The sequence below is a fragment of the Sceloporus occidentalis genome, unplaced genomic scaffold (genome assembly GCF_023333645.1).
Source record: "Sceloporus occidentalis isolate IW3139 unplaced genomic scaffold, rSceOcc1.0.p SCAF_6, whole genome shotgun sequence".
In the NCBI taxonomy this organism is placed as follows: Eukaryota; Metazoa; Chordata; class Lepidosauria; order Squamata; family Phrynosomatidae; genus Sceloporus; species Sceloporus occidentalis.
The window spans coordinates 101166226-101310404 of NW_028316986.1; the positions used below are offsets into that span (position 1 = coordinate 101166226).

General features: G+C 40.7%; 6 protein-coding genes across 7 annotated transcripts; all 6 read left to right on the forward strand.

The window, feature by feature from the left end:
* The first annotated feature begins 7177 nt into the window (after nucleotides 1-7177).
* LOC149311181 (amine sulfotransferase-like) lies at nucleotides 7178-15878 on the forward strand. Its single transcript, XM_089528493.1, has 6 exons — nucleotides 7178-7319; nucleotides 9104-9312; nucleotides 11246-11372; nucleotides 13911-14005; nucleotides 14709-14889; nucleotides 15757-15878. Exons 1-6 carry the CDS (start codon nucleotides 7178-7180, stop codon nucleotides 15876-15878), a joined length of 876 nt encoding a protein of 291 aa, XP_089384619.1.
* Nucleotides 15879-20031: 4153 nt separating this feature from the next.
* Nucleotides 20032-31142, forward strand: LOC149311182 (amine sulfotransferase-like). The gene is made up of 7 exons (XM_089528494.1): nucleotides 20032-20103; nucleotides 21304-21453; nucleotides 22685-22893; nucleotides 24518-24644; nucleotides 26535-26629; nucleotides 27551-27731; nucleotides 31010-31142. Exons 2-7 carry the CDS (start codon nucleotides 21312-21314, stop codon nucleotides 31129-31131), a joined length of 876 nt encoding a protein of 291 aa, XP_089384620.1. The 5' UTR covers nucleotides 20032-20103; nucleotides 21304-21311; the 3' UTR covers nucleotides 31132-31142.
* A 6976-nt stretch (nucleotides 31143-38118) lies between these two features.
* Nucleotides 38119-63524, forward strand: LOC149311183 (amine sulfotransferase-like). Of its 2 annotated transcripts, none has more exons than XM_089530529.1 (7): nucleotides 38119-38518; nucleotides 49033-49179; nucleotides 54642-54850; nucleotides 57416-57542; nucleotides 58572-58666; nucleotides 59683-59863; nucleotides 61632-63524. In XM_089530529.1, exons 2-7 carry the CDS (start codon nucleotides 49044-49046, stop codon nucleotides 61751-61753), a joined length of 870 nt encoding a protein of 289 aa, XP_089386655.1. In that variant the 5' UTR covers nucleotides 38119-38518; nucleotides 49033-49043; the 3' UTR covers nucleotides 61754-63524. The 2 variants fall into 2 exon arrangements, with proteins under 2 accessions (XP_089386655.1, XP_089386654.1); XM_089530528.1 differs by lacking the exon at nucleotides 38119-38518 and adding an exon at nucleotides 41613-41658.
* Nucleotides 63525-74055: 10531 nt separating this feature from the next.
* On the forward strand, nucleotides 74056-84309 carry LOC149311184 (amine sulfotransferase-like). The gene is made up of 7 exons (XM_089530531.1): nucleotides 74056-74088; nucleotides 74714-74866; nucleotides 77375-77583; nucleotides 78063-78189; nucleotides 82043-82137; nucleotides 82992-83172; nucleotides 84034-84309. Exons 1-7 carry the CDS (start codon nucleotides 74085-74087, stop codon nucleotides 84153-84155), a joined length of 891 nt encoding a protein of 296 aa, XP_089386657.1. The 5' UTR covers nucleotides 74056-74084; the 3' UTR covers nucleotides 84156-84309.
* A 14875-nt stretch (nucleotides 84310-99184) lies between these two features.
* On the forward strand, nucleotides 99185-112320 carry LOC149311185 (amine sulfotransferase-like). Its single transcript, XM_089530532.1, has 6 exons — nucleotides 99185-99326; nucleotides 102077-102285; nucleotides 105296-105419; nucleotides 109002-109096; nucleotides 109815-109995; nucleotides 111272-112320. Exons 1-6 carry the CDS (start codon nucleotides 99185-99187, stop codon nucleotides 111391-111393), a joined length of 873 nt encoding a protein of 290 aa, XP_089386658.1. The 3' UTR covers nucleotides 111394-112320.
* Nucleotides 112321-118708: 6388 nt separating this feature from the next.
* Nucleotides 118709-136156, forward strand: LOC149311186 (amine sulfotransferase-like). The gene is made up of 7 exons (XM_089528495.1): nucleotides 118709-118780; nucleotides 120523-120672; nucleotides 124132-124340; nucleotides 127084-127210; nucleotides 130840-130934; nucleotides 131661-131841; nucleotides 135568-136156. The coding sequence occupies exons 2-7, from the start codon at nucleotides 120534-120536 to the stop codon at nucleotides 135687-135689; spliced, it is 873 nt and encodes a 290-aa protein (XP_089384621.1). The 5' UTR covers nucleotides 118709-118780; nucleotides 120523-120533; the 3' UTR covers nucleotides 135690-136156.
* Nucleotides 136157-144179: the final 8023 nt, after the last annotated feature.

Below are 144179 nucleotides of genomic sequence, written 5' to 3' on the forward strand. Positions count from 1 at the left end.
GATAAAGTCCAGAGTCTTGTCAATATATACCTACATGTAAGCGACATGTAGTGATGTGCGGACGCTGAGCATCATTTACGTAAAGATGGTGGCCCTCGTGTGGATGGGAAGCCGCCATCAGGATGCCGCCCACACGTACTAGGGTTAGAGACGGTGCGGTTGGTGTGCGGTCCCTAACCCTAGTATCACTGCTGCCACGCCACATTTGGGCCATCTGTTTTGGCCTTATGACTTAGGGAAAGGGAAGGCAATTGGGAATGGTTATGAGCTTGTACAGATATTAAATGTGTGTGTGTGTGTGTGTGCCTGTGCTCACCCACATGCGCCACATCATGAGCCTTCAAGTTGACTTATGGAGATCCCATGAATTTTATAGGGATTTCTTAGACAAGGAATAACCAGGAATAGTGCAATTAGTAAAACAAAGATGCAATAAAATTACTAGCTACTGAGAAGTTAAAATATTAAATAATTATAACATGTCAGCAAATAAACATATTGAGACTCATCTTAAAATCAGACTAGTGTAAAAAAAGTTTAAGGTTTTCTCAAAGCCCCACCCTGCACAAAGTGAGTGCCATCTTTTTTTAAATTTCTTATCAAACTTTTCTTAATGTCTTATCTAATCAGTAAAGTGAGTAGGCCAGTGGTGATATTTAGTTATGTGTGGTGTCATAGCTAAACCATGTTTCATCTCAGGATCTGAGAAGCTCTGCCCTGAAAATATGCAGCTTCCTTGGAAAGTGACTGAAGAAGAGTTGAATAATGTTGTGGATAAGGATTCATTGAGAAAATGAGTGAGGTTTATAGAAGTAATTGTAAGATCTTGCCCTCTAACCTCCCAGATTTCAACAAAGGATCATTTCTGTATAAAAGTAAGTCAGTGGCCAATGACAGTCAGTATGGTGGAGCTTTTGTTAATAGCCCACAACTTTAGCTGACCCCTATTTGCAAATATTTGGGGGACAAATTGTTTTGTTTTGTTTTATTTTGTTCCCCACACTTTGATAAACATGTATTTCTAATCCTGAATTATACTGCTGCATTTTGTGCTCCTTTAAAAACAGATGTTCTCTGTATAGTATGGCTTCATTTGCAACTACTAAAATGAAGGGTGGGTAGCTCCAGTGAGTCTGGAGGCCAGTTTTCAGCCCCAGAAAAATCAAGGAGCTACATGAACTTCTGAGATGTCAAAACAAGCAACCAGAAGTGACCAATGTTTTTGAAAAAGGAGTTTCATTTTTTAAATAACAGTGCAAGGGACCATGAAACCTGTTTAAAGTGAATTAACATGCTGGTAGGCAATTTACCCTCTTTCTTTTGGGACTGAAAAATATTAACTTTTTTTGCTGAAGAACATCAATGCACCACTACTGCTTGTGTTAGCCAGAAATAACACGTGGCAGAATAAAATGAACCATGCCAGAATCAGGGGGAAAATAAGGGTTAGTTTGGGCTTCTTTGTATTTTATGTGAGCAGTTCTCACATTCCTAAGCTCCAGGAAATCCTGCTCCAGTACCCTGGAGTTTTGTGGTCTTTCTATCAAATCTCACAATGTGCATGGGACAGGAAGCAGTTGTAAGCTGGTAGTGAACCAAATAACATCTATTTTCTCCAGTAAGCATTAGGGCTTTTGAATCCAGCTGTTGTCATTATGGATAATGGATACTAACTATCATTTTCATCTCACTTTCTCTCTAAATTCTGTACCAGGTACTGTTGGAGACTGATAAAACATAATGATGGTTGCACAAAATGAAAGGTTTGAAAGTGTTTTTAAGGAGAGGATGGAAAAACTACTCATCAGAGTCTACTGGGATATCATTGAATTATGACATGTGAATCTTTTGCTTCATATAGATTTTTAATTTGATGAAGCAACAAATTTGTCTCAACTTGTTTCAAAATCATTTTTCAGTTGGGGCAAAGTGGAGATACTTTCTACATATTTCTCATTACATCCAGATTTGGAATAAAATTTGCCAGAATATACACCTTCTTGAAGATAGTTTTCTTTGTTCAAGTTGGATGTTGATCCATAATTAAGGGTGGGAGAATTTTGTGTCCTATATTTGATACCATGTGCTCCTTAATCTACACTATTTGTTTTTTTTTTTGCTTTTGCCAGAGAATTGCATTGCAATATTCAGTGAAGGGCAAATGGTGAAAAGGATGACAGGATAACTTAATTATGGCTTGTGCATTGTTCCCATCATGTTCACTATGAAAAAGTGAACAAAATGAATTTTTCCAGTTATTAATTATGAACCCTGCATGGACCTCTGGGATTTCTCTCTTCATGTATGGTTGGAGACTATGTTGCAGAATTTTGAGCATAATTTTGCTTGCATGGGAGATCAGTGCTATGGTCCTTTAGTTGTTGCAGTCTCTTGTCTCCTTTTTTTGTGGATGGAGATGTATATTGATCGTTTTCATTCTGTTGGCCATCGTTTTGCTTTCCATTTCTGTTGACATATAATGGTTAGCACTAGAGTTGACTTTGTCAGTGTGGATTGCAGTAGTTTGATTCATCTGTTCCTGGAGAATTGTGGTTTTTTTTGCCATTTCTCATATTGCAGCTTCCACCTTACATCTTTTTATTCCTTCCTGGTCATGAGTTATGTTATATTTATTGTCATAGAGTGCCTCAGTCCTTGGTCTGAACTTACCTTTGATTTCCCAAATTTTGTGAAATAGGTCTCTCGTTCTTCCCTTTTTGGCAAGTTCTCTGCATTGATCTTTGTAGTAGTTTTCTTTATCTTTACGCATTAGACACTGTATTGTTGCATTCATGGTTCTTAATTTATTTTTTTCTCCTATTTGTTTTGTTTCTCTTTTTTCCTTTATTGCTTGTAGTGTTTCACTTGTCATCCATGGTTTCTTCACTTTCTTTTTATTTGTTAGAAGTGTCTGTTTGCATTACTCTTTTTTTATATTTATGGCTTCAGACCAAAGCTCTTCCAGTTCGCGGTCTATTATGCTTAGTAGTGCAAATCCGTTCCTTATATTGTTAAAGAATTTTGTAGAGATATTGTTAAATCACATTTTGGTATGATGCCTGGTTTAGTTTTCTTCTTGAGTTTTACTCTTATTTTTGATATGAGTATCATTAGAAAGACATTAGAAAGAATTAAATTATGAATAAACATGGCCAATTTCTAACAAAATGTTAGATTAAATTTATACTTTAACCAAAATGATTGTCTTAAATTAGAATTAATTTCTGTAAAAAATAAAACAAAAAAGAAAGAGGTTTCATAGTTTGATATCAAAAACATTTATGCTTTCTTGACCTGAAAAGTTATCTCCTGAAAATAGGCATCTTCTGAGACCAGAAACTAAGTGAAAAGGAGGATAGTGATATCATTGATAAGGTCACCTTTCACAAAATGGAACAAGTATCACAGGAGGAATACCAGTAGTATCAGTTTAAGTAATTTCAAAATGGAGAGTCATTGCCATCTTTCCAAAGAAGATTTCAGAGTGGTGTACATAAAGACTGAATATTTGTTTCAATAAAAATTACAGATTTTCTGAAAGGCTGTTGGCTGATCTGAAGTTTTCATGGAATGATTTATTGACTGAGCATTCAATTTGATGAGTTATACTAGACATATATGAACAGAGTTGCTGTAACTAGAGAAGCTTCAAAAACAAAAAGCACAAGCACTGAGTAATTGATTGGAAGTATCTAAATCTCCAATCAGTCAGTTTTTACCTAGTTTCTAACCCTTAACTTTTCTTCCCTACATGTTCTCTTTTTGGTACTAAACAAGAAATAAAAAGGAGTGAAGACAAACAACCACCCAAAGGGAAGGTATTTTTACCATACATCAAAGGAGTCACAGAGAGAATAGGGATAGTGGTGAGGAAGCACAACCTTCAAATGGTTTACAAACTGACGAAGAAAATCCAGCAAATGCTTCACTCAGCCAAGGACAGGAGAGACGTCTCATCTTGAGGGAGAGGGAGGCAGGCTAGCTCCACCAGGCCTGCCTGGAAGAAGAAGAGCCCTCCCTCCGGTTCATCTGCCTTGGTCCAGGCCTCAGAGGGAGAGAAGAATGCTGGACCTGATCCCCTCCCCCCTCACCATTCCCTTCTCCTTTTGTGTTGTGTCTTTTAGATTGTAAACCTGTGGGCAGGGAACTGTCTATTATCCCCTCTGTTGTAAACTGCTCGGATTCCCAGTGATTGGGTGGTATACAAATAATAATAATAATTATTATTATTATTATTATTATTATTATTATTATTTTCAGCTGTGGACAAGTCTACATAGGGACCACCAAATGCAGTGTTCAAACATGAATCAAGAAACATGAGAGACACTGCAGACTGGGTCATCCAGAAAAATCAGCAGTAGCAGAACACATTATAAACCATCTGGGGCATAAAATGCTGTTTGAAAACACTGAAATTCTGGACCATGCCAACAACTATCAAGTCAGGATGCACAGGGAAGCCAGAACACAGAACACCTAGACAACTTCAACAGGAAAGAAGAAACCCTGAACGTAAACAAAGTTTGGCTACCAGTCCTGAAAAACACCAAAATCAAGATCCAGCAAATGCAAATGAAAACCACCCAGGGTAAATGGGGTTTCCCAGCAGACAATGGATCATTAATTAAATAGAAACCCTGAGGCCTTGCCATTCAACAACAGACCAGTACTCATATTAATATGTAATTCACTTTCTCTCAACCAACAGTATATATACTCCACTCTCTTCCATGTCAGCATTCTCTGAAGATGCCAGCCACAGCTGCTGGCAAAATGTCAGGAACAAACTTTTATAGAACATAGCCTCATAGCCTGAAACCCCCCCCCCCCCCAGAACTAAATAGTGGGTGGCACTTTATGTAATGATTTACTAGGGACCAACCTTTAATTCCAGTATTTGCATGCTTCACAGAAAAATAAATTTCCTAAGAATGTATTGTAGCCTTTTTTAAAAGGCTAAAAGATCAGTCTTGATAATTAAGCTGAAATAGTCCAAGCAGGAGCAGCAGCAGCGCTGACTTTAGAAACAAATCTCTGAAGGTAAGTGCTGTATAAATAACCATTTGTGTTATCTTACTGAACAAAAAACAAAATAAAACAACAACAACAAACAAATCAAGTCCAATCAGCCCTCCAAATTTGCAGTTTTGACTTTCATGGATTTGATTATTCACAGATTTGATTAATATCTTCTCTCTAGAAATCTCCAAGCTATCTAGTGTGATCCTGTTGTCAACCTCCGACAAAGGTCATGCTGGAAGACCTAGATATTCCTAGAGAGAACATTTCTCTAGGCATTTGTAGGTACTCCAGTGCAATTTTAAATTTTAAAAACTGCTTTTCTTTTCTGGTACCAGAGAAAGTGTATCTTGAGCTCCTTTCAGGAAAGGCACAAATGTGAATGTAAGGAAAAGATGGAAATTGCAGTGTTAGTGCTTCACAGCACAAGTATAGGCAACTTTTGTATCCAGAAAATAGACTATTATGAATTTTGAAAATGGTATAATATGCTAATTAAATATCAACATCTGCTGACAGGCTTTACTTAGTAAAATAATTATAACATTTATATCTAAAATAGATTATGATAGGACATCCACTTAGGAAGCCATGGGCTAGAACCAGGGATCCCTGAACTGGTTTTAATGTGTGTGTGTGTGTGTGTGTGTGTGAACATTGGCAGAAAAAATATTTCCCCATACATTATCACTGCATCCAATAAACTGAAAATCCAGAAATCCCATACACAATTAGACTTAGAGCTAATTGATAAGAATAATCTATGATAACAGACAGGTGAAAAAAGATCAGTGTGCTACTATATAGCCCTAGGATGCAATGAAACTGAGCCTTATCCTTTTCTCAAAGCTGCTCCTACATGAAAATTATGATGAGAGTGTTAGCTGTAGATCCATTCTCTATTGCCTTCTCCAAATGGTGATTTTTGTTCGCACTCTTTTCCTGTGCTCCCCTCAGTCGTCTTATTCTCAAAATTCTTCCATTCCCCCTCAAAATTGCTTCACTCACAGAATATTCCTCTTTGAATTTTCATTGGGAAATTTGCTCCATAGAGAGAGAAAGACTGTAAGGACTGTACATTACATGCTTACTTGAAGTGAACATGCACTCGTCAATTAATACAAAAATATATATGTTCATTCTAACCTACGCTGAGTAATGCTCTAGATTTTAGGAGATATTTGTGCCTGGGTGCAAATCAGGAAAGGGCACAATTCCAGATGATCTCACATATATCTGAATATGTGGACATGCAATGTCAACATGTACAGTGTGCCATATGAAGAGTCCTAGTGAGAGCACTCTTGTTTAAGATGAGGCAGGAAACATTTGGATTTCAATACCCAGAAGTATCAGACAGAATGGATGAGGAATTATGGAAGATGCAGTCTGAAAGACTATGCCTCTTGTTAGTAAGTTTATATTATATGGAAGACTGTAGATAGGAAATTTTCTCCCATAGGATATTCACATTTTCAAAAAGCTTTCCTTACTTTGTAGGCAGTAGACAGAAAATTCATTAGAGGTGGTTCTTTGCCAGGAATAATGGTGCTTTATTTTTATTATCAAGGATCTGTAGTATAAATGTTAAATAACATTTATGCAAGTTCCACTGGTTCAATGACCCTATTCTAGTTTCCACTAGCTGTCAGATCTAAACCTTTTTTTAAAAAAATCACTTGTTACAAGTGGGTCATGTCTTAAAACGCTGAGCATAAAAGAAGATCCAAAATTATTCAGAATATCTTTTCAGAGGCTAAATCTATTAGTAGGGAGTAAGCAAGTATTTCTCTGAAGATGCCAGCCACAGATGCTGGCGAAACGTCAGAAATAAACTCTGCTGGAACATGGCCACATAGCTCGATAAACCCACAAAAAACTATGGATGCCGGCCATGAAAGCCTTTGACTCTACAAGTTTTAGAACTTTGCAATGTTTGGAGCAATTCAAAAACATTTTGGGTCTTGAGCTGGGAAAATCTTCCCCTATAATGTTTTTGGTGTTTTTGATCTCTGAAGAATAGAAAACTGATTGAAGTTCATGAAAATTTTCAATTAAAAATACTTTTTGTCTGTTGTTTTGCTTTTTTCACATTCCACCTAACTAACTGGGACACCATTGTCATTTTTATATTGCCATGTCAGCAGCACTAGGAATGGAGCCATTAGACAAGTACATGTTCAAATACAAAGGATTCAATTTTCTCCAAGGTAATGTTACACCAGAATACATTGATTCACTGGAGGATTTCAAAATCAAAGACAGTGACATTTTTCTGGTCACTTTTCCAAAATCAGGTAAGTCTGGAAATATTTTACTCAGAAAAGAAAACCCAGTTGGACAAAGCAGGGAATGGTTAATTTATCTCGCTTCATTCTGCCAGGTCTCTCGAATATAAACCAGATCAGCATGCCCTTCCAAGTTCAAATCCTGGATCAAAGTTGTTTCCCCATCTCCTGACCTGGCAATCAGCAGCAACAGTTTCAGCTCAGTTGCCAAGGCTATCCAGACTATTTGAGGTGGGGACAGTTTACGGCAGCAATGTCCAAACTCTGGTCCTCCAGTTGTTTTGGATTTCAGCTCCTAGAAGCCTTAGCCACCTTTGCTAATGGTTTGAGATTCTGGGAGCTGAAACACCTGGAGGGCCAGAGTTTGGACATCACTAGTTTTGGGGCTAGGACCTTATGTGGCTCTCCCCTCTCCTAGGTTGGTAATAATAATAATAATAATAACAATAATAATAATAATAATAATAAGCTTTATTTTTATACCGCTTTTCCGAGGTAACCAAAGAGGTTCACAGAATCATTTAAAACTTACACATTATAAAAACAACCTCACAAAAACCAATAAAAATTGAACAACATGCAATAAAGACATGTAGCTCTGTCTCTTCACTCCGTATTTCTCACTACCTATTAATGTTGTAATGGCTTTTCCTACTCCCATGTTTTCTGAATAAATGCTAACATAAAAAGGGGAGGAAACCCCAACAGACAAACGGGCCCTCTCAATACCACTGAAGCAGCTTCCCCAGAAGGGCAACACCAAAAAGAGTGACCCTGCTGGTAGTGGGCCCAGCACCAAGGCAGCTCCTAATATCCCTTTTCAGGCAAGGGAGCAGGTGATGTCAGTGCTAGTTCAGCAGCTGCTAAATACTTCCCAGGGAGCCTGCTCTTTCAGGTATATAGATGATCCTTCTGAGCAGATGGCAGGCAGGCGTTCTTCTGAAGAGTGGCCACAATAGTAGATAATGGAATAGCTGCAGACTTCTCTTTTCTGGAGGAATCATGGGAGTGCTTTTTCTCCCTGGTGTGCTGACTCTTTCCTAATAACAAAGTACAGATGAGTTCATGATAATTTAAAATAAAATAACAATTTTTAATTACTGTTAAAGTAATAAAATTCAAAGATTTAGCTGTGTTAGTCTGTACAACCAGTATGTAAAGAGATCTTGCAGCACCTTTGAGACTAACTGAAAGAAAGAAGTTGGCAGCATGCAAATTCATAAACTTAATTATACTTCCTCAGATGCATTTGTTACAGTAATCAGACTGTTTTCTGCCTAGATGGGAGGGAAAATATTGTCTGGTTTGAATGCTAGTACTTCCTGTGCTTCAGGCTATGTTATAGGTCTTGACACCACTGTGAGCTAAACGGGAGGAAAGACTGTATTACCGACACAGCCAGGGAGTTATGGCATTCAGGGTTGTTTGTTTAAGGCAATTAAAAATAAACACTTTTGGTTACTTTGCAGAAATGGCCAAAAGGAAAGTTACTTTATAAGCATATGGAACAATCATGGTAACTCACTATGTTTGGGGGCTATGGAATGATCATGGCAACGAATACTGTTCAAAAGTAATATCCCAAATCCTGAACCTCCTCTATTTTAATGTCTGTTCATTTGATTCAACCACAGTTGCCTAGGCTTCCCTTCCTGTCCTTCCTTCGTTTCTCTCCAGCACTACAATTTAAATATGTTCCCTGAGAAATAGCTGCAACCTTTATGCTACCCTGAAAGTAATAGGTGTGTTGATGCATGGGCATTCATTAAATCAGGCTGTTCATATTCACACAGGCACCATATGGACACAGAATATTTTGAGCCTTATTTATCATGAAGGTCATCGAAATGGAACTGAAAACACTGTCCTAATGGACAGAGTTCCATGGCTGGAGTACAATGTCCTCAACAGAGATTATGGTAATCGGCCATCACCTCGTCTCTTTTCTACCCATCTGCCCTATTATTTAGTGCCTAAAGGATTAAAAAATGGAACAGGAAAGGTAAGGCCTGATACTTCTGTAATTTCATTTACTTATTTTGTTGCCATGACTTTGCTGTAAAGAATCTATAGGATATTTAGAAATTAAAATGAGAAGGATTTAAAAACTGAGATACAAAGGTCTTCTGAGAATGAACATTGTCAGCAAACTCTGCTCAGTCATCAGAGGCATACAAGGATGAAGCATTTTCCAGTTCCTGACTTACATGCTGTGAAGGTTATAATGGGGTAACAGGAAAATGCTCAAAAGGAGATGCTTTATTTCTTAATCAATCTGTTGCAATAATTACTTCGTACAGGATAAAATCACCCTAGGATTGCCATAAATCGGACATGACTTGAAGGCACACAACAACAACAACATTAATGTGCTTCCGCTCAGAAGTTGGTTCCATGGTCAATAAACAGACAATACAGCACCTTATAGAGCACTCTTTTGCCCTTGACCAACATGTCTTCAAAATCCTCCTAAACCAAAACCAAAAAGGTCTCTACCTGCTTTACTTTATGTTGGAGGCAAAAACCACAGACAATAAAACTCCAGGTCATTTTGCTTCCTCTTGACCACAACTCTGGAATCAGGATTAATTTCCTGCTCAGCTAAGCAAACCCACTGGTCCCTTATCACATGAGGAAAATTGGAAAGTTAAACTGGTCACAATGCAAGGTCATCCAGGGCATTAGGGACAATTTCACAATTGCTTTTCAGTTATTCACAAACTGGTTAAAAACCAAACAAAGTGAGGTGAAGCAGCGAATAGGCATTTTCATAAAAATACCAGGTTTTCATTTCCAGTTCATTCATGAATTTGCTGTCTTCACATAATTGCAACAGTCTGAAAACCATCTGCTGGATTCTGCCTGTTGCCAGATTTCCCATGGTTCCTTTGCTGTACCAAGGAGAGGGAGGCAGCCTTGTTCTTAAAGGGACACACACACACACCTCTTTCCCTCGTGGGGCTGATCTCCTCCTCCTGCAGCCTCTAAGGTAACAATTGGTGGGAGAGCGAGAGAAAGAATGTTTTGGAATTCCTCCTGTACAGGAGGGAGAAATGGAGGATATGTCCTGGAAAAGGAGGGCATATGGGAGTTTCAGCCCTTGCTGAAATCAGGGAGGTTTATGGACCAGCCACCTCTTCTTTCTCTCTAGTGTGTGTGTGTGTGTGTGTGTGTGTTTATTTGTGTGTGGTTTTATGGGAGTTTGCAAAGGGAAACCACTGCCTTCCTTCCTCTGAAACAGCTTATGGGGCAAAGAGTATTTTCCTCCCTGGTTTCCCTTCCCTCTCTGGACCATGTATGTGTATGCACTTGTCGAAATGACAGTTTTGAGCATGCACAAAAAAAGTTATTTCCAAGCTATCAACGGGATTTGTCCTCATCTGTCTGAAACCCAAATTCACTTTCAACCCACTTTCTTGCATGAGTAATGTGCTTTTAACCCGTTGTTGTGCTCTGTGTGTAATAATCATTAGCAAATTTGCTTGCTTTTCCGGGATGCCAATACTTTAATCATTTTTGGAGGGAAGCTCATAGATACCGATGTGATATGGGTAACCTTTGGCATGTCACACACACTCAGCCCCCCAAAACCATGGTGGGTTCACCTTAGGATCACCATGAGTTGTAAAGAACTTGAAGGTACAGAACAACAAAAACAAAAGTTAAAATTCCTCTCCTTCAGCAGCTCAGAGGCTTTTCAAGTTCACTGGGCTCTTTTCATATAGAGATGTTTTGTCATACAGGGGCAAAAATTCAAAGAATGAGATACACCAATTGCTGGAATCATGTTTCACTACCTTAAATAGCAGTAAAATTAATATGAAATGAGAGGATATTATAAGAAGAACTGTATTTGAGAGAAAGTCCCATTCCTATGATTGGGTGATCAGAATATTTGACCTCTCTAGAGATTTTTAATATCATTGTTTCTGCAGATTATCTATGTGGCCCGAAACCCAAAGGATGTGTTGGTCTCCTACTATCATTTTTCCAACATTACTGTCAAACTGGAAAAAACAGAAGATTTTGACATTTTTATGGAGAAGTTTTTGGCTGGTAAAGGTAAGCATTAACAGATTTGAATAGACAGTTATCTTTGACTCCATCACTTATAGTGTTTACCCCAAAACTGAAATGTGGAATGAGGAATAATTTCCTAAAACCACACATTTGAATACAGATAACATGCAGTGTGCAACATATTGGGCAGAGGAAAAATCAAATTTGGATTTATTTAACATGTAAGGAAACAGAGAAAGAAGAAAAGCTATGGGAATTAATATAAGGTTCCTAAGCAACTGCCCATGAGAGCATGGCATCAAGGCTTGGAGATAGAATAAGGTGGCCATTCAAAGACAGTCTGATTCTGTATGTGGGCCTGAAGTGAATTGGAAGCTGACTCACATGTCATTTGAGTAGAATGTGGATGTGAATGTTTGGGATATTCCTCAATATATTCCTGATTGATTATTTTTTAGTTAACCATATTCAACTGGCTTTTTTATTATGTTAAAATGGAAAGTACTGCTACCATATTTTGAACATATCATGAGATGGTAAATTTGATGGTATTAGCAAAAGAGGAAGAAGGCATTGCAGGTGGATCAACCCAGTCAAAGAAGACATGGCCCTGAGCTTGCAATATTGTAGCAGGGATGCTAACAAGAAGAGGTCTTGGAGGTCTAGAAGCTAGTCCCTTTTCCTGAAGGACTGTGTTTGCAGTCTGGGGTGCTTCTTGATCCCTCGCTTCATGTGAGAAATCAAGTGAATGTGATCGCCCAGAGCGCCTGTTATCAGCTTCGGCTGATACGCCAGCTGTGCCCTTTCCTGGAACTGGATGACCTCAAAACTGTAGTACATGCACTGGTAACCTTTTGCAATGCGCTCTACATGGGGCTACCCTTGTGCCTAGTCCGGAAACTTCAACTGGTACAGAATATGGCAGCCAGGTTGATTACAGGAACAACTAGGAGCGACCATATTGCACCAATACTGAAGTCACTCCACTGGCTGCCTATTAGCTTCCGGGCACAGTAAAAGGTGTTGGTTATCACCTTTGAAGCCTTACATGGCTTGGGCCCAACCTATTTAAGGAATTGCCTGCTTCCATATAATCCGTCCCGTGCACTCAGATCCTCTGGGAGGAATTTATTGCAACCTGTACAGACTAAACTGAAGGCAACCTCCCAGAGGACCTTCTCCGCTGTTGCTCCCACCCTATGGAATGGCCTGCCAGATGAGATCTGCCAAATATCGAACTTAGATAGCTTTAAAAAAGTGGTCAAGACGGATCTCTTCTGGCAAGCCTTCCTGGAATAGCCCCCAGCTACATATAGATTCCCATACTTGGGAGTATTCTGTATTTGTACAATCCCAGCCATGATGAGTTTGCCCACTGCTTTTGTGCTATAATATCATGTGATTTTAATATAAATGTGTTGATTTTAATGTTTGAATTTTAATCTTAGAATGATTTAATTCCTTTTTAAGGGGGGTATTATTGCTATCTCTGTACATCTGTATTATTTTAATTGTTAGAAGCTGCATTGATTGTTTCTTACAAATAAGCGGGATATAAATAAAAGATTTATTTATTTCCTGATCTGACTGAAATTGGGCTCCCCCTTAAGAAGCAGTCAGGTAATTGCGTCCTTAAATTATGAGTGGAGCCTCACATGGCTACAGTAACCTTCTACCAGATTCCACCTGTGCAACAAGATGGGTAAAGATGAGTGAGCCAAGGTGACTCATGCATTGGTAATAATTCATTTTGACTACTGCAATGTATTCTGTGTGGCAATGTGTGGTCCACTGGCTGTATCAATTTCTAGATGTGTCAGCAAAGCCATTGTGTGATGTGCTTAGCCACACTGTCATTTTGCCCCCTAGCTTCTCTAAAGATGAAGGGTAGTTTTAAAATGTGTTAATAAAAGAACAGTACACAAACTAATCTCCAATGTTCTTGCTGAAATGAAGAGACAGAGCAAAATACTGGCCATATTTGATCCTTCTAAGTTCAGAAAGAAAGCCTGATTGCCTGGCATGACAGTTCTGTTAGAGGAAAAGAAAGCAGTCCTTACTTGTTCTCAAAATACTTTTTGCATAAAATATTGTACATATTTTTTTTATTTTGTGAGTTCATCAGTTTAACAAATACAATACTGGGTGCATGGTGTGTGCATCATTCCCAAGCTGAAGATGGGCCCATGATATAGTGCTGCCTGAGGCACTGTGCAATATGGTGTCTCACTCCATGTCATGACTGAAAGCCAGCAAGATTAGATGTATCATCTCAATTCAAAACTGGAGATAGGGAACATGCTGTGCTGTACAAGTCTCAAGGCAGCAGGAAGGCTTCAAATAGTGACAAGAGGATTTGTGGGAGACACAAGTCTCTATTCTTTCATCCTGAAAATCATGTTCATGAGGTGGCTTCCTTATTCTGTATAGAGAAAGCAGCAGTCCTTGCATAAAATTTAAGCATTCAGAACATCTGTCTGAGACCAAAGCTGCACTGGAATTGTGCTGAACACAGCACAACAATCTACGATGCCAACATCTGCTTTCAGCTACTCTAACATTTACTCTGTCTCTTACAAGTATTAGGTAATTTCTGGCTAGACCATATAGAAGGCTGGTCTGCTAAGGAGAACAACTTCAATATTCTTTTCCTTCTATATGAAGAAATGAAAAAGGTAAGGCACAGCACAGCTTCCCAACTTGGTGTTAAAAAAACTATGCAAACTTGTTCAGATTTGTGACAGAGTCCAGGGCTGAAGGACAGAGCAGGAAAGTGGGGACAGTCTAGAGGAATTAGGGCTTATATACCACTAGATTGAAAGCTAATGTCACTGTTGCCTCTGTTTTCCCACCAGTCTCCTCCTCCTCCCCCAGACTTTAATTTGAGAAAGTGTTAACCATTTGCATGTCCCTTGCTGGTGAGCCTTTTCTGTCTTAATAATGTATCTTGAAATATATGCTTTATATTCACCGATATTCTACATTGAGTGGCAGGAATCAGAGATGGAAATACAAGGGGAAATCTGTCCATATCTTTGATGTTACAAAGGTTTTCCAGCTTTCAGATATTTATGTCTATGGGGTTTTTCTCCAGACTCTCAAAGTGGCTGAGAAGAGAATCAGCAAAACTACAATGTATTAAAATTATAAGCGATTGAAACTATACAACAATAACATTAAAGTAGCAACAATTTAAGATATTCTGCCACACTACCTTAACAGCAGACTAGTGTATGAAATTGGACTGCTGTAAAATGATTTTTATTTCTTTATTTCTTACCAAAGTATTCTTAAAGTCCAGTCTAATGGGTGAAACAGGTAGGCTGTAGTGACCTCTAGTCATGACAGATGTCATAGTTAATCCACATTTCATCATAGGATCTGAGAAGCAATGTGGTGAAAATATGTAACTTCCTAGGAGTGACACTGACTGAAGAGGAGTTGGATGACATTGTGGATAAGGCTTCATTTGGCAAAATGAGTGTGGATCCTCGGTCTAATTATTCATTCATGCACCCTAAATTCCTAGATTTCTCCAAAGGACGCTTTTTGCGCAAAGGTAAGTCAGGGGCCAATGACAATTAGTGTGGTGGGGCTTGTGTGAATGACCCAGAAGCTTAGCTGACCTCTTGAGGTCCTCCATTTTTCTTAAATGTCCTACATTTTGGTCTAAATTTTATCCTACAATTGTCCTACGTTTTGGTCTAAATTTTGTCCTACATTTCATCCCGGTTTTTAGTAGAGAATTATGGCAACAACTGCAGTGAGTCTGAAAGTCAATTTTCTGCCCCAGGACCCTCTGGGAGCTGCATGAAGTGTCAAAAGTGGTAAAATAAAGAAACAACCAAAGTGGCTGGAAGTCTAGTTCTGGTTTTGAAAAAGATAGCATTTACTAAAACGTTAAATTGTGCAGGGGAGCTGTTTAAATCTGTTTAAAAAGTGAACTGAAACTCCAGCAGGCTTCCAAAAGGGGCAATTCATTATCCTTCTTTTTGACCTTAAATAAAAAAAGGCACAAGTGAGGAACACGAATTAATGCTACTGTTCAGGAGACATAACATCTGGATGAGTCAAATGAACCACACCCCTATTGTGGGAGAAAGGCAGGATATAAGTCCTGGAAATAAATAAAATAAAGAAAGACAAGAAAACTTTAATTTTGGATTCTATGTATTTTGTATGATCAATTTCCACATTCCTGAGCTTCAGGAAATGCTAGGAAGTCTTGCTACTGTGCCCTGGGGGCTTGTGACTTTCATCTTACAATGGGCATGGAACAATTGACAGTTGTACAGTAGTGGTGCACCAAATAGCATCAGTTCCCCACAGTAAGGATTATGGCTTTAGAGCACTACCCCCATCAGCTCATGGATAATAGATGCTAATCATCACTTTCATCTCCATTCCTCTCTCATTGTTGCACCAGGTACTGTTGGAGACTGGAAAAACACGATGACAGTTGCACAGAATGAAAGGTTTGACAGTATTTTCAAGGAGAGGATGGAAAAGCTGCCCTTCAAGTTCTGCTGGGATATCAATGAATTTTGAAACAAATCTGCCTCTGTTGCTTTATACAGACCTTTACTTTGGTGCAGCAACAAATTCGTCTCAACTTGTTTCCAAGTCAGTTTGCACATTTTGGTTGGTAAAATGGACACAGTTTTAACAGAATTATCATAGTGTCCAGATTCTGAATGCCTTTCTCAAAATATAAGCATGTTTGAAATGAACAGGTTTGATATTGACTCATAAGTAGATATGGGAGAATTTTAAATCCTATATTTTGTATGATGTATTCCTTCACTCCCTCATGGTGGCTATGGCAAAATTATATATTTTACTCTGACACTGATATCTCCCTTTCTTCCCCATTGATTGCCTTAGAAATGTTACTTCTTGGGCAAACTGGAGCTTTTTAAAGTAGATTTTGGGCAGGAATGCAGATGCAGGAGAAAGAATCCTTTTAACAATATATATCTCCATGTGAGCTCTATAACTGATTCATGAAGGGGAGCTTTACATGTGACAATGCATTTGATGCAAAAAGTAGTTTGGTTTTAAGACAGCCAACCATCTTACATACTGTTTCATATTATATATTTTCTGACCACATACTGTATTGTCTCCTGAGTTTAAAATTTCACAACAATAAGAAGAAACTAATTAAAAAATTAGTGGATGAATACATTTTGAAACCTAACAAAACAAAAAGAGTAATCTGATTTGAACTTTAAAAAAAAGGTAAAATGATTGATCTAAATTGAAATTTTAAAATGAACTTAATCTTAGAATTAAATTACTATAAAACATATTACTTAAAGGAGAGACATGGCCAAACAGCCAACAGATTTTACATTTTCCAGCTGGTCACAATCCATAACATTCTGCTTAATTTTAGATACCCTGCAAAACTTCAGTGAAAAAAGAGGAATCATCAGAAACCTGAATTATTAAATGATAGAATAAATGGTCATGAATTTGTTTCTGTAGTATTTGAAGTGTGTTTCAGTGCAAATGAACAGACATGCACTTCTACTGCCAAGGAAGCCTATTTTGAACATATTTTGAGTTTCTAGTGAATATGAATTTCTTAAAAGTGATATATTGAAAATGAATTTTCATTCATCCAATTCAGCAGGGTGCGTATGGAAGTAGACTTTAGTCTACGAAAGCTCATGCTACTAACATAATTCCTTTAATCTTTCCTTAAACTGTGACACACACTGTGTTTACATACATAGGTAAAGTGAAGGGTTAGAAAACAGGTAACAATGTAGAGATTGGAGTGTTGGATACTTCCAATATCACTGCTTTTGCTTGTTGTTTTTGACGCTTCTGTAGGTACAGTAACTCTGTTCACTTATATTTAGTGTAACATGGGCCAAATTGAACATTCAGTCAATAAATCAGTCCATGACAACTTCAGATCAGCCAACAGCCTTTCAAAAAATCTGTTATTTTTATTGACTCAGACCTTTGATCTTTATGTACACCACTCTGAAATCTTCTTGAAGGCACTATGAGACGGAACAGACTGGCAAGTTAAGCCACCTTCCGGAAAGCTTGGGAGCATGGTATTTACACACCGCATGCTCCCAAACAACCTGGAAGCTGCACGGAGGCCATTATTGAATCAAATTTTCAGTCTTTATGTACACCACTTTGAAACCTTCTTTGGGAAGAAAGCGCTGTGTCTCCATTTTGAAATTACTTAAACTGATAAATTTGCACAGAACATGCATGGCAACCCATTGCTTTTTGCTTCTGGTTCACACATGTTCTAAGCTCTACATATGCCCAAAGACACTTTATATATCATTTTGCTTTTTAGGCCAAAGACCTGGTCCAGGTGGGGGAGTGTTGGAACTAAAGAAGAATAAAAGCTTGGATTTAGTAATTAGTGACACAGGGAGCTCTAAAGTGCATGCTTGCCTCTTGGTTTTCACCTGTCTTGTTTCTTGATCTGTATGTTGAAGCCTTTTCTGCTTCCTGGCTGCCTGCCTATCAGTACCCTCTTCTTGCAAAGTTAGTGTCTTTTCATGAGCCTTTGTTATGAGAGGGACCATCCATGAGGCTCTCACCTCAGGAGGCCTCACATTCACACATGAGAGTCAGCTTTAGGGACTCTTGTTGTAAAGTATAGGTGATCTTCTTTTGTCTATCTTCTTTTCTATCCCAGATGGATCTCCTGCAGTAATAATTGTAAGGTTTACTTTTTAATTTTACCAGAGCATCCTCTATATTCTATCATAAGCTCAAATATCTTGAACTGGCATCAGTGGGTGACACTGATGTTGAGCGAACAGAAGTAACATCATAGCTAACACATGTTGGTATTGCATACATGGAGGCAAAGCTGACTCTCCTTGCATGATCCTCTCACTCTGTGATGAGACAGTCCCAAATAAACTACAGACAACTACACAGTGTACTACTCAGGAAATGAAAAGGCACAAAGAAACAGTGTGGCCTTCATACTAAGGGTGATCTGGCAAAACAAGTACAGTGCACCCTTGCCTTATGTGGGGGATCTGTTCTAGACCCTCCCCCTGGCATAAGGCAAATCCCACCCCCCATGGTGCACCCCATTTGCCATATAAGGGCTTGCCATCTGCATAACCTCAAATCTGCGTATGGTGAGCCCATGTACAGTGCGGGCACGCTGTAAAAGGATACAATACAAAGTCACACCAAATTGTGTCAATAAGGCTCTACAAGAAACCTATAAATATCAACATAATTCAACTATATACTCCAACCACAAAGGCAGGCAAAGAAGAAATTGAGAGATTCCATGAAGGAGTCCAAGATGAAACTGACAACACACCAACACAGGATGTCAAGCTGATCATAGGTAACTGGAAGCACCGCACCTTCCTAACCCTAATACGTAGTCACTACGTATTTTTTGGTGGTCTGTAACCCGCCTTAGTGTTCTTCCAGGCTTTTATCTCCACCTCTCTAGTGCAGTTGTGCCCCAATTACTCAGTGTTTGTTATAAATTTTTTGTGAGTGATGCTGAGCCTTTCTTTCAAATATTTGTTGGTTGAAAGAAGGCACAGGTAAGTCTGCCTCCTCTTTCTTCTCAGTGCCCAAGGTAGCAGGAACTTCTGCTGCACTGGTGCTGGATTCCTGCCTGTCCTCACTGTCAGCAGTCTTGGCTGGCACAGACACTGAATCTCCAGCTTCTTCACAGAGCATGATAACAGGAGATAGACAGTTAGAGGAATGTCACACACAGAAGTAGGTAAACCAGGGAACTTGCAGCTACAGAACTGATTTGATGCTCTCCTTTATCAGGGATGATAAGGAAGAGCAGGAGAGATAGTCCTCAGAGAAAGGGCAGGGGACCCTGGGAGCACCACCGTGTGGAGCAACCACTGTTAAGCCTTGGAGAAGATGTGTAGTGGTGGTGGGTGACTCCTTGCTGAGAAGAGTAGAATCAGTGAGACTCAAGGCCAAAATAGACTGGTGGATTGAAGCCGCCCCTTCCAAAGGCGGATTGCCAAGCTGCCTTGAAGATGCCCAAAAAAGGAGCAGCAAAGAGCCACTCCTTTTTCAGGTGACAAAAAGCCAATTTTCACCTGCATTGTGACTCTTTGGCAGTATGTGGCATGTAAACACCATGCCACTGGATCATCATGAATTTGTCTTATGTACAACTGGGTGGCTTCCATGTGGCTTCCGTGCAGCTTCGAAGCAGCTCAGGAACATGTAGCATGTAAACGCTGTGCTCCCAAGCTTCCCAGAAGGCTTAACTTGGTGGTCTGTTTCAGCTCACATTGCCTTCAAGAAGATTTCAAAGTGGTGTACATAAAGATCAAAGATTTGATTAAATAAAAATAACAGATTTTCTGAAAGGGTGTTGGCTGATTTGAATATTTCATGGATTGATTTATTGACTGAGCATTCAATTCGACCTGAGTTATACTAAACATATGTGAACAGAGTTGATATGACTAGAGAAGGTTTGAAAACATTAAGCACAAGCACTGAGTAGTTGATTGGAAGTATCCAACTGTCCAGTCAATCAGTTTTTACCTAGTTTCTAACCCTTGACATTTCCTGCCTACATGCTCTCTTTTTGATATTAAACAGGAACTAAACAGTTTGTATGTGGCAGTTTATGTAATGATTTACTAAGGATCAACCTTTAATTCCAGTATTTGGATAGTTCTCAGAAAAAAAAATTACCTAACAGGTTGGAACTTGGAATAGTCCAAGCAGCAACAGCAGCAGAACCTTTGCTGACATTAGAAACAAAACTTAGAAGGTAAGTGCTGCATAAATATAAGTATTTGTGTTAGCTTAGAAACAAAAACAAAACAAACAAACAAATCAAGTGTAGATAATTCTCATTATTCTCTAAATTCTTCCATTCACCCTCAGAATTGCTTCACTCACAGACTGTTCCTCATTGAGTTTTCATTGGGAAATTGCTCCAAAGAGGCAAAGAGGCTATAGGGATTGTACCTTACATGTTTACTTAAATTGAATATGCACTCTTCAATTAACATGAAAATATACATGTTCATTCTGCTTGAATAATGCCATAGATTTAGAACATACTTGGGCCTGGGTGCAAATAAGGAAAGAACACAATTCCATCTGAATATGAATAGCTGCAATGTGAACACATGCACAGTGTGCTATATGAGAGTCCTAGCAAGAGCACTCTTGTTTAAGATGAGGCAGGAAACTCTTAGACTTCAGTACTCAGAAGCGTCAGCCAAAATGGATGAGCATTTTTGGAAGATGCAGTCTGAAAACTGATAGACTACTCCTCTTGTTACTTATTTTATATTTTTTGGAGGACTGTAAATATGCAATTTTCTCCCATAGGATATTTGCATTTTAAATAAGTTTTCCTTACCTTGTAGGCAGCAGACAGAAAATTCATTAGAAGTTCTTTGTCAGGTATAATGATGCTTTATTTGTATTATCAAAATTTACCACTAATTTAAGGAACTGTGGCATAAATCAAAATGCTGCTCCTACGTAGAGTGGGCTCATTGAATCAGTGGAACGTGCTCAACAATGTTGATGCAAGTTTCATTAATTGAATGACTGTACATTAGTTGTGACTAGATATCAAATCTAAACTTTTTTTTAAAAAAAAAATCAGTTTTAAAAAGTGGGTCATATCCTAAATTTTTTAGCTTAAAAAAAGATTCAGAATGTTCAGAAAGATTCAGAATGTTTAGCTTTTATGAAGCTAAATCTATTAGTAGGAAGTCAGCAAGTTTTAGAACTTTGCATTGTTTTGAGCAATTCAAAAGCTTTTTGGATCCTAAGCTGGGAATGTTCCCTTCCCACAATTTTTTTGTGTTTTCAATATCTGAAGAATGGAAAATTGATTGAAGTTCATGAAAATGTTCAATTAAAAATGTTTTTCTTACTTTTTTTTATTTTTTCTCATTCCACCTAACTAATTGGAACAACTATTGTCCTTTTTATACTGTTTTGTCAGCAGTACTAGGAATGGAGCCATCAGACAAGTATATGTTCAAACACAAAGGATCCTATTTTCTCAGAGATACAATTACACCAGAATACATTGATTCACTGGAGGATTTCAAAATCAGAGACAGTGACATTTTTCTGGTTACTTTTCCAAAATCAGGTAAAAAAGGAAATATCCAATTGGAAAAGGTGGGAGAGGTTAACTCTCCCTGCTTCACCCTGCCAAGTCTCCGTAATACAAGCCAGATAAGCATGCTCATCCAAGATCAAATTCTGGAGCAAAGATGTTTTCCCATCTACTGACCTGGCACTAAGCAGCAACAGTTTCAGTCCAGGGGGACTGTTGCCAAGGCTATCCAGACTATTTGTGGTGGGAGACAGTTTAGGGACAACCACCATTTTGCGGCTCTCCCCTCTCCTGTGTTGGTAGCTCTGTTTCCATATCTCCTGGCACCTATTAATGTTGTAACGGCTTCTCCCATTCCCATGCTTTCTGTATAAAGGTTAAAATAAACAGGGGAGGAGATCCTCTGCTTAACTCTCCAACAGAATAACTGGCCCTCTCTCCACCACAGAAGCACCAACTCTGCTGATAGTCGGTGCACAACCCAGGCAGCCCCTTTTAGGGAAGATTCACCAGCGTCACCAGCTTCTAAACAGTTCCCAAGGAGCCTGAAGCTTGCTCTTGCAGGTATGTAGATGATCCTTCTGAGCAGGTAGTAGGTAGGCACACAGGTAGCATTTTTGGAGAAGAAAGACCACAACAGTGGATGATGGAACAGCTGCAGACCTCTCTTTTCTGGATGAGCCATGTCAATGCATCTTCTCCCTGGTGTACTGACTCTTTCCCATTAACAAAGGTACAGATGAGTTCATGATTATTTAAAATAAGGATGGATAACATCACCCCTTTGCAGGGCAATAACAATTTATTAGTTACTATTATAGTAATGAGACTGTTTTCTGCCTAGATGGCAGAGCAAGAATACTATCTGGCACTTGCTGTGCCTCATTTAGGGCTTTTTTAAAGGGCAATTAAAAAGAAACTCTGTTGGTTACTTTGCAGAAATTGCCAAAAATAATGTTACTTTATAAATAGATGGAACTATCATGGTAACTGACTGTGTTTGGGGGCCATGGAATGATCATGGCAACCAATATTGTTCAAAAGGCATATCCCAAATCCTGAACCTCCTCTATTTTAATGGCTGTTGACCTGATTCAGCCACATTTGCTTGGGCTTCCCTTCATGTCCCTCCTTCGTTTTCTTCACAGTATTGCAATCTAAGTATGTTATCTGAGAAATAAATATGAACTTTATGCTACCCTGAAAGTAATAGGTACGTTGATGCTTGCGAATGCATTAAATCAGACTCTTCATATTTACACAGGCACCATATGGACACAGAATATTTTGAGCCATATTTATCATGAAGGTCATCGAAATGGAACTGAAGACACTGATCTGTTAGACAGAGTTCCATGGCTGGAGTACAATGTCCGCAACAGAGATTATGTTAATTCTCCATCACCTCGTTTCTTTGCTACCCATCTACCCTATTATCTAGTGCCAAAAGGATTAAAAGATGGAATTGGAAAGGTACGGCTTGATGCTGGAGCGAGAAGGATTTTAAAAACTGAGATACAAAGGTCTTCTGAGAATGAGAAACTGCAGCAAACACTCTGTTCAATCATCTACAGAAGGTTAATGATCACAGACATGAAAGGATGAAGCATCTGTTATTTTCCATTGTAAAAGTTTCTGACATACATAATATAAACGTTATGATGGGGCAACAGGAAAATGTTCAAGTGGAGATGCTTTATTTCTTAATCAATCTGTTGAAATAATTATTTCTTACAGGATAAGGTTGCCTTAGGGTCAACCATAAATTGTGTACACAGTAGCAAAAACACTGATGTACCTCCTTTCAGAAATTGGTTCCAATGTCAATAGCAGACAATACAGCACATTATATAGGGCCCTTCTCCCCTTGAGCAATGAGTCTACAAAATCTTCCTGAAACATAAACAAACAAAAGGGTCTCCATTTGCTTTACTTTATGATGAAGGCAAAAACCACAGACAATAAAGCTTCAAGTCATTTTGCTACCTCTTGTCTATGGACATTATCACACCAGCCCCCTGTCTTGGGGTAGTTGCATTATGAAAGAAAACAGGAATATACTTTGAAAATATTTCTTATCACATCTCTGTTCTTTTGCATGACTAGTCTGCTTAAAAACCCCCCAGGTGTGATAAGCCCCCACTTCAATCTAGGATTATAACAGACAGTACCATGAGGATGCCTGATTTTCCTCCTCTCTTGCTCCCACTTGTGATGCCAAAGAAGGCTAATTCCATGCCTGCTGGTTTATTTAAGCACCCGTCCACATTGTTGGGAGTGGGTAAGGAGTGAAACACCCCTTGATGGATATCACTACTCCCCCCAACATGAATACTGAAGAATCCCTTCCTGCCAATGATCCCAGGTCATAATTTCCTTTTCCTGTTTCCCACCACAATCTCTCAGCTTCAGTCTCACAACTCTCCCCTCTTGTTCACCTCACAACCCCATTCCTTCTGCACCCCTCCTCCCCGCAATGTCCTATTCTGTCAAAACAGTCACACTGGCAGAGCCTTTTCACACTTCTATATTTGCACTATAATAGCAATATTAAAAGTTGATTTATGGGTTTTGCCCATCAGTGAAAAGATGCAGCACAGTAACAGGACAGCAGTGGGATGGGCACAACATTTAAGCTTATCGCACAGGCCCTAGAATGGCCTGTCATGTTACCAAAGGGTGCGTGATGAGAATGGAAGGCAGCATAGAATGCATCTTATCACACAGGAGAACACCTCTGCCGCCGCCAGAAGGGGGCGATTTTCAGAAATGCTTCTAAACAGTTCCTGAAAATCGCCCCCTCTGGGACACATCTGGAACATGATGGGAATTTCTGGCAGTGGCATTCTCCTGTGCGGTAAGATGTGTTCTATGCTGCCTCGCTTTCTCATCATGCCGTTGTAGCACTGTTACAATACCTATTTTTAACCTCATGTGATAAGTCCCTTAGGGTCTGCAGATACAATTTGACTCCCTGCTCAGCCATGGGAACCCACTGGGTAACCTTGGACATATCACACACACTCAGCCCCCAAAATTCTGGGTGATCAGAATATTTGACATAACTAGAGATTTTTTAATATCATTGTTTCTGCAGATTATCTATGTGGCCAGAAACCCAAAGGATGTGTTGGTCTCCTACTATCATTTTTCCAAAATGTCTGTCAAAATGGAAGAAGTAGAAGACTTTGACATTTTTATGGAGAGGTTTTTGGCTGGTAAAGGTAAGCATTAACAGATTTGAATAGACAGTTATCTTTGACTGTCTATCACTTACAATGTTTGCCCAAAAATTGGCATATGGAGTGAGGAGTAATTTCATAATGCAACTCATCCTGAACATAGATAACACGCAGTGGGCAACATATTGGGCAGAGGAGAAAAGTCAAATTTGGATTTATTTAACATGGAAGGGAATAGAGAAAGAAGAAAAGCTATGGGAATACTATAAAGTTCCTAAGCAACTGACCACGACAGCATGGTGTCTAGTCTGGGAAATAGAATTTGATGGCATTAGGAAAAGAGGAACACACAGCCCTGAGTTGGCATTGCCTTAGCAGGGATGCTGATAAGTGATGCTAATAGAAGGGGGTCTTGGGAGTCCAGGAACTAGTCCCTTTCTCTGATCTGACTGAAATTGTCCCCTTGCCCACTTAAGGAACAATTGCATCCTTGAAGTGTGAGTGGAGTCCCACATGCCTACAGTATCAAGGAGTACCTTCTACCAGATTCCACTTGTGCAACAGTTATGGCCATTCCTGAGTAAAGATGGGTCAGCCAAGGTGCATTTCATTGCACTGGTAATCATACATTCTGACTCCTGCAGTGCATCCTGTGTGGGGATGTGTGGTTCAGAAGCTGTACAAATTTCCAAATGTGTCAGCAAGTGAAGAGATGGAGCAAAATGCTGGCCATATTTGATCCTTCTAAGTGCAGAAAGAAAGCATCATTGTCTGGCATGGCAGTTTTGTTTCAGGAAAAGAAAGCAAGCCTTGTTCTCTAAATACCTGTGCATAAAAATATTGTACACCACCTTTTGTTTCAATGGGTGGGTTCATCAGTTCAGCAAATACAATATTGGGTACATTATATGTGCATCATTCCCAAGCTGATAATGAGGAGGAGGGGGAAAACACCGGCCCATGACACAGTGCTGCCTGAGGCACCGGGGAAGATGGTGTCTTACTCCATGTCGTGATTGAAAGCCAACAAGATTGGATGTACAATCTTCCTTCAAAACCAGCGATTGGGAGCATCCTGTGCTGTATGAGTCTCAAGGCAGCAGGAAGACACATGTGTCTGTGTTCCTTCCTCCTAAAAGTCATCTTCACGAAGGCTGCTCCTTACTTTGAACAATGGAAACAGCCGCCCTTGCATAAAATTTAAGCATTCAGACAACTGTCTGAGACCAAAGCTGCACTGGAACTTTGCTGCACATATCAGAGCAACCTGCACTGCTAAAATCTGCTGCTAGCTTCTCTAACATTTAGTCTTGTCTCTTACAAATATTAGATGATAATAATAATAATAATAATAATAATAATAATAATAGGATTAATTTATATTTCCCACCTCGCCCTATGGATCAAGGTGAGATTACAACAGAAAATAAAATACATAATACAAACAACAACAACATAATACTGTCCCCTTACATCTCCCCAGCATTTCATAATAATAACACTCAGTTACAATAAATATTTAAATCATTAAAACAAATTTACAAAAGCACAGCAAAATCAATAAAAATACAAAATACATTTTAAATACTGAAGTTACAAGGCAAGTAGGAAAAAGGTCCAGGCCTCTGTCCAGTGCTGGAGCCTCTGTTTTAGCAGTGCATGTTATTCTTAGGCTGGTGGGAGGAAGTCTCAAAGTCTCATCTGGAGGGGTATGTTCTTCGACAAGTGGGGATTTTTACAGTCTCCCTCCAGCATCCAGTGTGCAGCCTCTGCCTCCCCAGCTGTTCTTGGGGGGGGGGGAGGTAATTTATGGCTAGACCATAACATCTGTTTGAGATTAGATCTGCACTGGGACTGCTTCACACAACACAGAAATCTATGATGCCAAAATCCATGCTCAACTGATCTAAAATTTAATCTGTCTCTTACAAGTATTAGGTAATTTGTGGCTAGACCATATAGAAGGCTGGGCTGCTCAGATGAACAACTTGAATATTCTCTTCCTTCTGTATGAAGAAATGAAGAAGGTAAGGCACGCCACAGCTTTTCCACTTAGTGTTAAAAAGCCATGCAAAACGATCTAGATTTTTGAGGGAGTCCAGGGATTGTTTAGGCAGCATTTCTCAACTAGGGGCCATATTGCCCCTCAGCCCAACCCCCCAGGATATATATTAAAATTTTAAATAAAACATTTTATTTACAAGCAAAACATTTAAATAGCTACCTTTCTACCATTAGGACAGGGGGGCCACAGGAAGGAAACAAGGTCAGAAGAGGGCCACGGTTGGAAAAACATTGAGAAACATTGGAGGAGTGAGGGTTTATATGGAAATTCAATATAAACAAATTAAAACCTAACACTGCTGTTGCCTCTGTTTCCCCATCAGTCTCCTTGTTTAATGTTACAAAGGTTTTCCAACTTTCAAATATTTGTGTCTATGGTTGTTTTTCAGACTCTCAAAACGACTAAGACAATCAGTAAAACAACAATGTTATAAAATTATAAGCTATTGAAACAATACAACAATAACATTAATGTAGCCACAACTAAATGTATTCTGATTTACTACCTTAACCACAGACTAAATCAGATTAACATAAAAAAAATATTTCTTTTGTATTTCTTCTCAAACTGTTCTTATTGTCCAGTTCAACCTGTGAAATGAGTAGGATGTGGCAGTAGCGTCACTGGGCTGGTGGTGGTGGTGCGGGAAATGTGGGCCATATTGGGTGACACCCCCAGAAGAGGGGATGACACCTGGTTGGTCCCCTGCCCATCCCCCCAGGGCCTTCCCAGGGCCTAGGGCACCCCATCTGGGCCGCAGCTCGGCCGCATATGCAATTCACATGTGTGTGCACACGCTCCTGTGTGGCGTGCGGCACCAGAAGTCCTGCCTCCCCGGAGGCCCCCCCACCGGGTGTCACAGCAAATCCCTCTCTCCTCTTAGGATCTGGGAAGCTCAGTATTGAAAATATGCAGCTTCCTAGGAAAGAGACTGACTGAAGAGGAGTTGGATGACATTGTTGATAAGGCTTCATTTGGCAAAATGAGTGTGGATCGTAGAGCTAATCATACAAACACGCCCCCTGAAATCCTAGATTTCACCAAGGGACGCTTTCTGCGCAAAGGTAAGTCATTGGCCAATGACATTCAGTGTAGTGGAGCTTGTGTGAATAACCCACATTCTTAGCTAACCTCTATTCTCACAATTTTAGGCACATAGAAAAATCATTTTAATTTTTCAGGCTTTGGTACATATGGTTTTATTGTGCTGAACTGTTCTGCTTTTAATTCTCTTTTATTATAAATTTTGCCTGTATCATATAGTTTTGTTTATAAGCATTTAAATGAGGGCTGAGCAACTGCAATAAGTATGAAAGTCAATTTTCTGTGCCAGAACCCTCTGGGAGCTGCATAAAGTGGCAAAAGTGCCAAAATAAATGAAGAGCCCAAAGTGGCTGGAAGTCTAGTACTGTTTTTTTTGGGGGGGGGAGGGGGGGAGCATTTATTCAAATGTTAAATTGTGCAGGGCAGCACTGAAATCTATTCAAAAACTGAGTGGACATTCCAGCAGGCTTCCAAAAGGGGAAATTCACTCTCACCTATATGACACAAAAAGGAAAGCTAGGTTGGGGAACATGAACACATGTTACTGTTCAGAAGATATAACATCTGGAAGAATTAAATTACCTATTTTGGAATCAAGGACAAGAAAACATTAATTTTGGGTTCTGTATATTTTGTGTTATCAATCACCAAATTCATGAGTAGGGATGTGATGATCATTCATTGCAATTTGGTAAACATATGGGCTCAAGCTTGACTCAGGCTCGCATCCTTCCAAGATTGCTAAAATGAGTACCCAGATTGTTGGGGGCAATTAGCTTACACTTTGTAAACTGCTTAGGGAGTGCTTAAGTTCACTGATAAGTGGTATAGAAATGTACTTGCTATTGCTATTTTGTTTTCTCCCCCCTTAAAAAAAAATTAATGAGCCAAGAAATTTCTTACCTCCTTGGATTAGCCATGAGAATCTTCAAATGGTTCATTTACAAATGAACTGACAAGACAAAAGAATGTCCATTTGAAATTAGTTCTGAATGGTTTGTCTTAGCAAGATTTGCTCACAGGGGATTTGTGTTTGCCTTCCACTGAGGCTGAGAGACTGTGACTTGGTCACCGAATGGGTTTCTGACCCAGTGGTCTGGCTTGCCTGTTGCTTTTTGGGCCATCTTAGATCATAAACTAAAGGGAATATAGAGATTGTAAAGTGTGTGTGTCTGCTCCTTCAAGTAGCAAAGCCTCCATGATCTGGATGTTGCTGACTGTAGCTCCCAGTTCTCAGCTTTGTCTACATCAGCTAGGAAATGCTGGTACTTGTAGTCCAACAATAGCTGGAGAGCCAAATGTTATGATAAAATAACACAGTGGCCCAAAAGTAGCTTTAAAAAAGAAATAGATGCATAATTGTATGGAGCATCTGTATTCTTTGTTCAGTTCAGAGTGGGATTGAGTCCAATAATCTTGTAAAGTAGGCCTTAAACTCTGACACTGAGTGCCATAAAGCCACAATGTAAATTTAAATTGTATCAAGGATGGGAACTCAGAACTTTCCACCCAATTGCTAACATATTAAACACCACACTAGACTGTATTTTCTATTGTTAGCTGATTCAAGTTGGGCATTATAGTATGCACCGGAGAGAAGGGGTGTTGGGAGAGAATTTGAAGTTGGAAAAGTTTTGGACAACCGCACCTATATTCCCCACCCAGCTATGGGATCTACAATCCAAAAAAGGCAATGTTTTCAAGTTCTGACAGATAAGGAGCAATGCAACTGAATGAATATTTGTAGTCTTTCCAAGGAGCTGCCTCTGAGGACCCTAGTGTGTGGGTGTTTCCTGAGCTACACAGAGTGCTTCTTCAACTAATCTTTTTGGTTGGAATGCAACACATAAGGAGCCAAAATGGAAAACAGTTCTCAGTTTGTCTTTACTATATTCTTAAAGAACTATACCTTTCCATAAAAGATACAGTCTGCCCTTCTTATTGGTGGACTTGCCATCCACGGATTTAACTGTTCACAGACAGCAAGCCCGTTTTGCTTAATGGCAGCATGTACACACATCCATGCTAGCAGATGTGCACATACCACGCTGCCATTAATTTTAACGGGGCTTGAACATATGTGGATTTTGGTTCTGGAACAGATTCCACATGAATATGGAGGTCTAACTGTACCTTCCGCTTCATTTGTGTAAAATTTTCTGTTTTAGTGTTGACAAATTTGAATTCAGTCATTTGCAAAAAAAAAAAAAAAAAAACCAACAACACAGAATTGCAGCATCTCATTGTCAATATATATGTTCTTAAATTTTCTAAATTGCCAACTCAGCTACCCCTGCATGTTTTAAATATATATGTATTAGTCTGCCTTCATTTATTATGATCTAAGCTGCCCTCCAAAAGCACCAGGCAAACTAGATCACAGAAACCCACTGTGAGACTTTGGGTAATTCATGCTCTCTCAGCCTCAGAGGAAGGGAATGGCAAAGCCCCTCTGAACAAGTCAGGACAAGAAAACCCTGTAATAGGTTTGTATTTAAGGTCATCAAAAGTAAAAAAATGACTTGAAGTCACACAACAACAACTGCCAATTGCAACCCCTGATGTTTTATTGCTCAGCTTAGTATTGGGACAATAACGACATCCAGAAAATTGACTTTCAAATGGAAATTCTCACCACTGCATCACCCTGGGAGAGACAAAGCATTTTAATTTTTGTCATAGTTCACCTGTGGGGAGAACAGTAAATATATTTCTCACCCTTCTCCAGAAAGGAGAAGAATTTTGACAGCTATTGCAGTTTGACAGCCACCAAAAAAGAACATCTAATTCGCTGGACCCTGATTTTTTTTGTACTCATTATTAATTCATTGTTAATTTGTTGTGTATTAATTTAAGATATGTTTTGTATTGTAAATTATTTAATTGTATTTTAAGGGGGTGGGATAGAGGGATATTTTAAGGGGGTGGATTGCATGTTTTAATTGTTGCAAGCTGCCCCGATTGCAATATGCAGAGGGGCAGGATAACAACAACAACAACAACAACAACAAGTATTATTATTATTATTATTATTATTAGCAGCAGCTATTTCCATTCCTATTCTTCAACTTCAGGGAATGCTAGGAAGTCATGCTATGGTGTTCTGGGAGTTTGTGAATTTTCTATCTGATCATACAATGGACATGAGGCAGTAGGCAGTTGTATGGTGGTGGTACACCAAGTAGCATCAGTTTCCCACAGTAAAGATTATGATTTTGGACCACTACTCCATCCCACCCATGAAGAATGGATGCTAATAATCACTTTTATCTCCATTTCTCCCTCAATGCTGTACCAGGTACTGTTGGAGACTGGAAAAACACGATGACAGTTGCACAGAGTGAAAGGTTTGATAATGTTTTTAAGGAGAGAATGGAAAAGCTACCCTTCAAGTTCTACTGGGATATCAATGAATTTTGAAATGCAATAAATAAACTTACTTCTATTGCTTTGTACAGATTTTTGCTTTAGTGAAGCAACAAATTTGTCCCAACTTGTTTCCAAATCAGTTTGCACATTTTAGTGGGAAATTCTGTTAAATTCTCATAATGTCCAGGTTCTAAATGCCTGATCATTTTTGAAGTGAACAGATTTGAAATGGACTAATGCATAGGTGTGGAAGAATTTTAAGTCCTATATTTTGTATGATTTATTCTGTCTTGTACATTTTTTTTTTTTTTTGGTCTCAGGCAAAATACTGAGCATTGCAATATTCAGAGAATTACAAAGGATAAAACTATAATTGCATTATATACTGTGTATTCTTTACAAAATGTGGATTGAATAAGATCCAATGAAAAGGTGAACTACAGGAATTTCTTCCATAGCCAATTGCCCCCAACATGGGTTCTCATTTCATTGACCTATGGAAAGATGGAAAGCTGTATCAACCTGGAGCCCTGCAGGATCGAAATGACAATGTTTTGGCTGCAGTACTGGAATTTAAATGTGTCACCATGGCTGCTTTATTAAATATTTAATAAACACATTAAATCTTTTACTATTACACTGACATCTCCCCTTCTTCCCCAAAGTATGCTCTTGATGCCCATAAAAATATTACTTGTTGGGTAAACTAGAGTAGAGTAGACTCCAAGGAGGGAGATTCCTCTACACTCCGAGAGAGTATGTTCCACTGTTAGACAGCCCTTACTGTCAGGAAGTTCTTCCTAATGTTGAGATGGAATCTCTTTTGTTGTAGCCTGTATCCATTGTTTTGGGTCCTAGTCTCTGGAGCAGCAGAAAACAAGCTTGCCCCCTCCTCAATATGACATCCCTTCAAATATTTAAACAGTGCTATCATATCACCTCTTAACCTTCTCTTCTCCAGACTGAACACCCCCAGCTCCCTTAGTCGTTCCTCATAGGGCATGGCTTCCAGACCCTTCACCATTTTAGTCACTCTCCTTTGGATCCAGTTTCTCCACATCCTTTTTAAATTGTGGTGCCCAGAACTGGACACAATATTCCAGGTGGGGCCTGACCAAAGCAGAATACAGCAGCACTATTACTTCTCTTGATCTAGACACTACACTTTTATTCATGCAGCCTAAAATTGCATTGGCCTTTTTAGCTGCCGCGTCGCACTGTTGACTCATGTTCAACTTGTGGTCTACTTGGACTCCTAGATCCCTTTCACACATAGTTTCATTCAGCCAGGTGTCACCCATCCTATATCTGTGCATTTCATTTTTCCACCCTAAGTTCAGTATCTTACATTTATCCCTGTTGAAGTTCATTTTGTTAGCTTGGGCCCAGCTTTCTAGTCTATTCAGATCATTTTGAATTTTGGTCCTGTCCTCTGGGGTATTAGCTACTCCTCCTAATTTGGTGTCATCTGAAAATTGGATAAGTATGCCCCCAATTTTGTCATCCAAGTCATTGATAAAGATGTTGAATAGCACTGGGCCCAGGACACCTTGTGGGACCCCACTGGTCACTTCTCTCCAGGATGAAAAGGAGCCATTATTGAGAACACTCTGGGTTCGGCCGGTCAACCAATTACAAATCCATGTAACAGTTGCCTTGGCTAGCCCACATTTTACAAGCTTGTTCTCAAGAATGTCATGGGAAACCTTGTCAAAGGCCTTATTGAAATCAAGATATACTATATCCACAGCATTCCCTTCATCTAACAAGCTGGTAATTTTATCAAAGAAAGAGATCATATTTGTCTGGCATGTTTCTCTGAAACCCGTGTTGACTTTTTGTGATTATGGCATTGCCATCTAGATGTTTACAGATTCTCTGTTTAATGATCTGCTCTAGAATCTTTCCTGGTATCGATGTCAGATTAACTGGACTATAATTGTTGGGATTCTCTTTTCCCCCCTTTTTGAAGATGGGAACAATGTTTGCCCTCCTCCAGTCTGCTGGGACTTCTCCTGTTCTCCAGGAGTTTTCTTGTTTTAAAAAATTCACTCCATGCAGGCTGCATAACTGATTTAAGAAGGGGAGCTTTACATGTGCCAATGTAGTTTGGTTCTAATTGCAATAGCAATAGCAAGTACATTTCTATACCACTTATCAATGAACTACCACTCCCTAAGTGGTTTACATTATTTAAGCCAATTCCCAGCAACAAGTTGGGTACTCATTTTACCAACCTACAAAACAATGGAAAGCTGAGTGGACCTTTGAGTCCCCCTCTAGGATTGAACATTGTGGCTGCAGTACCAGCATTTAAGCACTGCACCACCAGGGCTCCTTAAGAGAGCCAACCTTTTTACATATTGTTTCATGTTATATATGTTCTAAATAGTCGATCACATACTGTATTGTCTTTTGAGTTTAAAATTTAACAGTAATGAGAAGTAACTGATTGAAAATAGTTAGGGGATGAATACACTTTGAAATCTAACAAAACAAAAACAGTAATCTGATTTGAATTTTTTTTACTAAAATGATTGGCTTAAATTGAAATTTGAAAATGAACTTAATCTCAGAATTAAATGACTTTAAAACCTATTACTTAAATGAGAGACATGGCCACACAGCCAATAGGGTAATAATAATAATAATAATAATAATAATAATAATAATAATATATTTATATCCCACCTCATCTGCATTCAGGCAATTGGAGCAGCTTGAATTTACATTTTCTAGCTTGTTACATTCCATACCATTCTGTTTAATTTTACTTACCCTGAAAAACTTCAGTGAAAAAAGAGGAATCATCATAAACCTGCATGATTAAATGACAGAACAAATTGTCATAATGTGTTTCTGTAGTATTTGAAGTGTGTTTTAATGCAAAGGAACAGACATGCACTTTGACTGCCAAGAAAACCTATTTTGGACATATTTTGAATTTAAATGAATAGGGGTTTCTTAAAAGTGATATACTGAAAGTGAAGTTACAAAAATTCCATTGAGATAGCAGTGTGAAAGGCATCTAATCATGGCAGGATGGAGGAATAAAGAGTTTTTGGATGGGTTGAGATTTTAAAATGCTTGTGTAAGGAACAGAAACAGGGACATCACCAAGGAAGAATATAAACGAGTAGCCAGTGTTTCTAGGGAGAAAGACAGGATGGTTGAAGCTCACAATAGTTTTGTACTATTAAGAAAGATTAACAAAGGAGGTTGTGGGATGGGTTTGGAGAAGATGGTAAAATGCTAGTGGGTGACTGAGAGGAGGTGGTACTGCTCAACATGCACAGAATGTAAGGCATCCAACAAACAGGGGTGCCAAAGTTGTGCATAGAGGGGTGTGTGAATGAAACAATACTTGCATCTGGCTCACTGGATACAGGAGACGATTTTTCCTGCTTGTAGAAATCCCCTCCAAGGCACATCAGGTGCACTGCATTCTTCTTGAGCTAGAGACAGCCATTCAAAATTGCAATATGTTTTAGAGTTTTTATAATTATCTTTAGTTTGTATGTCTTGTTTCCTTACTGGTTTTTTTTTTACTTTGTATACCCATCCACCTATTTTTAGTTCTGTTAGGTAGAAAACAATTTAGAAATCCTTCTAAGAAAAGAAAAAAAGAACTTATGGGTAATTTACTACATTATTCTGTGGATCAGCAGGCCTCCTCTGTATCAAAGCACAAGTCTGGGTAATCCATGAAATGCAAGGTGAGACTTTCAAATGTTGGCTTTCTTTCCCCTTTGGACAACAACAGCTCCATTGCCTCTCTACCATCCACAAACTGCCATCACTGTGCTTCTACTGTTTCATCAATGCATACACCTCCATTCCAAAATTGCCATGAGAAATACCACCCTTCTTGGGCTTCTTTCACCTCAGACTCCTGGGTCCTTGATATTATTCAAAGAGGCTATGCCATCAGGTTCCAAGTATATCCCCTTACAGCTGTCATAAGGCCTAAGCATCTCTCCACCATACTATTCCCTCTTGAAAAAAGGGGCAGTTAAACCTGTTCCTGTCTCTCACTACCACTGAAGCTTTTCCTTCTGCTAGTTCATTGTCACCAAGAAGGACAGGGGATTGCATCCCATCTTATACCTTTGAGGCATAAGCCACTATATCTGTCAATATACTTTCAGGATGGTGACTTTCAGTTTTGATACTCTCCTTGATGCTGGATGATAACTGGTTCACCACCCAGGATTTGAAAAATCACATTTCAATTTGGGGACCCCATTGGAGGTTCCTCAGCTTCCTGGTGGGGAAGAAGGAGCATTCTTTCTGAGCCCTACCCCTCAGCCTCAGCATGAGCTCTCATGTTTTCATGAAGGTCATGGCAGTGATGACAGCTTTTCTGCGGCAGTATGGCATCATAATATTCCTCCCAAAAATCCAGAGTGGATTTGTTGGGGGCATTTGGGGCAATTCTTCTTTTCCAGGCTAGGCCTGAGGGAGCTTTCTCTCCCTCTGGATGATGGTTGAATTAAATTGATCTCAAATGGGTAATCAAGGGCCATGGACCTTTAAAAAGACATGCTTACATGATTGCCCCTGACTGCCCATTTGAGGCTGAGTTAGTTCAATTAGAAGGGATGCTGAAGGGAGCATGGAGACCTGCTGAGAGGGGAGAAAGAAGTATCAGATATGGAAGACAGGCTAGGCAATACTAACTCCTTGAAGCTTGCTGAAATGGACAAGCTGTCTCACGTTGCCAAAGAATGAGCTGAGAGGCAAACATGGCCTTCAAAGTGTCAAAGCTTCCTGGGCCTTTGCATCCTATGAAAAGGTTACCTTCTTCTGCAGAAGAGCAGTCAGGGCACTGTCATCTGAGGGAGGAAAGAATGGTAGTAATTCACAAAACCCAATAGGTGCTGCACATCTGTGGTGTTGCAGGCAGACGGCCAGAACACAATAGCCTCCATTTTGCTGAGGTCCCTGGCTATACCTGTGGCTGAGATGTGGTGACCCAAGAAGTCTATGGTACACATGGTGAACCCACACTTAGTGAGCTTGGTGAAGAAGCAATGCTCCCATAGTCCCTGCAGCCACTAGAATCTTGGCCAATGGGCTAATTGTTAGGCTGATGAGGTGGCAAGCCCTCTGCCTCTGCCTCACTGAATATATCAGTGAACGCTGTGTATTTTCTGGGCAGTCCTGTGAGTGTACCTGCCTCCACATCAGCTGCCAGAGTTGCCAGTGAGAGACATGCTCCTCGCAGTAAGGTGCCCCAATTTCCCTTTGAGACCAGCTGGTGTGGAAATCATGGGCCTCCAATCACACAAGGCCCCCAAATAATGGGGTACCAAGATGCAGAAGCCAATTAGAACTCAGCCTCCTTTCCATGCATCCCCACCTGCAACTGCAGCTTATATGTTGCCCAAATTACAGGCCTAGCAACCAATGGCTGACCATCAAGGGTTCTGCCACTAGAGGAGGGTGGAGGGGATTCAGGGAATCTCTTGCTGGTCTGCAAAGGCTAAGTGCAAGAAATTGGCAGTAGCCCTTGAGTCTATCATGATCATGTTTGCACGTGTTAGGAAAGATCGAATTAGGGGAATTTTAATTAGCTCAAATACGAGAGGCTTGTCCTAACAACGCACGCACGGGATCGTGTCCCTGTGTGTATACCAGAGGTCGCCTAGTCCACCCCCAAGAGAAAGAGACTTGAATACCAATGAGGTGCAATTAAACTATGAACATTTATTGGAGCCACACAACAAAAGGGATCACACGTACGCACACATTCAATGCTATAGCGAGGGAGGGGTGAGTTCGGGGAGTAAAGGAAGAAAGAGAGAGGCACCATTGGGAATATTACCTTAGACGTCTTCTCCAAGGAGTTGGATGAGATGTAGGATGGATAGTGGATCACGGCCACGGGAACAGGAAAGGAAAGCGCAGCCGCGGTGGCTTAAGAGCTGAGTTCCGGCAGGCAAAGCTAACCAAAAGGCCCGGTGACGGTGAGCTTGGCTTTGCTCAAGTGATTTCAGCAGAGCAAGATGCTTTTGGAATCTCAGGCTCGGAATGCTCAACAAGCCCACTGAAGGGCTGAAAACTTGGACCTTATATAGGGCTAAACAGGCCCTCAGGCGATGGCTGCTTGCGAGACAAAGGCTTTGATTACTTGGTTTTGTCTAAGCCGAAAGCTACACAATGGTTACACAATGCAAGAGATCTGACACTTTTCAGGAAAGCAGATACCTTGATGGCTGAGCCATTAAGTTAATCACTGGATCATTAAGAAGGAAGCCACATCTATTGTCTTCCTTGTAGAGGTCTCTGCGAATCTGGTTTTGCAACTCCCAAAACTTCCTCTGAAAGGTTTAAATTTACCCTTTTCCTGAGACCATGCCTTGGCAAAGCAGCTGGCTACGTGGTCTCCTCGCTCTTAGGTTAATGGTGGCTTGCTGTGGGGTCAGTCAGGGGTCATAGCTTCTGACCGCATGGTATCCAAAATTTTATATAAAACCATACTCGGTAACACATGGCAGTTGTGTCAGTGTGACAGGCACCACCAGGTGTTTGGAGGGAATGATGTGTGGCATCCAGGCATAAGCAATACCAGCCAGGCCCAGTTTCGTACCCTCCATAAACTGGATGGGTTCCTTTCCCTGCTGGGTGGTGGTACCATGTGGCTACCTGGTGACCTTTGCCTCCCTGTGTTTTCTCTGCAGTATCAGATGTGGCCTGACACCTCACATCTGCAAAAAGGCCAGTTCTTGTGCCAGCAGCCTGAAATCACTGGAATACTCTGCCACTGACCATCTCCCCTGTTTTAGCTCCCATAAGTGGTGTTTAGCAGTCTGGGCCTTGAGCAGGTCTATATGCATGGCTAGGAGTTGTTGGACAAATACAGCAAAATTGTCCAGCAGGGGCCTCCATTGTTGCATTTGGCTGCACTTCCAGAAAGCAGACTGAGAACAAACCCCATATTATGTAAGTCTTTTGGAAAGTCCTCAGCCTGCAGGCTCATAAACAAGCTAGAAAGTTTGCTAGAGATTTATCTGGCTTCTCAGGGCAGGCAAACAGGTACTTTTGCCATGGAAGTGTCAGGATTGCAACAGCTGCAACCAGCAGCTGAGTAGTGGACAACTTGTTGAATCATCTGATTTCCTTCTGCCAACAGCTTTTCAGGAGCTGCAGCTGGCTACATGGCAGCTGGGAGCTATGCGGGTTGATTCCAGGCAAACAAGGGTTAAAAAAGGCCAGAAAATGAGCCCACCCCATTGCTAGGCAACAGGCTGCAGAACTGGCCAAAGACAGACAAACTGAGACAGTTTTACTGTTCCAGAAAGCTTGCCTGTCCAGTAGGGTGTAGCAGAAACATCATTCGAAGAATTGCGAATCCTGGAAACTGAAGACAGATAGGCAAAGGTCAAGGAGTCCAGGTAGACAGCAAAGGAGGAAAACCAAGGTGCAGATCACACAGGTAAGGGACAATGAAACACACATGTTGTTTCTGGGGCTGGACTATCACCGATCCCTCCTTCAAAAAGTTGGAACCAGCTTGTTCTCATTCATGTCTTCCTCCTGCATGGCCTGACATGCTTCTGGTGTGCTTGCTTTTGCATGTCCCCTTTCAGGTTCCATTTCATCTGGAGGCGCTGACTCCTGGCCTATGGCAACTAGTCTTTCATCATTCACAAGTAATATTCAAGACGTTTCAGCTATATGAGAATAGAGAATATTCTTTGTTATTCATTTCCAGGTTGCTTCCTTACCATCACAAAGCCTTGTACAGATGAAAAGCAGAGCAGTGAGACTTTTACATAATATTCTGTGAATACTAGAACATCTTAAAGTGCTCCAGGAGATGAATCTGTGCAGAAATACGGATCTTTTTCTCCACCAAAGCAATCTTTCTGTGTAGAAAAAAAAATTCACAGAAAAGCACACATATTTATGCACTGAATACACGCCTTATAACCCTTGGGTGTTTTTTAACATAAGCCTGCTCTAACCACCAGAGTTTCAACTTTTGTATTGAACAAAAACACTATCATATAGTGGCACACTGAAAATGAAAATAAAATGCTAAATAGAAGTCAACAATGGAAACAACTGATTAACCTTAATAGGTGCGTAGGAGAGGGAATTTCAGGAGATCGTGTCAATTTTTATTTGTCAAGTTTTCAATAGTTTAATTGCATTTTAAACATTTCTATGCTATGATATTTGTTTTACCTGTGTTAAGCTGCCTTGAATACCCAACTATGAAAAAGATAAGACATAAACATAATATAACAATTGTCACATCACCAGGTAACACTAGCAGCCTTACATTGTGGGTGCTAATTGCTAACCAACCTCCCAGCCTCAAATAGTTGCCTACACCAGTATAGAATAGAGCGAAAGCAGAGTTTGCTGCACAGTTCTGTTCTCCTTTCCCCACCTGGTACCAAAAGTGTCTCTGGACAAATGCAGAGATTAAACCATATGTGAACCAGAAGCAAAAAGCAGTGGGTTATTATGCATTGTCTGTGTAAATGTATCAGTTTAACTAATTTAAAAATGGAGGCTTCGTCTCAAAGAAGATTTCAGAATGGTGTACAGTGTGCCCTTTGTTTATGTGGAGGATCCGTTCCGGACTCCCCCGCATAAAAAAATAATGCGTATGCTCAAGCCCCATTTAAACGAATGGGGCTCGTGCATGTAGAGGTGCGGTGACTTGTGTGCACCATAGGTGCAACCCCATTCATCCCTATGGGACACGCCACTCCTTCCTCCCTGCGCAAATTTCAGTGTATGCCGAAAGCTGCGTAAAGTGCGCCCGGGTATGACATGGGTGCATTGTACTTAAAGATCCAAGATTTTATGCAATAAAAACAACAGAATTTCAGAAAGGCTATTGGCTGATCTGAAGCTTTCATGGATTGCTTTATTGACTGAGCATTCAATTTGAACCACATTATCTATAGAAATAAAAATGTAAATGTTCGTTTGTTCAAAATTTTAAATCTCCGAAAGTTCTTCACTGATTACTTTGAAATTTTGAAACAATGTTGCATTTGAATACACACATGTTTTTATATACCTACTATGTTTTTATATACCTACTATTATACGGTTGTCACACCTGTGACAGGTAAAAATATGCTTTTTTTAAAAAACAGCGCCATCTGTTGTACATAAAAGCAACACATGCTATACTAAATATTTTACGTTTTCATTTCAATGTTTCTGATTTAGGATCCATTTACAATTTCCAAATTTCCAATTTTACGATTCCATTTCAATTTTTTCAGGAATGCTTGCCCATAGGGAGACATTGGGGGATGCTTGCCCATAGGGAAATACTGGGGGATGCATGCCCATAAGGAGATGCTGGGGAATGCTTGCCTATAGTGAGACATTGGGGAATGCTTGCCCTTAGGGAGACATAGGGGAATGCTTGCCCGTAGGGAGACATAGGGGAATGCTTGCCCATAGGGAGACATTGGGGAATGCTTGCTTATAGGGAGACATTGGGGGATGCTTGCCCATAAGGAGACATTGGGGGATGCTTACCCATAGGGAGACATTGGGAAATGCTTGCCCATAGGGAGACATTGGGGGATGCTTGCCCATAAGGAGACACTGCGGAATGCTTGCCCATAGTGAGACATTGGGGAATGCTTGCCCTTAGGGAGACATAGGGGAATGCTTGTCCATAGGGAGACATAGGTGGATGTTTGGCCATAGGGAGACAGCGGGGAATGCTTGCCTATAGAGAGACATTGGGGAATGCTTGCCCATAGGGAGACATTGGGGAAACGTGCACTTTCTCTTTTCTTTCTTTTACATTTAACTGGACTGAGCTACAGCAACATATGCCTGGGTACTGCTAGTACTAAATATAAGTAAACAGAGGCCCAATACAAATGGGCACCTTGTGGCGGCCCTGGGACAAAACTAGGGCTCGGGAGCGTGTTGCGGCCGCACGCTCCTGAGTCCTAGTTCGTCTGGTCAGCACTGTTGTTACGTAGTGCTATCCACATGGCGTGTGTAGCGACGACGTGATGCATGCACTGCATCCAAACAGTGTGGCACGTCAGTGATGTCACCGCAATGTCCAGGGCACAAATGGTGCCTTGGCGGCATCACAGCAAGGAGCTCCATTTCGGAGCTCCTTTTTACTGTGGATCGCTGTCGCGGCTGTGCAATTGCTGCAGTGATGATCTGGAGGAGGAAAGGACGGCCTCTCCTAGTCTGTACCGGGCCAGAGTTAATGTAACTAGAGAAGCTTTGAAAACAAAAAGTGCAAGCACTGAGTAGTTGTTTGGAAGTATCCAGTTCTCCATTCTCTTCATTTTTTCCCTACTTTCTAACTCTTGACTTTCCCTGCTTACTGTTCTCTTTTTGTTACTAAACAGGAGCTAGACTGTATATGAGTAGCAAGTTATGTAATGATTTACTAGGGGTCAGCCTTTCATTTAAGTATTTGGATGCTTTACAGAAAGATAAATTACCCAAGAATCTGTTGTGTAACAGGCTTTTTAAAAGGGCTACAAGATCTGCCTTGGCAATTAAACTGAAATAGCCCAAGCAGCAGCAGCAACATAACCTTGTCAACTCTAGTAATGTCAGAAGGTAAGTTCTGCATAAAGTAGTTTCGTGAATCAAATATATGCAAATCTAGTTTTTGTGGCAGTGGCTGCAAGCAGAAGCATTCCAATGTATTGGATGAATGGAAATTCATGTCATATGAAATACTATTTTTTCTTTCTGGTGTCAGAACAAGTATACTTTGTGCTCCTTTAAGGAAAAACATGATATGAGTGTACAATAAATATTGAAATTAATGGTGTGCATGCTTTACTTACAGGACATGTACAGGCTATGAATATGTACGTACTTAAGCTGTTGGTCTGAACACTGGTCCATCGCTATTCACATTTTAACATTCAAGATGTATACACTATATGAAGGATGAAAATAATATTCACTATTATACATTTCCAGGTCAGAAAATGCTTCCTGTCAGTTGGAAAGCCCTGGTAAGATGATTAACAGGGCAGTGAGACTATTACATAGTATTGTGCTAGTATTCAAACATCTTGAAGTGCTCCAAGAAACAAATCTGTGCAGAATAAAAAAAAAAATTGTTAACAAAAGGAATCTTTTTGTGCAGTTTTTTTTTTTTTGGCACAGGAAAGCATCTATATTCATGCTCAAAATAATCTCATAACACTTGAATAGATAGAGGCTGAGGTATTTTGGACACATCATGAGAAGGCATAACTCACTTGAAAACACAATAATGCTAGGTAAGATAGAAGGCAGCAGGAAAAGAGGAAGACTGCAATATGGGTGGATATATTCAATAAAGGAGACCACCATCCTCAATCTGCAAGACATAAACAGGGCAGTTGAAGACAGGATGTCTTGCAGGTGTCTCATTGATAAGATTACCACATGTTGAGGTTGGTTTGAAGGCCGTTAACACAGAGACAATGTGTAGGTGAAGTGCATTAGAGATGAATCCAGGCCCAGTGGTTTCCAGACCAGCAAATGCCCATATACATGATATTGATACTGATATCTTTGCTGTTACCAATGAATCTTCCAAATAGGCTAATGCTTACCATTGGTTGTTGTAGTAGTAGTAGTAGTAGTTGTTGTTATTGTGTGCCTTCAAGTCATTTATGGAGTAATTTATGGTGACTCTAAAGCAAGTCTATCATGGGATTTTCTTGGTAAAATTTGTTCAGAGGAGGTATGCCATTGCCTCCTCCTGATGCTGAGAGCATGTGACTTGCTCAAAGTCACCCACTGGGTTTCATGACTGACAGGGAATCAAACGCTGGTCTCCAGAGTTGTAGTCTAACACTTAAACCACTATGCCACTTACTGTTGGGGAAATATCAAAACCTGTAAGGAAACAGGTGTGTTGTAATTTCATGTAGGTATTGTACTTGACTACGGTATACCTTGTGCCATCATACAAGGATGCAAGAAAAATTGTTTAAATTTAACTAAGCCGAGAAGGCCTTTAAATTATACAGAACTACAACCACTATCTTATGTATATGTTCATGTAAAGTTACCTGACAGGTGATTCTTGTGCAGATATGTGGCCTTTAATTTTATCCCCCAAAATGCTACAGAAGCACAATGAGCTCTTGCCACAGTGACATATGCCTTGCCTAGCAAAGGCTTATATTCTCCCTGGTCACCATCATACAAAAAAGATACACCTCTCTTAAAGATTTCACTGCTAGGTTTCAGAGTCATGTAAACATTTTAAATCAAGTAGAGGTAGGCGGGATACAGACCGCCATATAGTACGTCTTCTATACGTACTAGGGTTAGGAAGGGGCGGTGCTTCCGCACCGCCCTAACCCTAGTACGTATAGAATACGTACAACATGGCGGTGCCCCTTCCACATGGGGGCCGCCATGTTTACGTATCGGACGCTGAGCGTCCGTACGTGTCGCGGCGCCTATGACGTCGCGAGTCCGCGCCAGGCGCCTCGCGACGTCATAAAGGCGCCGCAAAAAGAAGCTCCGAAATGGAGCTTCTTTTTTGCTCCGCGCGGGAGCCGCGCGGTTTGGCTGCTGCAGCTCCCTCGCGGAGCAAATGGCGCCGTCGGGAGACCGCCGCAAAGCGGCGGTCTGTATCCTGCCGTAATCTCTTTATCCTTACTAAGAGTGCCAGCCTTGGCAGTAGGAAATGGAATCACCATAAACAGGCTTGCTTGTGCAGCAGTAAAAGGTTTCAATCTCATCTCTCAAGCTTTAGATTAAATTAATCAACAAATAGCTCAAATCCAAGTAGCAACCCTAGAAAATTAAGCTGTCATGGATTATTATCCATGACAGAATCATGGATGCTCAGAATTTAAAAAAATATGTTGCTTCAATCTCTCTAATTCCCAGTTGATTGAGCCTAGGATAGATGGCTTACATACCAACATGTTAAATACCAAGGAAGACAACAACAATCCCTTTTCCTGGGTCACTTGAGGATGGGGACAGTTAAGTTATTACTGTTTGGGTTCCTGTGCTTTATTGTTGTTTCCTTAATCCTCTGTTGTTATATCCAATGCTCTCCACTAATAATCTCTGACCTGGCAAAACTGTGTGTAACGGAAAAATCCTGAAATAGACCCAAGATATGCTTTGGATGCCCTAGAGCACATAGCTATTAGAGACCATGAGGTCTGTGGCTTCAACAGGCCACTGTGATGCTGCTTGGTTCCCAGGTGCATCAAGAAAGGATTGTTGGCATAAAATGTATTTTTAGGCCCTCCCTTGATGGATATCTAAAAGGCTACTTATATTTGTAACTATATAACCTGCAAACCCCCCCAGAGTTGTTGCAGATTCTGTGAAACTGCTAATTGCTGAAACTGCAAATACTGTGTATCCAGGGTTATAAAATAATAAAACCATAAAATACAGTTAGAGTCACCTCACCCAGTCCTGAGAGAAAAAAATGACAAGTTTATTGCTGCATTCTGTGTCAGCCAAGAAGAACCTGTTCCAGAAACTGTTGCTATGAATGTTCTCTGGTTCCCCCTCCTGCTCTGGCTCCAGCTGGATAGGAACCCTTGAGACCACTTTTTTTATGTAATTAACTTGCCCTCACCATCCATTGATTTGATTAGTCCCCCTTTAGCAACACAATGGGGCATTGCAGGAATTCCACTGGCACTTCCCTTGCAGAGACAGTTCCTCTTTCACAATTCTGGGAAAGAGCAAGGCCGAGCCAAGGCATGTGAAAAGGAGTGTGAGAGAGATAGAGTACTTTTAAAGAAAGAGGCTTTATTCTAAATAATCTTAATAACATCATATCTTTTTACATGGAGAAACATCTTTTCCTCCAGGCACATATTAGAAATTACAAGGTTCAGATCAGATCAGATCACTTCAGACAAATCAGGAGAAATAACAAAACAAAACAAAACAGAAAAAAGAAAAAGAAAAGAAAAGAAAAAGACTTGACATGACTAAGGAGATTCTCGCCTGGTCATTTTTGTCTGAGCCATGCAAGGGACAGGATTGGGCTGAAATGGAGAAAAATGGGTATTATCGCACAGTAAATTGCTGCTGCACTGCCTCCTGACCATCGCCTACTGTACCACCAAAATCAGCCGGCAGAGCATGCCTGGGGGACAGGCGATAGTCAGGCAGCAGTGCAGCAGTAATTTACTGAACGATAACACCTGTTGTTCCCCATTTCATCCCAATCCCGTTCTGTGCATGGCTCAGACAAAAAATAATTAGGAGAATGTATTAGATATGCCATAATCTCCTATCTAATACATTATCCTAATTCTACTCATAGATCAGGTAGGATTTGTATTCTTTGATGTTCATGGGATAGCTGGGAGCCTGACTTCTATCAGCCTTCCCAAATCAGAGTTCCCCTTGCTTTAGGTGTTCCTTTGTTAGAAGCTCCTTCTTAGTAGTGCCTCTCAAGCTTTTAAAGCCTCTCTAAGAAGCATCTTGAAGGTTTGCGCTTCTGCTCAACTAGTCATATCATTGGGCATTTGCTATCTCATCACCTCTGTAATGTAACTGAGCCTCTTCAACACACTTAATCCTTTGTTACCCAGGAAGAAGGCTTTGATAACGGGAATGGCTCCAGTTTATCACAGCTGCATAAACAGGAAAAAACAAAACTTTGCTCTCTGTACTTTGTAATTGCTTGCTTGCTTGAGCTAAAAGCCCTATAAATGTGTGATGCTTTCAAATAAAGTTATCCATCCTGGCCACTATGAGTTCCTAGTTGAATTGGACGATGTGGTGGTTGGGACTGGTTTCTTTGGCCAAAACATGTACACATGCTCATATTCTCTCTCTCTCTCTCTCTCTCTCTCAAAGTCTCTGTGATTTTCCTATCAAGGTTCAGGGCTCAATCCAGCTCCATGTCCTATTCAGGGGGATACAGTAGAGCTAATATTTTAGTTCATCTGAACAATTCCTTATAGATATTTTCTCCCCAAAGGGAAACTTTCTGTGAAGAACCCCCCCCCCCTTTTTTTTTTTGCATTAAAAACATCTATAGCTCTACATGTAATACTCCCCCTGAAACACTTGAAGATGTCTGAATATGAATCTACTCTAATTGGGACGAATCACCAGGTTTTCAGATTTTGTATCCAACAAGAATACTATTATGAAATACTTGAAAATAGAATAAAATGCTAATTAAAGTCAAAACATTTGCTGATAGACTTCACCTAGGAAGATAATTATAAAATTCACATCCATAATAGATTAGATTCAGATGGAGTCTCACAAAGTCACACATCCACTTAGAGTCTCAGACTTGTCAGCTACTTGAGAGCCCTGTGCTAGAATCAGGGTCCCCTGAAGCTGTTTTTTAAGGTGCTGGGCTCAACATTGGTGAGAAGATTGTTATTAATTTTGCATATTTGTTTGTATTTGCAAGGTGTGGACAAATTATTTTTCCATACATTATCACTGTATCCAATAAAAATCCAATACATGGTTGGATTCAGTGCTAATTGATAACACAGGCTGCTCACAGAATTTTCCATGAGGCACAAAACCAAATCCTTATTGTCACATCCCAGGGGCCGTGATCCTTATTGACACACTCCAGAAGCCCCGTAATGCTACCTATTACCCAAAATACATAAATAGGGCAAACCTGCATGACCTATATCTCCAGCATTGGAACACTTACAGTTAATGCCTCCAAATATATGGACAATATCCTTAAACCATATACCACCAACACCCCAGATATGTGAAGGACACCATGGACCTCCTACAGAAGATACAATCTATCCACAACCTTCTAGGAAATACCATCTTAGCCACTATGGATGTGGAATTCCTGTACACCAACATCCCACACAAAGATGGACTACAAGCCATCAGGAACATCATTCCAGATGGGAATCTGTCCGACCTAGCCACTAAGGTCTGCCAGTTTGTTCTCACACCCAATTACTTCACCTTTGATAACAACATATACCTTCAAGTTAATGGCACTACCATGGGCACACACATGACACCACAATATGCCAATATCTTCATGGACAACCTAGAACAATAATTCCTTAATACTTGCACTCAGAAACTGCTCTTCTACCTGAGGTACACTGATGATATCTTCATACTTTGGACTTATGGAAAAGACTCACCTAAGACATTTCACCAGAGTTTCCATCCCACCATCATATTCAGCCTGGAACCATCTATTGAACAAGTTCACTTTCTGGACACCACAATACAGCTACACAGTATAGCTACAAAGTGGACAAATAAGCACCACACTATATTGGAAACCCACAGACTGCTACATGTGCTTACATGTTTCCAGCTTATACCCTTAACACACCACTAGATCCATAGGTACAGCCAAGCCCTCTGATACAATCACATCTGCTCAGACCCACAAGACAGGGATGCCAAACTCAAGGGATTACAGCAAGCATTCCTCAAACTACAGTACCCACCACATCAAATAAAAACAAAAAACAAAAAACAAGGCAAGGTGTGTATCCAGGACTGATCTATTATAGAACAAATCGAAGAGGGTAAATGACAGAACCCCACTAGTGGTCATATACAGCTCCCAACTGGGACCACTCAGGCTCATTATCAATTAACTATAACCCATTCTGGACAATAATGCCACTCTTTCAAGAGCTCTTGATGGCAGACCTTTACTTGCCTACAGACAGCCTCCAAACCTCAAACAGATATTCACCTACAGGACAGCACGCGAAACAGATGGTGACACAGTACAGCCTTGCCACAAACCCAGATGCCAAGTCTGTCCACACATTTATCCAGGAAATGTCAACACAAGACCTAATGGTATCACCCACATTATTCAGGTGGACTTCATATGCTCATTCTCCAATGTGATCTATGCTATACTGTGTCAGCAATGCCCTTATTGGGCAAACAGGTCAGTCCTTGTGCCAGAGAGTAAATGAACATAAATCAGACATTAGGAACAAGAATACACAAAAACTGGTGGCAGAACATTTCAATCTCCCTGGGCATTGCATCTCAGAACTCAGAACAGCAGTCACTGAACAAAACCCCCCACAAAGGTAGTGCCATATGAAGAGTCCTAATGAAAGCACCCTTGTTTATTATGAGGCAGGAAACTCTTGAACTTCAATACTCAGAACAGTCAACGATAATGGTGAGCGATTATAGAAGATACAGTCTTAAAAGCTAATGGACTATTTCTCTAGTTACTGATTTTAGATTATTTAGGGGACTGTATATATGGAATTTTCTCCCATATTTCCAGTTTCAAGCAGCTTTCTTTACCTTGTAGGTTGTAGAAAGAAAATTTTTAAGAGGTGGTTCTCTGTCAGGGATAATGATGCTTTATTTGTATTGCCATGATTTACTGATTAAGGCCCCAAACACATGGGCCAAATGACATGGATTCCAGCTACATTTGGGGCGTAGCGTTCAGCTGATGCACATCCTGAATGCGGCTGGAAGCCATGCTGACACCACGATGTTTATCACACTATACCCTTAAAGTGCCACAATTCCAGTTTGACTCCTCTAGCTGCCTCCTGTTGCATTCTGGGATTGGCAGTTTTAAGGAGGGGTATTTAGAATTCTCAGGCAGAGAAGTTATAAATAAATACCCCTCATTAAAACTGCCAATCCCAGAATGCAACAGGAGGCAGCTAGAGGAGTCAAACTGGAATTGTAGCACTTTAAGGGTATAGTGTGATAAACATCCAAATCATCCAGGAAGAACCAGGCCAAGAAAGAGCAGATAAAACCCACTGCTTCTGGCAGGCCGGTTCAGGACCATGGTGGTTGCCCAGTTTGGGGCTGGACATGTGTGACTGCTGCAGCCCCGGTGTAATTGGTGGCAGCACAGCTGTGCACTGCTCTTTCAAGCTTGTCTGTTTGGGGCCTATATTTTCTTATGTTACTGTTTTGTTTCTCATTCTACCCAACTAGTTGAAAGAACTATTGTCCTTTTTTGTATTATATTCTCAGCAACACTACGAATGGAGCCATCAGACCTGTTCAAATACAAAGGATGCTATTTTGTCCGAGAGATGACTACACCAGAATATATTGAAACACTGGAGGATTTTGAAATCAGAGATAGTGATGTATTTCTGGTCACTTTTCCAAAATCAGGTAGGACTCGAAATGTTTTACTCAGAAATAATGTTTTTTTCTTATACTAGCTGAACAGAGGGAGAACTTTAATGGATTAATCAGGGTTTAGGGAGTGGAGGAAAGATGTACAGGACAGAATGGTATTGTGAGGAGGGAGATAGCTGAGAAAACACTGATGGAAGAGGGATTCTTGGAGCATATGGAAATTAATGCAATTTTTAGGGAGTTGCTATTTATGTAATTGCTTATGACTGGAAGAGAATACCACAAACAAAACAAAGCAAATCTGGCAGAGACATTTAGGCATAAAAAGAACATGAAGGTTCACCAAAATACATATTTGAAGCAATTAGAAAAGGAAACAGACAAGTTTAGAAGTCTGAGGTATAAACCGATTATTGCTGGGAGTCACTAGATAAAAATACAAATATTCTCTTTGATAATTTCAGTTTTGATGAAACCTAAAGGGAAATAAATTCCTGTCTAATCCCTTCTTTACTAATTCACGAAGGAAGAGGGTCCCAAACTCTCAGATATACACAGTAAGGACTTCAGGCATTGGACCCACATTTTTTGTTACTCAAACTGTTTCCAAAAATGTTAACAAAAGCATTTTCTCATTTCTTGCTTCATCTGAGAAATGTTCAAGCATCCAGTTATCTATGGCCTGAGACAGATGGGCGGGAAGCACCGTCCTTGGGCCAGTTTTAGGGTTCTGGAGCATGCAGTATCCGCACACTCCAGAATCGTAAAACGTATGGATGGTGCCATCTTAATGTGCTGTCCATACGTGGTGCACATCCATGACGCAAGCACGGTGCCACGTCCACAGCTCAGGGCACCACGCTTGCGTTGTGGATGCATCACAGTGCACCAATGATGACGTCTTCCCTGCACACCAAAAGAACCTACTTTTAGCGGGTTCTTTTTGGAGTGAAGGGAGCCTGCGCCATTTGGGTGCTGCAGGCTCCCTCTGGAGGGAAAATGGGTGCCTCCAGCCTGCCTGCTGAAGAGCCCCTATATTTCCCTTGTAGAAGTGAAGTCCAATCCACACTGCAGAAATAATCCCATTTGACACCTCTTTAATTGCTCTGGCTCAGTGCTAGGGAATTCTGGGAACGGTAGTTTTGTGAGACATTTAGCCTTATCTGTCAGAAAGCTCTGGTGCCACAATAAACTATAATTCCCAGAATTCCCTAACACTGAGCCAGGGCAGTTAAAGCAGTGTCAAACTGTATTATTTCTGCAGTGTGGATTGGACCTCAGTCTGTACAGTTGCACTTAATGCTCATTATGGAGAACAAAGGTTTAACCTTTCTCAGACATTTGAAGCAACATACAACATTTATTTATTTATTTATTGCATTTATATCCCATCTTTCTCTCAAAATGGGACCAAATGCAATTTACAATAGTTTTAAACATGGATTATAAAAGTTAAAAGTGAATTAAATAACAGTATTATTAAAACCATGGCTAAAACAATTAAAAACACTTAAAACATATAATGGGCCCTTGGAATCCATGGAGGTTTCATTCCAAGAACCTCTGCAGATACCCAAATCAATGGATGCTCAAGTCCCATTAAATACAAAGGCATCCTTTACATAAAATAATAATAATAATAATTTGTATTCCGCTTTTTCACAAAGGAATCAAAGCGTATTCCAACAGTATAATTAAAACATCAAACAATTAAAAATTACAATTGAAAAAACCCAAACTCCCAACCCTCCCCCAATCATAAAAACAGTGATCAACCCATAAAAAGAGATTAAACATCTAAATTTAAAACTGTCCAATAGGAATACACTAAAATTTTGGGCAGATTAGTGCAAGAAATGAGGGTGGGGCTGGGGCTGGGGCTGGTATCAATCAATTCTGATATCAGAACAATAGAGGTATCATTGGGGGGGGGAGGCAAGTCTAATGGATCTAACCTAGTCTGGAAACATCTGCCAGAAGAGATCTGTCTTAATAGCCTTTTTAAAGGCTTCCAAGGTGGTAATATGGCGGATCTCATCTGGGAGGTCATTCCAGAGCCTGGGGGCAGCTGATGAGAAGGTCCTCTGGGTCACCACTGAAAGTCTGGTCTTCTTAGCTTGTCGCAGATTCTCCCCAGAGGACCGAAGTGAGCAGGATGAATTGTATGGAAGTAGGCACTCCTGCAAGTAGGCAGGACTCAAGCCATGTAGGGCTTTAAAGGTTAGAACTAACACTTTGTACCTTCCCCAGAAAGTGATAGGCAGCTAGTGGGAGAGATTTTAGAACGGGTGTAATATGGGTAGTTATGGATGTGCCCATGACCAACCTGGCTGCCATATTTTGTACCAATTGAAGTTTCTGAACTTGGCACGAGGGTAGCCCCCTGTAGAGCATGTTACAGAAGTCGAGTTGAGAGGTTACTAGCACATGTATTACTGTTTCAAGGTCTCCCTGCTCCAGGAAGGGGCGCAGCTGGCATATCAGCCGAAGCTGATAGCAAGTGCTCCTGATCGTCCATCTAAGCTGTCAGCTGAAGAGACGAGTCGAGGAGCACCCCCAAACTATGGACAGAGTCCTTCAGGGGAAGTGTGACCACATCCAGAACTGGCTGGCATAACTCCATTCCCGGATTAGGGGTCCCTATTACAAGTACCTCCGTCTTACTTGGGTTCAATTTGAGTTTGTTTTCCTTCATCCAGTCCATTACCCCATTAAGACAGGCATTCAGAGGAGAGATACCATCCTTAGTCATTACATCAGTCTGAGACATAGAGAAATATATTTGGGTGTCATCAGCATACTGATAACACCCTGCCCCATGTCTCCGGATGATCTCGCCCAGCGGCTTCATGTAAATGTTGAACAGCATTGGGAACAGAATTGTGCCTTGAGGAATGCCTGACTTGAGCTTCCTCTTGGCTGAACAACTGTCCCCAAGCGACACCATCTGGAATCTGCCTGAGAGGTAGGACCGTGCCCCCAATACCCAACTCTCCCAGATGTTCCAGAAGGATACCATGGTCAATGGTATTGAAGGTCGCTGAGAGGTCCAAGAGCACCAGCAGGGTCACACTTCCCCTGCTGATGCCCAGACGGAGATCATCAACTAAGGCGACCATGGCAAAATCAAGACGTGTTTTTGGAATTTATAATTTGTTTCATTATTTTCAAGTGGTGCATGGTTGAATCTGTGGATAAAAAATTCATGGATATAGAGAGCCAACCGCATTTCCAATGTAATTTCATTTAAAGCTTAAAGATATAAAAATACAGCACACCACATGACTCACACATACTACAACTCCATCTTCATCTGTCAATAGAAAGAGAGGAGGAAGGGAGGGGGCCAAGTAGATGTCATGTGGAAAGGAGTTCCAGAACTTGGGGGCAGCCACAGAGAAGGCTCTTTCACTAGTCCTCACCAACTGTGCCAACAAGTGTGGTGGAGCTGCAAGAAAGCCATCCTCTACAGATCTTAACACTTGTGCTGGCTTACATGAGGAGATAAAATCTTTCAGATAGTCTGGGTCCAAGCTGTATAGGGCTTTAAAGTCAAAACCAGCACTTCGAATTCTGCTCAGAAATGGACCAGTAGCTGTATTCCAGAAATCAACCACAGCTTTGACAGAATCACCTGTCAAGGCAAGAGAAAACTCCCCCACAGCCATTAGGAATCTATTTCGATGCATAAGGCTCCTAAAGCAGACCCTCTTAATTGGCCTCCCACACTTACAGAGGCTCTGAGTTCCAGTGAATCTAATACCCACAAGGTAGTGGGTCCATGTTGAGCAGTGTGATAAATGGTACACCAACAGAATCCCTATTCTGCCTCCAAGCCCCTCAGACCTTGCCTGCTGCTCCACAGAAACCCCAGGTGGACAAAACTGGGAGAGGTTAACTCCTTTACCCTCATCCAGCCAGATCTCTATGATACAAGCCTGATCAGCATGCTCATCCAAGATCAAATCCTGGATCAAATTTGTTTTTCCATTTATCAACTTGGCCTTAAGCTGCAACAGTTTCAGTCCAGGGGAACTGCTGCCAATCAGCACTCTGTGGTTCTCCCCTCTCCTTTGAGATAGCTCTATCTCTCCATTCCATATCTCCAGCTACCTATTAATGTTGTAGTGGCTGCTACACTTCCCATGCTCTTTGAATACTTTCTCTCTAAGTGCTAGTAGGGTAGTGTAGAGGGCAAAGCTACTATAAAAATGGGAGGAAACCCTCCTCTCCACTTCCTAACAGAGTAACTGGCCCTCACCCCTCCACTGAAGCACTAAAGGAGTAACACCAAAAAGGATGACCCTGCTGTTAGTTGGTCCACCACCCAGGCAGCCCCTTATATGCCTTTCAGAGAAGGGAGCAGGTGAAGTCAGTGCTGGTTTACCAGCTGCTGAACAGCACCTAGAGAACTCAGAGTCAGCTCTTGCAAGTAGATGGTCTTTATCAGCAGGTGGTAGGCAGGCAGGCAAGCAAGTAAGTAAGTGACAATTCTTGACAAAGGGAGGCCACAACAGGATGATGGAACAGCTGCAGACCTCTTCTCTCCGGAGTAATGGTAGTGCAACTTTTCCATGGTGTGCTGACTCTTTCACAACTACAAACCATCACAAAACCCTAATGTATGAACACTACTGATCAACAGCAAACAGGCACACAATGTACAAGGCAGAAATTACACACACGGGGAAAAAACCAGAAAAAACATTATGGACAATCAATTAATTTAAATTTGGTGAAATTCCTAAAGAGATACATCATAAAATATTCATAGAACAGTTCTTAACAATCAGTTTGCTGAACTGATTATAGTGAAACAATATTACTGAAATCCACCACAAGTCCTTTTTTTTTTTAATCTATTAAAAGAAATGCTGGAACAAAAATCAAAGGCAAATGTGTACATCAGTGCTGCAGCAGTAATTCAAATTTGTAGAGTCATAGGACTTGTAGTCATAAAGTCATAAGTCATAGGACAGAAGACCATGGGAATTTATAGTCTCCGTTTCAGCTTTAAGATTTCTTCAGTTACCTTGAAATGAAAATAACAAGTTTAATGCTGTAAAAAGGCATTTTTGCCACCACAAACCCTAATAATGCAGAAGTAAATAATACTGTAGGTTATATACTTATAATGCACAGTCAAGCACAGGCATCTATTCTGCATCTGTTATGTGCTGGCTGCTTTGTAGAAATGGCAAAAAGGAAAGTTATTTTATAAATAGATGGGAAAACCATCTTAACTGTGCTTGGGGCCTGAAAAGATAATGACAGCCAATTGGTTTTCAAAAGGATAATCCCAAACCCTGAACTTCCTGTATCTTCATGTACATTGATCCGATTCAGCCAGTTACCTATGAATCCTTTCTTATACCTTCCTTGTTTTCTCCCCAGCATTTCAATGTAAAGACATGACCTTTTCATTGTTACCTTGAAAGTAAAAACCACCTTGATGCTCAGGAATGCACTAAATTAGGCTGTTCCTATTCACACAGGCACCATATGGACTCAAAATATTTTGAGCCTGATATATCATGAAGGTCATAGAAAGGGGACTGAAGACACTGACCTGATAGACAGAGTTCCATGGCTGGAGTACAAAATTCGCGAAAGAGATTACATCAATCGTCCATCACCTCGTCTCTTTGCCAGCCATATGCCCTATTTTGCAGTGCCAAAAGGATTAAAAAATGGAAGAGGAAAGGTAAGGCCTGATACTGCTATAATTTAATTTACTTAATTTGTTGTTGTAACAGAGAAGGAGAATGCTAGGGCCATGATTCACTTGTCATGGCCAGCCAAGATCAGCTCTCGGAGGATGAGGAGGAGGATGAGCCTCCTCCAGAGCAAGGGCTGATTGAGGCAACGCCAGGTGCTGTTCCTGCCCTGCCAGGTCCCAGCTGTGATCCTCCAGCCCCAGAGGAGGAGATTCAACCAGGTCCTAGTGCCGAAGAGAGGCCTTCTATGGTACCACTGCCTAGTGGGGACTCTGGGGACGAAGCTTGCATGCAGGTGCCTTCTTTCAAAGAGAGAAGAGCCGAGAGTGCTTGCAGGCGCAGATCACAGAGAATTGCCGAGAGGCAATTAGCCAACCAGCCTCAGGTGGCACGAGGGAGAGTTTCCCTTACTTAAGTGGGAGAGAGACTAATGCTGGTTGCTAGAGTTTATTGCATGATCTCTCGACGTGATTGCTGCTAGCACTAGCTCCTAGTATCTGGATTCTTTGTTACCTTGACCTTGGACCGGACTTCGTTATCTCTTGGCTGTTTGACCTTGGACTGTTTGACCAACGTTGTTTCTCGGTATCCTGACTTCGGCTTGACTCTCGGAACGTTTGGACTTCTGGAATTCTGAACTCGGCTTGTTTTTTCGGACTGCTCTCAGACTGATTCCTTGCAAGGTCTGCTTTACTTTCACTTCCACTGTGCTAAGGCTCTGTTATCGGCTACTGTCAAGTGTCTGCTGGCAGCATTCCCGGACATCACTGTAAAGAATCTACAGGATATTTAGATATTGGAGTGAGAAGGATAAAAGAGCCTGGGACTTGTCCACATGGCCAAAAAGATCCATCCTCACCCACTCCCATTCTGGCATCTTTCTGTTTGGATGATGCATGGCAAACCCCCTAGTTCTGATGTGTGCCGTCTGGATTATGTCCAGTATGTTCTGTACCAGAACCGTGGATTAACATGTTTAAAAATAATTTTAAAAACTTACCTGTTGCTCTGGATCTTCTGGGAAGATCAGGAGCCCTCCATTTCTGTGCTCCAGTGACTGTCTGCACAGGTGTCTTACTGAGCCATCTGGCATGTCAACCACAGATCACTCAGTCTGAGATCAGAATGAAGTGCCCAGTATGTGATTGTCACTGGGTACCTCATACTGAACTCAGATGCAAGTGATACATCAGGGACATAACCAGGATTTTGGGAAGGGGAGGGGCTCCAGACTAAGTGCCACCATTATAATGGGGCTTGGACATGGCGGTGTGGTGGCACGCACCATTCATTGTGTCTAATGGAAGGGGGGGTCTGCACCCCATGGACCTCCCCCTCCTTGGCTATGTCCCTGGATACATGATGGCAGAGGACACAGTGAGCAGCCCAGAAGATCATCTATGCAAACAGCCACTGTGCCATGGAAATGGAGGGCCAGGTAATAGGGAGAAATTGAGCAGTTGGAAGGCCAGGATACTCTGAGCTGCCCCTTGAGTATCTTCAGAAAAAGCCTGAGATACAAAGGTATTCTGAGAATGAGAAACTGCAGCAAACACTCTGCTCAATCATCTACAGAACGTTAATGATCAGAAGTTTAAATGAGTGAAGCATCTATACCATTTTCCATTGTAAAAGTTCCTGACATATATAATGTAAAAGTTATGATGGGACAACTGGAAAATTTTTAAGAGGAGATGCATCTGTTGAAATAATGCCTTCTTACATTCACGTACCTCCCTTCAGAGGTTGATTCCAAGGTCACATAATTTGATGCTGCTGTTGATGTTTTATCCTGCCTTTTCCCCAGGTAAAAGCTCAAGGCAGCTTACAAAAGCCAAAATAACTGCAGCTAAAAATTACATTGTACAAAAGTAAAATATGATTATACTGTCACTAACATTAAAACTGTTTTAAAGCATAACCTTAAAAAGAAAACAACAAATGGATAATACAACACATTATACAGGGCCCTTTCCCCCCTTAAACAACCAGTCTTCAAAGCCCTCCTGAAACAACAACAAAAAGTCTCAACCTGCTTTATTGTATGGAGGCAAAATTCTAAGACAATAAAGTTTCAAATGTTTTTTTCTTCCTCTAAGGCTGCATCCACACTGCAGAAATAATCCAGTTTGACACCACCTTAACTGCCATAGCTCAATGCTATGGGATTCTGGGAACTGTAGTTTGTTGCAGCACCAGAACACTTTGATGGAAAAGATAAATGTCTCACAAAAACTATAGTTCCTAGAATTCCACAGCATTTGGCCATGGTAGTTATTGTCTTAAGTTATAATACTTAGTTAATATTTCCCTCCTTCAGCAGCTCAAAGACCTTTGAAATTCACTGGGCTCTTTTATATATACAGATGTTTCATAATGCAGGGGCAAAAATTCAAAGAATGAGACACCCCCATTATTAGGACCATGATTCACAACCTTAAAGATGAACAAAATTCATATTAAATGAGAAGATAGAGAAAGTCACATTCCTACATTTGAGTGATCAGAAAATTTTACCTCACTAGAGATTTTTAACATCATTGTTTCTGCAGATTATTTATGTGGCCAGGAACCCAAAGGATGTCTTGGTTTCCTACTATCATTTTTCCAAATTTTCTGTCAAACTTGAAGAAGTAGAAGACTTTAACGTTGTTATGGAGAGGTTTTTGGCTGGTAATGGTAAGCATTAATAGTTTTAGAGTAGACAGTAATTTTACCTCTATATTACTCATATTGTTTGCCCCCAAAACAATATTTTGCCTCTACATTACTCATATTGTTTGCACCAAAATTGAATATTTATTTATTTATGGGATTTATATCCCACCTTTCTCCCAACATGGGATTCAAAGCAGCTTACAATAATTTAAAAGCCAAATGTTGAAATGTGGAGTGAGGAGTAATTTCATAATGCGACACATCCAGAGCATATAACAAAGAGTGGATAACTTATTGAGCAGGGTAAAAAGCTAACTTGATTTACTGGACATGGAAGGAAAGAGAGAAAGAAGAAAAGCTATGGGAATAATATAATGTTTCTAAGCATGGCGTCCAGTCCTGGAGACATAATAAGGTGGACTTCCAGAGACCTTTTCATTTTGTATGTCTCCCACCCTGAAGTGAACTGGAAGCTGACTCACAAAAGCATGTCATAGGCACATCTGAGTAGGATGTACTCATGAATATTCTCAATATACTTCTGGTTAATTATTTATCAGTTAACCATATTCGGCTTCCCTTTTTATTATGTTAAAATAAAAAGTACTGCTACTGTACTTTGAACATATTGTGGGATGGCATGACTTATTGTAAAAGACAGTACTGCTTGCTAAAGTTAGTGGTGGTAGGAAAAGAGGAGGGACTTGTTACAGGTAGACAGACCCAGTCAAGGAAGACACAGCCCTGAGTTTGCTATATCTTAGCAGAGATTTTAAACTAGGGAGTCTTGGAGGCCCAGAAGCCAGACAGTTTTTCTGCTCTGACTTCATTGGGCTCCTCCTTAAGGAGCAGGCAAGAAATTGAATCCTTAACATTTGAGTGGAGGTCCATGTGGCTACAGCCCTTGCACAGAACTAAAGCATCCTGACATCTGTCTAAGACTAGATAGGCACTGGAATTCAGCTGGAACTTTACTGGGCACGTGAATGCAATGTACAATACCAAAATCTGTGTTTAACGATTCTAACATTTATTCTTATCTCTTATAAGTATTAGGTAATTTATGGCTAGACCATATAGAAGGCTGGGCTGCTCAGAGGAACAACTTGAGTATTCTCTTCCTTATGTATGAAGAAATGAAGAAGGTAAAGAACAGAACAGCTTGCCCACTTGGTGTTAAAAAGCCATGCAAGCCTACCCAGATTTGTGAGGGAGTCCAGGGCTAGGGACAGGATAGGAATTTGAAATTGATCTAGAGAATGGAGGGCTTATATAGATGTTAAATACCAATATATTGAAACCTAATGTCATTGTTGCCTCCCCCTTTCAACAACTCTTCCTTGTCTACCGTTACCTGGGGAAGAAGTAACTTTACTGTAGAAGAATTACAACAGATCTTTCCTTTGTCCATAGTGTCTTTTGACTTGATTGCTTTATAGTCACTTAAATTCTATGTTGAGGAGAGGAGCTCAGAGGTGAAAATTCAAGAGATACAGTGGGCCCTTGCTTTATGCGGGGGATCCATTCCTGATCCCCCACCAGGTGTAATGCAAAAAATGTGTATGCTTGAGCCCCATTATATCCAATGGGGCTTGTGCTTGCTGCACGGCTGTGCACATGCCCCACGGCCGCACACACCATTCGCGAGCCCCACTGGATATAATGGGGCTCATGCTTGCCGTGCACATGCACCAGGCATTCGCCCATTTCCTGGGCGGCTTCAGCATATGCTGAAAGCTGCCTATAAGGAGCCTGCATATGGCGTGGGCTCACTGTATTCTGTCCAAAGGTTCAGGAAGATTAAATGAGATCTTTGAGATTACAAAGCTTTCAAAACTTTCAGATATTTTTGTCTATGATTGTTTTTCAACATCTCAAAGTGGCTGAAAAAAACAATCAGTAAAACAGCAATGTAATAAAATTATAGACTACTGAAGCAATATAACATTAAATAACATAAAAGTAGCTGCAACTAAAGGTATTCTCAATCACTACCTTAACAGTAGATTGGTATATAAAATCAGACTAGCATATAAGATTTTTCATTTGTTTTAAATTTCTCATCTGACTGTTCTTACTGTCCAGCTAACCTGTGAAATTAGTAGGCTATGGTGATCCTTAGTTATGCATGGTGTCACAGCTAAGCCATGTCTCCTCTTAGGATCTGAGAAGCTCTGTATTGAAAATATGCAACTTCCTAGGCAAGAAACTGACTGAAGAAGAGTTGGATGATGTTGTTGATAAGGCTTCATTTGGCAAAATGAGTGTGGATCGTAGAACTAATTATACCACCCTGCCCCCTAACTTTGTAGATTTCAACAAAGGACGTTTTCTGCGCAAAGGTAAGTTATTGGTAGCTAGTTTGGTGGATCCACAACCTGTTTTTCTTTTAATTTTCAGGCTTTAATCAACATGATTTTATTGTGCAGAATAATAATAATAATAATAATAATAATAATAATAATAATATATTTATATTTTGCCTTTTCCTAGAGAAATCAAGGCGGATTACAACAGAAACGATAATAAAACAATTAACAATATTACAATATAGAATAAAAATACAAAATATAAGCAATAGTCACATTATACTGTCCCCATACAACCCCCACCATTACATAATAATAAAACACAATAACAGTTACAATAGTTAAATCATTCAAACAGTTTAAACAATCAAAATGAAATAGGACAGATAATAATAATAATAATACGTTTTATTTATAGACCGCTATTCCGCAATGATCATAGCGGTGTACAGTAAAAATTGAATACAATACAAATACAAGGTGACAAAGGAGGGAGAAGTCTCGTCCTTCAGGCAGTCCCTGATGTTGCTGGGTCTGCCTGATCGCTCCCTCTGAGGCCGAGATGACAGTTGAGGAGGGAGGGGCCTCTTCCTTCAGGCAGTCCCCGATGTTGCTGGGTCTGCCTGATCGCTCCCTCTGAGGCCGAGATGACAGTTGAGGAGGGAGGGGCCTCTTCCTTCAGGCAGTCCCCGATGTTGCTGGGTCTGCCTGATGGCTCCCTCTGAGGCCGAGATGACAGTTGAGGAGGGAGGGGCCTCTTCCTTCAGGCAGTCCCCGATGTTGCTGGGTCTGCCTGATGGCTCCCTCTGAGGCCGAGATGACAGTTGAGGAGGGTGGGGCCTCTTCCTTCAGGCAGTCCCCGATGTTGCTGAGTCTGCCTGATGGCTCCCTCTGAGGCCGAGATGACAGTTGAGGAGGGTGGGGCCTCTTCCTTCAGGCAGTCCCTGATGTTGCTGAGTCTGCCTGATCGCTAAGGGCAGATGTGGCTGTCCTTTTTTATTATACTCCTCTCACCCAATCACCGCCCAGATGACGTATCTCTCCTCTGAGACCCCCATAAAATAAAGGAGAAAGCAGCCTCCCGACTCCTCTGCCACCACTGTCTCTGGCCCAGGTTGAGGAAAGGCTCAGCATCCTTGGAGCTAGCAGCCAGGTGTTAAAGGCTCCTCTGCACCCACTCAGCTGTGCTGGAGAGTTGTAGACTGGCAAGGTAGATTTTAAAGGCTCCTCTGCACCCACTCAGCTGTCTTGGCCAGTAAACAAACAAACAACCAGACGTGGTTAGAAAGCCTACTTCTGGTATTGAAAAAAGAGCATTTACACAAAATATGGGAGCTCTGAAAACTGTTCAAAAAGCAAATTGACACTCCAATAGGCTTCCAAAATGGGCAATTCACTCTCCTTTTTCTGACCAGAAAAGAAAAGCTAGGCTGGGGGATATGAACAAACCACTAATGTTACTGTGTGAGAGTAACTGGACAAGTCACATTAACCACACTGCAATCAAGGACAAGAAAACATTAATTTTGGGTCCTATGTCTTTTGCATGAGGAGTTCTGGAATTCATAAGCTTCAGGAAATCCCAGGAACTCCTGCTATGGTTCCCTGGGAGGTTGTAATTTTTCTGTTTCATCTCACAATGGACATAGGACAGTAGGTAGTTGCAGAGTAGTGGCATATCAAATAGCACCACTTCCCCACAGTAAGCATTATGGCTTTGGACCGGTTAACCCATCCCACTCATGGATAATGGATGCTAATCATCACTTTCATCTCAATTTCTTTCTGAATGCTGTACCAGGTACTGTTGGAGACTGGAAAAACACAATGACAGTTGCACAGAGTGAAAGGTTTGACAGTGTTTTTAAGGAGAGGATGGAAAAGCTGCCCTTCAAGTTCTACTGGGATATCAGTGAATTTTGAAATACGATCAACAAGACTGCCTCTTTTGCTTCATACAAATTTTTTTCTTTGGTGCAGCAACAAATTTGTTCCAACTTATTTTTCAACCAGTTTGCATGTTTGGTGGGTAAATGGACAGTTTTAACAGAATCCTCATAATGCCCAGATTCTGAATGCCTTTCTCAGAATATAAACATTTTTGAAGTGAACAGGTTTGATATTGACTCATAAGGAGGTGTGGGAGAATTTTAAGACCTACATTTTGTATGATGCATACTTTTATGTTTTTATAGTTTATAATAATATATTTTAATGTTGTTGTATTTTTAAATTGTATTGTTTTAAATCTGCTGTTTGCCACCTATATTGGGAGAAAGGCAGAATATAAGATAACAACAACAACAATAATAATTCATGTACAAAATTTGCTATTTTTTGTTTGGTCAGAGACAAAATACAGAACATTGCAATGTTCAGAGAATTACAAAGGATATCAGGATAATTTTGAACTGGATCATATCTTATGAAAAAGTGAACTACAGGAATTGCTAGTAACAGAATCATATTGGAAGAGACCACAAGGATCATTGAGTTCAGCTCCCTTTCATGCATGAAAACACAATTAAAGTACTCCTGACAGATGGTCTTCCAGCCTCTTTAGAAACCTTGAAAAAACAGTCAGTACCAAATTAAACAGGGATAGATTGAATTTAAATACTATATTTTTGTGATACTCAGAGCATTGCAAGTGGAAGAGAATGACATAGGATGAAAAAGCAATTGCTTTATGGATACTGTATTGATTAAAAAATGCTAATTAGATAAATACTATGACAAAAGGCTGCATCCACACTGCAGTATTAATCCAGTTTGACACCACTTTAACTGCCATGGCTCCATGCTATGATGTCTAAGGAATTGTTGTTTATTGTGGTACGAGAGCTCTTTGACATAGAAAGCTAAATATCACACAAAACTACAATTTCCAGAATTCCATAGCACTGAGCCTTGGCAGTTAAAGTAGTGTCAAAGTGCAGTGCAGATGCAGCCAAAGTGAGCTTTCTTCATAATCAATAAGGATAAGCCAATACCAACTTAAAAGAGAAAGGGATTATGTCATGAACACATTCAATCCATACTGCTTCAAAACAGAGATGACAAAAAACAAACAAACCCAACCCTTCTTAGAATAGGCCTTTTGTAGCACTACATCACCCTAATTCTGAAACAGAAGGACTAAATATATTAAAACATTTTATTATTACACTGACATATCCCCTTCTTCTCCAAAGTATTCTCTTCATGCCCTTAGAAATTTTACTCCTAGGACTAACTGGAACTTTTGAAACTCGATTTTTAGCAGGAATGGAGAAGCAGCAGAAGTAATCTTGTTAAATAAAAAAGTGAACTTCATAAGTGATTCAAACAGGGGAGCCTTACATGTGCCAATGCATTCGATGCAATGAGTACTTTGCTTTTAAGAGAATAAAGCATCTTACATATTGTTTCATGTTACATATGTTCTGAGCTGTTGAAATCATACTGTACTATATTGAGTTTAAAATTTCACACTTATAAAAAGCAACTAATTAAAAAGTTATAGGATGAATGCAGATTCAAATCTTTTAAAAAATATATAAACTTATTTCAGATAATATAAAATTAAAACACAGGACATTTATACTGTTAATACATTCCTTTCACTTACAACAAAGTACTTTCTCTCTAACAACAAAACGTAATCAGCTAACAAATTAACATTTTGACAACTACTACAAATACAATAATAATATAAACATCACACATTAATTCCCTTATGTAAAATTTATTAGAATTATATAATTGTCTATAGATTTGAATATAATCTATTACTGTATTGAAATTTGTAACAGTCTTTTTCCTTACATTTTTACCTTAATGTATGAATTTATCAAGATATTTCCAAAATAAAGATACTTACATCTATTTTCACCTTTATGTGTTTTTATGTGAATATATATGAACATATATTTATATGTAAATTTAAAATCTCATATCTGTTTTATTCCTATTTTTATCCTATTTCAACTATCTTTCCCTCTTCAGTGGTAAATATAACTTTATCCCAATCGTCTACACACACACACACACACACACACACACATATATATATATATATATAGAGAGAGAGAGAGAGAGAGTTTTGATTTTGTAAACTTCTAGACAGTTTGTCAATTTCTATTTTGTTCAGTACTTTCAATAACTAATCCTCTACTCCTGGTACTTCCTCTTGTTTCCATTTGTGAGCATAGACCACATGTGCAGTTGACAATATAAAAAGTTCTTCCTCCCTCCCCACCCCTCAATTGTTCATCTATTATGTTTAACAGTAATATTTCAGGTTTGAATATTTAATCTTCTTGTAACATTACCTTTATTATATGATGTACTTGAGACCGAATGAAAAATAAGCTGGGAAACTCCAAGGCAGAAAATGGGCATCATTGCACCAGCATATAAACAGCCCGGTATCATAATGTAATGGATGTAATTACAACATATACTAGCCAGATTATCCAAAAATGGGGCATGGGGTGATGCAGGATGAAGGGGTCATTTAATTGTTTGTCAATGTATCATTCGGTGCACAGATACACTGTACAATCAGTGTATCACACATGCGACTATGTTGCTGGTCATATGGGTGTCAAATGGAATGGCATCTGGGCAGGAAGAGGGAGATAACTGGAAGTTGTAGGCAGTGTGTTTGTGTGATGGTTGGGAGACGATAAAAAAATAACTGCAGTATGGCTTGACGCTGCATCTTGCAGACAACATATGGGTGTTCAGCCCACCTTGGGGGCAGGCCATGCAGACAGTGGGGTTTTGATCCATTTTCAGGCAATCCAGGATCGAGCCATTTTTCCTGCCTGTCTTCTCTGGCCCATAGTGATCTGTTTGCTCCATTGCATTTTCAACAGTTGTCTCAACAATTTCCATAAATCTTATATAATTTTTCAGGTGTTAAATACCATCTGAAATATATCTTATAATATATTTTTTGAGATTTTGACACATTGTATATTTCAATCTTTTCTCCCATGTTAACTCCCATTGACTTAAGTAGTTGAACATCTAAAATTTGGGGACCATTTTATCATATTATCTTTTATTATATCTTCTTCTGTTTAAATTCTTAAGAGACATTTAAATAATTTGGACATTATTATTTTTTTAGTTTGATAATAATATGTATTCTATATCTGAGTTCATCCTTTCTAAACCAAAATCATACTGCTTATTATCCATTGTGAATCTTTCTTTCATTGTCTCTGTAAAAAACAACTGCACTGAAACTGTTCTTTTTAGATTTCTTCTAAGGTTTTCATTTTTTCCTGTATTGTTTAGAAATAACACTAATTCCTTGTATATATTTTCATTTAACTATGGATAACTTCTGAATAGTGCTTCATGTGGGGAAGGCCACAGAGGTATTTTTATGCATATTCTTTTTCTTTATTTTCTCCATATCCAAAGCAGAGAATTAAAGTGACTATTAAAGTCTTTGTTTACTTTTTCTTTGTTGTAAAAAAAGGTAAGCATGCCAACCAGGTATCCACACTGGCAAAATAAAGAGGCTTCAAAATGCTTTGGAGGCAGGGTGTTTAGATGACACAAGGTATGAAACTGGGTGGAAAGTGAAACAAAGCCATGCTCCAGGGCTAAAAACTGGAGCAAGAAGAAGCTGGGATATTCCCACTCAAGGCAGAAAATGCATTCCATTGTACTGGCGTATAAACGGCCTAGTGCCAGTGTGGGACTGTGGCAAAGCAAAAACATGATTACCAGTAATGCCATGGATGTAATTATAACATACATAAACCAGACAATACAACAGGGGGGAATGGCATGAGGGGGGGCATGTATAGGAGGCTCCATGATTGTGCTTTGCCAATGTATCACTTGATACGCCGATACACTGTATAGGTAAGGAACTGAAAGCACGTAGCCAAGCAACAAAGAGTAGACAAGCTCCATGTACTAAAAGAGGGTCAACTGTGTATTAGTGTTTAAAAAGCCCAACACATTTCAGCTACACTAGGCCTTCCTCAGCGGATGAAAACAAATATAAATACACTTAGGATATAATATATTAAAAATATAGTTCTAAACAAAGTTACATATACCCTTCAAAAGAATTCACTGGAGTTGTGCCCAGTCTCCAAAATACAGGACTATAGAGATAGAGGGACCAGATACTGCAGCATTTCTGTATATATACATATTTCAGATGGCCTTGGGAAGGCATAACCAATGATATGTCTTGATGGGACATAGGGACACATGATGCAGGCTCTCCAGATAAATCTTCATTCTATTCATGTCTTCATATTACAATCATATCCATACATATGTTGGAATATATACTTTCTTTATTACATTCAAATTGAAGGTTGTAGGTCCAAATCTTCATTTAAACCTGCAGGCATTAAGGATTTCAATCTTAGAATAAATTCTATCTCTTTTTTCTTTAAATATATATTCTTTATTATTATAAATTCTTTCTATTACCCCAAACCAGAAATCAGCTGTAGAATGCTGCATTTCTACAAAATGACCAACTAAGGGAGCTCCCACTGTTCTGCTTTTTTAGATTAGAGAGGTGTTCCCTATTCTATATTTTATCTGTCTAGTGGTCCTCCCCACATCACATTTCTTGCATGTACATTCAATATGTTAGGAAGGATCGAATTAGGGGAATTTAATTAGCTCAAATTTACAAGAGGCATGTCCTAACAATGCACACAGCGAATCGGGTCCCTATGTGTATACCAGAGGTCATCTAGTCCAACCCCAAGAAACAGAGACTCCAATGCCAATGAGCTGCAATTAAAATATAAACATTTATTAAAGCCACACAACAAAAGGGATCATACACACACACACACACACACACACACACACACAATGCTAAAGCAAGGGAGGGGGAAAGTTTGGGAGTAAAGGAGAAAGGATAGAGGCACCTTAGGATAATTACCTTAGGAGTCTTCTCCAAGCAACGGATGTGAGTGATGGTGGATGGTGAAACATGGCCTCAGGAACGGGAAAAGCAAGCGGCAAACGCGGTGGCTGGGAGCTGAGTTCCAGCGGGCTAAGCTAACAAGAGGCCTGAGAGACAGTGAGCTTTTGGCTTAGCTCAAGTGATTTCACCAGAGGCCAGGGCTCAAGGTTCACAAGCTCGGAAGGAGGGCTGGAATCGGGGTCCTTTTATACCCCTGAACATATCCTCAGGCTATGGCTACCTGGCAAACAAAGGTCTTGATGGCTATCTTTTGTCTAAGCTGAAACTTACACAATGGATGCACAAAGAAGAGGTCTGACACTTTTCAGGGGAAGACATATCTGGATGGCAGAGCTGTTTAAGACAATCACTCGCTCATTAAGAGAGAGGCTACTTGTATTGTCCTCTTCTCTTTGGGCTACCTGCGAAACTTGTAGGGAAACTCCTCCTCCTGACCACCATCTTGAGGGGAGAGAAGCAGGCAAGAAACAACAGGCCTCTGCCTGCCAAGAAGAAGAGCCCTCCTCCCGACCACCATCTTGAGGGGAGAGAAGCAGAGTCATGATGTGTTATGTATTGTTAATCTGATATTGGAAACCGCTTTGATCGGTAATGGCGGCTTGCGATGGGGTCAGTCAGGGGTCATGATTTTTGATCACTTGGCACCCAAAATTTATATAAAACCAAACTCGGTAATAGCATAGATCACAAAACTAGTATTGTATGTGCTAAAGTGGGATAGTTTATATCATTGTTGGTCGTTGCAATTTACAAACTCTGTCATTTTAGTTGTGTGAATGCAATATGTGCAATGACCACATGAATGGTGTCCTAATGGTTAGGAGAGACCAAGAAAGTCCAACAGGGAGGAGTGGCATGAAGGGGACATGTATAGGGGCCTCCATGATTGTACTTTGCCAATGTATCACTTGATACACCAATGTACTGTACCAGCAGTGCATCACGCATGCAACTGTGTAGCAATCAAAGGGGCAGCCATCCAATGAAATGGCATCTGGGTGGGAAGTGGATGGCTTTTGATGAGGAGCCAGTCTAAATGTGCCAAACAGCTATTGGACAGCGGCAGTAGTGTGTGGAGGGGATGTATGTGTATGACACTAGACAGAATGTACCTATAATATTATTGGTCTGTGCTCTGAGAAGAAGGTCGTGCCGCATATGTTGAATTTGGATTAGGTGACATCATGTTAATTAGGTGCCATCATAATAAGATGCAAAAGTGGTGGAAATGAGGCCATCATAATGAGGCCATAGACTTTCCCTCATTTACAGAGATTTGTCCTATCAGATTGGGCTGCATCTGACTGGATAGAGTCTGATCAGTGGGTGTTCTGACTTTTTCTTCTGTAGGGATGGGACCACAGTTTGCTGAGGACATGAGTGACCTGTTACCTCACCATGTTAAGTTGGGCTTGTGTGCCCATCATAATGAGGACATGGGTCTTCCCTGAGCTACAAAATTTTGCCTTTCTTTCAAGAAGAAAGAAATTGGGAGAAATTATAAAAATAAAAAGTGACACACAAATGCAGATAAGAGGTAGTAAATAAAAAAATAATATATATTATGGAATGCAGATTAATAACATAGTTAAATTCAACAAGGATAGAAGAGAAGTGTAAAACGTGTCATTAATGCTTTTGAGATATTGGAGGGTTATGTATGATCCTGTTTGTCTTGTGATGATTTTTGTGGTGTGTATATATGTATTATATAGGTATGGATAGGTTAGGTTAAGTTAAACAATGTGGTATTTATGTTGTTTCAAGCAATAAAAATGTTTATTTAAAAAAAAGAATTTTTCCTTTTTACATTGGACAATATGTGAGATCACTGGGTGCACCAAAAATATCAGCAGGCTACTTAGATATCTGGGCTAAATGCTTGATCAGCTTTTTAGCTTAGCTGATTATTAATCATTTTTTTCTTTACATGTGAAAAGAATTACTATATATTCTCCCTTTTGCCACTTCTTTTGATCAATAAATCTGACATTTAGCAGGTTTGGGGGGGGGGGGGAAGGCTATAATTTCTATAAATCTCATAAAATATGTTTCATTTTCCAACATCCTTTTTGCTTATTACATTACAAGAAGCAATAAACTGGATCCATATCTGGTAACGGTCATTGTTGTCTGTGAGCAAGAGTGAAGGCTGAGGTTGCTGCAACTATTCGACTCTCCTTCCCCAACAGTGTCAGCCACTTGATTAGACCTGAAAAGTGAAATGATACAGAAAATCTCTGTGAGCCTCTGAAGAGCTTAGACCATATGTGAACCAGAAGTACAAAGGAATGGCTATAAAAATGACGAAATGTGCCATCATCCCGAAGAAAATTTTCAGAGTAGTCTATACAAAAACCAATGGTTCAATAAAGCAAAGGCTATTGGCCAATCTGAAATTTTGATGGATTAATTTATCAACTAAGCCTTTAATTTGACCTAAAGTATACTAACCCCTGAATTTTCCTTTGTACATGTTCCTTTTTTGGCAGTAAACAGGAACTCAGCAGTGCTTGTATATGGCAGCTTATGTAACGATAGATCATGTAATGATTTACCAAGGATCAACCTTCCATTTGAATATTTTTATGCTATAACAAAATTTATATTCCCTAAGAATGTACTTTGAAATAGCTTTTTGGTTGGAGGGATACAAGATCAGTTTCGATCATTAAATTGAAACAGTCCAAGCAAGCAAGATGCTTTGCTGACTTTAGGTGAAAAAAACTCAAGAGGTAAGTGCTATTCAAATGTAACTGCTTTCAGGTGCCATAAAAAGTGTGCTATGAAGATATGAATGTAAGAGAATTGCAAAGTCAATGAACAAATGTTACACAGACTGTTGGTCTGAACACTGGCCCTTCATTATACACAGGTAATATTCAAGATGTATCTGCTATATGGAGGATGAAAGGAATATTCTCCATTATTCATTTCCTGGTCAAAAACTCAGCCCAGTTGAGATAAATAAGCAGTTAGACTTTACATACTGAAGTATTCTAGGACGTGGTTTTGTGCAGAAATACACATTCTTTTCTCCACCAAAAGAATCTTTCTGTGTAGAAAAAATGCACAGAAACACACACATATTTATGCACAGAATACTCTCCTTGGAGCCCTTGGGTGTTTTTGAGTCTAATTACCTGATTTTCAACTTTTGCTTCCAACAAGAACAGTACTATGAAATTTTGAAAATGAACTAAAATGCTAAATAAAAGTAAAAAAAGGAGACAACTCCTTAACCCTCAATAGTTGTATACAACAAGGAATTCCAGCACATCTTGTCAATTTTTTTTAATTTGTTAAATTTTCAACAGTTTAATTGCATTTTATCAGTTCTAGGCTATGGATTATTAGCTGTGTTTCTTTTAACTATTGTAAACTGCCTTGTGTATCCAACTGGGAAAAATGTGAGATATGACTAATTATAATAATATAATAATTGTCACAGAACTGAGTGTCAAGCAAATTTTCACTCTGGAAATTTTATGGTGTGTGTTTTTTAACAGCTCTCAGGCAGATATAGATAGTGTGGAAGCTGAGGTTGCTGCCGTAGTTCTGCTCTCCTTCCCCCACCTGGGCCCTCTTTTTTGATTCAATAAAAACAATATAATTTCAGAAAGGCTGTTGGCTGATCTGACACTTTCATGGATTCATTTACTGACTGAGCATTCAATTTGACCTGAGTTATACTAGGCATATGTGAAGAGAGTTGATGTAACTAGAGAAGCTTCAAAAACAAAAAGAACAAGCACTGAGTAGTTGAGTGGATCCAACTCTCCAGGCAATCACTTTTTACCTACTTTCTAATGCTTGACTTTCCCTGCCTACTTGTCCTCTTTTTGGTACAGAACAGGAATTCGATAATTTGTGTGTGGCAGCATAGGTAATGATTTACTAGGGATCAGCGTTTCACTTAAATATTTAGATACTTTACAGAAAGATAAATTATTTAAGAATGTATTTTTAATATGTTACTTTTTTAAAGGGTTACAAGATCAGTATCTTTGCTGACTTTAGAAACAAAATTCAGAAGGTAAGTGCTGCATAAATATAACTGTGTTAGCTTAGCAAATAGCAATGGCAAGTATCTAGCAATAGCAAGCACATCCCTATACCGCTTATCAGTGCACTTAAGCACTGCCTAAATGGTTTACAATGTGTAAGCTAATTAACAACAACAAAATGAAGTATAGTTTTGTGATAATGCTTCTCAGGAGAAGTGCCACACTGTATCAAATGTGTGGAAATTCATCACCTGTTGAAGACTATTTCTCCATTGCCAGAGAAAGTGTACCTTGAGCTCCTTTCAGAAAAAGCACAATATGAACGTGAGAGAAATAATGAAATTAGTGGTGTGTACACTTTACAGCACAAGTACAGGCTGTGGATATATATGTATATAGACTGTTGGTCTGAATGCTAGTCCATCGCTTTTCACACTTTAACATTCCGTATGTATAAACTATATGAGAAATATAAATAATAATCTCCATTATTCATTTCCTGACCCAAAACCTGTTTCCTGACAGTTGGAAATTCCCACTGGAATGAATAACAGAGTAATGAGATTTTTACATAGTATTCTCCTAATAGTCAAAGGTCTTGAATTGCTCTAGGAAACGAATCTGTGCAAAAATACACATTTCTTTCTCTCCACAAAAGGAATCTTTCTGTGAAGGAAACTTTTTTTGCATGGAAAAACATATTTCTACATAGAATACTCTCCTTGGAACATTTGGATATTTCTGAATATGAGTCTACTGTAAACATCAGGCTTTTAGATTATGTATGTGTGTGCACAAACACACACACACATGCAATTTTGAAAATGGAATAAAATGCAGATTAAAAATCAAAACATTTGTTGATATACTCTACTTAGTAAGATAATTATAAAATTGGCATCTAGAATATATTAGGATAGGATATCCGCTTAGAGTCCCAGACCTGCCATCTACTAGGCAGCCCTGGGTTAGAACCAGGAACTCCATACTGGTTTTAAGGTGTGTTTATGTCTGTGTTTGGGGTCAAACCTGACAGGAAGATTGTTGTTAATTTTGCCTAATTGTAGACTTATCATTTTTAGAGGCAGTCATCAATTCTTAACTCCCCAAAAAACCATTAAGGCTATCATTTGGAAAAGCCAAACTTCATAGGGGGAGACACAAAGTAAGGGCCAGACCAAACCCAAACTTCTAAGTAACTTGGGAGATAATGGCATATGTGTATCACTCCCAGTCCAACATTCTTTGGCCCAACCATCTAAAACTTTATGTATGCAGAAGCCACCAGTGGGATCAGCAATACTCCAAGCTGTAAACCAAAAGGCCCCTAATGGACTGAGACTGAAGACCCTTCTGATAAAGGGCCACACAAAACTGTAATATATGTGAAACCAGCACTCAGAGTCTTAAGTTCTTATGTCTTCAAAACAAAATAAACTCTTTACAGCCTTGGCATAACTCCTCCTCATTCTCAGGGTGAGAGGCATGCCAATTGCCTGAATTACTTCATGCTGCCAAGTCTCCATAGGTCTTGCAGTATTGGATCTGGTAAGACTAAAGCTGCTGGAGCCAATTGTCTGAATCACTCCATCTTTGCATGTGAGAGAGAATCAGCTATCTTGTAATCAATTCCTGGCACATGTTGAGCTGTAAATAATATGTTATGGTGTAAACATTGGAAAGTAAAAGCTCTAATATGAATCATAACCCAAGGAGATTTTGACATCAGTGAATTTAATAACACGAACCATGGTCAAGTTTATCACGCCAGAAATGAGCAGATGAATTTGCCAATTCATCTGCCTAGATCCGAACAGTGACCAAGATTGGAAAAAATTCCAAAAATGTTAAATCAGTGGTAATGCCAGCAGAGACCCAATCATCAGGCCAAGTATGAGCATACCAATGACCCTGAAAATAAATCCCAAAACCATAAGAGGCAGCAACATCAGATGCTATGTGTAACACATTATGGAATTTTCTTTCTTCCAAAAGAAAGTAGCATTAAATTTCCTAAGGAATGTCAGCCAAACATCCAGGTCCTTGGTGATGGCTTTAGACAACCTGAGCCAATGGTGAGGCTTAATCAACCCCTTGGTCACATTACAAAGGCAACATAAAAAGGCCTTACCAAGGGCCACCTCTTTATATGCAAGGTTTAAGTGGCCAATGAATTCCCAGAACTCCCAAAGGGTTACCTTCTTAAGCAAATGGATTTGGAAAACCCTGAGCTTCAGATCACGTAGCTTATCATTTGGAAACCTGCAGAACTGATTAACAGTATCAATTTGAATATCCAAAAAAGTTAGTTTGGTTGGATGAGACCTCATTTTTTCTGGTGCAAGGGGAGACCACAAGTCCCTATGTTTGTGAAGGAAAATCAGCCATGACCTTAGCACATTGATTTGTACCATAAGCCCTAATAAAAAGAAAATCACCTAAATAGTGGATAACCCCCCTTGTCCTGATTTTACTTTAATTGCCCATTCCAAAAATGTGCTAAAGGTCTCAAAAACAGCATAAGAAATGGAACATCCCATCAGCAAGGCTCTAACCATATAATAAAATCCTTCAAAATGAAAATCCAAACATTCAAAATCATTGGGGTGTAGTGGTAACAAACAAAAGGCACACTTAATGTCACATTTCTCAAGTTAGGCTCCCAATCCGACTCTCTGGACTTTTCTGATGGGGACGTCAAAAATGTATATCGAACTGAACACAACTCACCAGGGACTGCATTAACAGAATCTCCTTTAGGAGAAGAAAGATGGTGAATTAACCTGTATTCTCCAGGTGCATTTTTGGGCAACACCCATAAAAGTGAATCCCTCAGATTGTTAACAGGAGGATCGAAAAGGGCTCAAAAACTCATCCCTCAGTCACTTCTTTTTGGATTTTACGTCCAACCACACGATCCAAACCATTAATGGATTGTAAATTGTTGTCCCACAAAAGAGGATACAAAAACCTTGAACAAAACCATGTATCAAGTACAATGCAGCACACCAATTGGTGTTTTCATAGCCCCTATGTCATCCTGAAGCCTGGCCGTGACCAGGCATTTCAGTTCATCGAACAACTGGGGGGGGGTGTAACGGAGAGCACTCCCAGCTGTCCAATCAGAAGGCAGCTGAGGGCCAGCCAATAGCCTGTAGGCTGGAACTTTTGAAGATTCCGAACTGACAGTTGGGGAGTCAGTTGGAACCGGGACAGTTTAGAACAGCAGTTAGGGTTTAGAATCTTGGGGAGAGAGGACTGAGGTCCAGGAGTTCCTGCGGGAATGTGTTAGTTAGGGGCTGGGATCCTGAGAGGGAGGGTTCCAGGGCTCGAGAAGGACAGTTGGGGTAGAGTCTGTGTAGAAAGGGCTCCCTACCGTTGCACTGCCAGACCTCTAGGAGAGGGAGGGACTGGAGTGTAATATCCTGTGGGATATGGTTAGCCTTGGTGGCTGAGTTAAGAGAACGAACTGCCTAAAGAGAGGCAGGAAAGTCTCTAGGTGATAGAGGGATATCTAGGGAAAAGTAAAGTGACAGTAGCCGAGTCAAATAATACAAGTGTAACTAAGTAACCTGTGCCTGGACTAGCACTTACATACTATCATTCAGTTCAAGAAAGAGATGTTCAACCATTCTGTTTAATAAAGTTTATATTTTGGTTTACATAAAAGCTTGTCAGTCATATGTATCAGCTCCACGCTACTATATAAAGAAAAGACCCTACCGCCAGCCATGAGAAAGAGGGTAACCGGGGGTTGTTCGATGTTCCAGACCCAGACCTCATGCTTTGGGCCAACCCTACCTTGGTTGCTGTTTGTTTAATAAGGCCTTTCCTCCATTTTCAGATCTTGGTATTATTTGGCAGCATCCCTCCAAGATAAAAACTATTGTCCTTTTTATATTGTCCTCTTAGCAGCTGTAAGAATGGAGCCATCACACAAGCAGATGTTCAAACACAAAGGAGCCTATTTTCTCCAAGACACAATTACAGCAGAATACATTGATTCACTGGAGGATTTTGAAATCAGAGACAGTGACATATTTCTGGTCACTTTTCCAAAATCAGGTAACAATAATAATAATAATTTGTTTTATTTATATACCACTATTCCAAAGATCATAGCAGTGAACAGCAAGTAAGCTAATTAGCAAGTAAGCCAAGATTGAAATTTTTGTTTTATTCAGAAAAGAAAATGCAGGTGAACAAATCTGGGAGAGATTAACTCCTCCTGCATTATTTTTGAAGCAGTTCTTGTAATACAAGCCAGATCAGCATGTTCATCCAAGATCAAATTCTGGATCAAATATATTTTCCCATTTACTGGCATTAAGTTGCAACACTTTCAGCCCAGGGGGACTGTTGCCAAGGCTATCCAGACTATTTGAGCTGGAGAATATTTTAGGGGCAAACACAACTCTGCTCCTCCCCTCTCTTAAGTTGGTAGTTCTGCCTTTGCCCTCCATATCTCCTGCTTCCTATTAAAGTTGTAGTGGGCTCTTTTTCTCCTAGGTTTTTTGAATATTCCATACTTATTCTTTAATTGTCAGCAGGATAGTTTAGAGGAAAATGCTAATTTAAAAAGGGTAGGAAACCCTCTGCCCCACTTCCCAACAACTGGCCCTCTCTCTACCACCGAAGAAGCTCCCCCAAAGGGGCAACACCAAAAGGATGATCCTGCTAGTATTGCACCCACCACCCAGGCAGCCCTTTATATCTTCTTTCAGGCAAGGGAGCAGGTGGTGCCAATGCTGGTTGACCAGCTGCTGAAGAGTACCTGGGGAGTCTGGAGTGTGTTCCTGTAGGTATGTCCATGGTCCTTCTCAGCATGTAGTAGGCAGGCATGCAGGCAGCAGTTTTTAGCAAAGAGAGGTCACAACAGTAGATGTTGGAGCATCTTGTCCTGGACTGCAGCCAGCACTCACAGACACATGCTGATAAGAATGGCTCAGCCAAGCAAGTGGATGCAAAACACAGACCTTGCAAGGATTCACCATGAATGCCATCCGAGAAGTCAAGCCAAGGTCAGGATACCGGAAGACAAAGCAAACCGAAAACCAAAAGTCAGGATACTGGGAGTCAGAGTGATCAAAGCAGTCTGAGGTCAAAGCAGCCAGAAGATAACAAGGGTCCAGTCCGAGGTCAAAGCAAAAAGGAATCAAGATACAAGAAGCCAGTGCTAGCAGCAATCACGCCAAGGGATCATGCAATAAACTCTGGCAAACAGTGAAGTTCTCTCAACAGTTTAAGTAAGGGAAACTCTCCCCCGTGCCACCTGAGGCTGGTTGGCTAATTGCCTCTCTGCAATCCTCTTGGATCTGCGCCTGCAAGCACTCTCAGCCCTTCTCTCTTTGAACGTAGGCACCTCCAGGCAAGCTTCCTCCCCAGAGTCACCACTAGGCTGTTGCACCATAGGAGGCCCTTCTCTAGCACTAGGACCTGGTTGGGCCTCCTCCTCTGGGGCTGGGAGAGCACAGCTGGGACCTGGCAGAGCATGATTGCCACCTGGTGTAGCCTCAATCAGCTCTTGCTCTGGAGGAGGCTCATCCTCCTCCTCATTCTCCGAGAGCTGATCTTGGCTGGCCATGACACATCTGCAGTCCTTTCTTGTCTGGAAAAGTTATGATGATGCATCTTCTCCCTGGTGTGCTGACTCTTTCTTAATAGCAAAAGTACAGATGAATTCATGGTCTGAATAGACAGCCTGGAAGGGGCAGCTTGAAGCCACCCCAGACAAAGCCAGATTGGAGTCGTGGCAAGCACACACTGCAGCCTCAATCTGGCCAGAATCTGGTCCAAATAGGAGCTGCAAAGAGCTGCTCCTATTTGGGGCAGATTGAAGCCACCCCACTGCAGCTTCAGCTGGCTTCCAGCCAGCTTGGGGGCATGGCACATGTAAATGCTATGCCCCTAAATCGGGTTGAAGCTGGCTGAAGCTGCTGGTCTGTTCCAGACCCATGATGATTTAAAATAAGGAGGAATAACATCACCCCTTTGCTGGGCAATGGCAATTTTTAATTAGTGTTGTAGTAAAAAGAGTATTTTCTTCCTTGATAGCAGAGGAAGAATATTATGTGGTTCAAGTGCTGGCATTTGCTGTGCTTTGGGCTGTGTTGTGGGTCTTGACACCACCACAAGATGTCAAGGGAGGATGGGATGGATGGGAAGAAAGTGTGTTTTACTGATTCAGCCAGGGGTTTATGGCATTCAGGGTTGTTGTTGTTGTGTTGTTTTACAGCAATGAAAAAGAAACCCTTTTGGTTACTTTGCGGAAATGGCCAAAAGGAAAGTTACTTTATAAGTAGATCAAATGATCATGGTAACTAACTGTGTTTTGGGGCCTTTGAATATTCAAGGCAACCAATACTGTTCAAAAGGAATATCCCATATCCTGAACCTCCTGTAGTTTAATGTCTGTTGATCTGATTCAGCCACAGTTGCCTGTGCTTCCCTTCCTGTCCCTCCTTCATTCCCCCTCCCCAGCATTGCAATTTAAATATGTAATATGTACATAATAGGTAATAGGTATGTTGATGAATGAGAATGCATTAAATCAGGGTGTTCATATTCACACAGGCACTATATGGACACAGAATATTTTGAGCTTGATTTGCCATGAAGGTCATCGAAATGGAACTGAAGACACTGTCCTGATAGACAGAGTTCCATGGCTGGAATACATTGATTCCAATAGCGATTATGCTAATCGTCCATCGCCTCGTTTCTTCACTACTCATCTGCCCTATGATTTAGTGCCAAAAGGATTAAAAAATGGAAGAGGAAAGGTAAGGCCTGATACTTCCGACATTTAATTTACTCAATTTGTTGTCAGAACAGGAGATTTTACTGTAAAGAATCTACAGAATGCTTAGATGATGAAGTGTGAAGGATTTAAAAACTGAGATAGAAAGGTCTTCTTAGAATGATCATCTCCAGAAAATACTGCTTATTCATCTGCAGAAGGTTAATAATGAAGAGGCTTAAAAGGGTGAAGCATCTATAATTTTCCATTGTAAAAGTTCCTAACAAATATAGTGTTATCCCTAGAGTGTGCAGGGTGTGTGGCCTGCACTGGGTGACAGCCCAGATGAAGGATTACACCCAATCAGCCCCCCACACCTCAGTGCCTTCACCTTGTTTTCCTCTTGAGAATAATACCATGAAGAGAACGATGTGCCAACACCAAGAGAGCTGGGTGCCTCCCACCGCTATTGGATGATCAGAATATGGAGCTCACTAGACATTTTTATTATTGTTTCTGCAGATTATTTATGTAGCCAGAAACCCAAAGGATGTCTTGGTCTCATACTATCATTTTTCTAAAGTTTCTGTCCAAATGGAAGATGAAGAAGACTTTGACATTTTTATGGAGAGGTTTTTATCTGGTAAAGGTAAGCATTGACAGATTTGAATAGACACTTTGGCTCAGGTAGCAGGTTCTTTTTATGCCTCCCGGAGGCTGTGGCATTTGCCACGGTCTCCACCCAGGGCAGAAAGGGGCAGCATCTTGCTGCCTCTTTCTGCCAATCTGTCCAGCCTCAAAGTCAAACAGAGTCTGGTAGGGGTAGAGTCCAGTAGTGAGGGACTCCTTATGCATACAGAACTTCAAGAGAGGGAGTTGCTGTGGGGTCATATCCTGAGGGATACTTAGACTTGGTGGCTGGTGTAGGTTTAGTAAAAGAACCTAAACATGAGGACTGTGTGAGGGTCCTGGATATAAGTATGTTAATTGCTGGAGAGAGTGTGGGCAAGTTAACTAAACCTGTAACTAAATGAAGCTAAGAAATTAATACCTGAAAGTAACAAACATATGCAAAATCCCAATAAGCAAAATACTGTTTAAACCTCTTATAAATAAAGTTTTATTCCTGTTTTCAAATAGAGTCTTGTTTGGCACTTGAGTAATTTACCACACTACTGACATTTACAAATGGGGAAACAGTTTTACACTCATAAGTTTGTGTCCACAAATAAAATAAAATGACAGTAACTAAGAGGTGGCAGGATCACAAATTAATAATAAAAAGTGTTAAAAGTACAGGTGCTCGTGACTATGAAATGGCAGCAGTGGGATGAAAAGGCCCAGGGTGCTGTCATCAAAGAAACTTAGTGGTGGGTAATTAAAGTGACTGTGACACAATGGTATTCCCAATCACTATGTATGGATGTGAGAGCTGGGCAGTGAAAAAAGTTGATAAAAGGAAAATCAAATCATTTGAGATGTGGTGCTAGAGAAGAGTATTAAGGATAAAAAAAGAGAAACAAAAACAAACAAATGGATCCTTGAAGAGATCAAGATTGAAATACCCCTAGACACCAAAATGATTAAATTGAGGCTATCATACTTTGACCACATCAGGAGAAGGCATGGCTCATTAGAAAAGAGAATGCTTGGAAAAGTAGAGGGTAGAAGGTGACTCACACCACATGGCTATACTCAATTACAGAGGACACAGGCATGAGGTTGGAGGACTTGAGCAAAGCAGTGGAGGACAGGGAGTCTTGAAGATCCACAGGGGTGCCATGAGTCAAGGTTGACTCAAGGGCAGTTAACAACAAAGGGAAAGAGGAAGAACATATTACAGATGTGTAGACCCAGTCAAAGAAGACATGGCCCTTAAGGAGCAGGCAGGTAATTGTATCCTTGAAATGTGACTAGAGCCCCACATGGCTACAATGACAAGTAGTACTTTCTACCAGATTACACCTGTACAAAAATTATGGCAATTCCTAAGTAAAGATGGGTTAGCCGTGCACTGGTTATCAGACATCTTGATTACTGTAATGCATTCTGTGTGAGGATGTGTGGCCCAGAGCTGTGGCAATTTTCAAATGTGTTAGCAAGGTCATTTTGTGATGCACCTAGCAACACTGTCATGTTGCTCCCTAACTTCTCTAAAGATGAAGGGTAGTTTTAAAATGTTTTCATAAAGGAACAATACACAAACCAATCTCCAATGCTGTTGCTGAAGTGAAGAGACAGAGCAAAATGCTGGCCATATTTGATCCTTCTTGTTGGAAGAAACTTATTTCCCCTCATTATATAGGCACGGTACAGACCACCCTTTTGCTCCATGCTGACGCCAATTTTAGGGTTGGGGACCATGCAGCAACTGCACGATCCCTAAGCTTAGCATAGTGCTGCGGCATAACAATGGCAGTGCTGTACGTGGGTCCTGCCACTGTGATGTAAGTGCCATGTGGTGACCACATGGCGCCACATGGCGCTTACATCGTGAGTGCACCATTGACGCACTCGCAATGTCTGCCCTGTGGTGCTAAAGAACCCAGTTTTTCTGGGTTCTTTTTCCTCCAGAGGGAAGCCACATGGTTTGGTGGCTGCAGCTACTCTCTGGAGGGAATTAGGCTGCCGGCAGGCCGCCCTTTTCAGACGGTCTGTCCCGTGCCATAGATAGGGTTTCCTATTTACGTCCCTCTCTCTTTCAGATTAGCTGTCTGTATCTCAAGATTCTAAACTGTTAATCTTTTAGGCCCGGTACAGACCACCCAAAAAGGGTGGTCTGCCCACGCCTTGTTTTGCTGCATGAGGAAGCTGCAGTGGAGAAACCGTGTGGCTTCTTCACGCAGCAAAAAAACCCCCGCAAAAATGGGTTCTTTTTGCAGCACCATAATGACACCACAGTGTGCCAATGGTGCACTTGTGACGTCATTATGGCACTGTGACATGCGGACACTAAGCATCCGTCGCATCAAAATGGCGGTGCCCATCTGTACAGGGATCTGCCATTTTGATGCCCTAGTCATGTGTGAGGGGCAAGGGGCATCTGAAAGCATTGCCCTTTGCACGTGATGAGGGCACCCTATCATGCCCGTCTGTCCCACGCCATAGTTAGTATGTGTCTCTAGCCTGACTGGTAGTCTTATATATTTCTCTCTATCTTCCTGCTATATAACTATCTTTAGTTAGATTAGGATTAGGTTTTATTATGTCATTATTTATTAAAACCATTATTATTATTATTATTATTATTATTTGGAGTAAGTCTTTATTATTTAGGAAGACAGATATAAAATAATAGTCTGACCTACACTTTCATTGTTCTGCTGATGAAAGCTGAATTCTAACAAGTTTAACTTTCAAACTTGCATATTTTTGTTTCCCTTTAAAAGGGTTAATATTCTGGGAAACTAAGGCGCAGGACAGACCACTCCAAAAGGGCGGTCTGCCAGCGGCCTAATTCCCTCCGGAGGGAAGCTGCAGCTGCCAAACCATGTGGCTTCCCTCCGGTGGAAAAAGAAACTGGAAAAAAGGGTTCTTTTAGTGCTGCAGGGCATACATCATGAGTGCACCAATGGCGCACTCACAACATAAGCAACTCACGGTGCCATAAGGATGACATGTGGTGCTTATGTCACAATGGTGGTGCTCGTGTACACAGGACGGTGCCATTGTTATGTCCCTGCACCGTGCTGGGGTTAGGGACCGTGCTTCAACGCTAGCATGGCACATTTGGGCAGTCTATACCACACCAAAAATTGTGGTGGCGCAGTGGTTAAATGCCTGTAGTGCAGCCATTCACTCAAAACCACAAGGTTGCGAGTTCAAGACCAGCAAAAGGGCCCAAGCTCGACTCAGGCTTGCATCCTTCCGAGGTCGCTAAAATGAGTACCCAGACTGTTGGGGGCAAATTAGCTTACTTGCTAATTAGCTTACTTGCTGTTCACCGCTATGATCTTTGGAATAGCGGTATATAAATAAAACAAATTATTATTATTTATTATTCTTTCGCATAAAATATCATATACCATCTTTTGTTTCACTCTGTGAGTTCATCAGCTTAGCAAATACAATATTGGGTGCATGATGTGTGCATCATTCCCAAGCTGAAGATGAGGCAGAGGGTGGGGCAACCCTAGCCCATGACATAGTGCTTCATGAGGCATGGGGGAAGATGGTGTCTCACCCCATGCCATGATTGAAATTCTGTGAGACTAGCTGTTCAATCTTCCTCCAAAATTGTTGATGGGGAGCACCATCTGCTTTGCCTCAAGGCAGCAGGAAGGCTTCACATAGTGACAGAAGGACTTCAGGGTCACACAAATCCCTCTTCGTCAGAACAATTTTCCTTATTCTGCCTACCAGAAAGATTTGCATAGAACCAAAGCATTCAGAACTTCTGTCTGAGACTAAACTGCCCTAGAACTTTTCTGCACAACATAAAGCAATCTATGATGCCCAAATCTGTGTTCAACTATTATGACATTTACTCTGTCTCTTACAAGTGGTAGGTAATTTGTGGCTAGACCATATCGAAGGCTGGTCTGTTCAGAGGAACAACTTGAATATTCTCTTCCTTCTATATGAAGCAATGAAGAAGGTAAGGCACAGTACAGCTTATGCACTTGGTGTTAAAAAGCCATGCAAGCCTACTCAGATTTGGGAGGGAGTCCAGGGCTGAAGGTCAGATTGGGAAAGTGGAAATGGTCAAGAGGAATGATGACCTATACTGATGTTCAATACCAACATGTTGAAACTTAATGTTGCTGTCACCTCCATTTTCCCACTAGTCTTCACCTTCTCCACCAAACCTTAGTTTTTGGAAGAGTTGACCATTTCCATGGTCAACTCTTCCATGACCCTCAATGTTGAACCTTTCCTGTGTCAATAGTGTCTCTTGAAATTATTGCTTTATATTCACCTATTTTCTACATTGAGTAGCAGGAATCAGAGGTGGAAATACAATTGGACCTCCATGTCTGTGGGGGATCCATTCCACACCCCCATGTAGATACAAACATCTCTGCATGCTCAAGTCCCATTAAAATCAATAGCAGCACACTGGATGGCTGTGGATGGCAAGTCAGTGGACTGTACAAGTAGAAATCTCTGAGGCTATAAAGGTTTTCCAGATTTCAATTATTTATGCTTATAGTTGTTTTTCAAACTCTTAAAGTGGCTGAGAAGACAATTAGTAAAACAACAATATAATAAAATTATAATCTATTGAAACAATACAACAATAACTTTAAAGTAGTCACAAGTAATCATAGTCTGAGTCACTACCTTAATATCAGATTAGCATATAAAATCAGACTAGCATAGAAAGATTTTTATTTCTTTTTAAAATTTCTGATCCAACTGTTCTTACTGTCCATTCAACCTGTGAAATGAGTAGGCTGTGCTGGTGTTTAGTTATGCATGATGTCGCAGTTAGTCCATCTCTCCTCTTAGGATCTGAGGAGCTCTGTATTGAAAATATGCAACTTCCTAGGAAAGAGACTGACTGAAGAGGAGTTGGATGATATTGTGGATAAGGCTTCATTTGGCAAAATGAGTGTGGATCGTAGAGCTAATTATACAACCATGCCCCCTGAAATCCTAGATTTCACCAAAGGACACTTTCTGCGCAAAGGTAGGTCAATGGCCAATGACAGTGTAGTGAAGCATGTGTGAAAGACCCACAAGCTTAGTTAACCTCTATTTTCACAATTATAGACACATATAAAAATGTTTTTAGTTTTTCAGGTTGATAAACAAGATTTTATTGTGCTGAACTGTTCTGCTTTCATTTTCCTTTTATTATAAATTTGGGCTATATTGCATGCCTTCATTTGTAAGCTTAAAAAGGAGGGTTGAGAAACTGCTATGAATCTGAGAGTCAACTTTTTGTCCCACAACCCTCCAGGAGCTGCATGAAGTGTCAAAAAAGCCAAATTAAACAAACAACCAAAAATGGCTGGAAGGCTAGTTCTGGTTTTATTTTAAAAAGAAAGCATTTACACATATGTTAAATTGTGCAGGGGAGCTCTGAAATCTGTTCAAAAAGTGAATTGAAATTCCAGTAGGCTTCCAAAAGGGGAAATTCACTCTTGTTCTTTTTGACCCAAAAAGCAAAGCTAGGTTGGGGAATATGAACAGGCCACTAATGTTACTGTTCAGGAAACCGCAGCTGGTTGGGTCAAATGAACCACACTGGAATCAAGGACAAGAAAACTTTAATTTTGGTTTCTGTGTATTTTGTCTGATCAGTTCCCACATTCCTGAGCTTCAGAAAATGCTAGGAAGTCCTGCTACATTACCCTGGCGGTTTGTGACTCTTCTATCTGATCTTACAATGAACATGGGACAGTTGGCAGTTGTACGATAGTGGTGCACCAAATAGCATCAGTGCCCCACAGTAAGGATTATAACTTTGGACCACTACTCCACCCTACTCACAGAGGATGGATGCTAATAATCACTCATCTCCCTTTCTGTCTCAATGCTGTATCAGGTATTGTTGGAGACTGGAAAAACACAATGACAGTTGCACAGAGTGAAAGATTTGACAGTGTCTTTAAGGAGAGGATGGAAAAGCTACCCTTCAAGTTCTGCTGGGATAGCAATGAATTCTGAAATACAATGGACAAACCTGGCTCTATAGCTTTATACAGATTTTTTCTTTGGTGAAGCAATAAATTTGTCCCAACTTTGTTCCAAATTAGTTTGCACATTTTGGTGGGTAAAATGGGTACACCTTTAGAAGAATTCTCATAATGTCCAGGTTCTGAATGCCTCTCTCTCTCTCAATATATATATATTAGGAAAAAAATATTGGTTAAAATAACATCTTGGTATTATTTGGCGGCATCCCTCCAAGACAAAAAACTATTGTCCTTTTTATATGTGATGTTAAAACATAAATATTTTTGAAGTGAAGAGGCATGATATTGACTAATACTTAGGTATGGAAAATTTTGAGTCCTGTATCTTGTATCATGTATTCCTTCATGTATAAAACTTTTAGTTTGGTTTGGTCATAGACAAAGTACTGAGCATTGTAATGTTCAGAGAATTACAAAGGATAAAGGGATAAATGTATTACAGATTCTGTATTGTTAACAAAAGATGAATTGGATCAGATCCTATGAAAAGGTGAACTATAGGAATTTCTTCCTAGTCATTAGTAACAGATTCAGAGGATCATACAGGAAAACACAAAGTACTCCTGACATATGGCCATCTAGTCTCTGTTTAAAAACAGCCAAACGTAGACCAATACTAAATTAAAGCAGGAATAGATTAAACTTGAATTCTGTATTTTACATGATCTTCTGAGCATTGCAAGAGAATTACAAAAGATGAAAAAATAATTGCATTATGGCTTCTCTATTGTTTCCAAAATGTTTATTGAATGAGATGCTATGAGAAAGTGAACTTACTTCAAAATCACTAAGGATAAGCCAATACAGATTTAAAAGAGAAAGGGATTATGCTATGTGCACATTTATTCCATACTGCTTTGAAACAGAGAAATCAAAAATTCTTCTTAGAAGACTCCTTTGTAGTACTGCAGCAACATAATTCTGAAATATTTAATAAACATATAAAATATTTAACTATTACACAGATATCTTCCCTTCTTCCCCAAAGTATTTTCTTGATGCCTTATAAATTTTACTTCTTGGGTAAACTGGAGGTTTTTAAAGTAGATTTTGGGCAGGAATGGAGATGCGGGAGAGCAAAGCTTGTTTTAAAAAACATCACTTCATAGAGTCATTCCCACTTGAAGTATAACTTGCTTTCCGATCTGGCTCCACTCCGCTATGTGAAGCGATTCCTAAAGGTCCCTCGTTCTCACTACTAAAAGGATCCTTTGTGGAATCGCTTCTTTGGTTTGGCATGCTTGTCGTTCCCATTAGTGGGATCCGGGGAAGGCGGAGCAGCCCTTCAGCCATTCAACTGGTTGCCCCCCCCCCCGGAACCCCATTGAAAGGCTGTGGCCCCAACTTGTATCCTCCAAAGTCCCAATCCTTTTGCCTGCCTTTGGAGGGAGGCAAAAACACCACCACGAGCGGCCAAAGCCTAGTTAGGGACTTGGGAGCTCCTGATTTGCAGTGCCCAGTGCCTCTGGCCAGGCATCCTTGGGACCGTGGCTGCGCATTTTCACTCATGTGGAACAGGAACTCTGGGGAACTCCCTCCCTCCCAACCTCTCACCTACGGGTGCCCTGTCTACCTGGGGGCTTATGGGAAGTGGTGGTGGGAAGTGCCTTAATGAGTGTGAGTGTGTGAGTGCCCCAGTCTACCGAGGGCCTCAGGAGCCAGGGCAGTGGTGGAGCGAGCAAGCGAAGAGGAGGAGGGAGCATGGAGGCCAGGTAAGGGAGTGGAGAGGGGTGGAGGAGGTGGTGGATGAGACAGAGGACAATACAGAGGAGGAAAGTGCAGCAAGGTCGAGGGACCCAGGAGGAGGAGTAGGTGGATGGAATCCCCCCTTTTTATTAAAAAATAAACATCATCAAAAATCGCTATATTGCTAAAGCAACTATTTGTCTCTGCAATATAGCGATCTTTCAATAAAGTTTTTATTAAAAAAAATGAAAAAGCAGCACTTGGAGTGTTTCTGGGGAGGGAAGGTGATAGCCCTCTACCATTTGTCCCTCCCTCAGAAATAAATCAGTTCTGATCAGGCATTCCCACTTATTGAATCGCATCGGAACTGATTCTTCTCAAAAGAACAACAGACAAACTGCTTTCAAGAAAAGCCGGGTTTTTAGCATTTGCTCTGCTTTATTTCCCCTGGAATCAATCCAGTGAGGATAAGAACTGATTTCTAGTGGGAACTAGGGGCATATACCTTGAATCACGATTCGTAGCTAATGGTAGTGGGAATGACCCCCCATGTAAGCTGCATAACTGATTCATGAAGGGGAGCTCATACATGTGCCAATGTGTTTAATGCAATACGTATTGTGGTTTTAAGACAGTCAACTATTTTACATAATATTTTTGTTATATATGTTCTGATCACATACTGTATTGTCTCCTGAATTTTAAATTTTACAATGATAAGAACTAGCTAATTAACAAGGGTTAAGGGATGGATATACTTTGAACTTATTTTTTAATTAAAATGATTGACCTGAATTTTAATTTCAAAATGAATTTAAGCTCAGAATATTTTGTTTGATGTTTTCAAGCCTACAAATTGTTCCTGTTTTATAGTAACCCTAAGGTGATCCTATTACATTACTACAAAACCTATTACATAAATGAGAGACATGGTCAAACAGCTAACAGATTTTACATTTCCCAAAAACTAAAGTGAGGATCATCCAAGACATTGTATTCTCCATCACCATGTTTGGATGTGAGAGCTGGACATTGAACAGAGGTGATAGGAACAATATGAATTCATTTGAGATGTGGTACTGGAGAAAAGTACAGCGAGATGTGAGGACGCTGGGCAAAGCCCAGATCCATAAAATAGCTGGAAGCTCCCGAGTTGGTCATGGTTCCCACAGGAAGGAGCTCCATGGAGGGGAGTCTCAGGTTGGCGGCCACTAGCAAAGGGTCCTTCCAGGAAGCTGATATGGAGGAAGCGGGTTCCAGAGATGCTCCCAGGTGGTGAACTTGATCTACACCTAGGAGGAACTGTTTCCCTGCAGGGTGGGCCAGCGTCCCTTAGCGGGGCATTCCCGGGCAAAATGTCCTTGGAGGCCACAGTACAGGCAGATGCCTTCCCTCCTCCTGCATTCCTTCTCAGTAGCGGTGAACCGAGGTTGCGCCCCTTCCAGCTGCATAGGTTCTTCAGTGGGCTGGGGAGAAGCAGCCACAGGTGAAGCTGCAGGAGTCAGTTGAGCAGGACTCAGAAGTGGCAGAAGGACATTCCGTCAAGCTTGTCTAAGAGCTGAGGGGCGGCAGTCCAATCGGGTAGCTTGTGCAATCAACAGGCTCAGAGAATCAGGAGGCTCAGAGCATGCCAATTCATCCAGCACTGCATTTGACAGCCCCGCTCTGAACTGAGCCTGCAAAACACTATCATTCCACATTAAGTCTTGAGCGAGCAGGTGGAGGTTTGTGGAGTACTCTGCTACAGTTCCTGTACCTTGGTGAAGATCCTGAATTTGGCATTCTGCAGACTTGGCCTTTACAGGATTTCCCCAGGTGGCTTGCATTTCTGCAATAAAGTCCTGCAAGCTGTTGAGTAGGGGGCTATCCCAGTTCAGGTAAGGAGTAGCCCATTTTCTGGCAGGCCCAGAGAGCAAACTAAAATCTTCCTAAATCCTTCCTTCCTAAATCCTTCCTTTCCTTCAGGAAAATCTTCCCTCCAGAGCTTAAAATATTGCGTGCAATTAGCAAGGAAATTGTCCAACATAGTAGAGTCTCCCTGGAACTTATCAGGCATTGAGGCAAACCATTTTTGGTGGCATTTTGAAGCAGAAGGATTACCTTGACCCTGAAGAGCAGCCACAGTCTGAGTCAATTGTTGCACCTCGGCAGCAAGCTGCAAATTCATCTGCATCAGCTCGGTCAGGGCTTGTTCATCTGCCATTATGCTGCTTATCAGCTTAATTACATGGCCAGTGATTATTCTGTCCAGGAAAGCAGCCAAATGGCTGATAAGGCAGCTAGTTCTTAAACAAACAACCCACCCCCCAGATAGCAGTCAGTACAAGCAACATAGTCTTGGAGATTCAAAGCAGTATCAGCAGAAGGATTACCAAAAGAGTTGTCAAATGATCCAAGGTATCAGATAGGCAGGTCGATAAGGAAGTCCAAGGTCAAGGTTTCTGGATAATCAAGGTAGTCAGCAATCTAGGAAACAAGGATTTGTTCCAAGAAGCCACAGAAGCCAGAAGCCAGAGTCTTTCCTACAGAAAAGTCAGATAATAACTGACAAGGAGATACACATGCTCTAGCTGCCTAAATAGGCAGGCAGGCATTCAAGTGTGTCTGATTACAAACGAATTTCTGATAAAGCCTCTGTGATCTTTGAAGGCCCTTTCTTTCAGCTCGACGCTCCCTGAAGGCAGGCACACATCCCAGATCCTCCTCTATGTCCACAGCCTTGGCCCCAGGCAGACTTGGCTGCTGAACCTCTGGAGGGGCCACAGACTCTGCCCCCCAATTACAGGTTTAGGTCCCAGGGGCTCTGACTCATCCTCTGGGTCCTCCAAGTCATCCTCCAGGATGGGCATGACAAAGAATATGAATTCATTTGAGATGTGCTACTGGAGAAAAGTACTGAAAATATTGCAGACAGCCAAGAAGTTAAAAAAAAAAAAAGGGGGGGGGTCTAGAGCAGAACAAGATGGAACTCTCTCTGGAAGCCAAGATGACTAAATTGAGACTGTCCTACTTTGGCAACATCATGAGGGAAAATGAATCATTAGAATGCACAATGATACAAGGAAAGATAGAAAGCAGTAGAAAGGGAAGACCACATGTCAGATAGTTAGACCCAACCAGAGAAGACACAGGCCTGGGCCTGCAGGACCTGAGCAGAGGTTGAGGACAGGGGGACTTGGAGATGTCTCACCCACAGGATCTCCATGGATTGATGTTGACTTGAGGAAAGCTAACAACAGCAACAACCCAGTGAATATTAGGGGAAAACGAGGAGCCAACATAAACTTGAATTATTAAATGATAAAACAAATGCTTATAAACCATAACATTCTGTTTAATTTTATTTACTCTGCAAAACCTCCATGAAAAAAGAGGAAATACCACAAATTTTACGTATTAAACGATAGAACAAATAGTTATGAATTTCTTTCTGTAGTGTTTGAAGTATGTTTTAATGCAAAGGTGATTCTTGTAGCATCTTTGGGATTAACTGAAAGAAAGAAGGTGGCAGCATGAGCTTTCGTAGACTAAAGTCTACTTCCTCAGAAGCTTTGGCGAAGTGGGAGCCAGGGACAGACATATATATGCCATTGGTATGTGACAATGTCAATTCAAATTCAGTTTTAATAATAGTTGTTTGTGAACAAAGGCATTGAGAACTAGCCTTTGTGTGTGGAAATGAAATGGCAAGTCCAGTTTGGCTTTGGAAACTAGCCTGTAGGTGAAGAGGAGTGTGAGATGCCCCTGTGAGGATGGGGTCATATTGTGTTGAAATGTGTGTAGTGTGCCATTATCTTTGTTCTATCCATTGCTTAGGCACTGTAATCTGTAGATAAACTCCAATTCTGCTGTTTCTCTTTCTAATCTGGTTTGTGGCAAGGTTTACTACCTGTGTCCCCATCTGTGTCATGTGTCCTCCTGTTTGAGGTTTGGAAGCTTTCTATAGGCAAGTAAAGTTCTGCCACCAAGAGTCCTTGAAAGAGCAGCATTATTGTCCAGAATGGGTTGTAGTTCATTGATGATGTGCCTGAGTGGCCTCAGTTGGGAGTTGTATGTGGCCACTAGTGGGGTTCTGTCATTTTCTCTCTTCAATCTGTTCAGTAATAGGTCAGTCTTGGGTACAAGTCTTGCCTTGTTTATTTGTTTATTTGGTTTTTTTAACTTCATGTGGTGGGCACTGTAGTTTGAGGAATGCTTGTTGTAATTCTTTGACTTTGGCATCCCTGTCTTGTGGGTCTGAGCAGATGTGATTGTACTGGAGGGCTTGGCTGTAGACTATGGTTCTGATGGTGTGTTCAACGTAGAAACTGGAGGCATGTGAGTATGTGTAGCAGTCAATGGTTTTGTGATATAGTGTGGTGGTTATATTCCATTTTTTAGCTGTACCATGGTGTCCAGAAAGTAAACTTGTTCTTCAGATAGTTCCAGGCTGAGATTGATGGTGGGGTGGAAGTTATTGAAACTCTGGTGGAATGTCTTGAGTGAGTCTTCTCCATGAGTCCAAATTATGAAGGTATCATTGATGTACCTCAGGTAGAGGAGTGGTTTCTGCTTGCAGGAGTTAGGTGTTGTTCTAGATCGGCCATGAACATATTGGTATATTGTGGTGCCATGCATGTGCTCATGGAAGTGCCATTAACTTGAAGGTATATGTTATTAACAAAGATGTAATTGTGTGTGAGACAAACTGGCAGACCTTCATGGCTAAGTCCGATAAGTTCCCATCTGGAATGATGTTCCTGATGGTTTGCAGTCCATCATTTTGTGGGATGTTGGTGTACAGCAGTACTTCTCAAATAGTGGGGCGGGCCCCCCAGGGGTGGTGCAAGGCTCCGTAAAGGGGGGCGCGAGGCTCAGGATACAGTGTTATGCAGAGGTGTACTTATAACAAAATGATACTATTTACAGTCGCGTGGGGGGCACGAAATGTTTTCTTCTTCCTGGGGGGGGGGGGCATGACAGAAAATAATTGAGAAGCACTGGTGTACAGGGATTCCACATCCATAGTAGCTTAAATGGTATTTCTTGGAAGGTTGTGGATGGATTGTATCCTCTGTAGGAAGTCTGTGGTGTCCTCCACATAGCTGGGAGTGCTGGTGGCATATGATTCGAGACTATTGTCCATATATTTGGAGGCACCAACTGTAAGTGTCCATATATTTGGAGGCACCAACTGTAAGTGTTCCAATACTGGAGATGATAGGTTGCCTAGGGTTGCCCTGTTTATGTATTAGAGTAATAGATAGAATGTGCCTGGAGTGTGTCAGTAAGGATTTGGTTCTGAGCCTCCATGGGAAATTTCCTGAGCAGCCTGTATAATTCCTTCTGGTATTTTTCTGTGGGATTGTTAGATAGATTTCTGTAAAATGTGGTGTTGAACAGTTGCCTCTCAGCCTCATGTATGTAGGCACATCTGTCCATGATGATTACAGCCCTCCTTTGTCAGCCTCTTTGATGACAATATTAGGGTTGTTCTTGAGGTTGTGTATGGCATCTTGTTCCTTGTAACTCAGATTCTGTTGTAAATCGCATCTGTTATTAATTATTTCTGTCTGGGCTCAGTGGCAGCAACATTTTATGTAGAAGTCTTCTATATATTCAGGAAATAAAAATCTAAGAAGAAATGGGATGCCATTCATAATGAGGAGAGATGTATCAAAAATAAAGAATATAATGCAAATTTTGACTAAATCTTTCAAGAAAACTTCAGAAAAAACCATCAATATCAATGTAATCCAAATTTATGCTCCAGCTACAGTGGCAGAAGAAAAAAGATTCTGTTTTGGAATCTAGGAAGAAACTGATCACATACCAAAACAGGACTTCTTGTTAATCATAGTTGATTGGAGTGCAGAAAAAGGCAACAGAGCAGATTCAAAGATTGTATGAAATTTTAGCCTAGGAGCAAGAAATGAAGCAGGAGACTGAATTTTGTGAGACCCACAAATTGCTCATGACAAACATATTATGAATGTATCCAAAGACTCTATGTGTGCATGTGAACTGATGGCCAATAAAAAATAAATAAATCAAGTAAATAATTGAAATCAGAAAATGGAGAAGCTCCATCCTCTTTTCAAAATCAAACTGGGATCAGGTAGTGGCACAGACCACAAACTGTTAATACTAAAAATTAGAGTAAAGCTAAAGAAGAACACTAAAGCAACTATTGTGACAAAAATACAACCTGCAGAACATTAGGACAATTTAAAGATAATGTAAAAAACAACAACACGAAGTTTACTATTAAGCTTAAATGACCATGAGCTAGATGCTAGAAGAACTCTGGACTGAAATCAAGGACATTGTCAGGAAAGAATGCAAAAAGATAATATCTGCAGCAAAAAAGAAAGAGAAGGCTCAACGAATGACAGATGAAAACTCTTCATGCAGTTCAGGACAGCTCTACTGCCTTTCTACTATCCACAAAGCACCACCACCATGCTATCACTGTACCAACAATGTATACACCTCCATTCCACAGTTGGCTCCTACCATCTCAGAACCATGGGCCCTTGATATTATTCAGAGTTCCAAATATATCTCCCCACCCATATCGTAAGACCTATGCCTCCCTCCACCACACTATTCCAGGAAATGTATACTCTTGGGGCCATCAAACCCAGGGATGAGGCCACCAAACGTCCTCACCCACTAAATGGAAAGTCATAAGGAGGCCAAAATGCTCCACTAGAGGACTGTCATGACACAACGACAACACAGCCCCCTCAGCACACCATAATAACAGTCTCAAAAAGCACAGCAGGCCCTGCAGGTCCAACCAATGGTGAAGAGCTGGGTGCCACATTTCCTTTTCCCAGGGGGAGATTCATGATTAGTTGCACCATTCTGATTAGTTGAAATTACTAAGGAAAGGCACATATTTCCCAGTACACTTTTTTTGTTGCTCAGTGGGAGTAAGAATTAGTGGCTAAACTTCACCTCATTACAAATTTCATGGTTTGAATATGCTGACTTGTGGTTGTTGTTTTTAAACCCACCAAGTGTGTGATATGTAGATTTCTCACATGAACCATTGTGGGTCATACACTCTTCACAGACACACATTTCCGGATATATTGCAGACTATCAACTGTCTTTTCTCAAGTCTTAAGATGGATGCTCACAGATCAAAATACTCTGGGAGTTCCTTGGAGTATAATGGTACTGGAGCTGACCCAATGTCCCACTGTTACTTGGGGTTGTCCATTGTGATGCCAGGTGGCTGTTCATAATGCATCTCACCGTGCAGCCCAGTGCAGAAAGATCTGGAGCAAGTAGTGAATTTTAAAAAAATCATTTTAAAGGGGGGTACACAGTGGCTTCAATCCTGAACTGGCCAGACATTGTCTGGACTGTTCACACCAGAACTGGTGATTGGGCCATTTGTCATCCAGAGTCCCCACTGAAAGGACGTGGAAGGAAAGTGTTTTATTTGACCCATGCAGACAGGGACTTGCGGGGGAGGAAAAAATAGGGATGGGGGACCTATGTTAGATGTCCAAATATAGAAAAAATTACCCCTTATATTGGCAATAATGTGTCAGGCAGGCAGAATTAGGAGTGCAACCACATCCAGAAAGCAACACACAGGACTCCAAAAGAAAATCCTTAAGGATCAGCCATTAGTACATTGGAATTATTTTCCAAGTGAAGAAGCAATGCACGGTGCTATTTGCCATTTATTGGGCATTGGCATACAGTGATGGTTTTGTAATCAGTGACAAAGTTTGATTTCATCTGAACTTGTTTAACCTCAATTGTAAAACGTTTACAAAGGAACAAAGTGTTTACTACAGCATATTTGAACAAATGGCTCAAAGACAGAACTTCTTTCAACTCCTACAAAAAATTCCTTCCAAAAATTCATTTTAGATGGCCAATGTCAAAATACTGAAGTCCTGCAATTATTAACAACAAATCTAAAGTTAACTAGCTGTAGAAAAGAATGTCTTTAGAAGGGATTTTAAAAGACAACCGAATGAGTCCTAGTCTTTAGTTTGCAAGACATGAGCAAGGCATTTGATAGCTGGGACTCTAGGAGGTCTCTGATTCATAGAGTCCTTGTAATTCAAAATTGACTTGATGGCAAATAACAACACATCAAAAAAAAGGAATCATCTTTGTTCTGCATAAAACACCAAGGTTGTCTGATAGAGTTCTATTTCACCTATTATTGGAAAAGAAATGTCTCCTGGGCCTAAAATGGCTGAAGATGTGAAAAGGTGACCTCCCCTCTCAATGTTTATGGAATATTTGTGGCAAAATGGGGCCCAAAACTGGAAGGTCAATGGGACTCCCTGACACCTGGCAGTTGCTCACCCCGCACTGATACAATGCTGGTGTTGAAGGTGAATGCAAATTATTCATGAGCTAATATAGCAGGCATTCAGAAAATATACTACTGTGGAGGAAGTGGTGATTTATAGATTAGAAGTGAAAGATGAGCAGGTTGAAAGATTCAAACCTGAATACTTTGCAAAGACAGGTTTGTGGCCCTGTTGACAGTCCTAAGATGGGAAGAAACCCTGCTATCTGTTCATCCTGCCATAAAACAATTTTAAGAGGAACAATACTGTTGAGACCTCCCCTAGTCCACAAACTTGTGTGCTAGAACATGAGGTTGGTCTGAAATGTTGCCACAAGACCACAATTTGAGTGAAGAGGACATATTATGGCTGTTGTGAATGGGTGTGCTTTTTCATGGAGACCAGTAGATCAGCAAGAAGAATTTCTGAACTTCCTGCTCTTCCATACTAATAAGAAATTGTATCAGCTGGCTGTCTACCAAAATAGTAATATATTTTCGTATTTCTTTGGACATTCCTCTGTTCAATTTCAATTGACCTATTAGAAAAGATGTGAAACATACAGAGAAGATTTATCACAAAGATGTGATACAAATAGATAAGGGGTACAGTGGTGTCAGTAGCATTGTTCAGTCTGAAATCAATGGTTAATAGAGCATGAAAGCAGCTGATTTCAAGAGGAGTGAAAGTGAGCATAAAGCAGTATTTTGACAAGGGATTTTTTTTTGTGTGCAGAGTTGCAGGGTGTTTTGCACAAAAAGAAGCAATGTGGCATTAAAATTTCCCATGTGACTATCAAGAAACAGTTTTTGTTCCTGGAAAATGTGTTTTGGCATGCAAAAAGATTTGTTTCTCTCACAAAAACTAGTTTCCAGAGAGTGTCATGAGGTTTGGTTCAAAATTGCTGGGTTTTATGCAAATAACCCCCACCAAACCCTGCAACACTGCACAGAAGAAAATACTTTGCTACAGAAATATTTCCTGAAATTCAGAACATGGGAATACCAGGTGAATACTATGCAAAAATATTTTTCTCCTTTGTTGAAGAAGCCTGAAAATGTGGAAGCTAGATATTATTCACCCTCACATACAAAGACAAAATGATTGAATATTTACATCCCATGGGTTGTTCCTGAGCTACAGAATTTTGCCTTATCGCACTGGACTATGTGTGAGATCATTGGGAGCTCCAAAATATCTGCAGGCTGCAAAGAAATCTGTGGAAGCCAGCTTGACCAGAGACAGAATGGCTGTCCTCATAGCCAAGGTAAACTCCTTAGCATAGGTATTGATTATTTATTGTTTTCCCTTTATGCAAGAAAAGAATTGCTACTTATCTTCCCTTTTGCCACTTTTGATTTCTAAATCTGGCATCTGGAAGATTCAGGAAATAAAGGCTGCATCTTGTAGAAACCTTATAAAATATGTCACATTTTATAACATCCTTTTTGCTTATTAAATTTCAAGAAGCAATGAACTGGATGCATAACTGATCATTGTGATTATTTTTGGGGAGAAAATGCATATAGACAGAGTGGAGGCTGAGGCTGCAAGCACAATTCTATTCTTCATCCCATACAGCCTTAGCCTTTGGTTAGACGTGAAAAGTGAAATGAAACAGAAAATTCCTGTGGGCCTCTGAAGGGCTTAGATCATTATGTGAACCAAAAATACACAGAGAGGGCATGAGTTCTGAGTAAATATATCAACTAATTTCAAAATGAAGAAACAGTGTTGTCATGCCAAAGATATCAGAGTGGTGTACATAAAATCCAGTAACAGCTATTGATGATCTGAATTTTTGATGATTGATTTATCAGTTGAGCATCTGATTTGACCTAAATTACACTAACACCTTATGGCAAGCATTATGACAAGAGATTGTTGATTTTTTGTGCAACATTGTACAAAAAGAAGCATTGTGGAGCAGTGGTGGGGGGAATTCCATGTATACCAGAAAACTGATTTTGTTCATGAAAAATGTGTTGTGGCAGCCAAAATTATTTGTTTTTCTCACAAAAACTGGTTTCCAGAGAGTGATATGGGGTTTGATTCAAAATTACTGGGTTTTATGCAATGTTACCCACAATGCTCCAGTGTTTAGTAAGGACACTCCAAAACCAATTGTACTTAGGGGAATTTGTGCTTAGCTCGAGAGATAAAGTACAGATGAGGGGACTCAGCCTTAAGGGATTATCCCACCTTTTACAGGGTTCAAATTTACACAGACCTCTAGAGGCAGATTTCGAATAAGAATAAGTTTTATTTTTAAAAGGGGAACAAATATAATCACCTATGTGAACCTTGACTCCAATTGCCGAGAGCCCGGGAACTAAGAGAAAACTCTGCATGTGTGGCGTTGTTGAGTGTGTGAGGTGTTAGCAAGCAAGCTGACAAAGTTTCTGCCTGCTGCCAGGCTGAGCCAAAGACTGGTTTGTAGCTACCAATATCTATAATAATAATAATAATAATAATAATTTGTTTTATTTATATACCGCTATTCCAAGGATCATAGCGGTGAACAGCAAGTAAGCTAATTAGCAAGTAAGCTAATTTGCCCCCAACAGTCTGGGTACTCATTTTAGCTCCCTCCTCGGAAGGATGCAAGCCTGAGTCGAGCTTGGGCCCTTTTGCTGGTCTTGAACTCAAAACCTTGTGGTTTCGAGTGAATGGCTGCAGTACAGGCATTTGACCACTGCGCCACCAGGGCTATACCAAATGTATGCCGGGGGAGGGGGGGCAGATACCAAGAATGTAAAAAAGCCTAAATGCTTGGGAAATAGTTTTCCAAGGTTGGAATAATGAGAGTGAAACTGGATTGAAAGGAGGGTGGTAGATGTGCATTTCCCAGACAGAGCAGATTAACACACAGGATCACCTAAACCTTTGCTTACCTTGCAGCTGCAACCTTAGCTTCCTTTGTCCCAGGTCCCTTTACCTTCCCAGGGTGTCTTGATCCAATCAAGCTGGGGCCTTAGACAACTCCTGTTGTGCTAGCCTACATGTGGAGAAATGTTTCATGATTGTGTTGTCCGCATTCGTTGTCATAGAATGGTCACCCAGCCTATATACCTTATTATATTTGAGATAAAGTATGAGGTATGTCTCATGGGGACCCATGGGCACTTACAGCAAACAAACAAACAAAAACAAACCTGGAACATTGCACCGAAGAAAATTATGCATACTTTGCTGTAGAAATATTTCCCTTGGTTAGACCTGAAAAGTGAAATGATACAAAAAATGTCTGTAAACCTCTGCAAAGCTTAGATCACATGGGAACCAGAAGCTCACAAAGTGCGTATGTGTTCTAAGTAAATATATCAACTAATCTAAAAAAAAAAAAGGAACAGTGTCTTCAGTTCAAAGAAGATTTCAGGGTAATAAAGACAAATGCTTCCTTAAAGTAAAGGCTATTGGCTGATCTGAAATTGTGATGGATTGATTTATTGCCTGAGCATTTGATTTGACCTGACTTACACTCACCCATGACTTTTCCTACGTAGATTTCCCTTTTTGGCAGTAAAATGTTTGTGTACAGAAGTTTATGTAATGATGGAACAATTCATATGATGATTAACCAGGGATCAACCTTCCATTTAAATATATGGGTCCTATAAAAAAAATGTGCATACCCTAGGAATGTACTGTTAAATTGCTAGCTTGTTGGAGAGCTATAAACTCAGTCCTGATAATTAAGTTCATATAGTCCAAACAAGAAATAGCCTTTGCTGACTTTAGAAAAGAAAACTCCAGAGGTAAGTGCTTCTCAAATATCAAATATCCTGATGAAAAACATGTTTCCAGACAGCTGGAAAATCCTGTTGAGACTAATAACAGAGCAGTGAGACTTCTACATCATATTGTCTTAGTATGCAAACATTTTGAAGTGCTGCAGGAGATGAATCTGTGGAAAAATACATTTTATTCTCCATTAAAAGAATCTTTCTGTGCAGAAAGTTTTTTTTCTACAGACATGCACATATATTTCTTCACAGAATTCTCTCCTCTGAACACGTCAATATTTTTGAATAGGAGTCTATTCTAACCCAGATGTTTTCATCTTTTGTATCCAACTAAAACACAATAATGAAATCTTGAAAATGTAATAAAATGCTAATTAACATCAGAACATTTGCTGATAGACTTTACTTAGTGAGATAATTATCCTGAAGATTTTCATACCTTGCTCAATTGTCGCTCAAATGTCCCTGAAACATCACTCAAAGGTGGAGAAACCGTGTGTGCGTGGAAGCCAGGTGCGCTTCCTCCATCATCATGGAATTGTCGCTTCCTCTTAGTGTCCCTGAATTGTTCCAGGGGAGCATATTTCCTAGGAATGCAGACTTTGCATTCATAGGAAATCCGCTCCCCTTGAGATGATTCAGGGGCGCTACAGGGAGTGATGTTTCCATGATGATGGAGGAAGCGCACCTGGCTTCCTTACACATGTGGTTCTTCCGCCTTTGATCAGTGTTTCAGGGAAGTTTGAGCAAGGTATGAAAATCTTCCCTATCAACATCCATGGGGTCCAACTAACTACTAGACAGCCCTGGGCTAGAGTCAGGGACCTTGAATTGTTTCTAAGATGTGTGTGGTGGTGGGGAGTCAATACTGGCAGGAAGACTGTTGTTAATTTTGTCTCCTGGCAGGTACTTGTGAGGGAGGACAAATTTCCTATACATTATCACTGAGTCCAATAATGTGTGTGTGTGTATCCTTGGATCCATATATCATAACTGAGTACAATAAAGATGAAAGAGAATTGTCTGCCACTATATGAAGAATAAAGAGAATATTCTGTACTATTTACTTAATGGTCAAAAACATGTTTCCTAAAAACCAGGAAGCTCTGTTTGGGTTTTTTAAAAATAAAAAATAAAAAAACAACCTTAAGAATGGTAAACTGACTGGATTTCATGAAAAAATGGAATTAAAAAAATTAACCCAACTAATTGGAAGAACTCTTGTCCTTTTTTATATTATATTCTCAGTAACAATAAAAATGGAGCTTTCGGACAAGTACATGTTCAAACACAAAGGATCCTATTTTGTCACAGATCTAGTTACACCAGAATACATTGATTCATTGGAGGATTTTGAAATCAGAGACAGTGACGTATTTCTGGCCACTTTCCCAAAATCAGGTAGGACTGGAAATATTTTACTTAGAAAAGATGATCTTTTATATAACTTCATATACAGGCTGAACTCAGTGACAGTTTTAGTGAATGAATTCATGCATCAACATTATGAGGGTGGAGGGAAGATGTACAATACAGAGAAGTATTATGTGGGGGGAGCTGCCAGAAAAAAAAACTAATAGGAAAAAGATTCTGGGAGGTAGATGAGGGGTTCTCAAAGATTATTGTCAATGGTTCCATGTTTACATTTGCCAGTTCTTTTAATACCCTTGGATATAGTTCATCTGGTTCCAGAGACTTAAATTCATTTAGATTAACCAGATATTCTTGTACTACCTTTTTACTTATTCTATTTTATTAAAAAACCATTTGATTCTCAAACAGCACCACCAACTGTCATCTATCCAGAATAAAATACGCACTGCATTTCTCCAATTGTGTCCTCTGCTCCATTTTCCTCAGGCTGAACATACTTTTCCTTTTCTGAGAAGACTGAGGCAAAGAGGGTATTGAGTAGTTCTGCCTTTTTCCTGTTAGCATTTAGTCATTTTCTCCATACAATAGCTCTGCAATTTTCTTTTTCTTCCTTTTGCTAGAAGTCAGAAGAAATCAGAAGACTGAAGACTAGGACGGGCAGCTATGACAGAACTAGACAAGATCCTAAAGTGTAAAGACGTAACTCTGAACACCTTCATCTAGTGTATTACTGACAGTATAGACACTAGCTTAGAGAAGAAACAGCTTCTCTGGAACTGGATGGAAAGGAGAGATAGCATTGTGTGTTGCTAGCATACTTATGAAACTTGAGAAAATTTCCTCCAGTGGTTTCATGAAGCTATTAAAAGGCCCTGGGAATTTGTAGTCTTCATTTAAGATTTTCTCATCTACCTTGAAATGAAAATGACAAATTTAATGCTGTAAAAAGGCATTTTCCCACACAAATACAAATAATGCAGAAGTAAATCATACTGTAGGTTATATACTTACAATGCACAATCTAGTACAGGCAACTATTCTACATCTATTATGTTTTGGTTGCTTTGCAGAAACCATTTTGGTTTCTTTGCAGAAATGGCCAAAAGGAAAATTATTTTATAAATGGAACAATCATGGCAAATTATTTGTGTTTCAGGGCCATGGAATGATCCTGGCAACCAATTAGTTTTCAAAAGGAAAATCCCAAATCCTGAAACTCCTGTTTCTTAATTTACGTTGATCTGATTTAGCTACAAGTGCCCGTACTTCCCTTGTCTCTTCTTTATTTTCTTTCCAGCATTGCAATTTAAGTATGTTCCTTGAGAAATAGATGTGATCTTTTCCATTAGGCTTACTTGAAAGTAAAACACACCTTGATGCTTGGAAACATACTAAGGGGCCATTCAGACTACTTTTTGTAGCGAATTGTAACCTGGATTAAAAGTCGGAAGTTTAAACACATCAGAATTAGGGACTTGCACACCCAATCCAGGGCAAATCCCCCTTAGAGCGGTTTTTCCGAAAGTGGATTATTTCCTGTTTCTTTTTGGAAAACCTGTTTCTTCCCTGCTGCTGGCAAATGTGAACTTGGCCCCGGTCATGATTGGGTCAAGTTCAGGGAAGGGATTTAGGTCAGCAGGAGGGCAGTGGACGGAACATGCCTCCCTCTCGCACCGATCGCTTTGCAAGTGGCATTTTTTAAAAATTATTTTTTTGTGTGTGTGACAGAATATGCGAATGCTTGAGTCCCTTTTTAAATTTGACAAATTGATACAATGTGTGAATACTTTTGCTACATATGTATATGTAAGGAGAGATGGCATTCTGGGGTGGCAATCGGAGAGAAAGCAAAAAAAGAGGATGCAGAGATGGCATTCTGAGGTGGCCTCCCCTGCAAGCAACATTTATTATTGTTGTTGTTGTTGTTGTGACAGATTATGCACATGCTTTGGGCTGGAAGGGAAGGGAAGAGGCTGGTATGGGGGGAGGAAGCAAGGGCTTCGGAGGTAGCATTGGGCTGGAAGCAAAGGGAAGGGAAGAGGCTGGCATCTGGGGGGGAGGCAAGGGCTTTGGAGGTGGCATTGGGAGGGAAGGGAAGGGAAGGGAAGAGGCTGGCATCTGAGGGGGGGAGGCAAAGGCTTCAGAGGTGGCATTGGGCTTGAAGGGAAGGGAATTAATTAATTTTTTGTTTAGTTCCATAGAGGAGGAAATGCTGGGCTGGAAGCAAAGGGGAAGCTAGAGGCTGGCATTCAGAGGGAAAGCTGCAGAAACCTATGACTTTGGGGAAGTCACACTCTCTCAGCCTCAGGGGAAAGGCAATGGCAAATCTCCTCGGAACCAATCTTGCCAAGAAAACCCCAGGATGGGGTCTTTTTAGGGTTGCCATAGTCTGTAGTGACCCAAATACACACAACACACGAACACCCCTGGAGGTTTTTAAATTTGACAAGTTGACAGACTATGTGTACACTGCCGCCCGTTTTTTTTTTTTTTAAAAAAAAGGAGGGGGGAAAACATTAATTCCATTGGCTAATGGTTGTAGGATATGTCACCTTTGATGAAAGCGGAAGTAAATTTGACAACAAAGGAGGCTCCATTTTAAAGTGGTACTGCAAATGTGAGCTTCAGAGGGACAAACTGCATCAATCAAGGTATAGGGTAGTCAGAACTTCTCCCCGGGAGATTCGATATGGGGGTAACTGGATCTGCCCAGGTCTATCCAGAACAAATGGGCTAGTGAGAATCGGGCCTAAATCAGACTGTTCATCTTCACACAGGCACAATATGGACACAGAATATTTTGAGCCTGATTTATCATGAAGGTCATCGAAATGGAACTGAAGACACTGACCTGTTAGACAGAGTGCCATGGCTGGAATACAACATTCGCAAGAGAGATTATGTCAATCGTGCATCACCTCGTCTCTTTGCTACCCATCTGCCCTATTATTTAATACCAAAGGGATTGAGAAATGGAAGAGCAAAGGTGGGGCCTGCTACCTCCATCATTTCACTTATTCAATTTGTTGTCATAGCTGGGGAGGATAACATACAGGAAACAATCTACAGGATGTTTAGATCAGGGGTCGGCAATCTCCGGCCCGCGGGCCGGATGTGGCCCGCGGGCGCCTTTCTGCCGGCCCCCGCTCCCGCCTGCCGCCGAAATCGCCGCCGATTTCGGCCGCTCCGGCCACCATTTTGCCTTTCAAAATGGCGGCAAAGTCTCGCGCGACCATAAAGGCCGCGTGAGACTTCGCCGCCATTTTGAAGGGCAAAATGGCGGCGCCCATTGGGAGGCCCGATGCGGCCTCTGGAGCCCTGAAACGGGGCTCCAGGAGCCGAACCGGGCCCCTGGGAGGCCCGATGCGGTCTCTGGAGCCCTGAATCGGGGCTCCAGGAGCCGAACCGGGCCTCTGGGAGGCCCGATGCAGCAGCCGAAGCCCTGAAATGGGGCTTCAGCAGCCTCACCGGGCCCCTAGGAGGCCCGATGCGGCCTCTGGAGCCCTGAATCGGGGCTCCAGGAGCCGCACCGGGCCTCTGGGAGGCCCGATGCGGCAGCCGAAGCCCTGAAACGGGGCTTCAGCAGCCTCACCGGGCCCCTGGGAGACCCGATGCGGCCTCTGGAGCCCTGAATCGGGGCTCCAGGAGCCGCACCGGGCCTCTGGGAGGCCCGATGCAGCAGCCGAAGCCCTGAAACGGGGCTTCAGCAGCCTCACCGGGCCCCTGGGAGGCCCGATGCGGCCCCTGGAGACCTGAATCAGGGCTCCAGGAGCTGCACCGGGCCTTCAAATGGGCCCCGCCCACCTCCCTCCTGGCCCCGCCCACCTCCCTCCTGGCCCCGCCCTCCTCCCTCCTATAAATGGAGGGGCGGGGGGAAGGAGGAGGAGGCAGAGAGAGAGAGAGGGAGGGAGGGGAGGAGGAGGAGAGAGAGAGAGAGAGTGGGAGGGAGAGAAGAGAGAGGGAGGGAGGGGAGGAGGAGAGAGAGTGGGAGAGAGAGAAGAGAGAGGGAGGGAGGGGAGGAGGAGAGAGAGAGAGTGGGAGGGAGAGAAGAGAGAGGGAGGGAGGGGAGGAGGAGGAGAGAGAGAGAGAGAGTGGGAGGGAGAGAAGAGGGAGGGAGGGAGGGGAGGAGGAGAGAGAGAGAGAGTGGGAGGGAGAGGAAAGAGAGGGAGGAGAGGAGAGAGAGAGAGAAAAAGGGTGGGAGGGAGAGGAAAGAGAGGGAGGGATGGAGGGGAGGAGAGAGAGAGAGGGAGAAAGGGTGGGTGGGTGGGAGGGAGAGGGTGGGAGGGAGGGGAGAAGAGAGAGAGAAAAGGTGAGAAGGTGGGAGTGATAGGGAGGGAGGAAGGGAGAGAAAGAAAGTGGGTTGAGACAGTGGCATGCATTTTTTGCTGTTTTGTGGCCTTGCCTAGTCGCTTCCATTCTTGCAAATATTGCTCTTATTATTGTTGTTGTTCTCCTTTGGTATTCTCTTTGCAAAATCCCTCCACATGGACTTGCTTGCTCTTTTGTGGGTTGAGACAGTGGCATGCATTTTTTGCTGTTTTGTGGCCTTGCCTAGTCACTTCCATTCTTGCAAATATTGCTCTTATTATTGTTGTTGTTCTCCTTTGGTATTCTCTTTGTAAAATCTCCCCACATGGACTTGCTTGATCTTTTGTGGGTTGAGACAGTAGCATGCATTTTTTGCTGTTTTGTGGCCTTGCCTAGTCGCTTCCATTCTTGCAAATATTGCTCTTATTATTGTTGTTGTTCTCCTTTGGTATTCTCTTTGTAAAATCCCCCCACATGGACTTGCTTGCTCTTTTGTGGGTTGAGACAGTGTGCATGCGTTTTTCCTGTGTTATGGCATTGCCGGCCCTAGTAGCTTCTTGCAAATATTATGCGGCTCCGCCCCTGGAGGGTGGAAACTCCGCCCCTGACATGTGGCTCCGCCCCTGGATAGTGGAAGCTCCGCCCTGGCATGTGGCTCCGCCCCAGAGGGTGGAAGCTCCACCCCCATGTGCGGCTCCACCCCCGGAGGGTGGAGGCTCCGCCCCCAGAGGGTGGAAGCTCCACCCTCCGGCTTCGGCCCCCCAGTTGTCTGAGGGACAGCAACCCGGCCCCCGACTCAAAAAGGTTGCCTACCCCTGGTTTAGATGTTGGAGTGAGAAAAAAAAACCTGAGATACATAGGGCATCTGGGAATGTGCATCTCCAGCATAGGGCATCTGGGAATGTGCATCTCTCAGTCATCAGCAGAAGATTAATTAAAACTTTCCATAGTAAAGTTTCCTGACATACATGCTATAAAAGTTATGAAGGGGCAAATGGAAAATGCTCAAGAGGAGATGGTTTATTTCTTAATCAAGCTGTTGAAATAATGGTTTCTTACAATTATGTACCTCCCATCAGAAATTGGTTCCAACATCACTTAGGTTTTGCTGCTGCTGCTGCTGCTATATCTTGCCTTTTCCCAGTTTGAGAGTCAAGGCAATTTATAAAAACTAATCCAATTTCAGCTGAAAATTACATTCTACAGAAGTAAATTATGAATATATTGTCACAAAAAACTGTTCAAAAGCATAACCATAAAAACAAAACAACAAATAGATAATACAGCACATTATACAGGACCTTTTCCCACTTGAGCAAAGAGTATTCAAAAGCCTCCTGAAATAAAAACAATAAAAAAACCCACCTGTTTTACTTTATGTTGGAGGTAAAAACTTCATAAAATAAAGTTCCTAATTATTTTGCTCCTTCTAAGTCAATATTAGCTTTCTTCAGTTGCTCAGATGCTTTTCAGACTCACTGGGCTCACTCATATGCAGATTTTTTCTCATGTAGGAGAGAAATTTCAAAGAATGAGGTTCCCCCCATTGCTAGGACTATGATTCACTACCTTAGAGGAGTTATATTAGTATGAAAGCAGAGGATACTGGGAGAAAGTTTTATTCCTACATTTGGGTGATGAGAATATTTTATTTCACTTGCCAATTTTTAATATCATTGTTTCTGTAGATGATTTATGTGGCCAGGAACCCAAAGGATGTTTTGGTCTCCTATTATCATTTTTCCAAAATTTCTGTCAGACTGGAAGAAGTAGATTTTGATGTCATTATGGAGAGGTTTTTGGCTGGTCAAGGTAAGCATTAACAGATTTGGAATAGACAAATATTTTGCCTCTACATTACTCATGCTGTTTGCTCAAAAACTGACATGTGAAGTGACGAGTAATTTCACAATGCCACATCCGAAACACAGGTGCGTTACAGACCGCCCCTTTGGGGTGGCCTATACGCGCTCCTTTCCCTGCCGGATCGGGGCCTCAGCTGCCACAACGGCAGCCTCTGGGGCCCTGATCTGCCGCTTTCCAGGCCACGGGGAAGCAGCAAAAGGCCGCTTCCCTGCGGCCTAGAAAGGGGTGTCCTTGGGGCTTCATGCCCCAATGACACCTGACGGCGGCGGGGACAAGCCGAAAGGGGCCACTTGGCCCCTTTCTGCCTTGCATCACTGGTGCAGCTGTCTAAAGGCTGCGCCAGCGACACAAATCCCGGAAGGAGCTCCGTTTCGGAGCTCTTTCTGGCGCCACGGAAAGGGCGCTCTATGCGCCCTGGCGTGGCACCAGTACGTCACAACCGCGTCGCCTTGTTTGGAGGTGGCATGGTGGTGACGTAGCAATGGTGGCCCCCATGTGGAACGGGCGCTGCCATTTTGTATGGACTCGATCCGTACTAGGGTTAGGGGCGTCTGGAAGGGACGCCCCTTTCTAACCCTAGTACAGACCCAGTCCGTACTATTACTCCCGTCTGTAACGGGCCACAGATAACAAACACTGGGAAGCATATTGGGCAGAGGAAAAAAAATCTAAATTGGATTTATTTAATGCAGAAGAAAAAAGAGAAGGAAATGTATAGGGATAATATAAAGTTCTTAAGCATAGTGTCCAGTCCTGGAGATAGAATAAGGTGGGTCTTCAGAGACTCTCTGATTCTGTATGTCTCTCACCCTGAAGTGAATTGAAACCTGACTCACACAAGCCTGTTATAGGCATATTTGAGTAAATGTTAATGTTTGGGATATTTGTCAATGTATTTCTGGATCATTATTTATTATTTGATCATATTCAGCTTGCCTTTTCTATTATGTTTAACTGAAAACTACTGCTGTTGTACTTTAAACATATGTAGGATGGCATGACTCATTATTAAAGACAACAATGCCTCGTAAGGTTGATGGCATGAGGAAAAGAAACACATTACACATGGATAGACTCATTCAAGGAAGACACGGCCCTGAGTTTGCAAGACCTTAGCAAGGATGTTAAAACGAGGAAGTCTTGGAGGTCCAGGAGCTAGACAGATTTTCTGATCTGACTGTGATTTGGCTCATCCTTAAGGAGCTGGCAGGGAATTGCATCCTTATAGTTTGGAGTGCCACATGGCTACAGTGACAAGGAATAATTTCTGTCAGATTACACATCTGCAACAATTCTGGTCATTCTTGAGTAAAGATGGGTTAGCCCAGGTGAACCATGCATTGGTAATCATACATCTTGACTACTGCAATGCATTCTTCATGGTGATGTGTGGCCCAGAAGCTGTACTATGCAAAATGTGTAAGCAAGTTTATTGTGGGATGCACCTAGCCACACATCCTGAACACATGTGCTTCTGTAAATATGAAGCACAGTGTTAAAATGTTTTCCTTAAAGAGTAATATGTAAACCAATCTCCATTGCCGTTGCTGAAAAGGAGAGATAGAAAACATGCTGGACATATTTGCTCCTTCTAAGTGCAGGCTGAGGACATGGTCATCTGGCATAATGGTTCTGTGGCGGGCTACAGACGGGCAGGGGAAGACGTCTTGAAGGTGTCTTCACCTGAATATGGGGCCTCCAGGCTGCCCGCCCCAGGGGCGTGGCTAAGGTGGATGGGGCTTCCACACTGGGGGTAGTGAAGACGCCTCACCTGGGGCCGTTTCTTACCCGCAGCTTCCATACCGCTGCCTTGCAGGACGCTGCAAAGAGAGAGGCAGCTTTCGCACGGGCGGCCAAAAACGCGGCTTTTTTTTCTTTTGCCAGCTGGCAGATGCGCAGCTGCGCAGCTGCGGTGGTCAGCACCGGCGGCAGAAAGCATATGTGCACATTTAAAGCACCCAGGCCCCTTTAAACTTTTCCCCCCGCCCTACCCAAGAACAAAGGTGGCCTCCTGCCAGCTGGTGATGGCATCCTTGTCCGCTTGCACGTTGCCAGTCTCACTGGCATCATGGATGCCTCCTCTCCTTTGGTCCCCGTGCTATTGCTGAATCTGCAATGCACAGCCACAGCTGTCGCCGCTGCCACCGCTGCCACTGCTGTCCCCCTGCCATCCCCCATCACCTCCCTTGTACATATGTAAATATTTAAACTTTTAGTGTTTTTTTTTTATTGTTAGGTGAAAATGGCGCAGGAATGTGTGTAGGGGTTCATTTTAAATTCCAAACTTTCCACAATTCTAGCAGCGCATGCGTACATGTTGCTCTAGGGTTAGGGTTACGAGCATTAAAATAGAGTGCAGCTGTGCTGCAGCTTCCACAGCTGCCTGGCATCTGACGCTGCAATTAAAGCCTGACTGCAAACCGCGCATGTCCCGGGACCCCGACTCATTATGCGACGCAGCAGACACAGAGCTTTTAAATGGGCAACTTAAATTAGCGGCGTAACAATTCTGGCGTATCAGTGCAGCAGCTTACATACGGAGATGCACACGTACGCCGCTTATCAAAAAGAAGCGGAAAAAAGCGGCACCTTTTTAATGCCGCTTCTTCCCACTTGGGGCGTGCGGGCGGCGCGTTCATGGCGGCATTCAGGTAAGGCCCGTCTAAAGGCTACACCTTCATGACGTCATGAACACACCCCTTTTTGCCCGTCTGTAACCCGCCTGTTATAGGAAAAGAAAGAAGGCCTTACTTGTTCTCCAAATACTTAGCATAAAAATATTATACACCATCCTCTGTTTCATTGTTTGAATTCATCAGTATAGCAAATACAATGTTGTGTGCATCATCATCATCATCATCATCATCAATTTTATTTTTCTACCACCTCTCCTCAAAGTTTGAGGTAGGGTACAACACATTAAAACACAATTAGAAATACATAAATCCACAGTTAAAATGCAATAATAACCATTAAAATACACTCATAAGAGTTCATATACAGATAAAAATGCATTATTAAAATTGGCTGGATATGCCTGCTGGAAGAGAGATGTCTTTGGGACTGTTTTAAATGTGGTCAGCATTTTCAGTGTTCATTCCTAACCTGCAGATGATGAGCAGGGGGGAAAACCCTCGCCTGTCATATAGTGGTGCTAGAAGCAAAATGGAAGATGGTATTTCACTCCATTTCTGAAAGCCAGCAAAACTGGATGCTCAATCTTCCTTCAAAATTGGTGGTGGGGAGCATCCTGTGCTGTATGAGTTTCAAAGCAACATGAAGGCTTTGGACAGGGACAGGAAGACTTACATAATGCAGAAGTCTCTATTCCCTTTTCCTCAGGAGGCCTCTTCCTAATGTAAGCACTACCCCTTCCATCTTCAGGAGGTCTCTTCCTAATGGCAACACCAGCCCTTGCACAGAATTGAAGACAATATTTGCACTGGAACTTTCCTGCACACATCAAAGCAATCTACAATGCAAAAATCTGTGTTAAACTACTCCAACATTTACTCTTTCTCTTACAAGTGATAGGTAATTTATGGCTAGACCATATTGAAGGCTGGTCTGCCCAGAGAGACAACCCAAGTATTCTTTTCCTTATGTATGAAGAAATGAAGAAGGTAAGGTATGTCATAGATTGTCCACTTAGTGTTTAAAAGCCATGAGGGGATTCAAGGCTGAGGGATAGGATAGGATAAGATGAGTGAGATCTTATATGGATGCTAAATATCAACAAGCTGAAATGCAATGTTGATGTTGCCTCCTTTTCCTCATCAGTCTCCTCCTCCACCAAACCTAAGTTTGGGGAAGAGTTGATCATTTACATGTTATTCACTGTTGAGGAAATGCAACAGATCTTCCCCATGTCAATAGTGTCTTTTGGAATGATTGCTTTAATGTCTCCTATATGCTACAATGAGTAGCAGGGATCAGAGGTGGAAATACAAGGGATATTCTGTCCAACATTTCAGGACGGTTAAATAAGATCTTTGAGGTTACAAAGCTTTTCCAGCTTTCAAATATTTATGTCTATGATTGTTTGGCAGCCTAATAAAGTGGCTGAGAAGGCATTCAGTAAAAGAAACATGTACTAAAATTATAGAATATTGAAGCAATACAACTTTAAATAACATTAAACTAGCTGCAACTAAAAATGTTCTGGCTCACTACCTTATCAGCAGATTAGTATATAAAATCAGACAAGCATGGAAAGATTTTAACTTCTTTTTTTATTTCTAATCAAACTTTTCTTCCTGTCCAGTCTAACCTGTGAAATTAGTAGGCTGTAGTGATCTTTAGTTATGCATGGTGTCATAACTATGCCATGTCTCCTCTTAGGATCTGAGAAGCTCTGTATTGAAAATATGCAACTTCCTAGGAAAGACACTGACAGAAAAGGAGTTGGATGATGTAGTGGATAAGGCTTCATTTGGCAAAATGAGTGTGGATCGTAGAGCTAATTATACAACCATGCCCAATGACTTATTAGATTTCAAAAAAGGACGCTTTCTGCGCAAAGGTAAGTCAATGGCCAGTGACAGTCAGTGTGGTGGAGCTTTTGTGAATGACCCATAACCTGAGCTGATTCGCACATATTTTAGGCCACTGTTTTTTATTTGTTTGTTTGTTTAATTTTTAGGCTTTGATAAACATGATTTTATGGTGTTGAACTGTTCTGCTTTCAACTCTCTTTTATTATAAATTTTGCCTGTATAGTATAGATTCATTTGTAGAATTCAAAGATACATGTTTGATTTTGCATGTTAGTCTGCAAAATCAGTATTTAAAGAGATCTTGTAGAACCTTTGAAATGAACTGAAAGAAAGAAGCTGGCAGCATGAGATTTTGTAGACTTAAATTTACAAAAGTTCATGCTGCCAACTTCTTTCTTTCAGTTAGTCTCAGAGGTGCTACAAGATCTCTTTACATATTGGCTTCATTTGTAAATATTGAAATGAGAGGTGAGCAACTGCAGTGAGTCTAGAAGACAATTTTCTGATTCAGGAAGCTGCATGAAGTACCCCCCCCCCCCACCAAAATGCCAAAGTAAACAACCAAAAGCTACCGGAAGCCTACTTCTAGTTTTGAAAAAAGGTGCATTTACATAGATGTAAAGCAGTGCAGTTGGAGCTCTTAAATCTTTTCAAAAAGTGAAGTGACACTCCAGAAGGCTTTCAAAAGGAGCAATTCGTTTTCCTCCTTTTTGACCTGAAAAGAAAAGCTAGGCTGAGGTACATAAACACACCACTTATGTTACTGTTAGGGAGACACAACAGCAGGATGAGACATAGCAATAGCATTCACATTTCTGTACCACTTATCAGTGAATTCAGTACTCTCTAAGTTGTTTACAGTGTGTAAGCCAATGGCCCCCGACAAGCTGGGTTCTCCTTTACCAGCCTACAAAAGTATGGAAGGCTGAGTCAACTTTGGAGCCCTGGGATCAAAATCACAGCCTTGTGGCTGCAGTACTGGCATTTGAACACTGCACCACCAGGGTTCCCTAATATGAATCACACTGGATTCAAAGACAAGAACACTTTAATTTGGGGTTCTGTGAATTTTCTATAAGCTGTTCCCACATTTATGAGCCTCAGGAAATCCCTAGAATTCCTGCTACTGTGCCCTGCTACATTTATAGCCTTTCCATTTCATCTCACAAGGGACATGGGACAGCAGACAGTTGTACAGCAGTAGCATCAAATAGCATGTTTCCCAAAATAAGGATTATTGCTTTGGACCCACTTATGTATAATGGATAGTAAGCACTGCTTTCTCTCTCAATGCTGTAACAGGTACTGTTGGGGACTGGAAAAACATGATGACAGTTGCACAGAGTGAAAGGTTTGACAGTGTTTTTAAGGAGAGAATGGAAAAGCTGCCCTTCAAGTTCATCTGGGATGTCAATGAATTTTGAAATATGATGAACAAAACTATTTCTTTCACTTTGTACAGATTTTTAATTTGATGAAACAACAAATTTGTCCCAGCTTGTTTCCAAATCAGTTTGCACATTTGGTGGACAAAGAGGACACAGTTTTAACAGAATTCTCATAATGTCTAGCTTTCTTAAAATATACACATCTTTGGTTTTCTTAAAATATACACATATAAAAAATACACATGAATGGCTTTATTAAATTATACACATCTTTGAAGTGAACAGGCCAGATGTTGACTCATAAGTAGGTGTGAGAGAATTTTAAGTCCTATATTGTGTATGATGTAGTCCTTCATGTAAAACAAATTGCTATTTTTTGTTTGATCAAAGACAAAATACATTTCAATGTTCAGAGAATTACAAAGGATAAAAGGATAATTACATTATGGATTGCATAATAGATTACAAATTGTGAATTGGATCACATCTTATGAAAAGGTGAACTACATGGATTTCTTCCCAATGACTAGTAACAGAATCATATTTGAAGAGACTATGAGCGCCATCCAGCCCAATCCCTTTCCATGCACAAATACTTAGTTAAAGTACTCCTGACAGATGGCCTTCCAGCTTGTGTTTAGAACTTTGAAAGATGAACCAAAACCAATTAAAACAGGATTAAAATATTTTGTGTGGTGCACAGAACATTACAATAGAATTAAAAATGATGAAAAATAATTGTATTATGGCTTCTTTATTATTCAAAAATGTTAACTGAATGAAATACTATGACAAAGGGAGCTTTCTTTACAATCACCAAGGATGAGCCAATATCGATTTAAAAAAGAAAGGGGTTATGCCATGTATACATGTAATCTGTACTGCTTGCCAACAGAGACAGCAAAAAAACTTCTTATAATGTAGCACTTCTCACCCTAATTCTGAAGTACAAAGACTAAACATATTAAATATTCTACTATGACACTGACATCTTCCTTTCTTTCAAAAAGAGTCTCTTGATGTCCTTAGAAATTTTAATTCTTGGGCAAACTGGAGTTTTTGAAAATAGATTTTTGGCAGGAATGGAGATGCAAGAAAATCACATGAACTACATAACTGATTGAAGAAGGAGAGCTTTACATGTGTCAATGCATTTGATGTATTGAGCAGTTTGAATTTATTTTTTAAACAGAAATGATTGACCTAAATTGAAATTTCAAACTGAACTTAATCTCAGAATTAAATTGCTATAAAAAGATATTACTTAAGTGAGAGATATGGCCAAATAGCCAACAGATTTTACAGTTCCCAGCTGGTTACAAACCATAACATTCTGTTTAATTTTATGTATCCTGCAAAACTTTAGTGAAAAAAGAGGAACTATCACAAACCTGAATTTTTAAATGATAGAACAAATGGATACTAATTTCTTTGTGTAGTGTGTGTAGTGTGTCTTAATAGAATGGAGCAGAAATGCCTTTTGAATATTTTGGACATATTTTGAGTTTATGGTGAACAGAGGTTTCTTAAAATGATATGTTGAAACTACAAAAATTCCATTGAGATAGACATTTGAAAGGCATCTAAACAAGCCAGGGTGTCTTGTTTTGTTTCAATGTTGATTTTTTTTTTAAGCTTTGTACCTCCTTCCTCCACTTTTTAGTTCTGTTAGTTAGAAAACAGTACAGTTTAGAAATACTTCAAATAATTTACAAAAACACCCTCTAGGTAATTTTCATAAGCTTAATTGCACCAGTTAGTTGCAATAGTTTCTGTAAAATATAACAGTGGGAGAGGGTTGATAGTCTGTCATGAAAATCATTTGTAATTTCTGGACCTGAGAGGTTCTGTCCTGAAAATATGCACCTCTCTAGGGCAAAAGTTCTCACCAATGGCAATATACTTCAGCAATGGTGTGAGTATGTGCTCCTACGAAGCAAGAGGCTGGCTATGCTCTGACCAGCAGTGCTGCTGGTGAAGTTTCCCACTTCATACAGGCTTTTGCTGAGGAAGCAGATTAAATGTGCTAAACAGCTACTGAGCAGCAGCAGCAGCGTGTGTGTGTGTGTGTGTGTGAGATAGAGTGAGACACTAGCGGAGGATCTCTCAGAGACAACAACAGTGGCACCATAGCTAACATTTGTTAGTACTGCACAGAGGGATGCACCAGTAAACCTCCTTTTGCAGATCTTGAGAATATTGTATCAGGGGAAGCTGGGCATAGTAGAACAAGAAGTGGAACCAATAAACATTGCAATATTTGGGGTGAGTGAGCTACAATGGGCAGGAATGGGACATTTTGAGTCAGATAATTACACAGTGTTTTACTTGTACATCATATGTATCTCCCCACATGAACCTGCTAGAGCCCTAAGATCTTCAGGGGTACACTTTCTCTTGGTCCCACCAAGATCACAGGCTCACTTGGTGAGGACATCAGAGAGAGCCTTCTCGGTGGCTGCTCCCAATCTGTGGAATGCCTTTCTGTGGGAGGCTAGACTGGCCCCCTCTCTGCTGGTCTTTCACTGGCAAGTAAAAACATTTTTATGCAGGTAGGCACTTGGTATATAATGCATAGCAGGGTGGTTTTTACTGAGCAGATGGGTTTTTAGTTTGTTTTTAACTTTTGTATATTTCTATGTGATGTTATATTGGGTGTAGATGTTTTCAATTGGAGAGTTTCAAACATGGATGAGTTTTGAACCAGGACATCTTTGACTTACACAATCCATAAATAACACCCCATCTTACATATTCAGATCACAAAAAAATTCTCTTTAATGTTTTAATATTAAATATACAAACCATTGGACGAATTGGCATTATTTTAAAGTAAAAAAGCAAATTGTGGAACTATTTGCCATTTACTCAGCATTGGCATACAATGATGGTTTTGCAATCAGTGACAAAGCTTGATTTCATCTAAACTTATTTAACTGCAGGGAGAAGAAAGTTTACAAGGGGCCTAAGTCTATCCCAGAGCACATTTGAGCAAATGGCCCAAAGGCAGAATTTCCTTCAATTCTTGCCCAAAATTCCATCCAAAAATGCATTTTAGATGGCCAGTGTCAAAATACTGGAGCCTTGCAATTATTAATCACAAATCTAGAATTTAGAATTTAGTTAATCTTTAGAAAAGTTTAAAAAAGAGACCTGAATGAATCCTAGTTCTTGAGTCCCTGAGCAAGGCACTTGATGGTTGGAACTCTTGGAGGTCTCTGATTCATAGGGTCATCATAATTCAAAACTGACATGATGGCAAATAACAACAGATCAAAGAAAGGAGTAATCTCTGCACTGCATGAAATACCAAGGCTGGAAAAGAAATGTCTCCTGGGCCTAGAATGGCCCGAGGAAGGTTGAATATGTAAAAAGGTGATCGCCTCTCAATGTTTAGGGAATATTTGGGGCAAAACAGGATAATAAACTAAGAGGGTCAGTGGGGTCCCCTGACATCTGGCAGTTGCTCATCCTGACTTGAGACAATGCTAGTGTTGAAGGTGAATGCAAATATACATGAGCTAATATGGTAAACATCCAGAAAGAATGCTACTGTGAAGCAAATGGTAATTTATATATTTGAAGTTAATGATATGCAATTTTAAAAAATTCAGAAATGAATATGCTGCAAAGACAGATTGTGGCACTGGTGACAGTCCTAAAACTGAAAAAAAAAATCATGTCATCAGTTCATCCTGACATAAAACAATTTTAAGAGGAGCAATACTGCTGAGAACTCCCCCATCTCACAGAATTATGTGATGGGACATGAGGCTGATTTGAAATGTCATAAGACCATCATATGAGGCAACTGGGGGAATATTTATGGCTGCTGTCATTGAATGTCCTCCACGTCACTAAGAATAAATTCTGAACTTGCTTTTCTTTCATGTTAATAATAGTATGAGGTGATTAGAGGGAATGTAACACTATAACTAAATCTTGGCTTTCTACCAAAATAATGTCTTCTCATAGTTCTTGGAACATTTCTCTGATAAACTTCAATCAACCTGTTAGAATAGTTGTGAAACAGGGCATAGAAATATACATTGTTTGTGAGAAGGTGCACAGAGGTGTCAGTAGTACTGTTTAGTTTGAAAGCAATGGTTATTATTATTATTATTATTATTATTATTATTAACCTTTATTTATAAAGCGCTGTAAATTTACACAGCTTTGTACATACAATCTTTTTAATTGGATGGTTCCCTGCCTTCAGGCTTACAATCTAAAAAGACACGACACAAAAGGAGAAGGGAGTGGTGGTGGGGAAGGGGCCTCTCTAGAAGGATAATAAATATGAAATACATAGCAATACAGGAAATGATTCAATAAAACAGACAACAAAAGAGCATCAAATAGCAAGTGACAATTATGCAATGCCTGGGAACGTTTCTCTGAACAAGATGGTCTTCAGCTCCGTTTTGAAGCTGGTTAAAGAAGTGATGGCTCTTGTTTGCGGGGGAAGAAGGTTCCAGGAGTGAGGGGCAGCGAGTGAAAAGGGGCGAATCCGAGATGGGGCAGAGGAAATCCTGGGCTGGGACAGCAGACCTTGACTAACAGAATGGAGGGCCCTAGTGGGAAGGTGAGGGGAAATAAGGTCTGATAAGTAAGGAGGGGCCAGCCCATGGTGGGCTTTAAACGTGGACAGAAGGAGCTTATACTGAATACGAAAAGGGAGGGGGAGCCAGTGAAGGGATGCCAACACAGGAGAGATGTGGTCAGAGCGGTGGGCGGATGTGATAATGCGTGCAGCTGAATGCTGGACAGAAATTAAAGGACGGAGGTGAGAGAGAGGAAGCCCAGCCAGGAGGACGTTACAGTAATCGAGTCATGAAACCACTAGGGTATGGACCAGGATCTTGGCAGTAGAGGCGGAAAGATATGGTCGGATTTTGGCAATGTTGTATAAAAAGAATCTACAAGCCTTGGCTGTGGTCTGGATCTGAGGGATACACGACAGAGAAGAGTCAAAGATAAAACCAAGACTGCGGGCTTGCTGGACTGGATGAATAGAAATGTTGTCCACAGAGACAGAAAAGGAGTGTTGAAGGGTGGGCTTAGGAGGAAAGACAAGAAGCTCCGTCTTGGACATGTTGAGCTTCAAACGCCGATGGCGCATCCACTGTGAGACAGCTGCGAGACAAGATGACATAATAGAGCATGAAAGCAACTTCTTTCAAGAGCAGTGAAAGTGAGCATAAAGCAGTATCATGACAAGGGATTTTTTTGTGCAGTGCTGCAGGGGGTTTTTTGTAGAGAGAAAAAAGAAGTTCCAACTGACCTATTAGAAAAGTTGTGAAACAGGGCATAGAAATATATATTGTTTGTGTGAAGGTGCACAGAGCTGTCAGTGGTATTGTCTACTTTAACAGAACATGAAATTAGCTTCTTCCAAAGAAGTAAAACTGAGCATAAAGCAGTATTATGACAAAGGATTTTTTTTGTGTAACACTGGACAAAAAGAAGCAAGGTGCCCCCCCCCCCCCCAAAAAAAAAATCCCATGTGACTATCAGGAAACCATGGTTTTGCTTTTTTTTTTTTTCATGAAAAAATTGTTTTGGCAGCCAAAAGAATTTGCTTTGCTCACAAAAACTGGTTTCCAGAGAGTGGCGTGGGGTTTGATCCAAAATTACTGGGTTTAAGCTAAAAAACAAAACAAAAACTGGAACATTGCACAGAAGAAAACAATGCGTACTTTGCTACAGAAATATTTCCCTTGGTTAGACCTGAAAATTGAAATGATACAAAAAATGTCTGTAAACCTCTGCAAAGCTTAGATCCCATGGGAACCAGAAGCTTGCAGAGTGGGTATGTGTTCAAAAAGAGGAAACAGTGTCCTCTCAAAGAAGATTTCAGGGTGCTGTAATAAAGACCAATGATTCATTAATGTAAAGGCTATTGTCTGAGGCCCAGAACAGACTGAAAGTAGGGCTCGGGAGAGTAGAACATCCATGAGCTCCCGAGACCTAACACGGGCTATGAGTGCCATATTGGTGCGCTGTCGTTTACACAGCATGCACAACAATGGCATGGTGCATGATCCAAGGCGCTTATGGCACCTCTGCAGCAGCAGAGAAAGAAGCTGCATTTAGTGGCTCCTTTTTAAAGCAGATCTGGAGGAGAAAGGGGTGGCCTCTATCTGCCCCTTTTTCCCAATATGTATAGGCCCTGATTTGAATTTTTGATGAAATGATCAGTAAGACAGTCAACAACCTTTATTAGGCATCGAAAAACAACATGTATTTACAATAAAACTTCAGGATCTTTATTAAAATTAAGCCATAATCTTGTTGCCTCCACCAGAAAGTTGGCCATTAACCTGGTAATATGTGGGTTCCCATCTTCCAATAAGTATTCTACTGATAACCCATCCAAACAGATATTCATTTCCAATAACCCGTCTTAACCATCCCCCCCCCCCCGGAATTATATACAATGGACAAAGCAATACAATATGATGGAGAACATCTGGAGCTTGATCACAGTGACATACACGATTCAAAAATGGGGTCTACAAATATCTGCCTCTGGTCACATTTGAGGGGTGTACATTCAATCTTGCAAACAAAAAGGTCTTCCTTGACACCAGCAGTGAAAGGGTTTGAAAATAATCCATAATACTACCCTGCAAAAGGGGGGGGGGGGTAAACTGAGCATCACTGGAGAACACACTCTGGGAGGAGTTGGATACGTCAGTTGATGTTCTCTCTCTGCAAGGCAGACACTCCTTTTCGGTAAGTAAAAGGAGAGAATCAAAATTTGAACCCACAGAAATTACTTTACTTTCATAAAATTTAGGCCAACTGGCATAGTAAACGTCAGATAGTAGGAACCATAAAAGACTGGATCTATTAGGCCTGAAATATATCTTAAACCAAAACCTATATGTCATCAACCAGGCTTCAGTCTCAAGAGCATTCAATTCCATTTCCGCATAGAGAGTCAGATGGTGGACACATGGAGGTTACAGATAATAGTCTCCTGAAAAAATGTGTCTGCAAACGCTCAATCTCCTTATTAAAGGCTGGAATCCAGGTGAATATGCTGTAAAGTAATTTTGGTGTTAATTTGGCTTTGTAAATTTTTAAGGCTGCTAGAACATCCTGATGGAATGATTTATTGACTGAGCATTTGATTTGACCTGAATTACACTCACCCCTTACTACGTAAGTTCCCTTTTGGCAGTAAAGTGTTTGTGTACACCAGCTTATGTAATGATGGAGCAGCTCATACAATGATTAACCAGGGATCAACCTTCTATTTAAATATATAGGTCCTACAAAGAAATTAACATGCCCTAAGAATGTACTGTTAAGTAACTGGCTTGTTGGAGACCCACAAAACCAGTCCTGATAATTAAGTTGATATACTTCAAGGAAGAAAGGTCCTTTGCTGACTGTAGAAAAGAAAACTCCAGAGGTAAGTGCTGCTCAAATGTGTTGTTTGTGTTCGCTCACTGAACAAAAAATTAAGCAAAATACAAGCCAAGGTTTTGTGGAAACGGTCTCAGAATTATTATTCTACCTTTCTTGCAAAACTGGAACTGAAGGTGGCTTTCAGGAGAGGCACCTTACTACATCAGTTGCATGAAAATTCATGTCATATGAACTCCTATGCTTCCTTTCTGGTGCCAGAGAAAGTGTGTCAAGTGTACAAAGTAGAACAGGGTATGAATGAAAGAGAGCAAGAGAAATTATGGGTGGGCATACTTTACTGCACAATTACAGACAGTGAACGTATGTATACATAGATTGTTGGTCTGAATACTGGTCCTTCACTATTCACAGGTAATGGTCAAGATGTATTGAATGCCCCTAAACTCTTGAACTCCTTTCCTAGGCAGGCCAGAATGCCTCCCCCCGCCTTGACCCGGGTTGCCCTTCCTTTGGGAGGCTAAGACTTTTTCATTTAAATAGGCTTTTAAAACAGAAAATTTTTAAAGAATGCCCTGAGGTGTTATACTGTTCTAATGTGTATTGTTTTTGAGTGTTTTTATCTTTTTTAATTGTATTCTATTTTTTAAAACAAGTGATCAGTTTTAATATTGCAATAGTTTAATTCTATATTAATGAACATTTTTGTATGATTTTAATTGTACTGTTCTTTTGAATGGTAAGCTGCTTTGAGTCTCAGTTATGGGGAAAAACAGGATATAAATAATAATAATAATAATAATAATAATAATAATAATAACAACATCAGCTATAGGAGGAATGGAAGGAATATTCTCTATTGTTCATTATCTGGCGAAAACCCTTTTTTTGGACAGTGAGAAAGTCCTGTAGAGATGCATAATGTAACTGTGGGACTTTTACATATTACGTATTGCCCCAGTATTCAAACATCTTGAAGTGCTGTGGGGAAATAATTTTTTTTCTCCATCAAAGTAATCTTTCTGTGCAGAAAACCTTCTCCACCACAGATAAACACATGAGCCTTCGACTTCACACAACACATATATTTCTGCACAGAACACTCCTCAGAACACTTCGATATTTTTGAATATGAGTCTATTCTAACCATCAGGTTTTCAACTTGTGTATCCAACAAAAAAACTATAATGAAATTTTGAAAATGAAATAAAATACTAATTAAATGTCAGAACATTTGTTGACAGATTTGACTTAGTAAGATAATTATACAATTGACGTCCAAAATATAATAAGATCCAACCAAGTCAGATATCCACTTAAGGTCCCAGACCTGTCAGTTACTAGCCAGCCTTGAGCTAGAATCAGGGAGTTCTAAACTGTTTTTTAAGCTATGAGGGCGGTCACCACTGGAAAGAACATTGCTATTAATACTGCCTATTTATCTGTACTTACAGGTACATTATTTTTCCTATACATTATCACAGTTTCCAATAAAATAGAAAACCCAACGTGATTGGACTGAATACTAGTTGATAATAATTATCAATGATAACAGACAGATGAAACAAGATCTCAGTGTTATTATATAGCCCTGGGTTGGAAAGAAAGTGTGAGCCTCTTCCATGACTTCCTGAGTCTCTTTTCTCAAGAGATGCTATACGATGAAAATTGTGATAAGAATGTTCAGCTATGGTTTTTTTAACAATACTTTTCTTATATTACCTTGTTGTTTTTCAACCTACCCAACTAGCTGGAAGAGCTATTGTCATGTTTTTATTGTCTTCTCAGCAACAGTAGGAATGGAGCCATCAGACAAGCTATTCAAACACAAAGGATCCTATTTTGCCTCAAATTTTGCTACACCAGAATACATTGATTCACTGGAGGATTTTGAAATCAGGGACAGTGATGTATTTCTGGTCACTTTTCCAAAATCAGGTAGGACTGGAAATATTTTACTCAGGAAAGATGCTTTTTAAATAACTTCATATAAAAGGTGAACAGAGTGAGAATTTTAATGGATTAATTCATGGACCAGCATTTTGAGGGTTGGCGGGGGGCAGTTGTGCAGAACAGAGGAATATTATAAGGGAGAAGATGACAAAGAAAATACTAATGGGAAAAAGATGTTTGGAGCATATGTGTCTTAATTGGATTATTATAGTGCTGCTATTGGTGGGTTTTCCATCTATATAAACTGCTTATGAATAGAGGAGAATGCTATGAACAAAACAAACAGAAATCTTGCAAACAAACTTCAAGAAACATAAAAATAGTATGGTGGTCCACAGAAAGACATATATGAAGCAATTACAAAAGGAAGCATAGAAGTCTGAGGTTTAAACTAATTGTAGTTGAGAGTCACCAGATTAAAAATACAAACATTCTGTTTGAAAATGTCAGTTTTTATGAATTGAAAGGGAAAATGATACTAGCAATCTCATCGTCTAAGATTTAAATCAGTAAGTTCCTCTCTGGCTCCCTCTTTGCTAATTCACTCATCAGTCACAAGAAAGAAAAGGATCTCAAACTCTCAGATTTACACAGTAAAGACTTTAGACATCAGCCCTTAATTTTCTGTTATGAACTGTTTCCCAAAATGTTAGCAGAAGCATCGTCTCATTTCTTGCTTCATCTGAGAAATGTTCCTACACCCAGTTATCTATATTTCCCTTGCAGAAGCCAGTCTGCACAGCTTCAACTGATGCCCATTGTGGTGAACAAATCTCCCTCAAACTTTTGAAGCAACATTTGATTGATTGATTGATTGATTGATTGATTGGTTGATTGATTGATTGCTCTTGTATTCTGCCTTTCTCCCAAACTGGGATCCAAGGCTGCTTACTATTATTTAAAAAACAATAATAGCTAATACATTGATTTCAAAAATTAAAAGAAAATTAAATAACAGTATTACTATTATCATTATCATCATAATTATTAAAAACCACTAAATATACTTAAAACAGATTTACAATACACTTCCATTTAAGGATTAAAGATTTAAAAAATACAGCACAGCCCACTACATATGCATTGCAACTCCGTAATTAAAAGTCAAAAGGCCTGTCTAAATAAGAATGTCTTCACTTGCCAATTGAAAAAGAGGAGGAAAGGAGGGGGCCAACCAGACCTTCCTTGGAAGGGGGTCTCACAGCCTGAAAGCAGCCTTGGAGAAGGCTCTATCTGAGTCCTCCCGAAGCCTGTCTATGAAAATAGCAGGACTGCAAGAAAGTCCTTCCCTGCATATCGTAATGCATGACCTGGAGATATGGTTTTTCACATAGGGGTTTATCGCATGTATGTTAATTCAGCTTACTTTTATCTGGTTTAAAAATTAATTTGGGCTGCATCCTGATGTTACCAGACTGTTTTTACTACCCGAATACAGCCTGGGTCCACCCCTGCTTCTAGAGCTGTCCTTGCGGCTGTTTTCAGATCTGGGAGTTTTCAAGTTGAGAAAATGGCTGCCAGAGCAGCCCTGGAAGCGGGAAAAGACCTGGGATGTATTCGGGTGGCAAATTTGGTAGTAAAAACCATCTGATAACATCAAGATACCCCCTGAATTAAATTTTAAACCAGATAGAGGTAAGCTGAATTAACATGTATGTGATAAGCCCCATAGTCTGGCCAAAAGCCATGCAGTATTTAAAGGTTTTTGAAAAAGCACTTTGAATTCTGCCCAGAAACAGACCAGTAACCAATGCAGCTATTTCAACAGAGGGAGTCACATAATCCCTGTACTCAGCCCCAATCAATAGCTTGGCTGCCCACTAGAGTTTCTGAACCATTTACAAAGGCAACACCACATAGAATGTGTGACATTAGTCCAAATGAAATTTAACCAAGACAGATATCACTGTAGCCAGATCTGACACCGCAAGCCAGGTTGTCATATTCACCCAAGATTAAGTCCTGGAGCAAAGATGTTTTCCCATCTACCAACCTGGCAAAAGGCACCAGCTGTTTTAGCCCAGGACAGTTGCCAATGCTATCCAGACTATTTGAGGTGGGGGACAATTTAGGGCCAACCACCACTCTGTGGCTCCCCCCTCTCCTATGTTGATAGCTCTGTTTCTACACTTTGTATCTCCTGCTACCTATTAATGTTGTAATGGCTGCTCCTTCTCCCATGATTTCTGAATATTCCTTATTTACTCTCTAATTGTAGGCAGGGTAGTTTAGTGGAAATTACTAAAATAAAGAGGGGAAGAAATCCTCCTATCTACCAACAGAGTAACTGTCCTTTTCTCCACCACTGAAGCAGCTTCCCCAGAGGGGCAATACCAAAAAGGGTGACCCTGCTGGTAGTGGGCCCACCACCATCCAAGCCTCCCTTAATATCCCCTTTCAGGTAAGGGAGCAGGTGGTGTTAGTGTTGACTAAACAGTTCCTAGGGAGCCTGGAGCCTGCTCTTACAGGTATGTAGATGGTCCTTCTGAGCAGGTAATAGGCAGGCACATAGGTAGCAGTTCTTGGTGAACAGAGGCCACAATAGTAGGTGATAGAACAGCTGCAGACCTCTCTTTTCTGGAGGAGTCATGGGGGTGCATCTTCTCCCTGATGTGTTGAGCCTTCCCCAGTAACAAAAGTACAGATGAGTCCATGGTGATTAAAAATAATGAGGGGATAACAACACCCCTTTGCAGTGCAATGACAATTTTAATTACTGTTTCATTAATGAATCTGTTTTCTGCCTAGATGGCAGAGGAAGAATATTACCTGGTTGAAGTGCTGGCACTTACTGTGCCTCAGGCTGTGTTGTGGGTCTTGGATGGAGTAAAGTGTTTTATGGCATTCAGTTGTTGTTTTTAAAGACAATTGAAAAGAAATTATTTTAGTTACTTTGCAGAAATGGCCAAAAGAAATGTTACTTTATAAATAGATGGAACAATCATGATAATTTACTGTGTTTGGAGGTCATGGAATGATAATGCAAACAATATTGTTCAAAAGGAATACTCCAAACCCTGAAACTCCTGTATTTAAAGTTCTGCTGAACTGATTCAGCCACAGTTGCCTGTGCTTCCCTTCTTGTCCCTCCTTTATTTTCTCTTCAACATTGCAATTTAAATATGTTCCCTGTGAAAAAGATGTGATATTTTCCTTTATGTGACCTTGCAAGTACGGTGGAGCCTTGTTATACACTGGGGTTTGGTTCCAAGATCCCCCATGTATAACAAAATCTGTGAATGCTCAAGTCCCATTAAATATAATGAAATAGCAAAATTGTGTCCCTTATAAAAAATGGAAAATCAAGGTTTGATATTTGAAATTTATACTTTTTTTAACATTTTCAAACCGTGTATGCTTGAATCCATGTATAAGAAGGGCCGACTGTAAAGGGTGTCATGATGTTTGGGAATGCATTAAATCAGGCTCTTCATATTTACACAGGCACCATATGGACCCAGAATATTTTGAGCCTGATTTATCATGAAGGTCATCGAAATGGGACTGAAGACACTGATTTGTTAGACAGAGTTCCATGGCTGGAATACAACATTCGCAATAGAGATTATTTTAATCGCCCATCACCACGTCTCTTTGGTAGCCATATGCCTTATCGTTTCATGCCAAAAGCATTAAAAAATGGAAGAGGAAAGGTAAGGCCTTATAATTCTATCATTTTGTTTACTTTTTTTGTTCTCATAATAGAGTAGGAAACTTTGCTGTAAAGAGTCTACAGGATATTGAGGGCCCATTCACATTACAAAAAAAATCGGTTCTGAAACCGATTCAATCACGTGAAGTTCCTACTCACCCTGAATCTCACACAAGCGAATCCGGGGCTTGCACACCCGTTCCGTGTTAAATGGCCCCTAGCGCGGTGTTTTTGAAATCGGCGCAAATACCGTTTCTTTTGGAAAACCCCGGGTCCTGGGAATGAGAACTTGGCCTCGATCACGATCGAGGCAAATTGAGAGAGGGATTTAGGTCAGAGGGTGGGCAAAGGGCAAGGCATTTCCTCCCCTCTTCGGAGGGGAGGGGGAGGAGGAAAGAGCCCTGGGAAGAAGGGAGCAAGGGAAGGCATTCTTTAGGAGCCTCTTTTCCCTGCATCCCCTGCCCAAAGCCCTCTGTCGCTGGGCATTCCTTCCCTTGCAGGAGGAAAAAATTCAGGTCACGAACGGAGCTCATGTCAGGCAACCCCCCCCCCCCCTTTTCAAATTCAAACAATTTTTTTGGAGCAAATATGCGCATTGAATACATTATGTTTGTATTCCAGAGGCAGATGGAGCTGGGCTTGCACTTTATATCCTTGGATCTCCTTGCCTTCTGCAGAGGGGGAAGCTACAAAGGTTGCAAACAATCAATGTAACATTTTTAACAATTTTTTTGGAGCAAATATGCGCATGGTTTGTCTTCTTGAGCAGATACAGCAAGGGAAGCAAAGGGAAAGCTAATGTTGCTTTTAAAAGCATAAAAAAAATGCATGGCAATCCCATCCTTTGCCTGGGACAGGGGCAGATCTGACCCAAAAGCCCACAGGTTTATAAAAAAAGAGAGAGAGAGAGAGGCATCTCTCTCCCTGCTTCAGCCGCTGAAACCCCTGTGCCTGGCTCTTTAAAAAGGGAGGACACTTTCCCCGATGCCCTGCAAACGTCACCATGACGATAGCTTGATTGGCAGCAGCCACCTCGCCAGCAGACACAGAATGCATTCGATTTCTAATTTGCAGGTCAAAATGCATTCGATTTCAAATTTGTAGTGGGCACTTGCTAACGGAGCGATTCGGGGGAGGGGCATCCGGATCAGCCCAGTTCCTTCCAGGTCTTTTAGACCAGTATGAATGGGGCCTTAGATGTTAGAGTGAGAAGGCTAAAAGAACCTGGGCCTTGTCTACATGGGCCAAAAGACCCATCCTCTTCATTCTTGCATTATCCTGTTGAGACAATGCATGCATGGGCCAAAACCTGGTTCTGGTGTGTGCAAGTGTGCAGTGCGTGCACATCTTCCACCAAAACAAAGGAATAACATGGTTAGAATAAATTTTAAAAAGTTACCTGTTGCTCCACATCTTCCAGAAACATCTGGACCCTGGAATTTTTGTGTCCTGGTGGTTGTCTGCATGGGTGGACACTGGGCTGCCTGGCATGTCTGCCATGTCAATCATTCAGAGATCAGAATGAAGCACTTTTAGATTGTAACCCTGAGGGCAGGGAACCATCCAATTAAAAAGATTGTATGTACAGTGCTGTGTAAATTTACAGCGCTTTATAAATAAAGGTTAATAATAATAATAATAGCTTAACTTGTGATCAGAATGAAGCATTTAGCATGTGCCTCATTCTGACCTCAGAAGTGAGTGGCACATGGCGGCAGCAGACTTACCCAGTAGCCAAACACGATGCCCATGCAGACAGCTGTTTTGCCATGGGAATGGAGAGTGAGATAACTGGGGAAGATGGGGCAGCTGTAATATCAAGACACTCTGAGCTGCCCTTGGAGTGTTCTGACCAGTTCAGACAAAGCCTGTGATACAAAGGTCTTCTGAGAATGAGCATCTGCAATAAACACTCTGCTCAGTCATCTACAGGAGGTTAATGATCATGGGATTAAAAAAGTAAAGCATCTATCATTTCCCATTGTAAAAGTTCCTGACATATATGCTGTAAAGGTTATCGTAAGACAATGGGAAAATCCTCAAGAGGCCATCCTTTATTTCTTAATCTTTTTAAATAATGTCCTCTTACACTGATGTACCTCCTTCAGAGGTTAATTCCAAGGTCAGTTAATTTGTTGTTGTTGTTGCTGCTGCTGCTGTTAATGTTGTATCCTGCCTTTTCCTCAGTTTGAGACTCAAAGCAGCTTACAAAAGCCTAAACAAATGTAACTAAAAATTATATTCTACAAAAAGTAAAAGAATGATTATACTAAAATTAGAATTAAAACTTTTAAAAGCATAACCATAAAAAGGGGAGAAAACTAACAAATAGATAATACAGCACATTATACAGGACTTTTTCACCCTTGAACAAACAAAACCCTTCTAAAACAAAACAAGAGTCTACCCCTGCCTTATGTTGGAGGCAAAAACCTCAGAAAATAAAGTTCCAAATCATCTTTCTCCTTTTAAGTTAATATTCCCTTCCTTCAGCAGTTCAAAGGCTTTTGAAACTCACTTGGCTCTTTTTCATACAGATGTTCAGTCATGGAGGGAGGAAATTTTAAATAATAAGGTGCCCACATTGCTAGGATCATGATTCACTACCTTAAAGAGGAGTAAAATTAGTATGAAACCAGAGAATATGATGAGATGAACTGGATTTGAGAGAAAGTCCTTTTCCTATGTTTGAGAGATCAGAATATTTGACCTCACTAGAAATTTTTATATCATTGTTTTTGCAGATTATTTATGTGGCCAGAAACCCAAAGGATGTCTTGGTCTCCTTCTATCATTTTTCCAAAGTTTCTGGCAACATGGAAGAAATAGAAGACTTTGATGTGTTTATGGAGATGTTTTTGGCTGGCAGATGTAAGCATTAACAGATTTGGAACATACAGTTGTCATGGACTTTCCATAACTTATAGTGTTTGCCCAGAAATTTAAATGTGGCATAAGAAGTGATTTCCTAATATCACACAATCTGAACACAGATAACATGTGGTGGACAACATATTGAGCAGAGAAAAATCTGACAAGCGGATCAGTTGGGCAGAAAAAAGTAGCTATTACCGGAAGTGGGTTACACTCCCACTGTCTGCACTGGCCACTCCCAAGGCAACCCAATGGTGCACATTCCAACTACATGCTGAGTAACTTTTTTCATTGTCCTAGTTGATAACCTTTATTTGTAAAAGGACCTTGGGAATATAACCCTCTTATATTCTTGTTCAGTATACCACTAACAGACCAAAATTACAGGTGTAAGATATGAATAAGCAAAGAGTGATATACCATAGAACCATAGAGTTGGAAGGGACCACAAGGGCCATCCAGTCCAACCCCCAGCCATGCAGGAACTCCCAATCAAATCATCCCTGACAGATGGCCATCCAGACTCTGTTTAAAGCCCTCCAGGGAAGGAGGCTCCACTACACTTGGAGGGAGTGTGTTTCACTGTTGAACAGCCCTTACTGTCAAGAAGTTCCTCGAAATGTTGAGGTGGAATCTCTTTTCCTGCAGTTTGCATCCACTGTTCCACATTCTAGTGTCTAGAGCAGCAGAAAACAAGTTTGCTCCCTCTTCGATATGACATCCCTTCAAGTATTTAAACAGGGCTATCATATTACCTCTTAACCTTCTCTTCTCCAGGCTAAACATACCCAGCTCCCTAATTTGTTCCTTATAGGGCATGGTTTCCAGACCCTTCATCATCTTAGTTGCCCTCCTTTGGACACACTCCAATTTCTCCACATCCTTTCTGAATTGTGGTGCCCAGAACTGAACACAATATTCCAGGTGGGGCCTGACCAAATCAGAATACAGTGGCACTATTACTTCTCTTGATCTAGACACTATACTTCTATTGATGCAGCCTAAAATCGCATTGGCCTCGTTAGCTGCCGCATCGCACTGTTGACTCATGTTCAACTTATGGTCAACTTGGACTCCTAGATCCCTTTCACATGTAGTCTTCTTCAGCCAGGTGTCCCCCATCCTATATCTGGGCATTTTATTTTTCCACCCTAAGTGCAGTACCTTACATTTCTCCGTGTTGAATTTCATTTTGTTAGCTTTGGCCCAGCTTTCTAGTCTATTCAGGTCATTTTGAATCTTGATCCTGTCCTCTGGAGTATTAGCTGCTCCTCCTAATTTGGTGTCATCTGCAAATTTGATAAGCATGCCCCCAATTTTGTCATTGATAAAGTCATTGATAAAGATGTTGAATAGCACTGGGCCCAGGACAGAGCCTGTGGGACCCCAATTCTCTCCAGGATGAAAAGGTGCCATTGTTGAGCACCCTTTGGGTTCGGCCGGTCAACCAGTTACAAATCCATGTAACAGTTACCTTGTCTTGCCCACATTTTACAAGCTTGTTTGCAAGAATGTCATGGGGAACTTTGTCAAAGGCCTTATTGAAATCAAGATATACTATATCCACAGCATTCCCTTCATCTACCAAGCTGGTAATTTTATCAAAGAAAGAGATCAGATTTGTCTGGCATGACCTGTTTCTCTGAAACCCATGTTGCCTTTTTGTTATTATGGAATTGCCTTCTAAATATTCACAGACTCTCTGTTTAATGATCTGCTCTAGAATCTTTCCTGGTATTGATGTCAGACTAACTGGATGATAATTGTTAGGATCCTCTTTTTTCCCCTTTTTGAAGATGGGGGCATTGTTTGCCCTCCTTCAGTCTGCTGGGATTTCTCCTGTTCTCCAGGAGTTCTCAAAGATTATTGCCAATGGCTCTGATATTACATTTGCCAGTTCTTTTAATATCCTGGATGGAGTTCATCTGGTCCTTGAGACTTATATTCATTTAGATTAACCAGATATTTATGTATTATTTCTTTACTTATTCTGTACTGAAATTCCCCTATTCTGTCCTCTGCTCCATTATCCTCAGGTTGAGCACCCTTTGCCTTTTCTGAGAAGACTGAGGCAAAGAAGGTGTTGAGTAATTCTGCCTTTTCTCTGTCCCCTGTTAGCATTTTGCCATCTTCTCTACGCAGTGGCCCTACCATTTGCTTCTTCTTCCTTTTGTTGCGGACATATCAAAAAAAGCCCTTTTTGTTGTTTTTAACCACTCTAGCAAGCCTGAGTTCATTCTGTGCTTTAGCTTTTCTGACTTTACCCTTACATGTGCTCGCTATTTGTTTGAATTCCTCTTTGGTGATTTCCCCCTTTTTCCATTTCTTATACATGTTCCGTTTAAAACTTAGCTAAGTTGAAAGTTCCTTAGTCATCCATCCTGGTTTCTTGAGATACCTCCCATTTTTCTTCCTCATTGGAACTGTTTGAAAGTGTGCCTTCTCCCTTTTAAGAAACTCCCATCCATCTTGAACTCCCATCTCTTTTAGTATTCCTGACCATGGGGATCACCCCAAGTATTTCTCTACATTTACTGAAATCAGCTCTCCTAAAGTCTAGAATGTGTGTCTGACTATGCCTGGCTTCTCCTTTCCACTGTATAACAAACTCCAGGAGTGCATGATCACTCCCACCTAAGGATCCCACCACTTGCACTCCATTATTCCCCTGACCTGCTATAATAGCTTTAAGATGACACTTCATTCGGGAAATTAGATGTTGATATTGTACCTGTATAGGGTTATTGATGTGTTTTTAAGATTTTGTGATATGAGAATGTATTTTAATTAACTGTAATTTTAAATTTGTTGCTGTACTCCCGCCTCGATCTAATAATAATAAACTATTATCATTATTATTATTATTAACTAGGTCATTCCTGTTGGTTAGGATCAGATCCCCTTTGTCCCATGCCCCCCGTTGGACTGTCTAGTTTGTGTATATTGTGTATATTGTTTGTGTATATTCTGTAAAGATGAAAGACAGTTTTAAAATGTTTTTATAAAAAAAATAATACAAACCAGTCTCCAATGATGTTGCTGAAAGGGAGAGATAGTACAATGTACTGGCCATATTTTCTTCTTCTAAGTGCAGTAAAAGAGTCTGGTTATCTGGCATGACAATTCTGTTCCAGGGAAAGAAAGCAGGCATTAATTGTTTTCTACATATTTGTCCATAACAATATTGTGAACCATTTTCTGTTTCATGGTTGTTTCATCAGCTTAGTAAATACGGTGTTGTATGCATGAAAAATGCAAATGAAGAGGAGAGGGGAATGTTGGCCTATGACATAGTGCTGCCTGAGGCACAGGGGGAAGATGATGTTTCAGTACTCAGTGCCATAACTTAAAGCCAGCAGCACTGGATGGGGAGCATTGTCTGTTGTACCTTAAAGCAGTACTGACAGGAGGACTTGTGATACGCACAAGTGTCTTCCTCAGTTACATCTTCAGGAGGCATCTTTCCTACTCTGCCTAATGGAAGAATCAGCCCTTTCATAAAATCAAAGCATTTAGTTTTACTTGAGACTAGATCTGCACTGGAACTTTGCTGAAAATAGCAAAGCAACCTGCAGTACCAAAACCTGTGTTCAGTTACTCTAACATTTACTCTTTCTCTTAACAAGTTGTAGGTGATTTATGGCTAGACCATATAGAAGGCTGGGTCACTCAGAGGGACAACATGAATATTCTCTTCATTCTGTATGAAGAAATGAAGAAGGTAAGGTACAACACAGCTTGTCCACTTGCTGTTTCCCAAGGGACAGGGCAGGGCAGGGCAAGGCAGGACAGGACAAGACTGAGAGGGTTTATGTGGATGTTAAATACCACCAGATTGAAACTGAATGTCATTGTTGCCTCCCCCTCTGTTTCCTTCTCCACCAGACTTTACTTTGGGGAAGAATTCACCATTTGCATGCCCTTTACTGTTGAGGAAGTGCAACAGATTTTTCGTGTATCAACAGTGTCTTTTGGAATGAATGCTTTATATTCATTTAAAACCTCCATTTAGTGGCAGGGCTCAGAGGTGGAAATACAAAGTTTATTCTGTCCCAAAGTTCAGAAAGGTTAAATGAGCTCTTTTAAGTTACAAAGCTTTTCCAACTTTCAAATATTTATGCCTAGAATTGTTTTTCAGCCTCTCAAAGTGGTTGAGAATACAATTAGTAAAACAACAATGTAATAAAATTATAAACTATTGAAACAATAGAATTAAAGTAGTCACAACTAAAGGTATTCTGACTCACTACCTTAACAGGAGACTGGTTTATAAACTCAGATCAAGATAAAAAGATTTTAAAGTTCTCTAATAGCCTACTAGGTGGTGCCATCTTTTTTTTATTTCTTATCAAACTGCTCTTACTGTCCAATCTAACCTGTGAAATGAGTATTCTGTGGTGATCTTTAGTTATGCATGGTGTCACAGCTAAACCATCTTTCTTCTTAGGATCTGAGAAGCTCTGTACAGAAAATATGCAACTTCTTAGGAAAGAGACTGACAGAAGAGGAGCTGGGTGATGTAGTGGAAATGGCTTCATTTGGCAAAATGAGTGTGGATCGTAGAGCTAATTATACAACCTTGCCCCCCGAAATCCTAGATTTCACCAAAGGACGCTTTCTGCGTAAAGGTAAGTCAGTGGCCAATGATAGCCAGTGTGATGGAGCTTGTGTGAATAACCTACAACTTGAGCTGACTTCCATTCACATGTATTTTAGGCACATAGAAAAATGTTTTTAATTTTTCAGGGTTTGATCAACATTATTGTATTGTGCTGAACTGTTCAGCTTTCAATTATCTCTTAATATAAATTTTGCCAATATAGTATTTATTTATTTATTTCATTTGTTTGCTGCCTTTCTCCCAGGAGAGACCCAAGGTGCCTCACAGATAAAAACATTGAAAAAATCTTAGTAAAATTCATTAAAATAATCTGAATACAATATAAAATCGCAATAAAAATATACAAAAGTTAAAAGCATAACTAAACCCCACCTGCTCCATAAATGCCACCCTCGTATCAATTACATATCAAATGCCTGCTTCTTGGCTTGCTGGCAAAAAGCAAGCAGGGAGGGGGCCAGCCTAGCCTCCCAAGACAGGGAGTACCACAGGGTGGGAGCAACCACTGAGAAGGCTCTCTCTCATGTTCTTATCAAGTGAGCCTGTGATCTTGGCAGGACCAAGAGAAAGCCTTCTCCTCAACATACTAGGGCTCTGGCTGGTTCGTATGAGGAGATACAGTTTCTCAAATAGCTTGGACCTAAGATGTATAAGACTTTATAGGTCATGTCCACCATTTTGAATTGTGCCCAGAAACAAACTGGTAGCCAATGAAGCTGTTTAAACAAAGGAGTTATATGCTCCCTGTAACTGGCCCCAGTCAGCATTCTACCTGAAGGATTTTGTACCCACTGGAGTACCTTAACAGTTTCCAAAGGCAGCCCTACATAGAGTGTGTTACAGTAGACCAAACGGGATGTAATCAAGGCATGTGTCACCAGGATCACCTATGTCTTGTCTGGATTAAGTTTCAATTTGTTTGCCCACATCCGGTCCTTTACTGACAGCAGACCTGGTTCAGCACAGAGACAGCTTCCCTGGAGTCAGGTGGAAAGGAGAGATAAAGTTGGGTGTTATCTGCATACTGGTGACACCGGAGCCCAAACCTCTGAATGACCTCTCCCAGAAGTTTCATCTATATGTTAAGTAGCATAGGGGACAAAACAGAGCCACAGGCCAACAGCCAGGGGGTTGAACAGGGGTCCCCCACACCATCTGAGTTTGCCCATTCAAGAAAGACTGTAACCACTGCATAACAGTGCCTCAAGTCTCATCTCAGGGAGGCAGACCAGAAGGATATCATGGTCGATGGTATCAAAAGCCACCAAGATCCAGCAAGTCCAACAGGGACATACACACCCTGTTCAGCTCCCTGCATAGGTCATCTACCAAGGTGACAAAAGCTGTCTCCCTCCCATAGCCAGATCTGAAGCCAGATTGAAATGGATCTAGATAATTTGTTTTACTCCGAAACCCCTGAAGCCACCACTCACTCCAGAACCTTAGCTAGTAGTTATCCAGAATAGTGGGATCCAGGGAGGTCTTTTCTGGCCGAACCCAAAGGGTGCTCAACAATGGCTTTTTTTCATCCTGGAGAGAAGTGACCAGTGGGGTCCTACAGGGTTTTGTCCTGGACACAGTGCTATTCAACACCTTTATCAATGACTTGGATGAAAGAATTGGGGACATACTTATCAAATTTGCAAATGACACCAAGCTAGGAGGAGTAGCTAATACCCCAGAGGACAGGATCAAAATAGTGCCACTCTATTCTGCTCTGGTCAGGCCCCACCTGGAATATTTTGTCCAGTTCTGGGCACCACAATTTAAAAAGGATGTTGAGAAGCTGGAGCATGTCCAAAGGAGTGCAACTAAAATGTTGAAGGGTCTGGAAACCATGCCCTATGAGGAACGACTCAGGGAGCTGGGGTATGTTTAGCCTGGAGAAGAGAAGGTTAAGAGGTGATATGATAGCCCTGTTTAAATACTTGAAGGGATGGCATATTGAGGAGGGAGCAAGCTTGTTTTCTGCTGCTCCAAAGACTAGGACCCTGAGCAATGGATGCAAGCTACAGGATAAGAAATTCCATGTCAACATTAGGAGGAACTTTTTGACAGTAAGGGCTGTTCGACAGTGGAACACACTCCCTTGGAGTGTAGTGGAGTCTCCTTCCTTAGAGGTCTTTAAGCAGAGGCTGGATAGCCATCTGACAGGGATGCTTTGATTGAGATTTCCTGCATGGCAGGGGGTTGGACTGGATGGTCCTTGCAGTCTCTTCCAACGCTATGATTCTAACAGCCTCACCATAGCCTCTTTTAGGCAGGATGGAAATCTGCCTGGCTACAGTGAGTCTCCACTACCACTCCCCTTAACCATTCAGCCAGTCTAACTGCTTTCAGAAGCCATGCTAGCTGCTTTCAGAAGCTAGGAAGAGCAAGGATCCAGTTTGCATGTGGTAGGTCTCACTTCTCTAAGGATCCTGTCCACATCCTCAGACTGAACAAACTGAAAGTTATCCAATAATACAGGGCAAGCAAGTGTCAAGATTCCATCCACTGGACCTGTGTCAATTATGGCATCCAAGTCAGAGCAGATCCGAATGATTTTGTCTGCAAAGTGTCTTGCAAATTCTTCACAGTGAGCTTCCAAGTGGTCTTCATTTTTTTCTTGTGGGCCAGAGTGTGGAAAGCCCCTGACCACTCAAAACAGGTCTGCTGAATGACACTGTGCAGATGCAATGGTGACAGAGAAGTATAATTTCTTTGCTGGCACCATCACCATGGCATATGTCTTCCAATGAAAGCCTGTGGTTGATTGGACTCACTCCAGGTCTTCCATCATAGTCAATCTAGTATCTGTCCCACTCATTTCATTACAACTGTTCTTCTGGCTCCCCTCAGTCCCAGCTTATATCTTCTTCCCAAGGGGCACAGGTGTTCCTCACTGGTTGTATAGCAGTAAGTGGCCGGGTGCCTAGATCCTGGTCTGGACAGGCAGCAGTCCCAAAAAGACAGAGGTCCCTCAGGAGAGATGCAAACTGCAGCAGCAACTGCAGCGGCGGCAGCAGCAAGCAAGCAAGCAAATGATAGCAGACTCTGTTCTGGGGTGGTGGTGGTGGCTTTTCTTCTGTCTCCCCCATTTGTAAGTGTAGAAATGAGGGGTGAGCAACTGCAGGGAGTCTGGAAGTCAATTTTCCAAACCAAGAACCACCCACAAACTGCATGAAGTGTCAAAAAAGCCAAAAAAATAACACAACCAGAAGTGGCCAGAAGCTTATACTATCTGGTTTTGAAAAAAAGCATTAACACAAATATTAAACTGCACAGTGGAGGTTTGAAATCTGTTCAAAGAGTGAATTAACACATCAGTAGGCTTTCAAAAGGGACAATTCACTCTCCTCCTTTTTTTACCAGAAAAGAAAAGCTAGACTGGGGAACATGAACATACAGCTAATGTTGCTGTTAGGGAGACATAACATCTGGATGAGTGATGTGAAACACACTGGAATCAAGGATAAGAAAACTTTAATTTAGGTTTCTATGTATTTTGTATGATCAATTACCACATTAATGAACTTCAGGAAATCCTATGAATTCCTGCTACTGTGCCCTGAATGTTTGTTTCTATCTGATCTCACAGTGCACTGGAAAGCAGGCAGTTGTAAAGTAGTGGCACACCAAATAGTTCCCCACAGTAAGCATTATGGCTTTTTGGCCACTACCCCATCCCATTCATAGATAATGGATGCTAACCATCACTTTCATCCCCATTTCTCTCTCAATACTGTCCCAGGTACCGTTGGAGACTGGAAAAACATGATGACAGTTGCACAAAGTGAAAGGTTTGACAGTGTTTTTAAAGGGAGGATGGAAAAACTGCCATTCAAATTCTACTGGGATATCAATGAATTTTGAAATACAAAGAACAAACCTGCCTGTTTTGCTTTGCACAGATTTTTACTTTGGTGAAGCGATCAATTTGTTCCTCCCCCCCCCCCCCCCAAATCAGTTTGCACATTTGGGTAGTAAAGTAGACACAGTTCTCATAATGTCCAGATTCTAATGGCTTTCTTAAAATATACACATTTTGAAGTATCTAGGCTGAATGTTGACTCAGATGTTGGCCTGGGAGAATTTTAAGCCTTTTATTTTGTATGATGAATTTATTCATGTACAGAATTTTGTATTTTTCATTTGGCCAGAGACAACATACAAAGCATTGCAATGTTCACAGAATTACAAAGGATAAAAGGATAATGGCATTACAGTTTTTTTTATTAGCCAAGAAATCTTATATGTATAGTTATTCAGTTATACTATGTAGTCATTCATAAGACAATATTTACAGTAAAATATGTTATTGTTAAATGAACAAAAAAATCTCTTCTTTTTAAAAAGTCAAAAATTAATAGTATTAAAATTAAGTAACTTCTAAACCCTCAGTGTCAGTAAATTTCTTTCATGTTTAAGATTCTGCAGCTTTTCAAAAGTAAATTTCTAAATATTTACTTCCTTGTATTTCACCTTACACTTCATGTTTCATCAAAACTCTTTAACACTTATTTAATACTACAGAAATCTAATTAGTATGGATTTAGCCTCAAAATATTAAAGAAATGCTAAACATACAGATAAAAAGTGTCATACACTATCATTTTAATATGGAGCTAACTTCTCCATTTGTCCTTCCAGATACGGATTATATCTTTCCAATATTCTACTCCTTTTTTTTATTTTGTATCAAAAAGGTTTGTTAGTGTATCCACCTTGGCCATATCTTACAGGGTTTTTTTTTTAAGCCAATCTTCTTTACCCAGAATTTCTGCAGTTTTTCACTTCTGAGCATATGTCAATCTGGCTGCTGTCATCATATACCAGTCCAAAACACACTGCAGAAATAATCCAGTTTGAGACTGTTTTAATTGGCTCAGTGCTAGGTTTGTAGTTTGTTGTGGCACCAGAGCACTCTGACAGAGAAGGCTAAATGTCTCACAAAATTACAGTTCCCAGAAGAGGAGGAAGAAGAGGTGGTGAAGGGGAGGAGGAAGAAAAGGAGAAGGAGTAAGAAGAGGCAGAGGGGGGGAAGTGGCAGAGGGAAGAGAAGGAGGAAGAGGAAGAGGCAGCGGAGAGGGGAAAGCAGCGAAGGAAAGAGGAGAAGTAGGAGGAGGTAGCAGCGGGAAAAGCAGTGAGAGAAGAGAAGAAAGAGGAGGAAGAAGAAAAGGAAGAGGAAGAGAAAGTGGAGAAGGGAAGTGGCAGAGGGAGGAAAAAGAGGCAGAGGGGGGAAAAGTGGCTGAAGCAAGAGGAAGAAAAGGAGGAGGCAGAGGGGAGAAAGTGGGAGAGGGAAGAGGAGGAAAAGGTGGACGAGAAGGAAGAGGAAGCAATTTTTCTTTTTTTATAAATGCTTCCTCCATTGATATCCATTTCAGTATTTTAGGGCTAAGTCTTCTTTCATATTTTAACCATATTTTTAGGAAGGGTTTTCTTATGAAATGGTCTTCAAATTCATTGTGAGCAGTACTTTTTCTATACCATAAAAAGGTATGCCACCAAACCACAGATTAAATTATATTACAGATTTGCATTACATATTATGTATTATTTACAAAATATGAATTGGCTCTTCCCCTTGATGAGAAAACATCAGATTAAAACAGGAACAGATTAAATTTAATTCCGTCATTTTGTATGTTGTTTTAAAAGATGAAAGAGTAATTGCATTTTGGATTTTCTATTGTTTCAAAAATGTGAATTGTATGGGAGACTATGACAAAGTGAAAGTCAGGAGAGCTGAAGCTGTAATTAGGTTCATGCTCTTAAGAGGAGGTTAACAAAGGGGATTGTGGGATGGATTTGGAGAAGATGGTAAAATGCTAGTGGATGACTGAGAGGAGGATGTACTGCTCAAGATGCACAGAATGTAAGGCATCTATGGAGATCACAAGCACTTTGAATGTTGAGAACAGTCAATAGGAGTGAAGCTAGAAAAGTTGGGAGCTGCTCCCAGGAGCAGGTATAAATAGAGAGGTGGAGCAGTGTGTTGGGAGAGTGTGTCATTGTATCCTGAGGGGCCAGCAGCCAAGGATGCTGACAGAGACTACTGTGAGCTGTAGTTAGAAAGGGTTTAGTTACCCAAGCAAGGGACTAGAAGAGTCTGGAGTTAAAGTGTGTGTGTGTGTTTGTTTGTTAATATCCTGTGGGATATATATATTTGCTCCTGAAATTTCACTTTAAAATAGAAAAATATTTTCAGATGCTTTGGAGACAAGGATTTAGGATTTTCTTTTCCATTTTTATATTTCCTTAAATCCTTATGTGGATTCTTTTTTCCCAATTTTCCAATTTTCCTATTTTTGTGACTGTTCTTCATCAAGAAACACACACACACCGCACGTGCACGCAAGCACACACAGACAGATATATATGCAATTGACATGTTTATTTAAGTTACTTTTGCTTCAACATCTACATGCTTGTGAACCCTGTGCAGAATTGATGAAAAAATAATTGATACCTGGAAACCAGACTTGGCTAATTTCCAAAATGGTTTCTTTGTCAAATTCTTCTGCTTGTTTTTAGAAATTGTGTTGTTTTTTGGTTTATTTTGGCTTACATATTAGACATTTGATTAAGATTGTGCTTGAACACACTGTATTTAACCTGTAGCAATGTAACAGCCTTTCTTCAGACCCTGTGAAGATGCCATCCACAGATGCAGGCAAAACGTCAGGAATAAATTCTTCCAGAACATGACCACGTAACCCCAACACTCCACAAAAAACTATGGATGCCAGCCATGAAAGCCTTCAACTTCACAACTGAGAAATCCTTCTAATAAAAAAAAAGGACTTAAGTGTAACACATTAGCTTAATTGCACTGGTTAGTTGCAATAATTCCTGTAAAATATAGCATCAAAATCAGTTGTAATTTCTGTACCTGGAAAGTACTGTCATGAAAATATGTGCTTTCATAGGCTAGAAGGTCAGTCAAAAGGAGGTGGGTAATATTGTGGACAAGGCCGCCTTTGACAAAGTAAGAATGAATCTCAGATAAAACTACAGGCTTATGCATCTTTATAGCCTAGATTTCAACGTGTCTGGAAACAGTGTATAGTGGGATCTTATCTTACAATCTATTTAGTTCACTATGGACCAAAACAGACAAGCAAAATAAAGCTTCTTCTGGGAGTTTTTGGGATGTGGTGTTGAAATGACGCGCGCACACACCCTGATGTGGCTGGAAGCTGTGCTGAGACTGCCTGAGGCATCCCAAACCCGGCTATAAAAGGAGCAGGAAAAAGCCGCTCCTTGTCGGCTGTCTGTTCAAGACTGCAGAAGTGGCCGGCCTCAAGATGCAGCATCTAGTTGCTGTGGTCGCATGTCATCTGGGGCTCACTCGTGACTGGAGTGGACAGAGGCCACTACAAGCTGCCCATCTGCTTGAGCCCTTTGTCACCAGTCTGTTTCTCTCTTCTTTTCTCCTCCCTCCTATTCTCATCAAAATGGACAGTATTTATTTAAATATCATCTTTACTATAGGTTAATAATGAAATATCTTAAAGACTGATAAGAAATGACTGCCCTTGTGGATCATACTGTCTTCTTAGACATACCTTTCTTCTATATTACAGGCTATCAACATTCATTTTCATATATTACATTGGAATGAGCAAAAACAGAGATGGAAAACCAGTGATTTCCAGATATTGCTGGAATATGAAATCTTGCCCCTCTCTGTATTGGTCATGAAGATTCAGGCAGGTAGGAGTAGGAGAGCACCTTCATCTGGAGGAGGATCACTGATTGCCAAACCCTGTTTCAGATCAACCCAGAGGAATCTGACAGTAAACCCATAACAGTATTGTACATTCAAAATTACATACTTAGATGAAGACAAAGGCAAATGCTGAAAGATAATGGGTTGTCTCCTTAGAGAATTTTTAACGTGGATGAGTTTTGAATCAGGACTCTTTTGAGTTTGGAATATGTTAGACTGGATGGCCCTTGTAATCTCTTCCAACTCTATGATTCTATGATTACAGAGTCCATATATACAGTAACATCCCCGCACAACCTCATCTCTTATACCTAATTCACAGAGAATATTTAACTGTATAGATGATTCACAGTAAGGTAAGTGACCTAAGAATTATTGTTTAACAGGTTGCTTTTTAAAAGAACTAAAAGTTCATTCCTGATAAGTGCTGCAGCAGAATCTTTTCTGACTTTAGAAACAGAAATCAGAAGGTAAGTGTTGCATAAATATAATCAAAATTGTAACTATATAACTATAGTTATATAGTTACAACGTAATTGTGATTGCTTAGTGAACAAAATATAATAAATGCATGTCTAGTTTTTGTGGAAATGGCTGTCAGGAATAACACCACACTGCAGCAGATATGTGAAATTTCATGTCACATTAAAGACTATTTTTGACCTTTTTAGTACCAGGAAAGTATATTGTGAGCACCTTTCAGGGAAAAAAAATCATATCATAATAATATGAATGTAAGAGAAAACTGAAACTAGGTGTGTGTGCACTTTATAGCACAAGTACAAGCTGTGCACATGTGTATTCACAGACTGTTGGTCAGAACACTGGTCCTCACCATACATATGGTACAATTCAAGTTGTATAAACTATACAAGGACTGGAAAAATATTTTCTATTATTCATTTCCTGTTCAAAAATCTGTTTCCAGCTAGTCGGAAAGCCCTGTTGAGTTGAAGAGCACTGAGACTTTTACATAGTATTCTTCTAGTATTCAAACATCTTGAAGCCTTCCAGGAAATGAATCAGTGCAGAAATACATATTTTTTTCTCCATTACAGAAATAGTTCTGTGTAGAAACCTTTTTTGCACAGAAAAATACACATATTTTTACACAGAATATGTTCCTTGAACACTTTTTTGTTTTGTTTTGGGGTTTTGTAAAAAATGTTTCTCCTCTGTCAGGATTTTAGCTTGTGTATCCAATGAAAAGACTATTATGAACTTCTGAAAATGGAATAAAATGCTAATTAAAAGACAAAATGTCTGCTGATAGAGTTTACTTTGTAAGGTAAGTATAAAATTGACATCTAAAAAATATTAGCACAGGATGGGGTCTGATGAAGTCAGATATTCACTATGGGTTCTAGACCTATCAGCTACTAGATAGGATAAACTCAGGCCCTCCTGAACTGTTTTTAAGGTATGTGTGGTATAATCATTGGCAAGAAGACTGTTGTTAATTTTGCCTCTTTGCAGGGGAACACAAATTCCTTTGTCATACATTATCGCTGGAGAGAGCTAGTGTGGCATAATGGTTTGAGCTTTGGACTATGAATGTGGAGACCAGGGTTTGATTCCCAGCTTGGTCATGAAACCCATTGGGTGACCTTGGGCAAGTCACATGCTCTCAGCCTCAGGGGAAGGCAATAGCAAACCTCCTTTGAACAAATATTGCCCCCAAAACCACCTTAATAGGTTCACCTTAGGATCACCACAAGTAAGAAGCAATTTGAAGGCACACAGCAACAAACATTATCACTTTGACTAATAAAGTAAAAAAAAATAAATCCAAAAATTCAATGCATTTTCAGTTAGTCAGATGAAGACATGCCTGCTATTGTATAGCTCTGGCCTGGAATGCTGTTCTTGGCATCATCTTGACACTTTTTAGCAACAAAGCTGCTCTTGAAAAATAGCTAAGAAGCAACAAGTAGTGATGAAGACATGAGTTGCCATTTTGTCCTCCACTGTCTTTTCTGGTTGGTGCTTCTTACTACTTTTTCGTCAGCCTCTTCCCTTTCTTGGATCTTCTCAAAACAGTAGCACTCACAGAATATTCTTCTTAGAGTTTTCTTTGGGAAGTTTGCTTGTTAGAGGCAAAAAGAACCTTATATGCTTATATAAAGTGAACATGTGCTCACTAATTAACACGGTTTAATAATAATAATAATAATAATAAATTTTTATTTATATACCGCCCTGTGGCGAACCAATCTGGGCGGTTTACAACATTAAAATAACATACAGCATAAAAACAATATATTTCCCTCCCCCCTTAAAAAGTTATTAAACAACATATCTAATTTAAAACCACAATAACTAGTTAAAATAACAATAAATTAAACAAAATAATACCAACCAACAAACCACTGCAACTTCAGTTCTAAAGAAAAGGGGGCTTTGGAGACATTACTGAGGAGGGGGAAATCCTAAGATCCTGAGGCCGGGATATTTCAGTCTGGGAAGGCCTGCCTGAAGAGATCCGTCTTGACAGCCTTTTTGAAGCTGTCCAAAGATGTTAATTGACGGATCTCATCCGGCAGGCCGTTCCAGAGCCTAGGGGCGACAACAGAGAAAGCCCTCCAGGAGGTCGCCGCAAGCCTTGATTTTTGAGGCTGCAACAAGTTCCTCCCAGAGGACCGGAGAGCGCGGAGAGGATTGTATGGGAAGAGGCGGTCTCTGAGATAGCTTGGACCCAAGCCATTTAGGGCTTTAAAGGTAATAACCAACACCTTGTACTGGGACCAGAAACCAATAGGCAGCCAGTGGAGGGACCTCAAAACCGGAGTGATATGGTCCCTTCTGGATGTTCCTGACACAAGCCTGGCTGCCATGTTTTGAACCAGCTGTAGTTTCCGAACCAGGCACAAGGGTAGCCCCATGTAGAGCGCATTACAGAAGTCAAGGCGTGAGGTTACCAGCGCGTGCACAACAGTCTCGAGATCCCTTACTTCCAGAAAAGGGTGCAGCTGGCGTATCAGCCGAAGCTGATAACAGGCGCTCCTGACCATCGCATTCACCTGATCTATCATCAGGAGCGACGAGTCAAGGAGCACCCCCAGACTGCGAACGCAGTCACTAGAGGAGAGTGTGACCCCGTCCAGGACTGGTGGTTGCAACCCAATTCTTGGTTTCGGGGCCGCTACCGTGAGCACCTCCGTCTTGTTCGGATTCAGCTTCAATCTGTTTTTCCTCATCCAGCCCATTACCGCCCGAAGACATTCATTGAGAGAAGAGATACCATTAGAATTCGAGGCCGACGAACGAGACATGGAGAAATAGATTTGGGTGTCATCAGTGTACTGATAGCACCCAGCACCATAACTCCGTATGATCTCACCCAGCGGCTTCATATAGATGTTAAACAACATTCCATTCTTTGGGAAATGTGCTCCTTAAGGACAAGGAGGGTTGTGTTCTATGATAGCTCTAGGGTTTATATGTTACATGCATAACATGTACATGGTCCATCTGTTCACATGAATATATTTGTGTTAATTCTACCCATGTTTTATGATTGAATTATGCCCTGGAGATAAGAGAATTCTTGTATCTAGGACCAATCAAGAATGAAAAAAGAGATACAAGAGGTTCACAAGTATTTGAACATGTGTACATACTATATAAATATAGGTACAGTGTATTATATAAACAGAGATAATGAAAGTGTTTTTTTAAAATCAAGATAGAAACTTTTGGGTTCCAGTACACAGTACACAAAAGTGTGTACACAGTACACAAGTGTCAGACACAATAGAGAGAGATTTTGGGTGTTGCAATTATATTTCAGTGGTTTTTCTTCTCTTGTTTTATCTTGTAGGTGGTTCAAGATAGAAAACTCCTTAGAAGTGATTATTTGTTAGGAATAATGACAATGGTGCGTTACAGACCGCTGAGAAGCAGTGGTCTGGCTCTGCCTCCGCTTGCAGCGTCCGGGAACCACAGCCTTTAAACGGCGCGGCTCCCGGATGCTGCAGAGAAGGAGCGCAGAAATCGCGCTCCTTCTCAGGCCTCGGAAGAGGTGCTGCGAGTGCCAAAGGGTGCACTCAAGGCGTCACTTCCGGTGCGCCACGTGCGGACTCAGAGAGTCCGCTACGTCAAAATGGTGGTGCCCATATGAACAGGGCGCCGCCATTTTGTACGGTCTGAGTCCATGATAGGGTAAGGGGCATCTAGAAGAGACGGCCCTTTTTCAAACTGGGATGTCCTCAGGAAGTCCCTAATGGTGGTTTGTAACCCACCATTAATTATGGTGTTTTTTAATTTGTAAGTCCCCTGAGTCCCAGCTTTGGGAGAAGGGTGGGATATTAATATAATATAATATAAATATATAATGCTTTATTTGTAATATCAAGCTTTACCAGTGATTACGTTTCTTAGGATTAAATCTAATTACCACCTCAAAATGAAGTAGATTCTTTGAATCAATTGAATTTGCTAAATGAGGGTTATGCACCTTCCCCTGATTCAATGACCCTACTCTAGTTGTAGCTAGAACTCAATGTAGTAAGTAGACTTCCTTTGTAATAATTTGGCTATGTCCTAACATATTTTAGCTTAAAAAAATCAAAATAGTTCAGGTTATTTTTTAAGGGACTAAATCTATTTATAAGAAGTCAGCAAATTCACAG

Excerpts from the sequence above, each read along its gene's own strand:
- LOC149311181 (XM_089528493.1), top strand. The coding sequence starts at position 7,178 with ATGGAGCCATTAGACAAGTACATGTTCAAATACAAAGGATTCAATTTT. Across the intron at positions 7,320-9,103 it reads GGTCACTTTTCCAAAATCAG|GCACCATATGGACACAGAAT; the intron begins GTAAGTCTGGAA and ends ATATTCACACAG. Across the intron at positions 11,373-13,910 it reads GAAGTTTTTGGCTGGTAAAG|TATTAGGTAATTTCTGGCTA; the intron begins GTAAGCATTAAC and ends GTCTCTTACAAG.
- LOC149311182 (XM_089528494.1), top strand. The coding sequence starts at position 21,312 with ATGGAGCCATCAGACAAGTATATGTTCAAACACAAAGGATCCTATTTT. Across the intron at positions 22,894-24,517 it reads TAAAAGATGGAATTGGAAAG|ATTATCTATGTGGCCAGAAA; the intron begins GTACGGCTTGAT and ends TTGTTTCTGCAG. Across the intron at positions 24,645-26,534 it reads GAGGTTTTTGGCTGGTAAAG|TATTAGGTAATTTGTGGCTA; the intron begins GTAAGCATTAAC and ends GTCTCTTACAAG.
- LOC149311183 (XM_089530528.1), top strand. Across the intron at positions 49,180-54,641 it reads GGTCACTTTTCCAAAATCAG|GCACCATATGGACTCAAAAT; the intron begins GTAGGACTCGAA and ends CTATTCACACAG. Across the intron at positions 58,667-59,682 it reads TGTATGAAGAAATGAAGAAG|GATCTGAGAAGCTCTGTATT; the intron begins GTAAAGAACAGA and ends GTCTCCTCTTAG.
- LOC149311184 (XM_089530531.1), top strand. Across the intron at positions 82,138-82,991 it reads TATATGAAGCAATGAAGAAG|GATCTGAGGAGCTCTGTATT; the intron begins GTAAGGCACAGT and ends CTCTCCTCTTAG. Across the intron at positions 83,173-84,033 it reads AGGACACTTTCTGCGCAAAG|GTATTGTTGGAGACTGGAAA; the intron begins GTAGGTCAATGG and ends ATGCTGTATCAG.
- LOC149311185 (XM_089530532.1), top strand. The coding sequence starts at position 99,185 with ATGGAGCTTTCGGACAAGTACATGTTCAAACACAAAGGATCCTATTTT. Across the intron at positions 109,097-109,814 it reads TGTATGAAGAAATGAAGAAG|GATCTGAGAAGCTCTGTATT; the intron begins GTAAGGTATGTC and ends GTCTCCTCTTAG. Across the intron at positions 109,996-111,271 it reads AGGACGCTTTCTGCGCAAAG|GTACTGTTGGGGACTGGAAA; the intron begins GTAAGTCAATGG and ends ATGCTGTAACAG.
- LOC149311186 (XM_089528495.1), top strand. The coding sequence starts at position 120,534 with ATGGAGCCATCAGACAAGCTATTCAAACACAAAGGATCCTATTTTGCC. Across the intron at positions 120,673-124,131 it reads GGTCACTTTTCCAAAATCAG|GCACCATATGGACCCAGAAT; the intron begins GTAGGACTGGAA and ends ATATTTACACAG. Across the intron at positions 124,341-127,083 it reads TAAAAAATGGAAGAGGAAAG|ATTATTTATGTGGCCAGAAA; the intron begins GTAAGGCCTTAT and ends TTGTTTTTGCAG.